The sequence below is a fragment of the Thalia democratica genome, chromosome 2, assembly GCF_965202585.1.
Source record: "Thalia democratica chromosome 2, ktThaDemo2.hap1.1, whole genome shotgun sequence".
NCBI lineage: Eukaryota > Metazoa > Chordata > Thaliacea > Salpida > Salpidae > Thalia > Thalia democratica.
The window spans coordinates 77,916,994-78,046,889 of NC_139166.1; the positions used below are offsets into that span (position 1 = coordinate 77,916,994).

Genomic DNA, 129,896 nt, shown 5'->3' on the forward strand with positions numbered 1-129,896 from the left:
TACAAATAAAATAACGTTTATGTTACTAAGTACTTTTATGTTGTTTAGTTCTTTTAAGTCAGTTTTTTTATTGTAAAGTTACTGAGGTACTCTCTAATATTTTAATCATCCTGTTAATTCAACTAAAAGTGCCTGGACGAAAATTTTAAATATTCAAGAAGTTTGAATCTGCGGATATTTTTTAATCGAACATGAATTTATGTTATATGTGTATTGTGACTGTTTCAAAATTGTGATGTTAAACAAATAAACACAAATCATCTAAATAGTTTTTTATTTATATTGTAAGTTTTTTGATTTTGTTTCTTAGTTGTTTATATGTTTAACATTTGATAACGAATATTAAAATACCTAAATGGTTTAAGCTTATAGGCATATTTGAAAACTGCATGATTTAGGTTGAACATTATTATAATTTTATTTCAGTGTTAAATTTTTATAAAACAACTATTAAATAAATTGTTTTAATTTACTCTCAATAAATTAAGCTATTTTATACTCTTGTTTCAATTTAAATTGAAGTTTAAACCACTTTATCTTGCAAGTTTTCTTTTGAAAGTAATAACTGAACATAAACTTCTAAAATCTGTTCAAACTCATTAATATTAAGTCGCTAGAAGACTATAAAGAAAAGAAGAATGACTTTTGTTTTTTAATTTAAAGCACGTTTTGAGACTAAAAAGATTTATTTTAAGTTTTCTGAACCCTTAATTCAAACACTATTGGCTAACTTTTCAGTTATACTTGGTCGATTTTGAAAGGAATTTATACTGTCAAACTATGTAGTGTGAAATAAAACATTGATATTCTTTCGGTTTGCACTTAAACTAGTTTGACCTTTTGGTTAGTTCGTTTGTTGTGCTGTAAAAATGAACCCGTTTTGATCTTAAATAAAAACTGTCAAATTATACTTTGATTACTAAAAATAATTTTCGAACTGCAAAATAAATTACTTGAATATTGAAACTAGTAACATCTAGTACCAAAGTGTTTAAAATCAAGATTTTAATACAAACTAAAACTTTTATTTGGCTTTGATATACGTGTAACACAGTTATAATCGTTTTATTTCTGTTAAAAGTTCTTTATATTGATTGTCAAGAAATAAAAACCAAAATAACCTTTTTGTTACCTGAAAAAAAAACATCTAAACACCAACTTAATCACATTATTAATTTTTAAATACGTTGATTAGAAAGTTAGGTTCCATACGCAATTATAACGTTCTAAAGTCTTCTTGGAAGAATTTATTTATAAAAATATCAAGGACTTCGATGGTTTGTCACAAGAAACGAATATAAACATGTATAAAGAATCGAAATGGTTAGTTTATTTTTGTTACAGTTTGAAATGTATATAGGAAAAAACTAAATAAACATTAAATTTCTACTTTTTTGTTAAACCCAATTAATTTTTTAAATGGTTGTTAATAATAAAAATTTGTGTTTCATGATATGCTAAATATTACTTTTTTTAATTTTTAGTACTATAATTTATTGATTAAGTTTTTTTATTGCTATTTTGTAATTAAAGTTTATTAAACTTTTTATTCACTCTTTTTTTAAAAATTTTACCTGAAATGTTTTCGTAGTTTGAACTTTTATTTAACTTTGCATTCAACGTTTTGATTATTATAGTTATTTTTTTTCCCAGAACCAAAATTTCTAAAACTTAACTATAAACAAAATTAAACTTTACAATCATGACGTAGAACTTAACATGCTTAAAAACTTCTAAAAGTTTGTGGTTTCATTTTTACTTAGTAAATAGACATTTGAACTTGAATAAAGTTTTGTAGGAGTGTACTTTGTACAATTATCAAATAGTTAAAAAAATGAAAATAAAATTAAGTCAACTTAGTATGTAGATAATTTTAAAGACTTTGAATTTATAGTAAATAAGAGATAATTTGCAATTATTTAGCAAACAACTTATTTTTCAACAAGTTTAATTTTTAATAAAAATTTAGTAAACATTTTAAACGCTAAAATTAACATTTGTTTTTTTTTGATACTACGCTTAAAATGTAAACTTTTAAAACAGAATGAAATTCTACCCATTCAATTGAAGGCTTATGAAAAATGCGAGAGAATTTATTTGAGAGAAATTAAAAAAAATAAACGAAATGAAGCATAACATACTCTGCCGGGAGTTTTATGGTTGTAAACTACAAAGAACAAAATATGTTTCAGTGTTCACGGTATCTTAAATTAAACATTAATCATTACAAAGTAAACGTTCGAAGTTTGGTCTAATCGACTTAAATATAAAAAGTCTCGTTCTTTATAAAAAAAATATGTTTCTATTTTACAAGTTAAATTTTTTTTTTTTTCTCAACATCATAAATTAACAAAACATTGTTTTATAAATAAACATTTTAGACTTTCTCAAAATAAGCATGTTACGCCATAAGGCTTAAAACTTCCAACAATCTCCTAAACCTTTTACTAGCACTTTAATATAGTTTTTTAAACAAATGCATTTTTCATCAAAGATCTAAACAAAGCAGACAACGTTCTGCATGAGTGAGTGGAGTCGAACCCGTGCAATAATCGGTAAATTAACGGGAGAAAATCCGCAGACATCCAACGTTACTTGCCAAATCGTGGATTGTAAATCTAAAAGCTGACTAACTTATTAAACTGTGGGTGGCGTGATCGCTTTAATTTTATTAAATTTGCGCACGAAACAAATTTACTTCGTTTTTTAGGATCAGCAGAACATAAAAAGTGCGTAGGTCAAATATGATATTTTAGATGATAGAAACCTGAAATTTTGGAATGGCTTACAAAAGTTTGTTTAAATACCGAAATAAAATTAACGGTCCTGGAAAGAAAATTTTCACTTATTCTAGTAACTACAACTGTCAAGGATTATAAAGACAACTAGCTAAAATTTCATTCAGAAAAATTTAGTGCTGACGTACTTTAAAATTATTTCCATCGTTTATTGGTTGCATGCAAGCGATCAGACTCTTAATTGACCAATGGGGGTATTTCTTACAGCGCAGTATCAAAAGGAAGCTTAGATGAAGACACTCTGTTTGTGGTGGACAAAATTAGTGGGTCAATTAGATTAATGGGTCGTTTAGAGGCAAGAGTTACAGGCTAAGGATAAGAGCAAGAGATTTTACAGGGAAGAGCACTCAAGCCAGACTGGTTGTCAATGTGTTGCCTAGTAACCTTTGTTCGCGTAATGGCAATATAAAAAATAAACTGACCATGATAAATGTAATTTAAATAACTTCCCCTGGACAAGTGGTTGGTACCATAAACACTACTAGATCTGATGTTGTTTATGACATCATAGATGGTTCGGGAAAGGGAGTTTTTAGAGTTGATCGATATACAGGTCGGTAAAAGATTGATTAAAGAAAATACTAGTCCTAAAATAAGTACATACTTTAAAATTTTATAAGAAAAAGTTAACTTTTAGTATTTTAACTTTATCAATTGTATTTAATGTGAATAACTTTTAATTTGAACTTTTTAAATCTAGTTTTTACTTTTATAGACAAGCTATTTTCAGTTTAAAATGTTTTAGTAGTATCATAACATGGTGTGTATTTTAAATAATAATTAGCCTGATTTTTCTTCATTTCATAGTTAATATATCCTCTTTTTATACTTTTAAAACTGTCTAAGGTTCAAAGAAAACATAATATAAATTTTTAGTTTTTATAGAAATTTTGCACATAATTTTAAAGTTAGAACATAACAGATTTAATTAATTTTACATATAAACATAAAAACCGAATTTAATTAATTTTTTAAAGTTATTTTATTTTTATCTGACAATCAAAAAACTTTCTAAAAAAGTTTTTAAATTTTAATTTTTTCAAAACCCAAGGTTTAAGTAAACAAGTTCAGTTGAATTTAATGAATTTTTGTTCAAACAAAGCTTAAATAATTGTTTTGGAATTTTATATATTTCTTAAACAGTCAAACAATTGTTTGATACGTTTTGTTGAATCGTGACTTGTTCATGTTTGCATGTTTTGCTTTTCATACAAACAAGCAGTAATTGCATACCATACATTTAATCTTTAATTGTTTGTAAATGTTTATAAACTATTGTAAAAATTTCCAATTCTCAGTATGTATAAACGTTTAAACTACCATAACATTTTTATACAATATTTATTTTAACAGTTTATTACTAACAAAACTATGTTTTACTCCTATACTTGCATATAGGAGATCCTCAGTTGTTGTAAATAGATCTGAAAAATATTTTTTGAACCAATGAATGGAAGTTCCATACATAGCTAAACAATAAAATTACATAAAAGTTTTATAAGTTTAAAGACAGTGTAGTTATATTTGTTAAATTTACTTATAAACAGGGAAAGTATTTTTTTGACATACAAAAGCTTTCAATGTATACATATTAATAACTTGTTCAAACGATCAAGAAATTCGGCAAAAACAACTACTTATGCCTTCTTATTGAAGATTATCAGTGTAAGTAGCAAAAAGGAAATTTATTTTTCTGAAACGGATGTGCTCTATAAAGCTTGTTTATCACTAAACCTGGTTATTACGTCACAGTAGTGCCCTTAAGCTGCACTAGTAATTTCTCCAAAAATTTCAATTAAGCTACTTGATGAAGTGAAACAGTTATGATGCTTGATTTTACTTACTTTAATAAAAAGCTTATACAGACATCCTTAAAAAATATATGTTGTACAAGCAAGTTAAATGTTATTGTTTGTCTACTGTCTAGTTTTATCTGAAAGCAGTTATGTACTTATAAAACAAGTTTTAAAACTTACTTTAACTATATTTTTATCGTGTTTCGTTTTTCTAAAAGAAATAAACAAATTAAAACACAAACTTATTTTTGTTCTATGTTTAAATTTTTGGATTTTATTCTTTAAATATCAAAAAACTACTTGAGGTTATAGTCGTTCTCTTATCTTAGGAAACAACATAGTTTGAAAAAAATGGTTTCTTACTTATATTTAATGACAAATAAAGTGCAAAATTTCTATCTATGTTAATCTTTAAAGTTACAGTGGTCTTAAATCAAGACTATCAAGAAAGCACAGTTTTTTGCTATTTTTTCTTTATTAAGTTATATCTTCGAAAAAAGGTAAAATAAGGAAATTCTTAATCAATTTAAATGACAAATTTCTTTAATATATGATTTTAAACATTTATGAGAGAGTAATTTGAAGTTGAATTAGAATTTTTTTAGTTAAGCCAAGTACTAAGATATTTGTATTTAAATTAGATGCTTTTGCTTCTGTTGAAGTTTTAGCTGCTTCATGAGCAATTGTCTTGTGTAATTAAAAGAAAAAAGAAAAAAAGCATAAGCTGAATAGTAGTAAAAAGATTCAAGAAAGTGCTTTATATTTGCTCAAAGTTTAAATTTCGGTTGAAAAATTTACAAAGAAGAATTAAACAAGAATAATAACAACAAAAGAAATAAACTTTACCCGCTGTATACACAAATAAGTAGAATGGTAAATACTTGAAGCTTGTTTAAGTTACACAAAAAGTTCTCGACAGTTTATAAGTCTTTGTGCCAACAAAAAAATACTTTTTATTTCAAAAAGAGCAAGAAAATAATAATAGGGTCGGGCATGAGTCATATCTTTTGTTTAGGAAGTTGAGTTTGTACAACGCAGATTCTTAATTTGAAAGTAAAGAATAAATTAACACCTTATTTTCTCCCCCTTTTTATAGTCATACTTAGTTGGGTTTTAGATCGCTTTTGTTGTTTTTGTCTTGGTATAATTTAAATAAAATTTAAAGTCTTAAGTACATATACACAATTATTTTAATTCTAAACAATTTAATTTTTGTAATACAACAAAAATCTTTAAACAATTTTTGAAAAACCAAGTAGGGAAAGTACTCTATGTTGTTTAAACTTTAAATGACAGCAAAACCTTAAGTCCCTTGACATTAAAAATCGGTCAAGTACATACAATAAGAAGTATAAAAATACACATCAAATTCTACTTTGTCACAAAAACTATCATGTTGAATTACAGCAGAGAAAATTTCCTCAAAATGACAGCGGGTTTGTTTACAAAAGTCTCATTTGTCAGCTGTTTTCTTTTATGCTGCACTTGTTTTTAATTTCAGATAAATAGCAAAAACTAGAATTTTAACTTCGGGCGCTTGTCTAAAGAACAATTTCAGTCAAATTTTAAGTTTTTCTTTCATAAAGTTCTTTCCTAAGTTAATGCATATAACTTATGTCAGATATTTGTTTTCGCAAACTATCTGTTTGAAGTAATTTTATATTTTTGTATCTAATCCATCCATTTTTTATTAAAAATCTTAGTATTTCTTCTGTGAGATTTACTTCACAGTTTCAGTATAAAACAAATAGCTGTAAAAACATAATAGTTAAGAACACAATAATTATACGGTATTAGTTTCATTCAATATATTTTGCTTGAAAAATGGTTTTTGAAAATAAAAAATCTACTAAAATATACTGATTGTAAAAAATGTGTGAAAACATTTTATCAGTAACATATGCATGCCCTTAATTAATTTGATACAGCATATGTTTTAAATGATCCTGTTCTTTTTTTAGTTTTACTGACATTTTAGTAATTTATCATTACGCCTGTAAGACTTAATTATGAACAGAAGCATACTGGAAATATGTTTGGACATGCTTTTTTAATTACCTTTTTGTGTTGTCTGGTTTAGGAATTACCTCCTACTAAACCATTTTGAAATTAAATTTTCTTCAATAAACATTTTTTAGCTTTATTTGTGTAACTTTTTTTTCAATTTTAAAATGAAATTTTATCAAGCTAAGTTTTTATTTTAGTTTAAAAGCATTTCAGTTTATGTATGTTTTAATATAATTATTTCGATATATTTAGCTAATATAGTACTATGACTGTTCTCTCTTTTTTAAACATTAATCATGATCTAAATATTAATCGATCACGTATTTTTTGTACTAAATATTAAAAAAAACAATTTTTTCAGTTAAAAAAAATTATATACTTTTTAATAAAATATTTTTTACTACAATTTAGAAAATTTATAGAAAATGACAAAAAAAAAATAAAACTAATGATAAAAATTGTAAACAACTAGAATTAAACTGTAAAAAAATTGATTAAATACCTGTTGTTTTTGTTTATATAAAAAAAAGTTAAAAACTATTTTTTTAAAGTCGTGTTTTCCAAAACAAATTTTTACTTACTTGAAATAAAAAAAACAAACAAACTTAAAAACATGTAAAAAGTAGACTTTTAATATTTTTCAAGACAAGTAGTTATTGCTCGATCATATGACAGAGAAATGGAGAAATATTATTGGCTGACAATAGCATCACGTGATAAGCAGGGTTCATATCTATCTGAAGACTACATAAAAGTAGCAGTGACAGTTATGCATGTTAATGACAACTATCCAGTTTCTGACCAGCCAAGCTACAATATCTCGTTAGTTAAATAGTACATGTTATGTAATAAATAAACTAAATTACTATTAAAAGCTAATTGTTACAAAAGTTTTAAAAAAAGTACAGTAAAATAAAAAAATTAGTGAAACTTGTTTGTAAATATGATGGTCATTAACTTTACGTTTATTACAAAAACTTAAAGTATTTTAGTTTATGGTTTTTGTTTTTAAAGTATAAAATCTTGAATGTTTATATATGAAAAGTATAACAAAATTTATTTTAAACGTTAAAGCAAATAGTTGTAAAAAGTATATTAAATATATTTAATTACAGTGTGGATTCTGGAACACCTGTTAACACTCCTATATTAAATATACAAGCATCTGACAAAGATGAAGGTTTAAATGGAAAGTTTACATACACTATCTTGAAAGCAGAAATATTTAAAATAAACTCTGAAACAGGTTAATTTCAAAAGTATTTATGTGTTTGTTTACTATTTTGGAATTACAGAAATTTTGTAAAAAAAAAAGTTTATTGAGCTAGTGTTCAGAAACATTAAAGAATTAAAAATTAAATTTTAAACTAAAATGTGTTATGCATTTAGTTGCTATAGGTCTATTGGAACATCTTTAATATAACTATTTATAAAAATCTATAAGTTGAAAAAAAAAAATAAAAACTGTTCATAGTTTTATATTTTAAGTTCCAAAAGTTGTTTTGTTTAATATTAGATAACCCCTTAGATAATATCTGTTTTGTAACGTTTGCATCTAATTTTTTGTACTACTTATAACTTTTATTGTTTATTAGTATAAGTTATTTATAGTTACCGTTTAAATAATGAGTTTGTTTGTAAAATTCTATAGATTGTAATAAGTATTAAAAACTGTAAGTTTAAGCGTATGTTAAAAAAGATCCAAGCGAAACGAATTCACTGGAATATGTAACAATATTGGAAATCGTAGAACATTCTTAAATTTAAAAAATAACTTATATCAAGTAACTTTTTTATGTAATTAAACTTCAACTTGTTGTTGTAAATCCAAATTAAAAAAAAGTTATCATTTACATTCAATTAAAGGCTAAATCATTAGCGGTATATAATTAAATACATTCTCAAATTTTTTTTTACAGTTACTGCTGATATATTGTTAGGAAATTTACGTAGTAAAATTTAGTACATACGTCATGAAGTTCAACGTGACGTCGAAATTTTTATAAGTGGTTTTTTTGTCATTTTAATTGGTTTTTGTCTACTTTTGTATGTACCTAGCTGAAAAATGTAGTCATGTAAAGGTCAAAACGTTTGTCAAAATGGTAGGTATGCTAACGATAGTAATTAGTATTTAAACTTAAGACATATAATGCACTTGTTAAGTACACTTACAAATAAAACGTTCTGCTAGAGCTATAACGAATTCGGTTACATCAAAAAAAAAAGTTTGATTAAAAAGGTACTGAGTTTTACTCACTTAAATCTGTTTTAAATTTATATTTAATTAAACGTTGTTTCCTTTGTTGTACATGAAATATTAGAATTACTAACAAAAAAAATATATAGATTGATTCTTTAACAGAATACAATAGTCAAGTTGTAAAATGTTAACAAGATTTTAATAAAGTCTCAAAGTTGACAAAACAAAACTTGTATGACCTGTAAGTCACAATAAAAATTAAATTTACTTACAATACCCTGTGGGTTTATAAAAGGAAGCCAAATTAAACAATTGAAACCGCTCTCACAGAAAGTGAGCTAATCCCTATTTACTTTTACCGTTTAACTTAGCTAGTCAAAAGCTATTTTGAATGTCTTTTGTTAATCAGTAGCGCGTAGAAGTAAAAGGATGACATTTCAATTTACGTGCGATTAGACATATTAAAAGTCGCAGTCTCTATAAGAGCTAATTCCAACCGGATATTAATAAAGTTTTTAAATTTAGTTTGTCAAATATAATTTAATATGATACTGTTAAATAGCAATAAGTAAAATTTAAAAGATTTTTAATAGTTATCTTAAACCAAGCCTATAGTTTGGTGAAACTGTTTATTTTTATTTTGAATAAGGGGTTTGTTTGATAAACTGATGTATGGCTGGTTTATTTTATTTCAAAAGCTTTAAATTAATATTTTAAAACACATTTAAAGTGTATTATATTATTTTTTAACTTCAAATATCGTTTTTGCTTTAAAAAATTTAAAAATTATCATTTACACAAATAAGAATTTTATAGTAAAACTAACTTTGATATAGTTTTGGTTATAGAAATGTTTACCTAAAATGTGTTCCACAATAGTGTAAAAAACTACTTATATATATAAAGTAAAAATAATACACATACCTGTTTCAGTAAATGCGCATAGGTTGTGCTTAACACTTATAAAAATTACCTTCAAAACATCAAATTGCCATAGAAACAAAAAAACCGAAATAAGTTGTAAAATTGCTCATAATAGCCAAGAGTTTGTTTACATTCACTAGGAAGATCAAACGCAGTTATACTGCTCATTTAGCAATTATTTGTTTTAAAGCAACAATGCTTTGTGAGTGAACTTGTTTTGATTTGAAAGCATCAATCTAATTAAAAAAGAAAATATAATAAAGTAGTAATTATTTCCTGTTCATTTGATCCCTACCAATTATGCATAGCAAAGGTTAATTTTATGAGCAAGCATTCTTAAATGATTAATAACTTAAGTAAAGATATTTGCAAAAATATATAGTTCAGCAACTCAAATATAAAAAAAAATCTGATAAAAAATTTATATTAATTTTATCCAAGATAAAACTTATCGAAAAATAGATATACTTTTTTTTCTAACAGAGACTTTTATTTAGCATATTGACATTTTTTAAATTTTAGAGAAATATCTGCTTTAAACACTTACAGTCTTTTATTTTGTTTTATTAAAATGCTACAAAAATGATATTTTTTTTAGTTTTTGAATAAGATAGCAATTGCTTGTGTTACTTAAGTTAAATTTAATTTTTAAATGATGTTACATAACAATATTTGTTTAATCTTGCTTTGTGTATTGTCTCAACTATTGTTACGAAATATTGAATGAAGCTTATAAATAAACATAAAACTTTATTTTAAATAATCTTGTTTGTTCAAGAAATCATTATTCTTCTGCAATTTAATAAAATCACATGTTTTTATTATATACGAGTAAGGATTTTTTATTCAATGAAACACGTCAAAATACTTGTGTAAACCACAACTACTTTAAAAATCTGAAGTTCATCTGATAAAATAATAAAAATAAAATTAGAATCTTTTACATTTTTTGTTGGTTGAATTAAAACATAAAATGGGTAATTTATCAACTAATGTTATTGAAATGCCAGTTATGTAGATAAACAAGGATACTTAACTCCTAAATAACAAAACATGTCTTATGCACTGAATTAACCTCAAACTAAATGCAGCAAAACATATAATGATTGCTCTCAAGTCTAATACTTGCGTTTAGTTCTAATTTTACAAAGTAGATCTTATTATCATTATTTTTGTCAAAAATATTTTTTAACACCTTATTAAATACAAGAATAAACTTGTTGTAATTCTAAAGGTAAAAATTAAAACATTTTTATTAAAAATGTTCTGTCATAAAACCTACATTTTGAAATGAACTTTTATTAAATACGTTGTCAAAAGTTTTATACAGACTTTTGCAATTGATTGTATCCTGTATTTTTATGTTTTTAGTAATCAATAATACTAAAGTTTATTTGAAAACTCTTATGAACAAAATCTTTCGAACTATTTTACGAATTGTTTGATGTGGTCAGACTTTGAATTTTCATTTCCTTACAACAATATGCATTTGACAGCAAAAATATACAAATTTGATGTTAGCAGCAAGGTGTTTTATTTTTTAATTTAAAAGATATTATAAAAATAATACTTTAACAGCTACTTGTTTGTCTTAATTATTTGAAATATTAAGCTTACTTAACAAAGCAAAGTGTATGTGTTTAACATCAAAATAAGTTTAAACTAGTCTGAATAACTTGTTTAAAATGTAAACCTAAAAAAAATAATTATTTTGATTAATTTGTTTTTCTGTGATGTATAATTTATAAAATTGAACAGAAACGTCGTTAAAAAATCGTTTTTACTAAATTGTTAAAATACTGACAATTACTGTAAAGTTCATAATATATATGTTATTCATTACATTCGTATATACAGTAAAGTAAACGACTGTTGAAAGGAAATCTTTTAAAAGCTTCAAGTACTTTATTTTTCTAAATGGAATCAAAAACAAATAATATTAAAAAATAAAAACAATCTAATGAGTAATACACTTGATGTTATAACACAGTTAAAAAAAGTTGTACGACAACAAAAACAAATCAGTAAAGTTTTTGATAAAAATTTCTTGTGTTTAAAATAAAATTACAGTACGGTACATAGGATAATAAAAAAAAAGAACGAATATAAATGTTCATACAAAACTGTTACTTCTCAGCAGGAGACTAGTTCACAAAATATATTAAAATTTAGACAACTTGGGTGGTTACTTCAAAGGAAACCAAAAGTCTTAAAAAATTAATTTACCTATAAACTTTATAGAATTGTTTATTGTTTATTACCACAAAGATAAACAAATAACGTAATCGTAGAAAAGTAATTTATCATAAATTGTTGTCTTATAAACATTAACCAAGTGGTTCTGTTTATTAACAAAAACGCTACCCTAGCTTATATTAAGATTTAAATAAACATAAGATTTTAAAGTATTAGTTAATTTTTATTACGTTTTTTCCTTTATATTAGCTTATATTACATAATTAAATTTATAGCATTTTTAAATGGAATTCTTTTTGTGCTTTTAAAACAGCTTAAAATATTTAAAGTTATGTAAATGAAAAACATCAAAAAAAGTATTTTAATTTTCACAGCATTCCCACGCTTTGTAGTTCTGTGTGTTTTTACCGCAATTATGACGTAATTAAGAATATATAAATTGAATTTGTTTAGAGCCAAGTTTCTGTACAACTAAACAAAACTAAATGTAATTATGTATTTGTGTATTAGGATAACTTATAAACTACTTTTACAATAGTTTTAACTCTATTATTTAATAAACTAACACTAATAAAAATGAACAAAATGTTTTAAGACTAGAGTATACGTTAGGTAAATAATACTTGTATTTTTTATTTATTAATTTTTTTATAATTGACAAAGTTTAATTTTATTTACATTTATACGTAGTTTCTCTATAAATTAAAAAAAGACAACGTTTAATAACTAATAGAAGAAATAAGAATGTTAATTAAAAATTAGTTTATTTATTCAAATGTTTAATTTTTAATGATGTAGTGTATAACTAAATAAAGAAGTAATTCTTAAGTTTAGTATAAAAAGTAAACTAAAAATTTATTTGGTTTTACTATTTTTTAACCGTTTTAGATTTATTTCTAGGTCAAATTTACACTGCAAAAGAGCTGGTACCAAATGTACTTGATGGATTAAAACAAATTTCGTTCGTTGTAAGTTTTAATTCAAATATTCATGAAACTATTAATAAAAATTAGTCTAAACTCAAGATCTTATAATGTAATATGAATCAACTTAAAAGCACAAGTTTTAAATTTTAATCTTTATTTAGTTTTGTGATGATTTCTGAGGTTTTCAATTTAAAAAAAACTGAACGTAATTTTTTTTATAGCTGTGTTGATAGACATATTTATTTATCTTTAAAAGATATATGTGTGGAGTATCTGTTGTATCTTAAAGTAGTTGTTTTGTTTCAAACTTTATTCAAAGTTTTGATTGTGTTTAAAATTGTAAAGATTAAACAACATAATTTTAAAAATCACTTAAAAAATAGAGAATTCATTAAACTTATCAAAAAAATTTTTCAAAGTTACGATTTTATGACGTAAAAAAACTTCCGTCGTGAAATGAACTGTAAATTTTTGACACAATTTATTTTTTGTATTTTTGCATAAATCTATATTATTAAATTCTTGTACAATTTGTAACTTCAGACTGAATAATAATGAAAACTTATTAAACTTACTTTATTTACTTTAAGTTTAATTGAAGCACCTTTTTTCTTTTAATAATGTTTGTTATACCTAAATATTTGTACTAAACTACTAAAAAATGTTTTATTTTTTGATTTACATGTTGTATACATTTTTAATTATAATTAATCTTAATGATAAGTTTAAACTGTACTTAAATAAAAAGCTAAAATAACTTTTATATTTTTATTACATTTCAAAACTAGAATACAGAAACTGACAAAAAGTATAAAGCTGGCTCTATTTTTTCATGTTTTGTTATAATATTAACAACTTTATCTCAAAGGTTTATGTTGCGACCAGCCAAACTTCTACTTAACAATACATAATGTTATCAAACAAATTTTAATTTGACATGATTAAAGAATATCTTAGCAAACAATCTACACAATATTAGCAGTAAATTTAAATTTGAATTACTCATAAAATTTTGAGCAAAATCCTTAAAAAAAAAATTCTTTCTGATGACAGTTTTCAGATTTTACACTTTAAGTTCGTAACTTTTTTTGTTACTAGATTCTTAAGCTCTGCACTTATGTGTTCTTTTTCTATGACCTTACTGATTAAATAAATCAAAAACTACTAAAAAAAAGCAGTCAATTTATTTTCTTCGCGTAATTAATTATGACAACAATAAATATTTCAAATTGACCTTGACTTACGATTGTTTAGAGAAAAGGTTTAATAGTTTAAATAAGAAAGTTTTTACTTTCCCAAGAACAAACACTTGTGTTTTTAATTGACCAAAAAGTAATAAGCAAACAACTTTATAATAAATATCTGAAGTTTAATGCTATTTTATTTACGGTTTATTTAGGAAACTGTTTTATATTTTTATCTATAATGCGTTTTCAAGCTAGTTAAGTTATCATAATTAACTGATCATAAATTAAGCCGTATGTCTTTTCACATGAAGTTAGCTTTAGTAAAGAACGTCTATTGTTAACTAATAATTGTTAAAATTGAAAAAAATTAAGCTAAATATGGAAGATATAGGAGTACCAAGTTTATCATCTCAAGTTCCAGTGACTATAAACTTTAACCAGAAAAATTTTAATGAAGGTGGACTTTTTATTTGGTGAGATAACAATTTATTGTCGGATATTCGGTTATGGAGAAACTGACAAGATTCACAAGAAATGTCAGTTGTTAATTTATTTATTTTTTGTTACACGTTTATTTAATTATTAAGCCAAAAACAAAGTTTTCTTATACTTTTTTGTTTACACTAAATTAGATAAACTACAACAATATAGTATATATTGTGCAAAATTTACAAACAGTTAGTTCAACCAACTAAATTATAAGTTTTTTTTCTTGATTTTTTAAAACCTTACGAAATAATTTCTAAAGTTTAAAAAAAACTAAGATTTTAAAATATTATTTATGATAAATAGGTCTAATGGCACGTTTAATACCATTGTGTTGCATTTAAACTACAGAATTCGAATAAAAGCATATGGTACTCACCAAGAAGCAGTAAATATTAAATACTCATTGATTAAAACGAATGATTACATAATAGATGAAAACACTGGAGTTATACACACTAGTAGCAGCAACTACAAACTAAACACAGTGCAAACCATTAGGGTAAATTTTTATTTAAAATAACTTCTATTGTAATTGTTTACTGAAAAATTGTAAGCGGAATACTCTACAGTTTTAACAAATTTTGTAATTATTCTTGAAGTCCACAGTAGTAACAATAGCGTTGAAAAAGAAAATTTTCTTCTCTGTAATCTCTTTTCAAGTTTAAACTAATTTTAATTGTTAAGATAATTATTTAAAGGTAAAAGCAACAGACAAGTATTCTAATGAAGCTTCTGTGCAATTAACTATAACCTAGGTTGAACGACCAAGCTTGCCAAGAAGGTCTAACTAAACTTGCATTTGAAAACAGAATTCATAGATACAAATATCAGGAACATACGAATTTCAAACCTTATAGAGACAGATTTATTGCAAACATCAAACCTGTAAAATCTGTAAAAATGAAAAAACAAATATTAGCTTATTTTATATGTATGTTTTAATAAAATTCTATAAATAAAATTCTATTTTCTGCAGAACACAACTACTTGAATAATTACAGTCGAGTTAGCTCAAATTCATAAATACTATTTTTATGTAAAAACAAATAATTAAATACTTTTCTTTAATTTTACTTATGCATAAAAATACATTTTAAGTAAACTTCGGCACATTATAAGAGTCAAAATTGTTGTAATTAAGTCATAAAATGATAAAATACTTAAAGTTGTACCTTTGATAAAAGAAACTTACTTTTTAAAGAAAAACTTTACTAGCTCTTTTGATAGCCTTAAAAGAATTTTTAACATTCTATAAACTACTAACATCAGACGAAAACTAAAAAAAACATGTTATTCTGTATCATGATAAAAATTAATGTGTAACAAAAACTTCTAATCTGACAACACATTGACCCGATAATCAGACAGAGTAAACCGATAATCCACCTAAAGTTGTTAAACGCAGCCCACCAAAATGTCTTGATGGTTCTTTAAGGTGTTTATAAAAAAAAAAGTTATATTTACTAAGTCAAACATAGTTTGATAATTGTTGCTTAAATCTTTCAAGTATTTATTTTTTATTTGAAAGAAACTCAAATTTATACCTTTTAAAACTGAGCGCAGCTAAACTAATTAATTAACTTTTTTGTTTTATGTTTTCAAATTGAATAAGTATTTTTGACTCTCACTCGTTAAAATCTTACACATTAAAAAAACAACAATAAATGTTGTAAAGTGTAATTGACACAATCCTTAAAAAACACATTCATTTTTGAGAAAGCAATTGATCAACTCAATCGATTTTTTGTCACCAGAGAATATCAATTTACTGCAGCTTATATCCGCCTCAAATATAAAATATTATACAAAAGATGTTGATTAATTGCTTTTTCATTTTAGTTTATCTCTTAATTGTATCAGTAAAGGCAACGCATTGCTGTTTTATTGATTTTTATATACAGTTAATAGTTCAACTTTTATAAAAAAAAAGTTTAAAAAAATATTTTTCTAATTTTAAGCAGAAAGGATTTAAAATTTAAGAATAGTAAAAATAACCATTTATGGTTTGTTTAGGATTATTTTGAAAAAATTACAGGTAAAATTTTTGAAACTTAAACTTTTTAAGCTAAGAGTAACTAATGTATTTGGTGAGCTTAAACCACAAAAATAAAAATAATAAATTAAACCAATATGAATTTAATTCAAATTATCCATTTACTCAGGTGGAAATGAAGATTTAATGTTCTTTTTGCATCCAAATAGTGGAAATTTGTATGTATTTGGTGAACCTGATGCTGAGAAAATAAATAAGTATCAATTAACCGTGCAAATCTCAAATGGACAAGCTACCAAATCAACACAAGTAATATACTTAGTTTAGATTTACTCAAATACTAAATGCATATTTTTTAGTGTTTAATAAATTAGAATTAAATTAATTTTTCTATAAAAGGTGTAGTATTTAATTACTTTTTAATTAAACTATATGTTTACAAAACAAAGTATGTGAAGAAAGACAAATTCTAACTCTTAGGTTACAATAGTAGTTGAAGATAAAAATGATAATCAACCACGATTTGATTTTCCGATAATTCGTATGAACTTAATGGAAAACGTCCCAATAAACAGTTTAGTGACAAAATTATCAGCAAATGATGCAGATAGTCAAGCTTCGAACAGAAATTTCGTTTACAAATTAGTTGGTGCTGCAGACAGAAATAGTTTGGATAAATTTACTGTCACATCAAACGGTTTGTTTTATTTTGTTGCTCATATATTTCTACTCAGCAGTAGTTTTATTTGAATATCTTAAACAGGTCACGTAAGAACATTAAGTAAATTGAATCGGGAATGTCAAACTAAACATCATTTAATTGTTCAAGTCTCTGATCAAGGATCACCTGATCCATTTAAGGTTAAATATATTTAACTAATATTCCATTATCTTTAATTATTTCTAATATTAAATAAAAATTTATTAGAAGTTCTAGATTGCAGACTTTATTTTTTTGTACATTTATATAGTATAAAACCATGTTTATTTAAGTAAATAATTAAAACAATTTTTTTACAGAACAACTGTTACGTCATAATTACTTTGAATGACGTGAACGAACATACCCCTGCTTTTACCAGTCAAAATTACCGAGCCCAGTTTTTAATCGATGGTGAAAACCCTAGTTTGCCTGAAACCCAACAGGTGTATTGCATGATTGAAGGTAGCAAGTTAGGCGAAATTATTTTACTTGTAGACGCAGTAGATGACAATATCGGTCGAAATGGTAAAATCACTTATTCTATTGTTAAAGGTAAGTACTTATTACAGTAATTGTAAATATATATTTTTTAGAACTTTTTTTTTTATTATTAAAACAATTTTAAATCAATAGTTTGCTAACAAAATAAAAACTCTTAAAGTAAAATCACATTTTAAAATATCATATTTACTAAACATTAATTAAAAATTTTTTAGTTATAACAGTTAAAACTTTAATGTTTCATAATTAAAATAATACTAGATAAACTTAATTGTATATTTTTGTTTAAAGAATGTTCTTAAAGTTTTACTAATAAACATTATCATGAGCATTTTTTCAAAGTTTTTGGTTTTGAATAACAAAAGGCAATAGCACTTTTATAATTTTGTTTTCATAGCAAATATTTCGAATAATTCGATAAAAATAGTTTTATAACAAGCCAAACCAAACAGAATAATAAAATTATTTTGACTTTAATACCCTTTGTTTAAAGACCTCACCTCTATAATATTCTAATATTCAAAAAATAATGTTGGTCTTTTTAGTAAATGAAATCTTTAGTCGCTCCGCTGTATACAATGAGAAAAATCAATCTTTTCTTTACGAACTTGCGCTATGAAGTTTATTTTCTTGTATTTTCGATTTTAAATAAAATTTTTTGCTCACTTCCAAAACACTTTCAATTTATCCTAGACCGTATTTATTTTTATAAAATCTTTTTTTTTTCTAATGTACTAAATAATTTATAAAATTTATAAATGTAAACAATTAGTGAAGTATTTTTTTTCAAATTTAAAAAGTATTTGATACTAAAAATCTTGACAAAAAAGTTCGGAACTAAACAAATTGGTTTCCCTAGTAGCATTATGTAAAAAAAAAGAATAAGTGACAATTTTTTTGGTTCTAAGTTCTTTGAGGTAAAACTACTAATTTAAAAACTGACAATGAGTTAGAAACGCGTCAGGTTTTAGTATAACTGACAATTAGATGTCACACATGACTTTGCCACTTTGTAATTACTTTATACTAACAAAAATTTTCAAAAGTTACATTAAAATTGAACATTTTAGCAATGCAAAATCATTTTTAGTTTCAGTTTGTTTGTTAGCTTTAGTTTTATGAAAAATTATGAAATGTTATGAAATTAGTTTTAAAATTAGGTTGACCTCAGTAAAGTTATACATTATATCAAATAGTTTCTTGAATTTTTAAATGTTTTGCAAAAGTTTAACCTAGATAAAGTACAAGATATCCGTACTTATTATAAAATAATGGTTTTTAGTCCTAAAACATCTGCAATAAAATAATTATCTTACTAGAAACATTTATGATTTGCATCAAAACAATAACAGATGTTTACAAAACTTTTAAAATCTACCTGACACTGATCTTTTTAAACATTGAAAGTTCTGACACATAATTCAATAATCCAATTGATACCAGTCTGCATCAAGTAACTTATACCGGTTTCAAAATAATTAGTAATGCTAATTGTTTTTAATATTTAATTACCCGTCAGATTAATCACCAATTCGTTTACTCTGGTTTGTTAGAGATCAAAGAACATAAATAAAATTTCGTGAGTGTCATTTAGAAAATTGAATTAGTTATTAAATTTAGTTTATTGGAATTCATTATTAATGTTTATTTTAGACAGAGACATGCTATTGAAAATTGTTGCTAACTAATCAGTTTGAGATTTTTAAGTTAATACTTTCATTGTATAGTAGATTTAGGTAGCTTTGAATGTATTCAACAATTTAAAGCAAATTTACAGAAATTAGTTTATGTTACTATCAAAAACACTATTCGAATAACAATATTTAAGGTTTTAGCATTTTAATGAAACAGTTTATTAACGATTTGTGCAAATTTTCCTAGTAGACTTTAGCACAAAGTTCTGTAGAGCTTTCAAGTCCCATTATGACGTACGACTGTTGAAATTTGCTGAAAACAAACAAAAGCACAAACTTTATGTCTGGTTCAAATTTTTATCATCAATCAAATATTCTGTACTTAGGCGCTTTGAAACATTTAAGAACCTAATATTTAACTATTGATGAATTTTTTTGAAAACCAAAGATTTTCAAGAAAATAGTTCTTAATAATCAGTTACTTATAAATTAGTACTGGTTTGTATCAACTTAAATTATTATTAATATTTTTATTCACGACATTGATGTATTAAATAAAAATTTTATTTTTTAGTTTTTTGTTTAAGATGTTTGGACGTATATGCATTTATTGTACAACACTTAAAATTATAAACATAACCTTTATTATTTTAGGCAACAACGCTGGAGTATGGAGAATTGACGAAACCACCGGTGGTTTGAGCGCTGTCAAGTGGCCAACAATTCAAAATGAAAACAGCGACATTGTGCGGACAGAAATTTTAACTGTAGAAGCTCGAGATGGCGGACAAAATTCTCGCGCTTCAAGAATGAACGTTTCAATTGAAATAAGAAACTTTAGAGACAATTCTCCTCAATTTAATAATGACGTCATTCATGTTAGCATCGCTGAAAACACAACTGTGGGAAGGTAAGATATTAACATAAACACTATTTAGTTATTAACAGCAAATTAATAATTGTCAGTTTTAATTTCAGCTTGGTTGCAAAGGTAACAGCATCCGGTCCAGCCGGTATATTTTATGACGTCACAACAGGTTATTCTGATCACTTCCGGTTGGATTGGTTCACGGGCAGGGTGACTCTTTTGTTGCCGCTCGACTACGAAACTCGTCGCGATTACGTCTTGTGCGTCGAAGCGAGGGGCGGTGACGTAATGGTGACATCATCAATGCAATTAAAAATTCATGTCACTGATGTTAATGATAACAGGTTAAAACTCTAACAATATAAATAACTTGAAATTTTAACAGCAATTGTTTTACAAACAAAAGTTTTGTTGTAGTAGTATAAAAAGCAAAAATACATATTTCAGGCCTATTCTTGATCAGACAAGATATTCATCCAAGATTTACGCGAATTCATCTGATCAAAGTGTAACATCGCAATTATTTGACGAACAAGGTAACGTCTTAAAAGTGGAAGCGCATGATATAGATACTGGATTAGGGGGATCGCTTCTCATCTGAATATCAGGATTTCATTGATGACAGATTTTTAGTGGACGAAAGAAGCGGTGCTATTCTGAAACTTAATGGAAACCTTCTCTTTGACCATTCATACAATAACATCTATCAATTCATGGTAAATTTAGTATTTTTAGTGTATACGTTAAGAAAAATAGTTAAGTTAAAGAGTTACTTTGATCAGTTATAGTTTCTTTTTTAATTAAACATTTTTATTAAGGTTCAAGTGACAGACAGAGGAAGTCCTCCTCTTGTAGCAACTGAAAGAGCTTACGTCACTGTACAATCAATTTCTCATTATTCTTTAAAATTTGCTAAAAATCGCTATACGGTAGAAGTACAGCCACCTTTGTACCTGGATTTTTGATTCCAGTAAATTTAGAAGTTGTTGAAAACGGCTTCAATTCAAAATCAAAGTTAGAATACTCAATAGAGCCGGAAAACCCATATTTTGAAATAAACAGACACAATGGCGAAATTAAAACAGTTTTAAATCTAATTCCACATCAAAAGAAACAACACTAAATGTAAAAGTATCAACCAAAGAAACTAGTTCTTATACTACTGTCAAAATAGTTCTTCTTGAACCTTATAGTGGTGATCTAAAATTAAAAGAGATATATGTTGAAGAAAATTTAAAAAAAGTATGTCAATATAGTTTCATAACACATTTATTTTTGATTTATTTGATTATTTATTTTATTATGAAAACTTTACTATTTTTCAACATTTAATAAGGATTTAAAATTTTCAGGGAAAAGCATTGTAAGCATTGTATACATTCACAACACAGTAGATGTTGACTGTGTTTACACTTTATTGAATCCAAATCCACATTTCAACGTTGTTGGATCTGCTATTCTTACCACCAATGTAACACTAAATAGAGAAACAAGTTCTTATCATAGAGTACGTTACAAATGAATTAAAAAACTAATGTCAACATAATTAACATAAATCAAATAAATTTAGATTTATCACTATACTTTAGTTTTATTTAAGTTGTTGTATATTTAAACTGTTAACAAATAAATCTAAACTTTCAGCTGTTAGTTGAAACAAATTATCCAGCTTCAAGTCAAAGTAGTCGAACTGAAATAAAGATAAATGTCGTAGATGTGAATGATAATGCACCTGAAATTTTACAACAACCGATTAACATATTTATACCTAGAAATGGTAAAATTGGAACAGCTGTCAAACAGCTTAATATTCATTTAGGTGATAGAATGTATTTCAAATCAAATTTAATTTTTGATTAAAGGCTAAATATTTATTTTACTACAATTGTTTATAGAATACTTAACAAACATATCTCCAGATCAAGGCAATTGACAGAGATTTTGGTCCAAACTCCCAAATAAAATTCAGTTTGAACGGTCCCGGTACTAAATACCTGAGAATAAATCCTAAAAGCGGATTGGTCACCACCAGAACTTACAAGTCATGTGAAGTCAGAACGACTACTGACGTCACGATAATCGCGGAAGATCAAGGTAAACCCCAATTGCGAAAAGAAGTGAAAGCGACTTTGCACTTCACAAACGGAAACCCGCTTTCAAAAGGGGTTAAATCCCCTGTTTTTGTAAAAGCGCGGGAAAATTTACGCATAGGAAGTTTATTGACTGATGAAATTGGATCGCCGTTTACAGATTCTGTTGAGAAAGCAAATTTTGAAATTGTTGATGGAGATCCTGAAAGTAAATTCCAAATTGATTTTAAAACTGGTAAGTTATTACCTCAAATTAATTTTGAATAAAATAAAATTTCTTTAAAAAAATGAAATGAACAAGCAATTGTTATTAAACTAATTGTTATTTAAAGTAAACTATAAAAGTATTATAAAAAAATAGTAGTTTTCTTAAGTATAAAACACTTGTTAGGAACTTTATATACTCGAAAAAGTTTGGATAGAGAAAAACAAGATACTTACCAGTTACAAGTGAGAATATTAGAACAAAACAGAAACTCTATCGCTTCAGTAACTGTTTTTGTTAATATTCGAGACAAAAACGATAATCCACCTATTTTTCAAAATAGCTTTTATTCAGTAAAAATTAAAGAAAACTTGCCATCTAAATCGTTTGTTACCAGAGTAAGTTGATGTTAACTAGATATTTTTTCATTAAAAATAAAGTTGTTTTAAGTTTTAATTTATTTATGTTATAATAGTTTTTATTTACAGTATAATCTAAGCTATACTCAACAAATTTTTCTTAAAAGATTGATTGTGAATGTGATCATGAATTTTTTACAATTTATTTTATCCTTTAATTTTGCTGTAACTCAACCTTAAGCTTTACAAATGACATTTTTTTGCCTAAAGTTTGAAGCTTAAGTTTCAAAAGTGCGCATGAAATATGCGATTTAAAAATAATAGTTTTATATTTATTTAGGTACAAGCTACTGATGCAGACATAGAAAGCAACGCAATGATCAAATATACAATTCTATCCGGACACGAAAGTTTTGAAGTTGATGAAAATAGCGGAGTCATATCAACATCTGGTAATATTGACAGAGAAGAAGTTTCTCAGTTTATATTTACAGTAAGAGCAAGTGATTGTGGAAACCCGTCAATGTTTTCAGATGCTGAAGTTGTTGTTTTTGTTGATGATGTTAATGATAATCCTCCATTTTTCTCTAATGTAAGTGTTTTTGTTAAAGTAAACATATCAGTGGAACCTTAAAGCTTATATTTTTGTATAAAGTAACTAAAACTCACGATTTTTTTTCAATGGTTTATGTTTAAGTTTTTATTATTATTATTTTTACTAGAAAGTAATGTCTTAAGAAGAACTTAACCTTTAGTAAAATGTTATTAATGCAGAAAAATGAAGTGTTATCTGTAAGCACTCTAATTGAGCCTGGATCAAAAATAGGTCAAGTAAGAGCTTACGATTTAGATGTTACTGATCAAAATAGTTTGAAATACTTCATTGAAACTGATGGTCCAATAAATATAGATAAGGAGTCAGGTTTGCTAATTTTATAAAATATTATTTTATGAGTGTTCATTAAAAAACAATAAAGTTGAAAAAAATTAGTATGCAAAGCTTATAAGTTATATAAAATACTCATATTTAAAATTGATTTATAAAATTTAATTTCTACAACGTTCCTACTTACAGGTGAAGTATTTTTAAATGATCTAACTGAACCATATGAAAAACGTAACAATATTTATGCAATAACAATTGTTTCTGATGGAGTATATTCCACATCTACTAATCTTCAAATTAAATTTGTTACTAAATCTACACGAGTATTAGAGTTTCATGATTGCTCAATAAACAAGCCTAAAGTTTTCCGTATAAAAGAAGATGTTCCAATAAACACTTTTGTCGGAAAAGTAAGTATACGCTAGTTTTAAGATACTTGGTTTAGTATTCCTATATTTTAACTAATATTTTTCAGCTAAATTTATCATCTGATTCTGTTAATCCAGTAATATTCACCACTGAAACGACAACTTCTGATTTTTCTCGATTTAGGGTAATTCCCTCAACTGGAGAGTTGTTCACTCAAGATTCCATCAGAAGAGAGTTTCTTACATCTACAAATGACATCATAAGATTTGCTGTTACAGCTCAGTCGAGCTCAGGTTTAATAATTGTTTAAAACTATTTAAATGTATATAAAAAATTATGCTAAATTTTGGTTTTACCTTATAGTTTTAAACAACATACCTGATTATCCTAGGTTAATTTCTTACTTAAACGTCTAATTGGTTTATATATGATACTAATTTGACATAGACTTATTCAAAGATAACAACAAATTACGCTATTAATTTAAAAAAAAATGTTTTGAACTATTTTGATATATTGTTAATTTGATATATTCTCCTAGTTTATATAACTTGTTTACATATGTTATAGAAATTAAGATAACAAAACAATTATTTTATATGTTACAACTTATTGAAAAGTTATTCGTTTACAGATATAGCAAGGTGTGAGACTGTTATTGTTATTCAAGACGTCAACAATAATAAACCTGAATTTGATAGAAAAAATTATCAGGGAATTGTCGTAATTAATCAAACGATTGCCGGTGAACATTTACTGAAAGTTTGTATTTTGGTTGTTAATTTTGCAATTTATTATAATAATAAGAAGAATTTATACTTATTTAAAACTAAAAAAACTAATTATGCAATAATTTAAAAGATAAAAGCAACTGATAATGACATTGGAGTGAATGGAAAAGTATCTTACAACTGGTACGATAAAAATAACAATGCTTTTCAATATTTTGATACTATTACTGATAGTGGAATAATCTATTTAAAAAAGCCACTTACGGAAAAAGGTAGGAACTTTAAATTGATTTTTTTTAATTCAAGTTTTTATTATAAATATGATTGAATAGTTATTTAGCTTATAATAGTGGAAATGAAATGATATGTGCATATTTCAGTTTATTTTATTTGTTTTTCGTAATATAAAGTCAAATATTTGTTGAATGTCTCAGTCGTGAAACGAACGGAAGTTTTAAATTGAAGCAGACATTAATAAAAAAATAAATTTAACTCCTGTAACAATAACTTTATTGTCTGAAATAATTTTACACTTACTACTCATAACAGCACAGTTGCAAACAATTGATTAATTTGTTGCAGATGAAGAAAGTTTTAGTTTTTTTATTCAAGCAATAGACGGAGGTGGGAAATATTCTCTTGTTGGAGTGAATATTAATGTTATTTCAACAACAATTCATTTACCAGTTTTTGAAAAAAGCATAATAAACGTTGTTGTACCTGAAGATATAGCTATACGATATAAAGTAAGTTTCCCATTTTTTTACAAATTGTCTTAGTATTATTAATCGTTAAATAAACTATGAGTATGCATTGTGACGAAAGAAACTTTCAGAAATAAGTTGAACAGTAAGTCACAAAATATTATATTTATTTCAAGTGTTATACAAACATTTGACTTATATTTAAAAACATACAATATTAGTTGAAAAAGTAGAGAATAAAAACTGATTAGATTTAATTTATATATTATTCATTATAGATTGCTCAACCACAAGCTTTAGCAAAAAACCGAGAAATTTACTACAAATTTGCAAATCATCAAGGTAATTACTTTTATACATATCAATGCTATCATAATAAACCATGATAACTTGGCAATAATTTTTTGTCAAGTACAAAACTGTTAATTAATTTTTGAAGCTTTCGTTGAAAACTATTTAAACCAAGTGAAAATCTTTGCTAAACAATAAAGTAATAAAGTTGAAAGGTATTCAATGAGAAAATAATCGTCATAACTAAGTTACAAATATGTGATAATAAAACAAACAGATGGTGATGAAACACAAACGAGAAACTTCAAAATAAACAAACTGAATGGAGCAATTACCCTAACACAAGAGTTAGATTATGAAAATAAAAATTATTTTGAGCTTATTGTTGTTGCATATGTAAGAGAAGAAACTGAACTTATGGCTGAATCTAAAGTAAGAAAAACTTTCTTGAAGTTTTAAAAAACTGTTTGATTTGAAGTAAACAATTCAATTTCAAAGAAATTATACTGTTAGGTTTAATAATATATATTTGTAAACAACACAAAATATATTGCTTATTCAGATAACAATTGAAATTGAAGACATAAACGACAATCCACCTCAGTTTGATAGTCTTTCATATAAAACTTTTGTTGTTGAAAATAAATTGCCATATGAACCGCTTGTACAAGTCAAATGTAGTGATAAAGACTCTACAAAATATTCAACTATCAAGTATAGGTAACGATTTGAACTAAAATACCAAATATTTATACTGTCTTTTTTTAAAACTAAAAGAAACTAGATATTACATATAAATTAGATTTTATTTAATTGCTTTTTGTTAGCAGTAAAGTGTAAAAATACTGAAGTTAACTCAAATGAATTTAATTAAATTTTCGTAAATAAGTTTACTTTAGTTGATAGTACTGCTTAATTAAAATATTATAAAACAACACTTAGTTTTGTAAACTGAATTATTTTTTTTCAGGTTCAATGAAAGTCATCCATCTTTTAATATCAACCCAGTGTCTGGGATGGTTTCCCTGAAAAAATCTCTGGACAGAGAAAACTACATTGAAACAAAAGGAACAATTAGTCTCAAAGTGTCTTGCACAGACGGAAAATATGTTGATAGTTCAAATATAATTGTCACAATTAAAGATGTTAATGACAGAAAAGCTGTGTTTAAAAGCGACTCAAACCAGTTTAATATTTCTGAAGGGTAAGTGTTGTATAAAAACTATAGAAGTTTAAATATTTATGTGGTCAAACAAAATTATTTTTTTTGTTTCTTTCAGGGCTAAAGCAGGATACAAAACAGCATCAGTAATGTCAGCGGTAGATCAAGATTCTTCAACAAATGCTTCACTTGTAACAACAAGTATTATTAAAGGAGATCCTCTTCATTATTTCGATGTGTTTTTTCAATCGAAACACTCTTTAGAAGCTTCAGGAATGTACTTAAACATTGGATTTGAAGTAAGGATTTGCATATGTTTAAACTTAAATGCTTTGTATTACAAAGTGTTGTAATAATTCTACTATTCTTAGGTTGCTAATGATATTGATTCAAACATTCCTGATGTAAATGAAGTTACTGTCTCAGTTTTTGACGGAATTCATCACTCTTATGCACAAGCTACTATAAACATTGTAAACCGAAAGTACAAACTACCAATTGGAAAACCGCTTTGCAAAAAGGTTGACTTCTTTTATTCCACTTTAGTTACTACGTTTTATACTTAAAATAGCTTTACAAATTAAAAAAATACATTATTACAAGATATAACAACTATATGCTACGGTCGTTAAATACATTTTATTTTTTTACAGCTATTTTACAACGTATCTGTCAATGAAAACAATAAAGTAAACTCACAAATAGCTACAATCGACATTGCAGACAAATATAGTAAAGCTATTTACACTTTGATTGGAGAATTTAAAAATAGATTTTCATTCGACGAAAGTACTGGTTAGTAAAACTTTAAAAGTAAACCAACAGTTCTATAACTATTATACTATCTAAATATACTTTTTTAGGAATAATTTATGCGACTGAAAGTTTAGACAGAGAAGAAAGAGATAGCTACCACTTAAACCTTCAAGTTAAGTACTCGAACGATTTAAAGTGCCTGATACAGGTAAAAAAAATTAAAACAACTAGATTAATTAATCATTCAAAAAAAAAAAACGAATTATGTCTTACTCAAACTTATTTTCTAGATCTTTATAAAAGTGTTAGATGTGAATGACAACTGGCCAACATTTACAAAAAGTCAATTGAGGGTTCGTGTAAAAGAAGATTCGGTTGTGGGAAGCGTTGTTTGTCAATTTGCTGCATTTGATGCTGACATTGGTTTGTTTTTTGTTATCAGTTACAACTACCTGAATGAAAAAATAAACTTAGTTTATAACAAAATAAAAAACATTTTTTTAAGATTATTTTTTGTTTCCAAACAATAAATAAGCTTTAAAAAAAAACACACATAGTATTTTAATTTAACTCCTTTAACTAACATTTAAGGTGAAAACTCTCAACTGAAATATGCTATACAACGTCACAGTTTAGATTCAGTTCCTTTTGAAATTGATGAAAAACATGGTTATTTGATATTACAAAGACCCGTTGATCGTGAAATTAGAGACAAATACCTTTTCAACATTACTGTTAGTCAAATTTTTTCTTAAACTTAATAAAACTTTAGTTACAATTTTAATAAAGTTTCTTAAGCAGTTAAAGTTACAATAGGTGAAGTTTTATTTTGTCGACTAAGCTGAAGAAAATTGGCAAACATGCTTTCATATACAAACATAGAAACATATTGTTAACTCTATACACGAGATACAACTATAGTTTTACAATAATTTTTTTTAAAGGTAAAAGACCAAGGGATTCCAGTTAAGTCAACATCAGTTCAAGTTAATTTAAGAGTAACAGACGTGAATGACAATGCTCCTGTATTCAATCAAACAAATGTTAGTTTTCAGTATCTAAAATGTTTTATGAATAAAAATCCGTTGACCGTTACTTATTTACTATAAAATTTACTTTACAAAGAGTGGTGTGCTCTACTCTAACAAAATAAAAAAATTAATAAAGAAACCTTTTAATTGTATAATTAATATTAATCGACTCTTTTTTTTCAGTACAAAGCTGAGGTTAAGGAAAGTGCCAAAATTAGCCATCTAGTGGCAAAAGTTGAAGCATTCAGTTTAGACGATGGAGTAAATGCGGATTTGCAATACCTCATTGTTGGAGGAAATGAGCTTAACAAGTTTCAAATCGACAGTAGATCAGGTATAAGAGAATGACTTTAAAAAATGACTACTTAAATCATTTATGTAGTGACAACATTCAAATACAACTTTCATTCAAATACAGGAGAAGTTGTTCTTCTTGATGAAGTGGATTATGAGGTGAACAAATATTTTGTGTTGACAGTCCGGGCGCAGGATCTTACAGATGACCCACTTATGAGCGACACTTCTCTCAACATACGTGTCATTGACGTCAATGACAACAAACCTACTTTTAACAACATCAATTTTCCTGTGAGTATAAACTGTTTGAATAAAAAGGTTTAAATTAAAAGCTAATGTTTTTTGTCTTTAAAATTAAAGATATTCGAAAGTCGACCATTATTTATTATTTTGTTAAAAAGTTCAAATCTGGTCATAGTTCGTGCTAAAATCGTAATTTAGATTCAGTTTTCAAACAAGTTGTTAATTTCAGATATTTGTCAACGAAGATGTCATTGATGACGTCATAGCAACAATAACCGCTTTTGACAAGGACCAAGGCGCAGGGGGCGAGGTCAAGTACTCGTTGCTAAGCAACGAAGCGGACCAGCTGCCGTTCCAATTGGATGAGGACAGCGGTCGGCTGTCAGTGGTCGAACCGGGTCTCGACTTTGAAGCCCGCCGTTCGTACGCCTTTGAAGTAGTTGCCAGGGACAACGGAACTCCTTCCCTAGCAACGAGCGTCGACGTCGCTGTCAAAGTGAGAGACGTCAACGACTGTCGACCGCGGGTGGCGCTCAAGAGTTTGCATGACAACGTTGCGTTGCGTTGTCAAAGTGACGTCACGACAAAGTGCACTGCGAGCGTGTCGGAAGCAGAATGGAGAAACGTTTTTTCGGAGGAGGGCATAGTAACGGTAGGGGCGACGGATGATGACGTTGCCAAGGGAAACGCGGCCCCTTTTAAATTTAATCTCGACTCACAACTTGCAGGTTAAATAACTTGTTTGTTGTGTGTATACATTTATTTAGCTCAAACTTATTTATATAAGCATTTCAAAAAGCCCATTTCAACTTGTTAGTTAATGTACGGTATCTCTTTTTATACATGAAACATAATTAAAAAAATTTTTTATGAAGAAAAAATTAAATTAAACTTAACCATATTCTTTTAACAGGTGAATTTGTTTTTAATGACAAAAATGTGCTGATATCAAACAACCCGTACGAAATAGAAGACATTTCATCAGATAAAGCGGCTAAAACGTTCCATTTCACCATAACTGCTACTGACAGTGGAAATCTCGAATCTTTGCCTCTTTATTTAGAAGTTGCCATTTTGAAAGAAAGCAAGTATCCACCGGTTTTGATCTCTCAAAAGATTCAAATTATGACTACTGAAGGTTTGTTCAAATATAAACTAATTTCGAATATAATAAAAGGATTTTATTATAACAACCAACTTGTATACACGAAAAGATATATTAATAATTACCCAAACTTAGCTACCTTTTATACAACGGTCTTTATTTTACTGAATTGAATATTAATTATTCGTCTTAAAATAGTTTTTATTTTTACTGTTCTGTTTCAGATTACTTCAAAGGAGGAGTGATATCTTCAAAGCTGTACGCCACCGACAAGGACCCCCACGACTTGCAGCGGCTCACCTTCAAGATCGACTCGCTCGCCGACTTCGAGTCGTTCACGGTGAACCCCCTCACCGGCAAGCTGTCGGCGACCAATGGCGTGCGAGGTCGCCACAACGTCACGGTTGGCGTCAGCGACGGCAGCAGGTACTCGACGGGCCGGGTCGCCATCGAAGTGGTGAAAATTTCAAAAGAGTCGATTCAGAGTTCGGTCCAGGTCACTTTCGAGGGGATTTCCCCAGAAGCGTACCTTTCGACGGTTCACGGAAAATTTTTAGCGGCCCTCGGTGACATTCTTCCAAGGGGTTCGAACCCCGGTGAAAATGTGGAAATTTTGTCCTTGAAATGCTTGAATGATTTCAATGCGCAGCTGGTGTTCAGCGTGAGGTCGCCGAAGCGTGACGGCCAGTACCTAAAAGTCGGCCGCCAGCTGAAGGACTCGCTGCCGCTGCTCACCGAGAAGGCGGGGGTGAGGGTTACGGACGTCAGGGGGGAGGATTGCGACCTCGAGTGCGCCCACGAGTGCCGGTACGACGTAGTTGTGACGTCATCAGGGGAAAGTCCCGTCACCACGAAAAAGTGGAGCTTGCTGACCCCTCATTGGTTCGAACGCGAGGAGAAGTGCGTGTGCAGGAAAGGTCACGCGGGTGTGAATTGCGCTTCCGTTTGCGCTGGAGTAACGGACGTGTGCGAGGAAGTTGGCGGAAAGTGCGAGCTGGACGCGAACGAGGTGCGAGGCTACCGGTGCGCGCAGAATAACCGGAGGAACAGCGCGGTTTCTTTCGGGGGAAATTCCCTGATCGAGTACAAGCTGAACAACCCTGAAGTGTTCAGTTTGTCGCTGAGGTTCAGAACCCGGCAGCGCGACGCAAAACTGCTGGAGGCCGCGGAAGAGTCGGGAGGCAGCTTGGCGCGCGTCAGCGTCGACGAAGGGAAACTGAAGCTGGAGTTCGCGTGCGGGTTGGACGGCGGAAACATGCAAACCATGGAAATGAGCGAGTCGGAAATGAGCGACGGAAACTGGCATGACGTCACAATCGAACCCATTTCCGACAAAGATTGCGCTTATAGGTATGAAGTTTTTATTTTAGTTACTATTCAAATTTATTTGCAAAATTTTTGTTGTAAGTTCGTAAAAAACTTATGCTTGTTACTAGTAAGATATACTAAGTGATAGTTTTCTGGCTTAGAGTTTTATTTTAGCTGCTTAGTCTTATTATAACAAATTTTATTAATGCTAAAACATAACTACAAAAGATTGCGCTTAGATGTATTTAGCTTTAGTTTTCATTACTAGTTATTTAGTTCTTTATCAGTTAGTTTTATATGCTTTTCTTTGCTAACTGTTAAAAAGCATGCATTGGATCTAATTTTACCAATCAAGTTACGACATGTTGTTGTTAGTAAACATTTGCATGTACTATATATTGCTATATATTAACTATAACTAATTTTGATTATTCTAAATAAATTTTTACAGGTTGGTAGTAGACAGTAAATACGAGGCTACAGGAGCATTGGGTGAGAACAAAAAAAGAAAGTTGAAATTTGACAAACTTACACTGGGAGGATTAGATAAAAATAATGATGGTATCATTGGATGCATTGAAGAAATTAAAATTAACCAAATTTTAATTCAAGATCTTCTTCATTACAATAAATTGAGAATTACTAAGAAACAAGAAGTTCTTGATAGGTTAGTTTCTGTTTCTATACTCTTTATACGTTAGAAGAATATATGGTTATGCTAAATAAAAACTATACGAAATTCCTACTATGTTTTAAAAAAATGTATAAATCTAACTATTTTGATGCAACATAGACATTTAGTTTTAATAAGATGTGTTTCATTGAAGTATCAATAAACAATATGTTAAAATCTACCTAATTTTTCAGATGTAGCATGGATATTGGGTCTTGCGTGAATCATTTTTGTTACAACGGCGGTAAATGCGGACTAGACATGTCTTTAGAGGGAAATTCCCCAATATGCAAGTGTAGTTCGGGTTATGCAGGGCCTGATTGTCGCAAAAGGAAGGTTTGTGAAGACTTGCCGTGCAAAAATAAAGGAATTTGCCATTCACAAGCTGTTGAAAGTTTTAGGTTGGTGAAATTTCAAATAGTTTAGTTATTTCCTCAAATATTCAATACTTATATTAATAAAAAAAGCTTAGTCTGTTTTACAGATATGAACTTAATGTTTTTATGAACTTGTTCTTTGCTCACTTTTAGTAATTAGTAGTACTTTACTTATGGGATATAAAAACCATTAGTTTTATCATTATCACAGATGCGAATGTAAAGAAGGTTTTGGAGGAGAATTTTGTGACGTCATATGCAAGGAGGGGTTCACTGGAGTGAATTGTGACGTCATAATAAATAAATGTTTCAGTTACGATGAAAATTTTGCTTGCAACTGCTCTTTATCAAATGAAGGTAAGCTTTTTTACTATGGATATTTGCTTTGGATGTAGTAATATGTAACTACAAGCAACAAACTAATTTTGACTGCAAACATATTCTAAAAATTTTATTATGTAAAAAATTTGCTGCGAATAAACGTAAAATTTGAAGTTTTCATGAGAAATGCAAAATTTTTTTTTCATAATATGTAAAGTTTATTGAAATAAAACACTATCTTATCTTAAAAAGACGTTATTTACTAATATTAAACATATATGCTTTTAAAAGCTTAAGACTTTAAATTTCAACAGCAGTATTAAAATCAACTACCAAAGTATAATTTGTTTAATATGGATTCTTAAAGACGACTTTATCACTTGTTTATTAAAACTAATCCTATTGTTTAAATAGGGATGTATTTTTGTCACGCAATATTTCTTTTTTTTTTTGTATGTCACGCAAAAACTTACAAATCTACTATTTATTGATAAGTAATAATAAGAACGTAATAAAATACTATTTATTAGCTGTATGTGTAAAAAAATTATAAAAAGTAGCATAAAAAGTACGTAGTTGAACTTGTAAAATTCATAGAAAAAAAAGCTTAAACAATTGTAATTGTTTAAAATAGCTTATAAGTTCCAAGTTTAAAAGTTTTAGTTAAAAACTTCAAATCAACAAAATAATAATGATGCTAACAGGTTGCAAAACTATCCTAGAAAATCAGACCAACGCGAAGAAATCATCATTTCCTTATTTAATCCTCATAATTGTTATTTTAATCGTCATAATCGTTGCCACCATAGCAACTGCAGTCGGCTGCTACGTAAGAAGGAGGCGAGGAAAAAAGATGCGAACCGGAAGTACTATTTCCACTAAAGAAAAGTTTTATTTGACACAACTGAAACACAGAGAAGGTTTGAATGGTTTACATTAATTTCAAGTTTAATTTTATATAAGTCTTTGAAGTTTAATTCATTAAAATCAAAAATATTAACGATCTATAAAATGGTTTATTTCATAGATCACTCATCAGATGGAAACCAGTCGATTCCAAAGCCACCGATTCCTGCAAGACCTGTTGATTATCAGAGATGTTCAAGAGAAATTATTGACAGCATGGTTGAACAAGTAAATATAATTATTATTATATATTCAGTTCTTAGTTTACAGTTTGCATACTTCTAATTACTACAATTTAACTATTTAATTATCTGCTTTTAAAAAATTTTCAGTTGAAAACCAATAATGAAATCAACAATTTATCATTAAAAAAATTAATTGCATGTTTTAAAATAATTTTTCAGGAGCTAAAGAACAGGAAACAGTCAAGTGACGTATTTGACAAAAGTATGACGTCATTCCAGGACAATGAAAAATTGACGTCATACCAGGATAATGGAAAGCTGACGTCATTGGCTTCCGATTCAACTTCGTTTCAGAAAATTCCCATGTCTTGGACTGACTATGAGCACAATCATGTAAGTAGTATAATAAATAACACCAAAAATATTAGCTCAATTTGAAGTTGTTATTTCTGTTAATTAATTATTATAGTTCACACCTGTAAACTGACACAATGGTTATTATATTATTTTAATTATAATAAAAAAAAACACAATCTTTATATTTATAAGTTTGATTAAATAAAATTTTAAGTTATTGTAAGCTTTCACTGACTGTTCATTAAAACTATAATTTATTTTATTAAGTATATATGTAATTTCGTTTAAACGAAATGCTTCAACTAATTTTTAAACCATCACAGTTCAGCGGAAGTATATCTGGTTGTTCGTCTTACAGCAAAAGAACTCCGATCCCGTCTGCGAAATCACCGAAACTGTTCACCAGGATTCCCAGATTCCAGCAGCAGTCAGTTCACAAAGTAGCAAGCAAGCAGTCCATCGCAGAACAGCGTAAGTTTGATAACAGTAGTCGAGTGGTAGTCAGGCGTAGACTGATTCTTTATTAACTTTTTCAGTGGACTTTCTTGTTTTATATATTATTTTAATACACTTTTCTCTGTATTTTTAGCAGTGTTTTAGACTCTAATAATAATATGATTTTTTTTTGGAAAACATTTAAAAAATCCAATAGTTTTAAAGCTTGTTTTTATTTGAAAAACATGTTATTTCTCACTTTTTAAAATTCTTATAATGTAAAATTTTCTTTAAGACTTGATCTCTTATCATGTATAATTGTTAATAAATTAATTCAATCACAGTTCTAAAATATTAACAGTATGTTAGCTAGACGTAGATATACACTGATTTTGTTTTAATTTTTCAGTAAACCTTTATAATTTTTAGATTTTCAAATTTTTAACATTTATTTTACTTTATTGTATCTTTTGAAGAAATTTTTGATTCGTAACGTATTTTTATTACAAGATATGCTTACAAGTTTAAAAATATTTAACATCTAATTTCAGTTCTAAACAAAGTTAAAAAAATATTAATTTTTGATTAGAACATCTTTAAAATGTAAATTTTGTAACTTTGTTTTTTTTTTCTCACTGTTTTCTTAACTAAAATTTGTTTAACCACAGTTTTGTAATTCTAAACAGTTGGAAGAAAACCAAAAAAATTGAATTTAGCAGAATTCAACCGTAATACAGGTCTATAAATAAAAAGCTTGGTTATGGTGATTTTTGTACAAACTTAGCATGTACTCAAAAACGTGGTGTTAATCATTATAATAAAATAACTTCAACTGCTTTTCCTGAAATTATCTGAATTTTGAAAGTTACTTGTTTATGTTAACTTTCAAAATCTTTAACGTGAAAGACTTGTTAAAATTACATAAAACATTGAAAAATAATTTTGATTTCATATAGTTAGGTATATCCAGTTATAAGCTTTTGCTTTATGTTTCAAAATTTAAGTAAAAGTATGTCAACTATTATTATCTATCCTGTTATACTTAGTGGTTTTACATCTGTTGTACTGTTGTTTGTTTCTAAGTTTTATTTTAAAACTTTCATCTAAATGAAAAATTTTTAAGTTTACCATGGTTATTAAAAAAAAATATGTTAATTTATCTGGCTTCAAAAATTTTAGTTTTTATTCTAAACGTATTTTTTTAAACTCAAATGATAACACTTATTTTAACTGCCTTTCATTTTTAGCATGTAAATTATTAAGTTGTGATGAATTTTATTTTTCGTTCAAAACAAAAGTTATTAATGGTTTTATTAGGTTGTTATTTTGTAATTCGAAAAATAACTTGTTACTTTTATATCGAAACCTCAAAGCATGTTGATAAATCTCATAGCATGTGGTTTTTGCATGTGTATTATCATGTAACTTGCATTTATTTCAGTATGTTATATCAGGTTTTTCTATACATGTTTATTTTTTTACAAGAAGTTGTTTTATTAATTGCATATTTTGAAAAGAAAATTAGTTATCTAAATAATTATTAAAAAGATTCTTAAGAACCCATTAACTTTTTAAACTCAATGATAAAATGTTAACTTTTTATGTTTAACTTAAAAAGAAACTTTAAAAAAGTTGTAAAAGTTTCTAAAACTCAATTATAAAATTTGACGAATCCTTTTTAATACTTAAATAATTTTATTCACCAGATTACGCATGGGACGTTTCTGATTGGATTAAAAACAACTCGTCGGCGGCCAATCACGTTCCTGAACACGTGACGTCAGTACCAGTGAGGCTGAACAACAGATCCGACGGTGTTACGTCATCAAACAATCGCGTGACGTCACATTACAACTTGGCTGGTAGAAAACCGAAAAGGAAGGGGAGAAAATGCAGCGACGCTTCCACAACAGATTCAAAACTGGTTTGTATAAATTTATAAACTTAAAAATTTTTATAAGTCTAAAAATATATATCTAGACATAAAATAGACAACTGAATTGGGAAAAAACTTAACATTTGAAGCTTTTATATTATAAGTATATAAATATTTACGTAAGTTACAAGTCAAGATCATTAAATGACAAAGTAATTATTTATTAGTTTTGATTCGAGTATTTATTTTTTCAAACCAGATACGTCATCCGCAAGACGACGAAAGCTCCCAGTATGACGTCAGTAGCGAGGTTACGACGGCTGCCAGGCAACCCGGGCGCTTATTACGTAGCAACTATGACGTCACCAACCCCCGATTCGAACCTTCGAACCTCCTGCCATCCGTTTCCATGGAGCACGAGCGTTTCTCATTGGACGAAAAAATCTCTGAGGCCTCGGCGGATTTCTATGACGACACGGACGAGTACGAAATTTCCGCTCCGATGCCCACCGACATTATGACGTCACTTTTGGAGGGCGAGATGGAGGTGGACATGCCGACTCCGGCGAGAGCGCGCAAAAACAAGTTTCACCCCGACCAGTACCTGCCCGCCGTCGTCACCATGGCAACCAGTTCCTCGTCGTCGGTCGACGGTGACGTCACTGTCCAGTTGCTTGGCAACCAGCTACAGATGTCGTCGCTTTTCGACTTGGAAGAAGATAACGTCAACAATTCGTTGATGTTACGTCATAATGACAACGCTTGAAAAACTTTACTTTTGAGAAACATTCCCTCTTTTCTCGTTTTCAGTGTCGAAGTATTTTTGCTGCTGCTTGAAATAAATAAAAGTTTTAATGAAAGCAGCTTGACGGAAAGCCTTTTAATTTTTGCTGTGATTTGAGGCTTCATTTTTTTAATTACTTTAAATATAAAGCTTACATTTTGACATACAAAAGATTTACCTTTTCTAAATAATTTTTCAGTTACCTTTTATAAATAAAATAGCGTTTTTGTTACTAAGTACTTTTTTCTGTTGTTCAGTTTTTTAACACAGTTTTTTACAGTAAAGTTACTAAGAAATCTCTAGTTTTTTCATCATCCTGTTAATTCAAATAAAAGTGCCTGGAAAAAAATTTCAAATATTCAAGAAGTTTGAATATGTGGGTATTTGTTAATCGAACATGAGTTTGTGTTATATGTGTATTGTAACTGTTTCAAAATTGTGATGTTAAACAAATAAACATAAATCATCTAAATAGTTTTTTATTTATACTGTAAGTCTTTTGATTTTTTTTTTAGTTGTTTATATGTTTAACATTTGATAACGAATATTAAAATACCTAATTGGTTTAAGCTTATAGGCATATTTGAAAACTGCATGATTTAGGTTGAACTTTCTTATAATTTTATTTCAGTGTTAAATTTTTATAAAACAACTATTAAATAAATTGTTTTAATTTACTCTCAATAAATTAAGCTATTTTATACTCTTGTTTCAATTAAAATTGAAGTTTAAAGCACTTTATGTTGCAAGTTTTCTTTTGAAAGTAATAACTGAACATAAACTTCTAAAATCTGTTCAAACTCATTAATATTAAGTCGCTAGAAGACTATAAAGAAAAGAAGAATGACTTTTGTTTTTTGAATTTAAAGCACGTTTTGAGACTAAAAAGATTTATTTCAAGTTTTCTGAACCCTTAATTCAAACACTATTGGCTAACTTTTCAGTTATACTTGGTCGATTTTGAAAGGAATTTATACTGTCAAATTATGTAGTGAGAAATAAAACATCGATATTCTTTCGGTTTGCACTTAAGCTAGTTTGACCTTTTGGTTAGTTCGTTTGTTATGATGTAAAAATGAACCCGTTTTGATCTTAAATAAAAGCTGTAAAATTATACTTTGATTACTAAAAATAATTTTCGAACTGCAAAATAAATTACTTGAATATTGAAACTAGTAACATCTAGTACCAAAGTGTTTAAAATCAAGATTTTAATACAAACTAAAACTTTTATTTGGCTTTGATATACGTGTAACACAGTTATAATCATTTTATTTCTATAAACAATTCTTTATATTGATTGTCAAGAAATAAAAACCAATATAACCTTTTTGCTACCTGAAAAAAAACATCTAAACACCAACTTAATCACATTTTTAAATACGTTGATTAGAAAGTTAGGTTCCAAACGCAATTATAACGTTCTAAAGTCTTCTTGGAATAATTTATTTATAAAAAATATCAAGGACTTCGATGGTTTGTCACAAGAAACGAATATAAACATGTATAAAGAAACAAAATGGTTAGTTTATTTTTATGAAATTTAAAATGTATCTAAAGGAAAAGACTAAATAAAACTAAATAGCTACTTTTTAGTGAGACCTAATTAATTTATCTAAATGGTTATTAATAATAAAAATATGCGTTTGTCGGAATGCTAAATACTACTTTTTCTTATTTTATTTCCTATAATTAAATGATTAAGTTATTTTATTGCTGTAATGTAATTTAAGTTTATCAAACTTTTTATTTATAATTTTTTATCTAAAATATATCTTAAATATTTTCGTAGTTTGAATTTTTATTCAACGTTTTGATTATACTAATCTCTTTTTGTCGATGAAAAAAAAACTCCCAGAACTTCACTTTAAATAAAATTAAACTTTACAATTATGACGTAGAAATCAACATGCATAAAATTTCTAAAAATTTTTGGTATCATTTTTACTTTATAAATAGACTTTTGAACTTGAATAAAATTTTGTAGGGAGTGTACTTTCTACATTTATCAAATACTTAAAAATATAAAATACAAATTAGTCAACTTAGTATGTAGATAATTTTTAAGACTTTGAATTTATAATAACTAAGAGATATTTTACAACCACTTAGCAAACAACTAATTTTTGAACAAGTTTAATCTTAAGTATATTTTTAGTAAATATTTTAAACGCTTAAATTAACATTTGTTTTTTTGATACTACGCTTAAAATGTAAACTTTTAAATAGTGATGTACCGGACTCACTATCCGGGTCCGGGTCCGGCCGGATAATTTTAAACGCTTAAATTAACATTTGTTTTTTTGATACTACGCTTAAAATGTAAACTTTTAAATAGTGATGTACCGGACTCACTATCCGGGTCCGGGTCCGGCCGGATATTGCTATTTTTGTCTGATATCCGGATCCGGCCGGACTCTAATTTAAAAAAAAAGTCCGGATCCGGTTCCGGCCGGAATCTAATTTGAAAAAAAAGTCCGGATCCGGGTCTGGCCGGATCTCTGTTAGGAATACTAAAAAGTATTTTTTCAAAAACAAACCCTTGTAAATTAATAAGAGTCATTTTCGTCAGTTAAAATTATACACCTACCGTGATTGGCTCATTTTGTACATGTGAATAATTTACATTTGTTTAAATTTAAACTATGAAATAAACATTTCAGAAATGCAACTTTTTACATTTGTTGTAAAATTGAAAACTTTAAAATGAATACTTGCATTATTTATTGTTTAAAGTTGAGCTCAGAGAATATTTAGAGTTAATACGGTTGAATGTACGAGCCAATGAAAATCATATGACAAAATGTTTCAAACTAAATACTGATGCAACAAAACATCAGAACATGACAGGCAGTTTATATATAAGCAGTTAGTTAGTTTGGTGTGCAGCTTGAAGCAACAAAATATCTTGAACTTTTTTGTGAAATTTTGTGATAAGTGAATATTTCAACTGGTGTTTAATTGTTTTAATATTTAAGCCAGGTTTATAGTTTAGTAGTTTATTAAAAATTTCACAGTTTCTTGTTTACTAAAAGTTTTATTTAATTTTTAGTTTATTGTTTTAAGTCTTTTGATATAGATTTAAATAGCTTCCAGTTTTTAAAGTGTTACCAAAGTAATTAAAATTTTTGTATATGCTCGTATTTCTTGTTGTGTTTTATATAAAAGATTCATCACTCAAAACTGTCGTGTCTGATTATAGAAAGTAGCCTCAGTTAGAATTTAGTATTTGTTAGATATTAATTAAACAAGGTAGGATTTAATTATGGTGGGTAGTACTAGTAAGTTAAGTGTACCACAATCAGTCTACAACTTTACTACCAAATTGTCAACCTTTGCTAGCTGTCTGATTATTAGATTAAAGTATTTTTTCAGTTTTTAAAAACCTCATTCTGACTCAGGCTTGTTTGTACTCACTCTAGCTAGTTTTATTGACTTAAACAGTGGCAACCCTGCTAGTTTGAAAATCTTGGACTGCCTCAGGTTAGTTTAGTTTTTTATAAAAGCACAGGCTAGTTTTCTTTTAAATTTTGAATGAGTTTGAGCTGATCCAGTTTTCAATATTTGGTAATTTTCTAAAGTATTTGGTTCAAGAACTTGATTTCAGATTTTCAATTGTAAATAAAACCTAAATTTGTAAACCTTGTGGCTAGCTGTTTTACTTATTATTAGATTAAAATTCTTTTTTTTCAGTTTTTAAAAACCTCATTCTGACTCAGGCTAGTTTATACTAGTGATGTACCGGACTCACTATCCGGGTCCGGGTCCGTCCGGATATTGCCATTTTTGTCTGATATCCGGATCCGGCCGGATTCTAATTTGAAAAAAAAGTCCGGATCCGGTTCCGGCCGGATTCTAATTTGAAAAAAAAAATTCCGGGTCCGGTTCCGGCCGGATTCTAACTTGAAAAATAAGTCCGGATCCGGGTTCGGTACATCACTACTTTTAAAACATAATGAAATTTACTCATTGTTCATTCATTTGATAGCTTATGAAAAATGCGAGAGAATTTATTTGAGAGAAACTAAAAAAATAGAAACGAAATGAAGCATAACATAGTTTGCCTGCAGTTTTATGATTGTAGTCCACAAAGAACAATATATGTTTCAGTGTTCTCGATATCTTAAATTAAACATAAATTATTACAAAGTAAACGTTAGAAGTTAGGTTTAATCGACTAAAATATAAAACGTGTCGTTTTTTATTTTAAATTCTAAGTTTCTCTTTTTCAAGTAAAGTCTTTTTTTTCTCAACATCATAAATTAACAAAACATTGTTTTGTTAATGTTACGCCATAAGGCTTATAACTTCCAACAATCTCATAATCCTAGTACTAACACTTTAATATTTATTTATTTTTTAAACAAATGCATATTTCATCAAAGATCTAAACAAAGCCGACAACGTTCCGCATGAGTGAGTGGAGTCAAAGGGGCGCGATAATCGGTGAATTAACGGGAGAAAATCCGCATAAATCTCACGTTGCTTACCAGATCGTGGATTGTAAATCTAAAAGCTGACTAACTTATTAAACTGTGGGTGATGTGATCGCTAAAGTTTTATTAAATTTGCGCACAAAACAAACTTACTTTATTTTTTAGGGTCAGCAGATCATAAAAAGTGCATGGTTCAAAAATGATATTTTAGATGATAGAGGACTAAAATTTTTCAATGGCTTTCAAAAGTTTGTTTAAATAACAAAATAAAATTAACGGTCCTGGAAAGAAAAATTTCACTTATTCAAGTAACTATAACTGTCAAGGGTTATAACGACAACTAACTAAAATTTCATTAAAAAAAATTTAATGCTAACTTAGTATCAGATTTTTTCCATCGTTTATTGGTTGCATGCAAGCGATCAGGTTCTTAATTAACCAATGAGGGTATTTCTTACAGCGCAGAATCAGAAGGAAGCTTAGATAAAGACACTTTGTTTTTATTGGACAAAATAAGCGAGTTAATTAGATTCGTCATTAGGTCAATTGGTCGTTTAGAGCGTAAGAGCTACGGGTTAAGGGTAAGGGCAAGAGATTCTACAGGGAAAAGCACTTAAGCCAGACTGGTTGTCAATGTGTTGCCTAGTAACCTTGGGTAGCAATATGAACAATAAACTGACCATGATAAATGTAACTAAAAACACCTCCTCTGGACAAGTGGTTGATACCATAAACGCTACTAGATCTGATGTTGTTTATGACATCATAGATTGTTCGGGAAAGGGAGTTTTTAGAGTGGATCGATATACAGGTTGGTAAAAGATTGATTAAAAGAAAATTCTAGTCCTAAAATAAGTACATACTTTAAAACTTTATAAGAAAAAGTTAACTTTTAATGTTTTAACTTTATCAATTGTATTGATGTGAATAACTTTTAATTTGAACTTTTTAAATCTAGTATTTACTTTTATAGACAAGTAATTTTCAGTTTAAAAAGTTTTAGTAGTATCATAACATGGTGTGTACTTTAAATAATAGTTAGCCTGATTTTTCTTGTTTCATAGTTAATATATCCTCTTTATGTACTTTTAAAACTGTCTAAGGTTCAAAGAAAACATAATATAATTTTTAGCTTGTACAAAAGTTTCGCACATATTTTTAAGGTTAGGACATAAGAGATTTAGTTATTTTTACATATAAACATAAGAACCGAATTTAATTAGTTTTTTAAAGTTATTTTATTTATATCTGACAATCAAAAAGCATTCATAAAAAGTCTTTAAATTTTAATTTTTTCAAAATCCAAGGTTTAAGTAAACAAGTTCAGTTGAATTTAATGAATTTTTGTTCAAACAAAACTTAAATAATTGTTTTGGAATTCTATATATTTCTTAAACAGTAAAATAATTGTTTTGAATTTTATATATTTCTTAAACAGTCAAATACTTGTTTGATACGTTTTGTTGAACCATGACTTGTTTATGTTTGCATATTTCGTTTTACAAACAAACAAGCTGTAATTGCATACCATGCATTTATTCTTTAATTGTTTGTAAATGTTTATAAACTACTGTAAAAATTTCCAAGTCTCAGTATATATAAACGTTTAAACTACCATAACATTTTTATCCAATATTTATTTTAACAGTTAATTACTAACAAAACAATGTTTCAATCCTATACTTGCATATAAGAGATCCTCAGTTGTTGTAAATAGGTCTGAAATTTTTTTTTTGAACTAATGAATGGAAGTTCCATACATAGCTAAACAATAAAATTACATAAAAGTTTTATAAGTTTAAAGACAGTGTAGTTATATTTCTTAAATTTACTTATAAAAGAGAAAAGTATTTTTTTGATATACAAAAGCTTTCAATGTATACATATTAATAACTTGTTTAAACGATCAAGAAATTCGGCAAAAACAACTACTGATGCCTTCTTATTGAAGATTATCGGTGTAAGTAGCAAAAAGGAAATTTATTTTTCTGAAAAGGATGTGCTCTATAAAGCTTGTTTATCACTAAACCTGGTTATTACGTCACAGTAGTGCCCTTAAGCTGCACTAGTAATTTCTCCAAAAATTTCAATGAAGCTACTTGATGAAGTGAAACAGTTATGATGCTTGATTTTTCTTACTTGGACAAAAAGCTTATACAGACATCCTTAAAAAACATATGTTGTACAAGCATTTTAAATATTATTGTTTGTCTACTGTCTAGTTTTATCTGAAAGCAGTTATGTACTTATAAAACAAGTTTTAAAACTAACTATAACTATATTTTTATTGTGTTTCGTTTTTCTAAAAGAAATAAACAAATTAAAACACAAACTTATTTTTGTTCTATGTTTAAATTTTTGGATTTTATTCTTTAAATATCAAAAAATTACTTGAGGGTATAGTCGTTCTCTTATTTTAGGAAACAAAATAGTTTGAATAAAACGGTTTCTTACTTATATTTTATGACAAATAAAGTGCAAAATTTCTATCTATGCTAATCTTTAATGTTACAGTGATCTTAAATCAAGACTATCAAGAAAGCACAGTTTTTTGCTATTTTTTTCTTTATTAAGTTTTATTTTCGAAAAAAGGTAAAATAAGGAAATTCTTATTCGATTTATATGACAAATTTCTTTAATATATGATTTCAAACATTTATGAGAGAGTAATTTGAAGTTGAATTAGAATTTTTTTATTTAAGCCAAGTACTAAGATATTTGTATTTAAATTAGATGCTTTTGCTTCTGTTGAAGTTTTAGCTGCTTCATGAGCAATTAATCTTGTGTAATTGAAAGAAAAAAGAAAAAAATGCATTAGCTAAGTACTAGTAAAAAGATTCAAGAAAGTGCTTTATATTTGTGAAAAATTTACATAGACTAAGTAAACACGAAAAATAACAACAAAAGAAACAAACTTTACCCGCTGTATACACAAATGAGTAGAATGGTGAATACTTGAAGCTTGTTTAAGTTACACAAAAGGTTCTCGACAGTTTATAAGTCTTTTTGCCAACAAAAAAATTACTTTCCATTTCAAAAGGAGCAAGAAAATAATGATAGGGTGGGGCTTAAATCATATATTTTGTTTAGGAAATTGTGTTTGTACAACGCAGATTCTTAATTTGAAAGGAAAGAATAAATTAACACCTTATTTTTCTCCCCATTTTTGTATAGTCAGCTTATTTGGGTTCTAGCTCGCTTTAATTATTTTTGTATTGGTATAGTATGAAGAAAATTTAAAGTCGTAAGTACATTTACACAACTATTTCCAGCCTAACATATTTAATTTCTAAAAACAACAATACTATTCAAAAATTTTTGGAAAAAGTTGCGAAAGTTCGCTATATTATTTTAATTCTAAATGACAACAAAACACCAAGTCCCTTGATATTAGAAGTCGGTCAATTATGTACAATAAGAAGCAAAAAATACATGTCAAATTCTACTTTGACACAAAAACTATCATGTTGAATTACAGCAGAGAAAATTTCTTCAAAATGACAGCGGATATGTATACAAAAGTCTCATTTGTCAGCTGTTTTCTTTCATGGTGCACTTGTTTTTAATTTCAGATGACAAGCAAAAACTAGAACTTTAATTTCGGGAACTTTTATAAACAACTTTTTAAGTCAAAATTTTAAGTTTTTATTCAATAGGGTTCTTTGCTGTGTTAATGAATATAACTTATGTCAGATATTCGTTTTTGCAAAGTATCAGTTTGAAGTAATTTTATATTTTTGTATCTAATTCATCCAGTATTTATAAATAATCTTAGTATTTCTTCTGTGAGGTTTACTTCACAGCTCAGTATAAAACAAATAGTTGTAAAAACATAAATGTTTAGAACACAACTACTTTACGGTATAAGTTTCATTCAATATATTTTCTTTAAATAATGGTTTTTGAAAATAAAAAATATACTAAAAATATACTGACTGTAAAAAATGTGTGAAAACATTTTATCAGCAACATATGCATGTCTTTATTTAATTTAATACAGCATATGTTTTAAATAATTTTTTCCTTTCTTAGATTAATTGACATTTAAGTAATTAATCATTACGCCTGTAAGACTTAATTATAAAAAGAAGCATACTAGAAATATGAATAATTATTTTTTTTGTGTTGTCTGGTTTAGGAATCACCTTCTACTTAATCCTTTTGAAATTAAATTTTCTTCAATAAACATTTTGTAGCTTTATTTGTGTAACTTTTTTTCAATTTTAAAATGAAATTTTCTCAAGCTAAGTTTTTATTTTTGTTTAAAAGCATTTCAGTTTATATATCTTTTGATATAATTCTTTTGATATCTTTAGCTAATATAGTATTACGATTGTTCTCTCTTTTTTAAACATTGATCATGATCTAAATATTAATCGATCACGTATTTTTTGTACTGAATAATATAAAAAACTAATTTTTTCATTTAAAATTTTTTTTATATCTTTTAATAAAATATTTTTTTACTACAATTTTGAAGATTTATAGAAAATAACAAAAAAAAACTAAAACTAATGATAAAAACTGTAAACAATTAGAATTAAACTGTCAAAAAAAATTATATACCTGTTATTTTTGTTTACTTAAAAAAAAGTTAGAAACTATTTTTATTAAGTCGTGTCTTCCTAAACAAAATTTTACTTACTTAAAATAATAAAAATAAACAAACTTAAAAACATGTAAAAAATAGACTTTTATTATTTTTCAGGACAAGTAGTTCTTGCTCGATCACTTGACAGAGAAACGGAGGAATATTATTGGCTGACAATAGCATCACGTGATAAGCAGGGTTCATATCTATTTGAAGACTACATAAATGTAGCAGTGACAGTTATGGATGTTAATGACAACTATCCAGTTTCTGACCAGCCAAGCTACAATATCTCGTTAGTTATATAGAACATATTATGTTATAATTGAGTTAGAATACTATTAACTACAAGTTGTTTGAAAAATTAAAAAAAAAGTACAGTAAAATAAAAAAATTAGTGAAGATTGTTTGAAAATATGATGGCCATTAACGTTACGTTTATTACATAAACTTAAAGTATTTTAAAAACTACAAAATCTTAAACTGTATATATATAAAGTATAATATTATTTATTTTTAAGGTTAAAACGAATAGTTGCAAAAATTGAATTAAATGTTACTTATTTACAGTGTGGATTTGGGAACTACTGTTAACATTACTATATTAAATATACAAGCTTCTGACAAAGATGAAGGTTAAAATGGAAAGTTTACATACTCTATCTTGAAAACAGAAATATTCAAAATAAACTCTGAAACAGGTTAATTTCAAAAGTATTTATGTGTTTGTTTGCTATTTCGGAAGTACAGAAAATTTGTAAAGAAAAGGTTTATTAAGCTAGTGTTCAGCAACATTAAAAGATTAAATAATTTAATTGTAAACAGAAAATGTGTTATCCATTTAGTTGATATAGGATTTTTAGAACATTTAAAATATAACTGTTTATAAAAATCTACTATTCTTAAATAACACTTTGTTCTTTAAATTTGAAAATTTTAAAATTTTTACACAATTTTATATTTTAAGTTCATAAAAGTCGTTTTGTATAAATTTATATAACCTCTTAACTTATATCTATTTTTTAACGTATGCATCTTATTTTTTGTACTACTTATAACTTTTATTGTTTACTAGTATAAGTTGTTTATATTTACCGTTTGAATAATAAGTTCGTTTGTAAAATTCTATAAATTATAATAAGTATTAAAAACTGTAAGTTTAAGCGTATGTTAAAAAAGATCCTAGCGAAACAAATTCACTGGAATATGTAATAATAATACAAATCGTAGAACATTCTCAAATTTAAAAAACAAATGATTTCAAATAACTTTATCATTTAATTAAATTCAACTTATTGTTGTAAATCAAAATTGAAAATAAACATGCTTTCTGACACAATAAAAAAATAGTTATCATTCAAATACAATTGAAGGCAAAATCATTAGCGGAATATAATTAAATATATTTACAATTCTTTTTTACTGTTACTGCTGATATTTTGTTAGAAAATATACGTAGTAAAATTTAGTGCATACGTCTTCAAGTTCAGCGTGACGTCGAAGTTTTTATACGTGTTTTTTTTGTCATTTTAATTAGTTTTTGTCTACTTTTGTATGTAATTAGCTGAAAAATGTAGCCATGTAAAGGTCAAAACGTTTGTCAATATGATAGGTATGCTAACGATAGTAATTAGTATTTAAACTTAAGACATATAATGCACTTGTTAAGTACACTACAAATAAAACGTTCTACTAGAGCTATAACGAGTTTGGTTAGATCAAAAAAATAAGTTTTGACTAAAAATGTACTGAGTTTTACTCACTTAAATCTGTTTCAAATTTATATTTAATTGAACATTGTTTCCTTTGTTGTACATGAAAAATTAGAACTACTAACAAAAAATAAATATGTAGATTGAATCTATAACAGAATACAATAATTAAGTTATAAAATTTAACAAGATTTTAATAAAGTCTCAAAGTTGAAAAAACAAAACTTATATGACCTGTAAGTCACAATGAAAACTAAATTCACTCACAATACCCTGTAAGATTACAAAAGAAACCCAAATTAAACAATTGAAACCGCTCTCACAGAAAGTAGGCTAATCCCTATTTACTTTTACCGTTTTATTTAGCTAGTCAAAAGCTATTTTGAATGTCTTTTGTAAATCAGTAGCGCGTAGAAGTAAAAAGATGACATTTTAATTTACGTGTGATTAGACATATTAAAAGTCGCAGTCTCTATAAGAGCTAATTCCAACCGGATATTAATAAAGTTTTTAAATTTAGTTTGTCAAATATAATTTAATATGATACTGTTAAATAGCAATAAGTAAAATATAAAAGATTTTTAAGGTTTTAGTTATCTTAAACCAAGCCTATAGTTTGGTGAAACTGTTTATTTTTATTTTGAATAAGGGGTTTGTTTGATAAACTGATGTCTGGTGGATTTATTTTATTTCAAAAGCTTTAAATTAATATTTTAAAACACATTTATAGTGTAATATATTTTTTTTGTAACTTTAGATATATTTTTGCTAAAAATAACTAAAAATTATCAATTACACAGGTAAAAAGTTTAAGGCAAAAACAACATTGACATAATTTTGTTTATAGAAATATATACCTAAAATATGTTCATAATAGTGTAAAAAACTACTTATATATATAAAGTAAAAATAATACACATACTTGTTTCAGTAAATGCGCATAGGTTATGCTTAACACTTATGAAAATTACCTTCAAAACATTAAATTGCCATAGAAACAAAAGAACCGAAAGAAATTGTAAAATTGCTTATAATAGCCAAGAGTTTGTTTACATTCACTAGGAAGATCAAACGCAGTTAAACTGCTCATTTAGCAATTATTTGTTTTAAAGCAACAATGCTTTGCAAGTGAACTTGTTTTGATTTGAAAGCATCAATCTAATTAAAAATGAAAATATAATAAAGTAGTAATTATTTCCTGTTCATTTGATCCCTACAAATTATGCATAGCAAAGGTTAATTTTATGAGCAAGTGTTCTTAAATGATTAATAACTTAAGTAAAGATGGCTGTAAAAAAGTTATAGTTCAGCAACTCAAATATAAAAAAAGTCTGATAAAAAAATTACATTAATTTTATCAAAGAAAAAAATTATCGAAAAATAGATATACTTAATTTTTCTTACAGAGACTTTTATTTAGCATATTGACATTTTTTATTAGAGAAATATCTGCTTTAAACACTTGCAGTACTTCATTTTGTTTTATTAAAATGCTGAAATAAATGAAATAATTTTTTTAGTTTTTGAATAAGATAGCAATTGCTTGTGTTACTTAAGTTAAATTTAATTTTTAAATGATGTTACAAAACAATATTTGTTTAATCTTGCTTTGTGTATTGTCTCAACTATTGTTACGAAATATTGAATGAAGCTTATAAATAAACATAAAACTTTATTTTAAATAATCTTGTTTGTTCAAGAAATCATTCTTCTTCTGCAATTTAATAAAATCACATGTTTTTGTTATATACGAGTAAGGATTGTCTATTCAATGAAACACGTCAAAATACTTGTGTAAACCACAATTACTTTAAAAATCCGAAATTCATCTGATAAAATAATAAAAATAAAATTAGAATTTTTTACATTTTTTGTTGGTTGAATTAAAACATAAAATGGGTAATTTATCAACTAATGTTATTGAAATGCCAGTTATGTAGATAAACAAGTATACTTAATTCCTAATTAACAAAACATGTCTTATGCACTGAATTAACCTCAAACTAAATGCAGCAAAACATATAATGATTGCTCTCAAGTCTAATACTTGCGTTTAGTTCTAATTTTACAAAGTAGATCTTATTATCATTATTTTTGTCAAAAATATTTTTTAACACCTTATTAAATACAAGAATAAACTTGTTGTAATTCTAAAGGTAACAATTAAAACATTTTTATTAAAAATGTTCTGTCATAAAACCTACATTTTGAAATGAACTTTTATTAAATACGTTGTCAAAAGTTTTATACAGACTTTGCAATTGATTGTATCCTGTATTATTATGTTTTTAGCAATCAATAATACTAAAGTTTATTTGAAAACTCTTATGAACAAGATCTTTAGAACTATTTTACGATTTGTTTGATGTGGTCAGACTTTGAATTTTCGTTTCCTTACAACAATATGCATTTGAAAGCAAAAATATACAAATTTGATGTTAGCAGCCAGGTGTTTTATTTTTTAATTTAAAAGATATTATAAAAATAATACTTTAACACCTACTTGTTTGTCTTAATTATTTGAATTATTAAGCTTACTTAACAAAGCAAAGTGTATGTGTTTAACATCAAAATAAATTTAAACTAGTCTGTATAACTTGTTTAAAATGCAAGTAATAAAATAAATTATATTCATTAACTTGGTTTTCTATGGTGTATAATTTATGAAACTGAACAGAAACGTCGTTAAAAAATCGTTTTTATTAAACAGTTAAAATACTGACTATTACTTTAAAGTTCATAATATATATGTTATTCTTTACATTCGTATATACAGTAAAATAAACGACTGTTGAAAGAAAATCTTTTAAAAGTTTCAAGTACTTTATTTTTTTAAATAGAATCAAAAACAAATAATATTGAAAAATAAAAACAATCTAATGAGTAATACACTTGATGTTATAACACAGTTAAAAAAAGTTGTACGACAACAAAAACAAATCAGTTAAGTTTTTGACAAAAATTTCTTTTGTTTAAAATAAAATTACAATAAGGTACATAGGATAATGAAAAAAAAGAACAAATATAAACGTTCATACAAAACTGTTATTTCTCAGCAGGAGACTAGTTCACAAAATATAAGAAAATTTAGACAACTTGGGTGGTTACTTCAAAGGAAACCAAAAGTCTTGAAAAATTATTTTACCTATAAACTTTATAGAATTGTTTATTGTTTATTACCACAAAGATAAACAAATAACGTAATTGTAGAAGAGTAATTTATCATAATTTGTTGTCTTATAAACATTAACCAAGTGGTTCTGTTTATTAACGAAAACGCTACCCTAGCTTATATTAACATTAAAATAATCATATAAAGTATTAATTAATTTTTATAAAGTCTTTTCATTTATATTAGCTTATATTAAATAACTAAATAAAAAACATTTTTAAATGGAATTCTTTTTGTGCTTTTAAAACAGCTTAAAGTATTTAAAGTTATGTAAATGAAAAGCATCAAAAAAAGTATTTTAACTTCACAGCATTCCCACGCTTTGTAGTTCTGTGTGACTTACCGCAATTATGACGTAATTAAGAATATATAAATTGAACTTGTTTAATGCCAAGTTTCTGTACAACTAGACAAAACTAAATGTAATTATGTATTTGTGTATTAGGATAATTTATAAACTACTTTTACAATAGTTTTAACTCTATTATTTAATAAACTAACACTAATAAAAATGAACAAAATGTTTTAAGACTAGAGTATACGTTAGGTAAATAATACTTGTATTTTTTATTTATTAATTTTTTTATAATTGACAAAGTTTAATTTTATTAACATTTATACGTAGTTTCTCTATAAATTAAAAAAAGACAACGTTTGATAACTAATAGAAGAAATAAGAATGTTAATTAAAAATTAGTTTATTTTTTCAAATGTTTAATTTTTAATGATGTAGTGTATAACTAAATAAAGAAGTAATTCTTAAGTTTAATATAAAAAGTAAACTAAAAATTTGTTATGTTTTACTATTTTTTTAACCGTTTTGAATTTATTTCTAGGTCAAATTTACACTGCAAAAGAGCTGGTACCAAATGTACTTGGTGGATTAAAACAAATTTCGTTCGTTGTAAGTTTTAATTCAAATATTCATGAAACTATTTATAAAGTTTAGTCTAAACTCAAGATCTTATAATGTAATATGACTCAACTTAAAAGCTTTAGTTTTAAATTTTAATCTTTATTTATTTTTGTGATGATTTATGAGGTTTCCAATTTACAAAAAACTAAACGTAATTTTTTTATAGCTGTGTTGATAGATATATTTATCTTTAAAAGATATATGTGTGGAGTATCTGTTGTATCTTAAAGTAGTTGTTTTGTTTAAAACTTTATTTAAAGTTTTGATTGTGTTTAAAATTGTAAAGATTAAATAACATAATTTTAAAAGATACTTCAAAAATAGAGAATACTTAAAACTTATCAAAAAATTTTTTCAAACTTACGATTTTATGACGTAAAAAAACTCCCGTCGTGAAATGAACTGTAAATTTTTGACACAATTTATTTTTTGTATTTTTTCATAAATCTATGTTATTGAACTCTTGTACAATTGGTAACTTCATACTAAATAATAATGAAAACTTATTAAACTTACTTTATTTACTTTAAGTTTAATTGAAGCACCTTTCTTCTTTTAATAATGTTTGTTATATAATACCTAAATATTTGTACTAAACTACTAAAAAATGTTTTATTTTTTGATTTACATGTTGTATACATATTTAATTATAATTAATCTTAATGATAAGTTTAAACTGTACTTAAATAAAAAGCTAAAATAACTTTTATTTCAAAACTAGAATACAGAAACTGACAAAAAGTATAAAGCTGGCTCTATTTTTTCATGTTTTGTTATAATATTAACAACTTTATCTCAAAGGTTTATGTTGCGACCAGCCAAACTTCTACTTAACAATACATAATATTATCAAACAAATTTTAATTTGACATGATTAAAGAATATCTTAGCAAACAATCTACACAATATTAGCAGTAAATTTAAATTCGAATTACTCATAAAATTTTGAGTCAAATCCTTAAAAAAAAAATTCTTTCTGATGACAGTTTTCAGATTTTACACTTTAAGTTCGTAACCATTTTTATTACTAGATTCTTAAGCTCTGCACTTATGTGTTCTTTTTCTATGACCTTACTGATTAAATAAATCAAAAACTACTAAAAGAAAGCAGTCAATTTATTTTCTTCGCGTAATTAATTATGACAACAATAAATATTTCAAATTGACCTTGACTTACGATTGTTTAGAGAAAAGGTTTAATAGTTTAAATAAGAAAGTTTTTACTTTCCCAAGAACAAACACTTGTGTTTTTAATTGACCAAAAAGTAATAAGCAAACAACCTTATAATAAATATCTGAAGTTTAATGCTATTTTATTTACGGTTCATTTAGGAAACTGTTTTGTATTTTTATCTATAATGTGTTTTCAAGCTAGTTAAGTTATCATAATTAACTGATCATAAATTAAGTCGTATGTCTTTTCACATGAAGTTAGCTTTAGTAAAGAACGTCTATTGTTAACTAATAATTTTTTTTAAATTTAAAAAAATTAAGCTAAATATGGAAGATAAAGGAGTACCAAGTTTATCATCTCAAGTCCCAGTGACTATAAACTTTAACTAGGAAAACTTTAATGAAGGTGCACTTTTTATTTGGTGAGATAACAATTTATTGTCGGATATTCGGTTATGGAGAAACTGACAAGATTCACAAGAAATGTCAGTTGTTAATTTATTTTTTTTTTGTTACACGTTTATTTAATTATTAAGCCAAAAAAAAAGTTTTCTTATACGTTTTTGTTTACACTAAATTAGATAAACTACAACAATATAGTATATATTGTGCAAAATTTACAAACAGTTTGTTCAACCAACTAAATTATAAGTTTTTTTTCTTCTTTTTTTAAAACCTTACGAAATAATTTCTAAAGTTTAAAAAACACTAAGATTTTAAAATATTATTTATGATAAATAGGTCTAATGGCACGTTTAATACCATTGTGTTGCATTTAAACTACAGAATTCGAATAAAAGCATATGGTACTCACCAAGAAGCAGTAGATATTAAATACTCATTGATTGAAACGAATGATTACATAATAGATGAAAACACTGGGGTTATACACACAAGTAGCAGCAACTACAAACTAAACACAGTGCAAACCATTAGGGTAAATTTTTATTTAAATGATTTTCTACTGTAATTGTTTACTGAAAAATTGTAAGCAGATTACTCTACAGTTTTAACAAATTTTGTAATTACTCTAGAAGTCCACAGTAGTAACAATAGCGTTGAAAAAGAAAATTTTCTTCTCTGTAATCTCTTTTCAAGTTTAAACTAATTTTAATTGTTAAGATAATTATTTAAAGGTAAAAGCAACAGACAAGTATTCTAATGAAGCTTCTGTGTTCTTTAACCATAACCTGGGTTGAACGACCAAGCTTGCCAAGAAAGTCTAAACTTGCATTTGAAGAGAGAATTCATAGATACAAATATCATGAATATACAAATTTCAAACTTTACAGAGACAGATTTATTGCAAACATTAAACCTGAAAAATCAATATACAACAAAAACTTGCAGTACATGATAATTGGTTAGTAAGAAAACAAACTTTTCTGTGCAAGTATAACGTCAAAAATAAAAATATCGAAATGAAAAAACAAATATTAGCTTATTTTATATGTATGTTTTAATAAAATTCTATAAGATAAATTCTATTTTCTGCAGAACACAACTACTTGAATAATTACAGTCGAGTTAGCTCAAATTCATAAATACTATTTTTATGTAAAAACGAATAATTAAATACTTTTCTTTAATTTTACTTATGCATAAAAATACATTTTAAGTAAACTTCGACGCATTATAAGAGTCTAAATTGTTGTAATTAAGTTATAAAATGAATAAATATTTGTGAAGAAAAAAACCTTTAATAAAAGAAACTTACTTTGTGAAGAAAAAATTTACTAGCTCTTTTGATAGCCTTAAAAGAATTTTTAACATTCTTCAAACTACTAAAAACATGTTATTCTGTATCATGATAAAAGTTTATGTGTAACAAAAACTTCTAATCTGACAACACATTGACCCGATAATCAGACAGAGTAAACCGATAATCCATCTAAAGCGGTTAAACGCGGCCCACCAAAATGTCTTGATGGTTCTTTAAGGTGTTTATAAACAAAAAGTTATATTTACTAAGTCAAACATAGTTTGATATTTTTTTCTTAAATCTTTCAAGTATTTATTTTTTATTTAAAAGAAACTTAAATTTATACCTTTTAAAACTGAGCGCAGCTAAACAAATTAGTTAACTTTTTATTTTATGTTTTCAAATTTAATAAATATTATTGACTATCACTTATTAAAATCTTACACATAAGTAAAACAACAATAAATGTTGTAAAGTATAATTGACACAACCCTTAAAAACACATTCACTTTTGAGAAAGCAATTGATCAACTCAATCGATTTTTTGTCACCAGAGAATATCAATTTACTGCAGCTTATATCCGCCTCAAATATAAAATATTATACAAAAGATGTTGATTAAATTGCTTTTTAATTTTAGTTTATCTCTTAATTGTATCAGTAAAGGCAACGCATTGCTGTTTTATTGATTTTTATATACAGTTAATAGTTCAGCTTCTTTAAAAAAAAGTTTAAATTTTTTTTTTCTAATTTGAAGCAGAAAAGGATTTAAAATTTAAGAATAGTAAAAATAACCTTTGTGGTTTGTTTAGGATTATTTTGAAAAAGTTATAGGTAAAATTATTGAAACCTAAACTTTTTAAGCTGAAAGTAACTGATGTGTTTGGTGAGCTTAAACCACTAAAATATGTATATTTTTGTTTAAAGAATATTCTTAAAGTTTTACATATAAACATTATTATGAGCGTTTTTTCAAAGTTTTTATTATTGAATAACAAAAGGCAATAGCACCTTTATAGTTTTGTTTTCATCGCAATTATTTCGAATAATACGAGAAAATAATTTTATAGTAAGCCAAACCAAACAGAAGTAATAACATTATTTTGACTTTAACACCCTTTTTTGAAAGATCTCACCTCTATAATATTTTAATTTTCAAAAAATACAGTTGGTCCTTTTAGTAAATGAAATCTTAGGTCGCTCCGTTGTATACAACGAGAAAATCAATCTTTTCTTAACGAACTTGCGCTATGAAGTATATTTTATTATATTTTCGATTTTAAATAAACTTTTTGCTCACTTCCAAAACACTTTCAATTCATCCTAGACCGTATTTATTTTTATAAACTATTTTTATTTGTATTGTAAGTGTTTTAAAATGTTTTTAAAAATCTTTTTTTTTTCTAATGTACTAAATAATTTTTAAAATGTATAAATGTAAACAATTAGTAAATTAATTTTTTTCGAAATTAAAAAGTTTTGATACTAAAAATCTTGACAAAAAAGTTCAAAACTAAATAAATTGGTTTCCTTAGTAGAATTACGTAAAATAAAAGAATAAGTGACAATTTTTGGGTTCTAAGTACTTTGAAATAAAACTATTAATTTAAAAACAGACAATGAGTTGGAAACGCGTCAGGTTTTAGTATAACTGACAATTATATGTCACATATTACTTTGTCATTTTGTAATTACTTTAAACTATCAAAAATTTTCAAAAGTTAAATTAAAATTGAACATTTTAGCAATGCAAAATCATTTTTAGTTTCAGTTTGTTTATTAGCTTTAGTTTTAGGCAAAATTATTAAATTTTCTGAAATTAGTTTTAAAATTAGGTTGACCTCAGTAAAGTTATACATTTTATCAAATAGTTTCTTGAATTTTTAAATGTTTTTCAAAAGTTTAACCTTGATAAAGTACAAGTTATCCGTACTTACTATAAAATAGTGGTTTTTAGTCCTAAAACATCTGCAATAAAATAATTATCTTACTAGAAACATTTATGATTTGCATCAAAACAATAACAGATGTTTACAAAACTTTTAAAATCTACCTGACACTGATCTTTTTAAAGATTGAAAGTTCTGACACATAATTCAATAATCCAATTGATACCAGTCTGCATCAAGTAACTTATACCGGTTTCAAAATAATTAGTAATGCTTATTGTTTTTAATATTTAATTACCTGTCAGATTAATCAACATTTCGTTTCCTCTGGTTTGTTAGAGATCAAAGAATAAAAATAAAATTTCGTGAGTTTCATTTAGAAAATTTAATTAGTTATTAAATTTAGTTTATTGGAATTCTTTATTAATGTTTATTTTAGACAGACACATGCTATTGAAAATTATTGCTAATTGAACAGTTTGAGATTTTTAAGTTAATACTTTTATTGTATAGCAGATTTAGATAGCTTTATATGTATTCAACAATTTAAAGCAAATTTACAGAAATTAGTTTATGTTACTATCAAAAGCACTATTAGAATAACAGTATATTAGGTTTTAGCAATTTAATGAAACAGTTTGTTAACGATTTGTGCAAATTTTCCTAGTAGACTTTAACACAAAGTTTTGTAGAGCTTTCAAGTCCTATTATGACGTACGACTGTTGAAATTTGCTGAAAACAAACAAAAGCACAAACTTTATGTCTTGCTCAAATTTGTATTATTAAACAAATATTCTATACTTAGGGGCATTAAAACATTCAAGAACCTAATATTTACCTTTTAATGAAGTTTTTTGAAAACCAAAGCTTTACAAGAAATTAGTTCTTAATAATCAGTTACTTATAAATTAGTACTGGTTTGTATTAACCTAAATTATTAATAATCTTTTTATTTACGACATTGATGTATTAAATAAAAAATTTAGTTTTTAGTTTTTTGTTCAAGATGTTTGGACGTATATGCATTTATTGTACAACACTAAAAATTATAAACATAACCTTATTTTCTAGGCAACAACGCTGGAGTATAGAGAATTGACGAAACCACCGGTGGTTTGAGCGCTGTCAAGTGGCCAACAATTCAAAATGAAAACAGCGACATTGTGCGGACAGAAATTTTAACAGTAGAAGCTCGCGATGGCGGTCAAAATTCTCGCAGTTCAAGAAGAACTTAACCTTTAGTAAAATGTTATTAATGCAGAAAAATGAAGTGTTATCTGTAAGCACTCTAATTGAGCCTGGATCAAAAATAGGTCAAGTAAGAGCTTACGATTTAGATGTTACTGATCAAAATAGTTTGAAATACTTCATTGAATCTGATGGTCCAATGAATATAGACAAGGAGTCAGGTTTGCTAATTTTATGAAATATTATATTTTGTAAGTGTTCATTAAAAAACGATAAAGTTAAAAAAATTAGTATGCAAAGCTTATAAGTCATATAAAATACTCAAATTTAAAATTGACTTATAAAGTTTAATTTCTACAACGTTCCTACTTACAGGTGAAGTATTTTTAAATGATCTAACTCAGGGGTCGGCAAACTGCGGCCCGCGGGCCAATTGCGGCCCGCGAAAGGTAAATCTGCGTGGCAATAATTTTTTGTCAAGTACAAAACTGTTAATTAATTTTTGAAGCTTTCGTTGAAAACTATTTAAACCAAGTGAAAATCTTTGCTAAACAATAAAGTAATAAAGTTGAAAGGTATTCAATGAGAAAATAATCGTCATAACTAAGTTACAAATATATGATAATAAAACAAACAGATGGTGATGAAACACAAATGAGAAACTTCAAAATAAACAAACTGAATGGAGCAATTACCCTAACACAAGAGTTAGATTATGAAAATAAAAATTATTTTGAGCTTATTGTTGTTGCATATGTAAGAGAAGAAACTGAACTTATGGCTGAATCTAAAGTAAGAAAAACTTTCTTGAAGTTTTAAAAAACTGTTTGATTTGAAGTAAACAATTCAATTTCAAAGAAATTATACTGTTAGGTTTAATAATATATATTTGTAAACAACACAAAATATATTGCTTATTCAGATAACAATTGAAATTGAAGACATAAACGACAATCGACCTCAGTTTGATAGTCTTTCATATAAAACTTTTGTTGTTGAAAATAAATTGCCATATGAACCGCTTGTACAAGTCAAATGTAGTGATAAAGACTCTACAAAATATTCAACTATCAAGTATAGGTAACGATTTGAACTAAAATACCAAATATTTATACTGTCTTTTTTTAAAACTAAAAGAAACTAGATATTACATATAAATTAGATTTCATTTAATTGCTTTTTGTTGGCAGTAAAGTGTAAAATTACTGAAGTTAACTCAAATGAATTTAATTAAATTTTCGTAAATAAGTTTAGTTTAGTTGATAGTACTGCTTAATTAAAATAATATAAAACAACACTTAGTTTTGTAAACTGAATTATTTTTTTTCAGGTTCAATGAAAGTCATCCATCTTTTAATATCAACCCAGTGTCTGGGATGGTTTCCCTGAAAAAATCTCTGGACAGAGAAAACTACATTGAAACAAAAGGAACAATTAGTCTCAAAGTGTCTTGCACAGACGGAAAATATGTTGATAGTTCAAATATAATTGTCACAATTAAAGATGTTAATGACAGAAAAGCTGTGTTTAAAAGCGACTCAAACCAGTTTAATATTTCTGAAGGGTAAGTGTTTTATAAAAACTATAGAAGTTTAAATATTTATGTGGTCAAACAAAATTATTATTTTTGTTTCTTTCAGGGCTAAAGCAGGATACAAAACAGCATCAGTAATGTCAGCGGTAGATCAAGATTCTTCAACAAATGCTTCACTTGTAACAACAAGTATTATTAAAGGAGATCCTCTTCATTATTTCGATGTGTTTTTTCAATCGAAACACTCTTTAGAAGCTTCAGGAATGTACTTAAACATTGGATTTGAAGTAAGGATTTGCATATGTTTAAACTTAAATGCTTTGTATTACAAAGAGTTGTAATAATTCTACTATTCTTAGGTTGCTAATGATATTGATTCAAACATTCCTGATGTAAATGAAGTTACTGTCTCAGTTTTTGACGGAATTCATCACTCTTATGCACAAGCTACTATAAACATTGTAAACCGAAAGTACAAACTACCAATTGGAAAACCGCTTTGCAAAAAGGTTGACTTCTTTTATTCCACTTTAGTTACTACGTTTTATACTTAAAATAGCTTTACAAATTAAAAAAATACATTATTACAAGATATAACAACTATATGCTACGGTCGTTTAATACATTTTATTTTTTTACAGCTTTTTTACAACGTATCTGTCAATGAAAACAATAAAGTAAACTCACAAATAGCTACAATCGACATTGCAGACAAATATAGTAAAGCTATTTACACTTTGATTGGAGAATTTAAAAATAGATTTTCATTCGACGAAAGTACTGGTTAGTAAAACTTTAAAAGTAAACCAACAGTTCTATAACTATTATACTATCTAAATATACTTTTTTTAGGAATAATTTATGCGACTGAAAGTTTAGACAGAGAAGAAAAAGATAGCTACCACTTAAACCTTCAAGTTAAGTACTCGAACGATTTAAAGTGCCTGATACAGGTAAAAAAAAGATTAAAAACAACTATATTGATTAACCATTCAAAAAAAAAAAACGAATTATGTCTTACTCAAACTTATTTTCTAGATCTTTATAAAAGTGTTAGATGTGAATGACAACTGGCCAACATTTACAAAAAGTCAATTGAGGGTTCGAGTAAAAGAAGATTCGGTTGTGGGAAGCGTTGTTTATCAATTTGCTGCATTTGATGCTGATATTGGTTTGTTTTTTGAAATCAGATACAACTACCTGAATGAAAAAATAAACTTAGTTTAAAACAAAATAAAATACATTTTTTTAAGATTATTTTTTGTTTCCAAAAATAAATAAGTTTTAAAACAAAAACACACATAGTATTTTATTTTAACTCCTTTAACTAACATTTTAGGTGAAAACTCTCAACTGAAATATGCTCTACAACGTCACAGTTTAGATTCAGTTCCTTTTGAAATTGATGAAAAACATGGTTATTTGATATTACAAAGACCCGTTGATCGTGAAATTAGAGACAAATACCGTTTCAACATTACTGTTAGTCAAATTTTTTCTTAAACTTGATAAAACTTTAGTTACAATTTTAATAAAGTTTCTTAAGCAGTTAAAGTTACAATAGGTGAAGTTTTATTTTGTCGACTAAGCTGAAGAAAATTGGCAAACATGCTTTCATATACAAACATAGAAACATATTGTTAACTCTATACACGAGATACAACTATAGTTTTACAATAATTTTTTTTAAAGGTAAAAGACCAAGGGATTCCAGTTAAGTCAACATCAGTTCAAGTTAATTTAAGAGTAACAGACGTGAATGACAATGCTCCTGTATTCAATCAAACAAATGTTAGTTTTCAGTATCTAAAATGTTTTATGACTAAAAATCCGTTGACCGTTACTTATTTACTATAAAATTTACTTTACAAAGAGTGGTGTGCTCTACTATAACAAAATAAAAAAATTAATAAAGAAACCTTTTAATTGTATAATTAATATTAATCGACTCTTTTTTTTCAGTACAAAGCTGAGGTTAAGGAAAGTGCCAAAATTAGCCATCTAGTGGCAAAAGTTGAAGCATTCAGTTTAGACGATGGAGTAAATGCGGATTTGCAATACCTCATTGTTGGAGGAAACGAACTTAACAAGTTTCAAATCGACAGTAGATCAGGTATAAGAGAATGACTTTAAAAAATGACTACTTGAATCATTTATATAGTAACAACATTCAAATACAACTTTCATTCAAATACAGGAGAAGTTGTTCTTCTTGATGAAGTGGATTATGAGGTGAACAAATATTTTGTGTTGACAGTCCGGGCGCAGGATCTTACAGATGACCCACTTATGAGCGACACTTCTCTCAACATACGTGTCATTGACGTCAATGACAACAAACCTACTTTTAACAACATCAATTTTCCTGTGAGTATAAACTGTTTGAATAAAAAGGTTTAAATTAAAAGCTAATGTTTTTTGTCTTTCAAATTAAAGATATTCGAAAGTCGACCATTATTTATTATTTTGTTAAAAAGTTCAAATCTGGTCATAGTTCGTGCTAAAATCGTAATTTAGATTCTAGATTTAGGGATTTAGAGTTTTCAAACAAGTTGTTAATTTCAGGTATTTGTCAACGAAGATGTCATTGATGACGTCATAGCAACAATAACCGCTTTTGACAAGGACCAAGGCGCAGGGGGCGAGGTCAAGTACTCGTTGCTAAGCAACGAAGCGGACCAGCTGCCGTTCCAATTGGATGAGGACAGCGGTCGGCTGTCAGTGGTCGAACCGGGTCTCGACTTTGAAGCCCGCCGTTCGTACGCCTTTGAAGTAGTTGCCAGGGACAACGGAACTCCTTCCCTAGCAACGAGCGTCGACGTCGCTGTCAAAGTGAGAGACGTCAACGACTGTCGACCGCGGGTGGCGCTCAAGAGTGTGCATGACAACGTTGCGTTGCGTTGTCAAAGTGACGTCACGACAAAGTGCACTGCGAGCGTGTCGGAAGCAGAATGGAGAAACGTTTTTTCGGAGGAGGGCATAGTAACGGTAGGGGCGACGGATGATGACGTTGCCAAGGGAAACGCGGCCCCTTTTAAATTTAATCTCGACTCACAACTTGCAGGTTAAATAACTTGTTTGTTGTGTGTATACATTTATTTAGCTCAAACTTATTTATATAAGCATTTCAAAAAGCCCATTTCAACTTGTTAGTTAATGTACGGTATCTCTTTTTATACATGAAACATAATTAAAAAAAATTTTTATGAAGAAAAAATTAAATTAAACTTAACCATATTCTTTTAACAGGTGAATTTGTTTTTAATGACAAAAATGTGCTGATATCAAACAACCCGTACGAAATAGAAGACATTTCATCAGATAAAGCGGCTAAAACGTTCCATTTCACCATAACTGCTACTGACAGTGGAAATCTCGAATCTTTGCCTCTTTATTTAGAAGTTGTCATTTTGAAAGAAAGCAAGTATCCACCGGTTTTGATCTCTCAAAAGATTCAAATTATGACTACTGAAGGTTTGTTCAAATATAAACTAATTTCGAATATAATAAAAGGATTTTATTATAACAACCAACTTGTATACACGAAAAGATATATTAATAATTTACCCAAACTTAGCTACCTTTTATAATTATTTTACTTACTTGAATATTAATTATTCGTCTTAAAATAGTTTTTATTTTTACTGTTCTGTTTCAGATTACTTCAAAGGAGGAGTGATATCTTCAAAGCTGTACGCCACCGACAACGACCCCCACGACTTGCAGCGGCTCACCTTCAAGATCGACTCGCTCGCCGACTTCGAGTCGTTCACGGTGAACCCCCTCACCGGCAAGCTATCGGCGACCAATGGCGTGCGAGGTCGCCACAACGTCACGGTTGGCGTCAGCGACGGCAGCAGGTACTCGACGGGCCGGGTCGCCATCGAAGTGGTGAAAATTTCAAAGGAGTCGATTCAGAGTTCGGTCCAGGTCACTTTCGAGGGGATTTCCCCAGAAGCGTACCTTTCGACGGTTCACGGCAAATTTTTAGCGGCCCTCGGTGACATTCTTCCAAGGGGTTCGAACCCCGGTGAAAATGTGGAAGTTTTGTCCTTGAAACGCTTGAATGATTTCAATGCGCAGCTGGTGTTCAGCGTGAGGTCGCCGAAGCGTGACGGCCAGTACCTGAAAGTCGGCCGCCAGCTGAAGGACTCGCTGCCGCTGCTCACCGAGAAGGCGGGGGTGAGGGTTACGGACGTCAGGGGGGAGGAGTGCGACCTCGAGTGCGCCCACGAGTGCCGGTACGACGTAAATGTGACGTCATCAGGGGAAAGTCCCGTCACCACGAAAAAGTGGAGCTTGCTGACCCCTCATTGGTTCGAACGCGAGGAGAATCGCGTGTGCAGGAAAGGTCACGCGGGTGTGAATTGTGCTTCCGTTTGCGCTGGAGTAACGGACGTGTGCGAGGAAGTGGGCGGAAAGTGCGAGCTGGACGCGAACGAGGTGCAACGCTACCGGTGCGCGCAGAAGAACCGAAGGAACATCGCGGTTTCTTTTGGGGGAAATTCCCTGATCGAGTACAAGCTGAACAACCCTGAAGTGTTCAGTTTGTCGCTGAGGTTCAGAACCCGGCAGCACGACGCAAAACTGCTGGAGGCCGCGGAAGAGTCGGGAGGCAACTTGGCGCGCGTCAGCGTCGACGAAGGGAAACTGAAGCTGGAGTTCGCGTGCGGGTTGGACGGCAGAAACATGCAAACCATGGAAATGAGCGAGTCGGAAATGAGCGACGGAAACTGGCATGACGTCACAATCGAACCCATTTTCGACAAAGATTGCGCTTATAGGTATGAAGTTTTTATTTTAGTTACTATTCAAATTTATTTGCAAAATTTTTGTTGTAAGTTCGTATAAAACTTATGCTTGTTACTAGTAAGATATAATAAGTGATAGTTTTCTGGCTTAGAGTTTTATTTTAGCTGCTTAGTCTTATTATAACAACTTTTATTAATGCTAAAACATAACTACAAAAGATTGCGCTTAGATGTATTTAGCTTTAGTTTTCTTTACTAGTTATTTAGTTCTTTATCAGTTAGTTTTATATGCTTTTCTTTGCTAACTGTTAAAAAGCATGCATTGGATCTAATTTTACCAATCAAGTTACGACATGTTGTTGTTAGTAAACATTTGCATGTACTATATATTGCTATATATTAACTATAACTAATTTTGATTATTCTAAACAAATTTTTACAGGTTGGTAGTAGACAGTAAATACGAGGCTACAGGAGCATTGGGTGAGAACAAAAAAAGAAAGTTGAAATTTGACAAACTTACACTGGGAGGATTAGATAAAAATAATGATGGTATCATTGGATGCATTGAAGAAATTAAAATTAACCAAATTTTAATTCAAGATCTTCTTCATTACAATAAATTGAGAATTACTAAGAAACAAGAAGTTCTTGATAGGTTAGTTTCTGTTTCTATACTTTTTATACGTTAGAAGAATATATGGTTATGCTAAATAAAAACTATACGAATTTCCTACTATGTTTTAAAAAAATGTATAAATCTAACTATTTTGATGCAACATAGACATTTAGTTTTAATGAGATGAATTTCATTGAAGTATCAATAAACAATATGTTAAAATCTACCTAATTTTTCAGATGTAGCATGGATATTGGGTCTTGCGTGAATCATTTTTGTTACAACGGCGGTAAATGCGGACTAGACATGTCTTTAGAGGGAAATTCCCCAATATGCAAGTGTAGTTCGGGTTATGCAGGGCCTGATTGTCGCAAAAGGAAGGTTTGTGAAGACTTGCCGTGCAAAAATAAAGGAATTTGCCATTCACAAGCTGTTGAAAGTTTTAGGTTGGTGAAACTTAAAATAATTTATGTTGTTTTAGTTATTTCCTCAAATATTCAATACTTACATTAATGAAAAAACTTAATCTTTCTTTTTGAACTTTCAAGTTAGTAACTAACTGTTTTTCATTTACATTTTACTGGTAAAAAATATGTTTAGTAATCTATGTCAAAATAAAAAGATGGTAAACATACTTTTTACAGATATGAACTTAATCTTTTTATGAACTTGTTCTTTGCTCACTTTTAGCAATTAGTAGTACTTTACTTATGGGATATAAAAACCATTAGTTTTATCATTATCACAGATGCGAATGTAAAGAAGGTTTTGGAGGAGAATTTTGTGACGTCATATGCAAGGAGGGGTTCACCGGAGTGAATTGTGACGTCATAATAAATAAATGTTTCAGTTACGATGAAAATTTTACTTGCAACTGCTCTTTATCAAATGAAGGTAAGCTTTTTTACTATGGATATTTGCTTTGGATGTAGTAATATGTAACTACAAGCAACAAACTAATTTTGACTGCAAACATGTTCTAAAATTTTTATTATGTAAAAATTTGCTCAGAATAAACGTGAAATTTGAAGTTTTCATGAGAAATGCTTTAAACACTTTTTTTCATAATACGTAAAGTTTATTCAAATAAAACACTATGTTATCTTTTTAAGACGTTATTTACTAATATTAAAAATATATGCTTTTAAAAGCTTAAGACTTTAAAATTCAACAGCAGTATTATAATCAACTACCATAGTATAATTTGTTTAATATGGATTCTTAAAGACGACTTTATCACTTGTTTATTAAAACTAATCCTAATGTTTAAATAGGGATGTATTTTTGTCACGCAATATTTCTTTTTTTTTTATGTCACGCAAAAACTTATTAAATCTACTATTTATTGAAAAGTAATAATAAGAACGTAATAAAATACTATTTATTAACTGTATGTGTAAAAAAAGTATATAAAAGTAGCATAAAAAGGGGAGCCGATCATTTCTAACCCGCTATCATTTCTAACCCGATCATTTCTAACCCGATCACTTCTAACCCGATCATTTCTAACCCGATCACTTCTAACCCGATCACTTCTAACCCGATCACTTCTAACCCGATCACTTCTAACCCGATAATTTCTAACCCGATCACTTCTAACCCGATCATATCTAACCCGATCGTTTCTAACCCGATCACTTCTAACCCGATCACTTCTAACCCGATCACTTCTAACCTGATCATTTCTAACCCGATCACTTCTAACCTGATCACTTCTAACCCAATCACTTCTAACCCGATCACTTCTAACCCGATCATTTCTAACCCGATAATTTCTAACCCGATCACTTCTAACCCGATCATTTCTAACAAGATCATTTCTAACCCAATCACTTCTAACCCAATTAAACCCAATCATTTCTAACCCGATCATTTCTAACCTGATCACTTCTAACCCGATCATTTGTAACCCGATCGTTTCTAACCCATTTACTTATGTTACGTTTTAATTTTTTTATCTGGATTTCATGAATAACAAACTAGTTTTAATGAAGTTATTGAAAAAAATATAACTTTTATTTGCTTTAAAACATAATGATTTTAATGTGTTACGTAAATTTAGTATAAATTTCAATTTTAGTTTTAACTTAACATAATCTTAATATAATTTTTTACCTCATTTTTTAATTTTTTTACCTACACATAATTTTAGTTTTTTTCTATTATTTATTTTGTTTTTTCAATACAATTTAAGAGACGTTTTTCGTTAATCTTATACAATTTACTAAATTGTTTACTTTAAAGTATTTTGAACTCTTCTTTGTAGGATTTTAAAATAAGCAGTGATAATTATACTTTAATTGGATCTTATTGTAATTAACGTGACTACATTAGTTTTAACATTAGCAAATCTTAAAAACTAAACTCTTACAATTGTAATATTCAGATACAAACACTTTTATATTACGGTTTAAAAACTACATTAAAAATCTGATGTAAATGTTTTATTATTGCTTACTAATGTATTAACCTTTTATAGTAGGATAGTTTTAAGTTTCATCTTAATAACTTATTCAAATTGTTATGCAACTTGCATAGGCCTATTAAGATAATGTAATTCAAACAAACATTAAGAGAAGTTAAAAACGTTTGTTATATTAAGTGGAAAAGCCTGGTTTTTTAGAAACCAGCTATTAAAACAGTTATGTCATATAATTAAATTGCAAAAGTTGTTATGTCGATTGACCGTCTAGATTTCACATCATTAATAAATTCCTACTTAGTTTTAGAGCAAAAAAAAATTGTTTAACACTAATAGTAAAAAAGACAAGTTTATTTGTTTAACAAGTTCGAGGGTAATTAAATATCACTTATGTTTTAATTGCGACTTAAATTAGTACTTTAATTGACAAACATTTCTATAAAATTACTTTATTATAAGCAATTGAAATAACGAAAGTAAAAACAAAATAAGTATTAGAAATAAACATTTTGAAATAGAATAATAAATTATTTATAGTTAAATTAAGTATAATTAGGAGCAGAATTTTATAAAAACTACATTAAGTTCTTTGTTTATTTTAATCAAATTTTTTTCCAGACGATTATTACGCAAAACATATTTATTTTTTATTCATTACAGTAAAGCCAGCTTGCAGTCTATTGACTTTATTCTCGGTGGTATTTTGCACCTCTAAATTTCTATAAATATGATGAGTTTTTTCTTTATTAAAAATTTAAACCTGTATAATAGGTTTCACAATACAAAATGGTTTTATTATTTTGTTATAAGTGTTTAAGTTATATAGTTACCCAAATAGTTTATACTTACATTTCATATCAATGATCGCTAAATAATCCAAAATTTTTGTGTTTTTGAAAACCTGTAAAACAACAATTTTCAATAGATATCAAGAAAATTATTTTAGAAATATCTACTATTAATCGTGAGAATAATCGTGTTTTTGCAATTTTAAAATTTGAAAACTTTTAAATTTTTAAGAAAAATGTAAATTTATTTTGCCCTACATAAATTTTATTTCAAAAGAAAAAGAAAAACGCGTAATAATAAGTTTTCGACACTAAACTTTCATAGTTAAGTTTATTATAATTAATTATAATTTAATTACAGTTAATTTTTATATACAATTTACCAGTTGATTTAAGAATTAATATTAAATCAAAGTTCGAGTAAATGACAAGTTCTGAATATTTAAAAAACGTTCTACCTCTACTTTTGGTTTTGTATTAAACAGTATACACTTTAGTTTAAAGAACTTAGAATTTAATGATATTAACTTTAAATGAAACCACCATTATAATTACAATTACTAAATTTTATTAACTGTATTATTAAAATTTTCATAAACGCTGATATTAATATTTTTAAAAAGTTGTATTTCATATAAATTCTCCCTGAATTGGCAAAATGGTAATCTTGTTTCTACATTTAAAAATATACATTAACCATATAGAATAATTTCAAAAGAAAGTACAGAATAAACTTTAACCGCTGCGATACTCATTATATTTCTTACATTGACGACTATCAAAACTTAATATTTAATCCTTAGAATACAAAAGACTTATACTTTTCCTAATGCTTTTTAAAACTAATTAACTACACTTAACTAATGATCCAATTTTAAATCTTATTGTCAAAACAATAAATAAACCAATTAATATCAACAATTAAATTTAACAAAAGCTATCTGAATATTAGGTTTTATTTTAAACAAAATAAACTAAACTTCACAAAAAAACAGTTTTGTTGAGATTAATTTGTTTTTAAAACAAATTCTTATCTTAAAAAAAATAAATTAATATATTAGTACAGATCGGCTAAATAAATTTCGGGTTAGATATTATCGGGTTAGAAACGATCGGGTTAGATATGATCGGGTTAGAAATGATCGGGTTAGAAATGATCGGGTTTAATTGGGTTAGAAGTGATTGGGTTAGAAATGATCTTGTTAGAAATGATCGGGTTAGAAGTGATCGGGTTAGAAATGATCGGGTTAGAAGTGATCGGGTTAGAATTGATCGGGTTAGAAGTGATTGGGTTAGAAGTGATCAGGTTAGAAGTGATCGGGTTAGAAATGATCAGGTTAGAAGTGATCGGGTTAGAAGTGATCGGGTTAGAAGTGATCGGGTTAGAAACGATCGGGTTAGATATGATCGGGTTAGAAATTATCGGGTTAGAAGTGATCGGGTTAGAAGTGATCGGGTTAGAAGTGATCGGGTTAGAAGTGATCGGGTTAGAAGTGATCGGGTTAGAAATGATCGGGTTAGAAGTGATCGGGTTAGAAATGATCAGGTTAGAAATGATAGCGAGTTAGAAATGATAGTAAACCCATAAAAAGTACGTAGTTGAACTTGGAAAATTCATAGAAAAAAAAGCTCAAACAGTTGTAATTGTTTAAAATAGCTTATAAGTTCCAAGTCTAAAAATTTTAGCTGAAAATTCAAATCAACAAAATAATAATGATGCTATCAGGTTGCAAAACTATCCTAGAAAATCAGACCAACGCGAAGAAATCATCATTTCCTTATTTAATCCTCATAATTGTTATTTTAATCGTCATAATCGTTGCCACCATAGCAACTGCAGTCGGCTGCTACGTAAGAAGGAGGCGAGGAAAAAAGATGCGAACCGGAAGTACTATTTCCACTAAAGAAAAGTTTTATTTGACACAACTGAAACACAGAGAAGGTTTGAGTGGTTTACATTAATTAATTTTCAAGTTTAATATTATATAAGTCTTTGAAGTTTAATTCACTAAAAGCAGAAATATTAACGGTCTATAAAATGGTTTATTTCATAGATCACTCGTCAGATGGAAACCAGTCGATTCCAAAGCCACCGATTCCTGCAAGACCTGTTGATTATCAGAGATGTTCAAGAGAAATTATTGACAGCATGGTTGAACAAGTAAATATAATTATTATCATATATTCAGTTCTTAGTTTACAGTTTGCATACTTCTAATTACTACAATTTAATTATTTAATTATCTGTTTTTAAAAAATTTTAAGTTGAAAACCAACAATGAAATCAACAATTTAACATTAAAAAAATTAATTACATGTTTTAAAATAATTTTTCAGGAGCTAAAGAACAGGAAACAGTCAAATGACGTATTCGACAAAAGTATGACGTCATTCCAGGACAATGAAAAATTGACGTCATACCAGGATAATGGAAAGCTGACGTCATTGGCTTCCGATTCAACTTCGTTTCAGAAAATTCCCATGTCTTGGACTGACTATGAGCACAATCATGTAAGTAATATAATTGTTAACACCAAAAATATTAGCTCAATTTGAAGTTGTTATTTCTGTTAATTAATTACTATAGTTCACACCTGTAAACTGACACAATGGTTATTATATTATTTTAACTATAATAAAAAAAACACAATTTTTCTATTTATAAGTATGATTAAATAAAATTTTAAGTTATTGTAAGCTTTCACTGACTGTTCATTAAAACTATAATTAATTTTTTTAAGTATATGTTTAATTTCGTTAAAACAAAATGCTTCAACTAATTTTTAAACCATCACAGTTCAGCGGAAGTATATCTGGTTGTTCGTCTTACAGCAAAAGAACTCCGATCCCGTCTGCGAAATCACCGAAACTGTTCACCAGGATTCCCAGATTCCAGCAGCAGTCAGTTCACAAAGTAGCAAGCAAGCAGTCCATTGCAGAACAGCGTAAGTTTGATAACAGTAGTCGAGTGGTAGTCAGGCGTAGTATGATTCTTTATTAACTTTTTCAGTTGACTTTCTTGTTTTATATATTATTTTAATACACTTTTCTCTGTAGTTTTAGCAGTGTTTTAGACTCTAATAATAATATGTTTTTTTTTTGGAAAACATTTAAAAAATCCAATAGTTTTAAAGCTTTTTTTTATTTGAAAAACATGTTAGTTCTCACTTTTAAAAATTCTTATAATGTAAAATTTTCTTTAAGACTTGATCACTTATCATGTATAATTGTTAATAAATTAATTCAATCACAGTTTTAAAATATTAGCAGTATGTTAGCTAGACGTAGATATACACTGATTTTGTTTTAATTTTTCAGTAAAACTTTATAATTTTTAGATTTTCAAATTTTTAACATTTATTTTACTTAATTGTATCTTTTGAAGAAATTTTTGATTGTGTTTTTATTATAAGATATACTTACAAGTTTAAAAATATTTAATATCTAATTTCAGTTCTAAACAAAGTTAAAAAAATATTAACTTTTAATTAGAACATCTTTAAAATGTAAATTTTGTAACTTTGTTTTTTTTTCTCACTGTTTTCTTAACTAAAATTTGTTTAACCACAGTTTTGTAATCCTAAAAAGTTGGAAGAAAACCAAAAAAATTGAATTTAGCAGAATTCAACCGTAATACAGGTCTATAAATAAAAAGCTTGGTTATGGTGATTTTTGTACAAATTTAGCATGTACTCAAAAACGTGGTGTTAATCATTATAATAAAATAACTTCAATTGTTTTTTTCTGAAATTATCTGAATTTTGAAAGTTACTTGTTTATGCTAACTTTCAAAATCTTTAACATGAAAGACTTGTTAAAATTACGTAAAACATTGAAAAATGATTTTGTATTTATGTAGTTAGGTATATCCGGTTATAAGCTTTTGCTTGTTGTTTCAAAATTTAAAGATAAGTATGTCAACTATTATTATCTATCCTGTTATACTTAGTGGTTTTACATCTGTTGTACTGTTGTTTGTTTTTAAGTTTCATTTTAAAACTTTCATCTAAATTAAAATTTTCTAAGTTTACCATGGTTATTAAAAAAAAAAGTGTTAATTTTTCTGGCTTCAAAAATTTTTAGTTTTTTTTCTAAACGTATTTTTTTAAACTCAAGTGATAACACTTATTTTAACTGCTCTTCATTTTTAGCATGTAAATTATTAAGTTGTGATGAATTTTATATTTCGTTCAAAACAAAAGTTATTAATGGTTTTATTAGGTTGTTATTTTGTAATTCGAAATATAACTTGTTACTTTTGTTACGAAATCTCAAAGCATGTTGATAAATCTCATAGCATGTTGTTTTTGCATGTGTATTATCATGTAACTTGCATTTATTTCAGTATGTTATATTAGGTTTTTCTATACATGTTTATTTTTTTTACAAGAAGTTGTTTTATTAATTGCATATATTGAAAAGAAAACTAGTTACCTAAATACTTAAAAAAAAGATTATTAAGAACCGATTAACTCTTTTAACTCAATGAGAAAATGTTAACTTTTTATGTTTAACTTAAAAAGAAACTTTAAATAAGTTGTAAAAGTTTCTAAAACTCAATTATAAGATTTGACGAATCCTTTTAAATACTTAAATAATTTTATTCACCAGATTACGCATGGGACGTTTCTGATTGGATTAAAAACAACTCGTCGTCGGCCAATCACATTCCTGAACACGTGACGTCAGTACCAGTGAGGCGGAACAACAGATCCGACGGTGTTACGTCATCAAACAATCGCGTGACGTCACATTACAACTTGGCTGGGAGAAAACCGAAAAGGAAGGGGAGAAAATGCAGCGACGCTTCCACAACTGATTCAAAACTGGTTTGTATAAATTTATAAACTTAAAAAGTTTTATAAGTATAAATATATATATCTAGACACAAAATAGACAAGTGAATGTTGATAAAACTAAACATTTGTAGCTTTTATATAATAAGTATATAAATATTTACGTAAGTTACAAGTCAAGATCATTAAATGACAAAGTAATTATTTATTAGTTTTGATTCGAGTATTTATTTTTTCAAACCAGATACGTCATCCGCAAGACGACGAAAGCTCCCAGTATGACGTCAGTAGCGAGGTTACGACGGCTGCCAGGCAACCCAGGAGCTTATTACGTAGCAGCTATGACGTCACCAACCCCCGATTCGAACCTTCGAACTTCCCGCCATCCGTTTCCATGGAGCACGAGCGTTTCTCATTGGAAGAAAAAATCTCTGAGGCCTCGGAGGATTTCTATGACGACACGGACGAGTACGAAATTTCCGCTCCGATGCCCACCGACATTATGACGTCACTTTTGGAGGGCGAGATGGAGGTGGACATGCCGACTCCGGCGAAGGCGCGCAAAAACAAGTTTCACCCCGACCAGTACCTGCCCGCCGTCGTCACCATGGCAACCAGTTCCTCGTCGTCGGTCGACGGTGACGTCACTGTCCAGTTGCTTGGCAACCAGCTGCAGATGTCGTCGCTTTCCGACTTGGAAGAAGATGACGTCAACAATTCGTTGATGTTACGTCATAATGACAACGCTTGAAAAACTTTACTTTTGAGAAACATTCCCTCTTTTCTCGTTTTCAGTGTTGAAGTTTTTTTTGCTGCTGCTTGAAATAAATAAAAGTTTTAATGAAAGCAGCTTGACGGAAAGCCTTTTAATTTTTGCTGTGATTTGAGGCTTCATTTTTTAATTACTTTATATTTAAAGCTTACATTTTGACATACAATAAATTTACCTTTTCTAAATAATTTCTCAGTTACCTTTTATAAATAAAATAGCGTTTTTGTTACTAAGTACTTTTTTCTGTTGTTCAGTTTTTTTAATTAGTTTTTTACAGTAAAGTTACTAAGTTACTCTCTAATATTTTAATCATCCTGTTAATTCAACTAAAAGTGCCTGGACGAAAATTTTAAATATTCAAGAAGTTTGAATCTGCGGATATTTTTTAATCGAACATGAGTTTATGTTATATGTGTATTGTGACTGTTTCAAAATTGTGATGTTAAACAAATAAACACAAATCATCTAAATAGTTTTTTATTTATAATGTAAGTTTTTTGATTTTGTTTCTTAGTTGTTTATATGTTTAACATTTGATAACGAATATTAAAATACTTAACTAGTTTAAGTTTATAGGAATATTTGAAAACTGCATGATTTAGTTAAAACATTATTATAGTTTTATTTCAGAGTTACATTCTTATAAAACAACAATTAAATAAACTGTTTTTATTTAGTCTAAACAAGTTAAACCATTTTATACTCTTGCTTTTATCTAAATTTAAGATTAAACCACTTTATGTTGCAATTTTTTTTTGAAAGTAAAATCTGAACATAAACCTCTAAAGTCTGTTCAAACTCATTAATATTAAGTCGCTAAAAGACTATAAAGAAAGGAATAAAAAAAGTTTTTTTTAATTTATAGCACGTTTTGAAACTAAAAAATTATTTTAAGTTTTCTGAACCCTTAATTCAAACACTATTGGCTAACTTTTCAGTTATACTTGGTCGATTTCAAAATACATTTATACTGTCAAATTATGTAGTGAGAAATAAAACATCGATATTCTTTCGGTTTGCACTTAAACTAGTTTGACCTTTTGGTTAGTTCGTTTGTTATGCTGTAGAAATGAACCCGTTTTGATCTTAAATAAAAGCTGTAAAATTATACTTTGATTACTAAAAATAGTTTTCGAACTGCAAAATAACTTACTTGAATATTGAAACTAGTAACATCTAGTACCAAAGTGTTTAAAATCAAGATTTTAAAACAAACTAAAACTTTTATTTGGCTTTGATATACGTGTAACACAGTTATAATCGTTTTATTTCTGTAAAAAGTTCTTTATATTGATTGTCAAGAAATAAAAACCAAAATAACCTTTTTGTTACCTGAAAAAAAAAATCTAAACACCAACTTAATCACATTATTAACTTTTAAATACGTTGATTAGAAAGTTAGGTTCCATACGCAATTATAACGTTCTAAAGTCTTCTTGGAAGAATTTATTTATAAAAAATATCAAGGACTTTGATGGTTTATCACAAGAAACGAATATAAACATGTATAAAGAATCGAAATGGTTAGTTTATTTTTGTTACAGTTTGAAATGTATATAGGAAAAAACTAAATAAACATTAAATTTCTACTTTTTTGTTAAACCCAATTAATTTTTTAAATGGTTGTTAATAATAAAAATTTGTGTTTCATGATATGCTAAATATTACTTTTTTTAATTTTTAGTACTATAATTTAGTGATTAAGTTTTTTTATTGCTATTTTGTAATTAAAGTTTTTTAAACTTTTTATTCACTCTTTTTTTAAAAAGTTTACCTGAAATGTTTTCGTAGTTTGAACTTTTATTTAACTTTGCATTCAACGCTTTGATTATTATAGTTATTTTTTTTCCAGAACCAAAATTTCTGAAACTTAACTATAAACAAAATTAAACTTTACAATCATGACGTAGGACTTAACATGCTTAAAAACTTCTAAAAGTTTGTGGTTTCATTTTTACTTAGTAAATAGACATTTGAACTTGAATAAAGTTTTGTAGGAGTGTACTTTTTACAATTATTAAATAGTTAAAAAAATGAAAATGAAATTAAGTCAACTTAGTATGTAGATAATTTTAAAGACTTTGAATTTCTAGTAAATAAGAGATAATTTGCAATTATTTAGCAAACAACTTATTTTTCGACAAGTTTAATTTTTAGTAAAATTTTAGTAAACATTTTAAACGCTAAAATTAACATTTGTTTTCTTTTTTTGATACTACGCTTAAAATGTAAACTTTCAAAACAGAATGAAATTCTACTCATTCAATTGAAAGCTTATGAAAAATGCGAGAGAATTTATTTGAGAGAAATTAAAAAAAATAAACGAAGTGAAGCATAACATACTCTGCCGGGAGATTTATGATTGTAAACTACAAAGAACAAAATATGTATCAGTATTCACGATGTCTTTAATTAAACATTATTTATTACAAAGTAAACGTTCGAAGTTTGGTTTAATCGACTTAAATATAAAACGTGTCGTTCTTTATAAAAAAAATATGTTTCTATTTTACAAGCTAAAATAATTTTTTTCTCTCAACATCATAAATTAACAAAACATTGTTTTATAAATAAACATTTTAGACTTTCTCAAAATAAGCATGTTACGCCATAAGGCTTAAAACTTCCAACAATCTCCTAAACCTTTTACTAGCACTTTAATATAGTTTTTTAAACAAATGCATTTTTCATCAATGATCTAAACAAAGCAGACAACGTTCTGCATGAGTGAGTGGAGTCGAACCGGTGCAATAATCAGTAAATTAACGGGAGAAAATCCGCAGACATCCAACGTTACTTGCCAGATCGTGGATTGTAAATCTAAAAGCTGACTAACTTATTAAACTGTGGGTTGCGTGATCGCTTTAATTTTATTAAATTTGCGCACGAAACAAATTTACTTCGTTTTTTAGGATCAGCAGAACATAAAAAGTGCGTAGGTCAAATATGATATTTTAGATGATAGAGACCTGAAATTTTGGAATGGCTTACAAAAGTTTGTTTAAATACCGAAATAAAATTAACGGTCCTGGAAAGAAAATTTTCACTTATTCTAGTAACTACAACTGTCAAGGATTATAAAGACAACTAGCTAAAATTTCATTCAGAAAAATTTAGTGCTGACGTACTTTAAAATTATTTCCATCGTTTATTGGTTGCATGCAAGCGATCAGACTCTAAATTGACCAATGGGGGTATTTCTTACAGCGCAGTATCAAAAGGAAGCTTAGATGAAGACACTCTGTTTGTGGTGGACAAAATTAGTGGGTCAATTAGATTAATGGGTCGTTTAGAGGCAAGAGTTACAGGCTAAGGATAAGAGCAAGAGATTTTACAGGGAAGAGCACTCAAGCCAGACTGGTTGTCAATGTGTTGCCTAGTAACCTTTGTTCGCGTAATGGCAATATGAAAAATAAACTGACCATGATAAATGTAATTGAAATAACTTCCCCTGGACAAGTGGTTGGTACCATAAACACTACTAGATCTGATGTTGTTTATGACATCATAGATGGTTCGGGAAAGGGAGTTTTTAGAGTTGATCGATATACAGGTCGGTAAAAGATTGATTAAAAGAAAATACTAGTCCTAAAATAAGTACATACTTTAAAATTTTATAAGAAAAAGTTAACTTTTAGTATTTTAACTTTATCAATTGTATTTAATGTGAATAACTTTTAATTTGAACTTTTTAAATCTAGTTTTTACTTTTATAGACAAGCTATTTTCAGTTTAAAATGTTTTAGTAGTATCAAAACATGGTGTGTATTTTAAATAATAATTAGCCTGATTTTTCTTGTTTTCATAGTTAATATATCCTCTTTTTATACTTTTAAAACTGTCTAAGGTTCAAAGAAAACATAATATAAATTTTTAGTTTTTATAGAAATTTTGCACATAATTTTAAAGTTAGAACATAACATATTTAATTAATTTTACATATAAACATAAAAACCGAATTTAATTAATTTTTTAAAGTTATTTTATTTTTATCTAACAATCAAAAAACTTTCTAAAAAAGTTTTTAAATTTTAATTTTTTCAAAACCTAAGGTTTAAGTAAACAAGTTCAGTTGAATTTAATGAATTTTTGTTCAAACAAAGCTTAAATAATTGTTTTGGAATTTTATATATTTCTTAAACAGTCAAACAATTGTTTGATACGTTTTGTTGAATCGTGACTTGTTCATGTTTGCATGTTTTGCTTTTCATACAAACAAGCAGTAATTGCATACCATACATTTAATCTTTAATTGTTTTTAAATGTTTATAAACTATTGTAAAAATTTCCAATTCTCAGTATGTATAAACGTTTAAATTACCATAACATTTTTATACAATATTTATTTTAACAGTTTATTACTAACAAAACTATGTTTTACTCCTATACTTGCATATAGGAGATCCTCAGTTGTTGTAAATAGATCTGAAAAATATTTTTTGAACCAATGAATGGAAGTTCCATACATAGCTAAACAATAAAATTACATAAAAGTTTTATAAGTTTAAAGACAGTGTAGTTATATTTGTTATATTTACTTATAAACAGGGAAAGTATTTTTTTGACATACAAAAGCTTTCAATGTATACATATTAATAACTTGTTTAAACGATCAAGAAATTCGGCAAAAACAACTACTTATGCCTTCTTATTGAAGATTATCGGTTTAAGTAGCAAAAAGGAAATTTATTTTTCTGAAAAGGATGTGCTCTATAAAGCTTGTTTATCACTAAACTTGGTTATTACGTCACAGTAGTGCCCTTAAGCTGCAATAGTAATTTCTCCTAAGAAATTTATATGAAGCTACTTGATGAAGTGAAACAGTTATGATGCTTGATTTTTCTTACTTGAATAAAAAGCTTATACAGACATCCTTAAAAAACATATGTTGTACAAGCATGTTAAATGTTATTGTTTGTCTACTGTCTAGTTTTATCTGAAAGCAGTTATGTACTTATAAAACAAGTTTTAAAACTTACTATAACTATATTTTTATCGTGTTTCGTTTTTCTAAAAGAAATAAACAAATTAAAACACAAACTTATTTTTGTTCTATGTTTAAATTTTTGGATTTTATTCTTTAAATATCAAAAAACTACTTGAGGTTATAGTCGTTCTTTTTTCTTAGGAAACAACATAGTTTGAAAAAAATGGTTTCTTACTTATATTTAATGACAAATAAAGTGCAAAATTTCTATCTATGTTAATCTTTAAAGTTACAGTGATCTTAAATCAAGACTATCAAGAAAGCACAGTTTTTTGCTATTTTTTCTTTATTAAGTTATATCTTCGAAAAAAGGTAAAATAAGGAAATTCTTAATCAATTTAAATGACAAATTTCTTTAATATATGATTTTAAACATTTATGAGAGAGTAATTTGAAGTTGAATTAGAATTTTTTTAGTTAAGCCAAGTACTAAGATATTTGTATTTAAATTAGATGCTTTTGCTTCTGTTGAAGTTTTAGCTGCTTCATGAGCAATTAGTCTTGTGTAATTAAAAGAAAAAAGAAAAAAAGCATAAGCTGAATAGTAGTAAAAAGATTCAAGAAAGTGCTTTATATTTGCTCAAAGTTTAAATTTCGGTTGAAAAATTTACAAAGAAGAATTAAACAAGAATAATAACAACAAAAGAAATAAACTTTACCCGCTGTATACACAAATAAGTAGAATGGTAAATACTTGAAGCTTGTTTAAGTTACACAAAAGGTTCTCGACAGTTTATAAGTCTTTGTGCCAACAAAAAAATACTTTTTATTTCAAAAAGAGCAAGAAAATAATAATAGGGTCGGGCATGAGTCATATCTTTTGTTTAGGAAGTTGAGTTTGTACAACGCAGATTCTTAATTTGAAAGTAAAGAATAAATTAACACCTTATTTTCTCCCCCTTTTTATATTCATACTTAGTTGGGTTTTAGCTCGCTTTTGTTGTTTTTGTCTTGGTATAATTTAAATAAAATTTAAAGTCTTAAGTACATATACACAATTATTTTAATTCTAAACAATTTAATTTTTGTAATACAACAAAAATCTTTAAACAATTTTTGAAAAACCAAGTAGGGAAAGTACTCTATGTTGTTTAAACTTTAAATGACAGCAAAATATTAAGTCCCTTGACATTAAAAATCGGTCAAGTACATACAATAAGAAGTATAAAAATACTTGTCAAACTCTAGTTTGACACAAAAACTATCATGTTGAATTACAGCAGAGAAAATTTTTTCAAAATGACAGCGGGTTTGTATACAAAAGTCTCATTTGTCAGCTGTTTTCTTTCATGGTGCACTTGTTTTTAATTTAAGATGACAAGCAAAAACTAGAACTTAAGTTTCGAGTGCTTGTCTAAAATACAATTTCAGTCAAAATTTTAAGTTGTTCTTGCATTGGGTTCTTTTCTGTATTAATGCATAACTTATGTCAGATATTCGTTTTTGCAAACTATCTGTTTGAAGTAATTTTATATTTTTGTATATAATCCATCCATTTTTTATTAAAAATCTTAGTATTTCTTCTGTGAGATTTACTTCACAGTTTCAGTATAAAACAAATAGCTGTAAAAACATAATAGTTAAGAACACAATAATTATACGGTATTAGTTTCATTCAATATATTTTCCTTGAAAAATGGTTTTTGAAAATAAAAAATCTACTAAAATATACTGATTGTAAAAAATGTGTGAAAACATTTTATCAGTAACATATGCATGCCCTTAATTAATTTGATACAGCATATGTTTTAAATGATCCTGTTCTTTTTTTAGTTTTACTGACATTTTGGTAATTTATCATTACGCCTGTAAGACTTAATTATGAACAGAAGCATACTGGAAATATGTTTGGATATGCTTTTTTAATTATCTTTTTGTGTTGTCTGGTTTAGGAATTACCTCCTACTAAATCATTTTGAAATTAAATTTTCTTCAATAAACATTTTTTAGCTTTATTTGTGTAACTTTTTTTTCAATTTTAAAATGAAATTTTATCAAGCTAAGTTTTTATTTTAGTTTAAAAGCATTTCAGTTTATGTATGTTTTAATATAATTATTTCGATATATTTAGCTAATATAGTACTATGACTGTTCTCTCTTTTTTAAACATTAATCATGATCTAAATATTAATCGATCACGTATTTTTTGTACTAAATATTAAAAAAAAAAATTTTTTCAGTTAAAAAAAATTATATACTTTTTAATAAAATATTTTTTACTACAATTTAGAAAATTTATAGAAAATGACAAAAAAAAACTAAAACTAATGATAAAAATTGTAAACAACTAGAATTAAACTGTAAAAAATTGATTAAATACCTGTTGTTTTTGTTTATATAAAAAAAAGTTAAAAACTATTTTTTTAAAGTCGTGTTTTCCTAAACAAATTTTTACTTACTTGAAATAAAAAAAACAAACAAACTTAAAAACATGTAAAAAGTAGACTTTTAATATTTTTCAAGACAAGTAGTTATTGCTCGATCATATGACAGAGAAATGGAGAAATATTATTGGCTGACAATAGCATCACGTGATAAGCAGGGTTCATATCTATCTGAAGACTACATAAAAGTAGCAGTGACAGTTATGGATGTTAATGACAACTATCCAGTTTCTGACCAGCCAAGCTACAATATCTCGTTAGTTAAATAGTACATGTTATGTAATAAATAAACTAAATTACTATTAAAAGCTAATTGTTACAAAAGTTTTAAAAAAAGTACAGTAAAATAAAAAAATTAGTGAAACTTGTTTGTAAATATGATGGTCATTAACTTTACGTTTATTACAAAAACTTAAAGTATTTTAAAAACTACAAAATCTTGAATGTTTATATATGAAAAGTATAATAAAATTTATTTTAAACGTTAAAGCAAATAGTTGTAAAAACTAAATTAAATATATTTAATTACAGTGTGGATTCTGGAACACCTGTTAACACTCCTATATTAAATATACAAGCATCTGACAAAGATGAAGGTTTAAATGGAAAGTTTACATACACTATCTTGAAAGCAGAAATATTTAAAATAAACTCTGAAACAGGTTAATTTCAAAAGTATTTATGTGTTTGTTTACTATTTTGGAATTACAGAAATTTTGTAAAAAAAAAAGTTTATTGAGCTAGTGTTCAGCAACATTAAAGAATTAAAAATTAAATTTTAAACTGAAAATGTGTTATGCATTTAGTTGCTATAGGTCTATTGGAACATCTTTAATATAACTATTTATAAAAATCTATAAGTTAAAAAAAAAAAATAAAAACTGTTCATAGTTTTATATTTTAAGTTCCAAAAGTTGTTTTGTTTAATATTAGATAACCCCTTAGCTAATATCTGTTTTGTAACGTATGCATCTAGTTTTTTGTACTACTTATAACTTTTATTGTTTATTAGTATAAGTTATTTATAGTTACCGTTTAAATAATGAGTTTGTTTGTAAAATTCTATAGATTGTAATAAGTATTAAAAACTGTAAGTTTAAGCGTATGTTAAAAAAGATCCAAGCGAAACGAATTCACTGGAATATGTAACAATATTGGAAATTGTAGAACATTCTTAAATTTAAAAAATAACTTATATCAAGTAACTTTTTTATGTAATTAAACTTCAACTTGTTGTTGTAAATCCAAATTAAAAAAAAGTTATCATTTACATTCAATTAAAGGCTAAATCATTAGCGGTATATAACTAAATACATTCTCAAATTTTTTTTTACAGTTACTGCTGATATATTGTTAGGAAATTTACGTAGTAAAATTTAGTACATACGTCATGAAGTTCAACGTGACGTCGAAATTTTTATAAGTGGTTTTTTTGTCATTTTAATTGGTTTTTGTCTACTTTTGTATGTACCTAGCTGAAAAATGTAGTCATGTAAAGGTCAAAACGTTTGTCAAAATGGTAGGTATGCTAACGATAGTAATTAGTATTTAAACTTAAGACATATAATGCACTTGTTAAGTACACTTACAAATAAAACGTTCTGCTAGAGCTATAACGAATTCGGTTACATCAAAAAAAAAAGTTTGATTAAAAAGGTACTGAGTTTTACTCACTTAAATCTGTTTTAAATTTATATTTAATTAAACGTTGTTTCCTTTGTTGTACATGAAAAATTAGAATTACTAACAAAAAAAAAATATATAGATTGATTCTTTAACAGAATACAATAGTCAAGTTGTAAAATGTTAACAAGATTTTAATAAAGTCTCAAAGTTGACAAAACAAAACTTATATGACCTGTAAGTCACAATAAAAACTAAATTTACTTACAATACCCTGTGGGTTTATAAAAGGAAGCCAAATTAAACAATTGAAACCGCTCTCACAGAAAGTGAGCTAATCCCTATTTACTTTTACCGTTTAACTTAGCTAGTCAAAAGCTATTTTGAATGTCTTTTGTTAATCAGTAGCGCGTAGAAGTAAAAGGATGACATTTTAATTTACGTGCGATTAGACATATTAAAAGTCGCGGTCTCTATAAGAGCTAATTCCAACCGGATATTAATAAAGTTTTTAAATTTAGTTTGTCAAATATAATTTAATATAATACTGTTAAATTGCAATAAGTAAAATGTAAAAGATTTTTAATAGTTATCTTAAACCAAGCCTATAGTTTGGTGAAACTGTTTATTTTTATTTTGAATAAGGGGTTTGTTTGATAAACTGATGTATGGCTGGTTTATTTTATTTCAAAAGCTTTAAATTAATATTTTAAAACACATTTAAAGTGTATTATATTATTTTTTAACTTCAAATATCGTTTTTGCTTTAAAAAATTTAAAAATTATCATTTACACAAATAAGAATTTTATAGTAAAACTAACTTTGATATAGTTTTGGTTATAGAAATGTTTACCTAAAATGTGTTCCACAATAGTGTAAAAAACTACTTATATATATAAAGTAAAAATAATACACATACCTGTTTCAGTAAATGCGCATAGGTTGTGCTTAACACTTATAAAAATTACCTTCAAAATATTAAATTGCCATAGAAACAAAAAAACCGAAATAAGTTGTAAAATTGCTTATAATAACCAAGAGTCTGTTTACATTCACTAGGAAGATCAAACGCAGTTATACTGCTCATTTAGCAATTATTTGTTTTAAAGCAACAATGCTTTGTGAGTGAAGTTGTTTTGATTTGAAAGCATCAATCTAATTAAAAAAGAAAATATAATAAAGTAGTAATTATTTCCTGTTCATTTGATCCCTACCAATTATGCATAGCAAAGGTTAATTTTATGAGCAAGCATTCTTAAATGATTAATAACTTAAGTAAAGATATTTGCAAAAAGTATATAGTTCAGCAACTCAAATATAAAAAAAAATCTGATAAAAAATTTATATTAATTTTATCCAAGATAAAACTTATCGAAAAATAGATATACTTTTTTTTCTAACAGAGACTTTTATTTAGCATATTGACATTTTTTAAATTTTAGAGAAATATCTGCTTTAAACACTTACAGTCTTTTATTTTGTTTTATTAAAATGCTGAAAAAATGATATTTTTTTTAGTTTTTGAATAAGATAGCAATTGCTTGTGTTACTTAAGTTAAATTTAATTTTTAAATGATGTTACAAAACAATATTTGTTTAATCTTGCTTTGTGTATTGTCTCAACTATTGTTACGAAATATTGAATGAAGCTTATAAATAAACATAAAACTTTATTTTAAATAATCTTGTTTGTTCAAGAAATCATTATTCTTCTGCAATTTAATAAAATCACATGTTTTTATTATATACGAGTAAGGATTTTTTATTCAATGAAACACGTCAAAATACTTGTGTAAACCACAATTACTTTATAAATCTGAAGTTCATCTGATAAAATAATAAAAATAAAATTAGAATCTTTTACATTTTTTGTTGGTTGAATTAAAACATAAAATGGGTAATTTATCAACTAATGTTATTGAAATGCCAGTTATGTAGATAAACAAGTATACTTAACTCCTAAATAACAAAACATGTCTTATGCACTGAACTAACCTCAAACTAAATGCAGCAAAACATATAATGATTGCTCTCAAGTCCAATACTTGTGTTTAGTTCTAATTTTACAAAGTAGATCTTATTATCATTATTTTTGTCAAAAATATTTTTTAACACCTTATTAAATACAAGAATAAACTTGTTGTAATTCTAAAGGTAAAAATTAAAACATTTTTATTAAAAATGTTCTGTCATAAAACCTACATTTTGAAATGAACTTTTATTAAATACGTTGTCAAAAGTTTTATACAGACTTTTGCAATTGATTGTATCCTGTATTTTTATGTTTTTAGTAATCAATAATACTAAAGTTTATTTGAAAACTCTTATGAACAAAATCTTTCGAACTATTTTACGAATTGTTTGATATGGTCAGACTTTGAATTTTCATTTCTTTACAACAATATGCATTTGACAGCAAAAATATACAAATTTGGTGTTAGCAGCAAGGTGTTTTATTTTTTAATTTAAAAGATATTATAAAAATAATACTTTAACAGCTACTTGTTTGTCTTAATTATTTGAAATATTAAGCTTACTTAACAAAGCAAAGTGTATGTGTTTAACATCAAAATAAGTTTAAACTAGTCTGAATAACTTGTTTAAAACGTAAACCTAAAAAAAATGAATTATTTTGATTAATTTGTTTTTCTGTGATGTATAATTTATAAAATTGAACAGAAACGTCGTTAAAAAATCGTTTTTACTAAATTGTTAAAATACTGACTATTACTGTAAAGTTCATAATATATATGTTATTCATTACATTCGTATATACAGTAAAGTAAACGATTGTGAAAGGAAATCTTTTAAAAGCTTCAAGTACTTTATTTTTCTAAATGGAATCAAAAACAAATAATATTAAAAAATAAAAACAATCTAATGAGTAATACACTTGATGTTACAACACAGTTAAAAAAAGTTGTACAACAACAAAAACAAATCAGTTAAGTTTTTGATAAAAATTTCTTGTGTTTAAAATAAAATTACAGTACGGTACATAGGATATTAAAAAAAAAGAACAAATATAAACGTTCATGCAAAACTGTTACTTCTCAGCAGGAGACTAGTTCACAAAATATAAGAAAATTTAGACAACTTGGGTGGTTACTTCAAAGGAAACCAAAAGTTTTAAAAAAATATTTTACCTATAAACTTTATAGAATTTTTTATTGTTTATTACCACAAAGATAAACAAATAACGTAATCGTAGAAAAGTAATTTATCATAATTTGTTGTCTTATAAACATTAACCAAGTGGTTCTGTTTATTAACAAAAACGCTACCCTAGCTTGTATTAAGATTTAAATAAACATAAGATTTTAAAGTATTAGTTAATTTTTATTACGTTTTTTCCTTTATATTACCTTATATTAAATAATTAAATAAAAAATATTTTTAAATGGAATTCTTTTTGTCCTTTTAAAACAGCTTAAAGTATTTAAAGTTATGTACATTAAAAACATCAAAAAAATTATTTTAATTTTCACAGCATTCCCACGCTTTGTAGTTCTGTGTGATTTTACCGCAATTATGACGTAATTAAGAATATATAAATTGAACTAATTTAATGCCAAGTTTCTGTACAGCTAAACAAAACTAAATGTAATTATGTATTTGTGTATTAGGATAATTTATAAACTACTTTTACAATAGTTTTAACTCTATTATTTAATAAACTAAAACTAATAAATATGAACAAAATGTTTTAAGACTAGAGTTTACGTTAGGTAAATAATACTTGTATTTTTTAATTATTAACTTATTTATAATTAGTGATGTACCGGACTCACTATCCGGGTCCGGCCGGATATTGCCATTTTTGTCTGATATCCGGATCCGGCCGGACTCTAATTTAAAAAAAAAGTCCGGATCCGGTTCCGGCCGGACTCTAATTTGAAAAAAAAGTCCGGATCCGGTTCCGGCCGGATTCTAATTAAAAAAAAAAGTCCGGACCCGGATCTAGTTAGTAAAAAAAGAGCATACTGAAAAGTATTTTTTCAAAAACAAACCCTGTGTAAATTAATAAGAGTCATTTCCGTCAGTTAAAATTAAACACCTACCGTGATTGGCTCATTTTGTACACGTGACTAATTTACATTTGTTTACATTTAAACTATGAAATAAACATTTCAGAAATGCAACTTTTTACATATGTTGTAAAATTGAAAACTTTTGAATGAATACTTGCATTATTTATTGTTTAAAGTTGAGCTCAGAGAATATTTAGAGTTAATACGGTTGAATGTACGAGCCAATGAGAATCATATAACGAAATGTTTCAAACTAAATACTGATGCAACAAAACATCAGAACAAGACAGGCAGTTTATATGTAAGCAGTTAGTTAGTTTGGTGTGCAGCTTGAAGCAACAAAATATCTTAAACTTTTTTGTTAATGCTTATTGTAAGTAGTGTATTGTTTTAAAAGTGAATATTTAAACCGGTGTTTAATTGTTTAAATATTTAAGCTAGGTTTATAGTTTAATAGTTTATTAAAATTTTACAGTTTCTTCCTTACTAAAAGTTTTATTTAATTTTTAGTGTATTGTTTTCAGTCTTTTGATATAGATTTAAATAGCTTCCAGTTTTTAAAGTGTTACCAAAGTAATTAATAATTTTGTATATGCTAGTATTTCTTGTTGTGTTTTATAAAATAGATTCATCACTCAAAACTGTCGTGTCTGATTATAGAAAGTAGTCTCAGGTAGAATTTAGTATTTGTTAGATATTAATTAAATAAGGTAGGATTTAATTATGATGGGTAGTACAAATAAGTTAAGTGTACCACAATCAGTCCACAACTTTACTACCAAATTGTCAACCTTTGCTAGCTGTTCTACTGATTATTAGATTAAAGTAATTTTTTCAGTTTTTAAAAACCTCATTCTGACTCAGGCTTTTTATACTCACAATAGCTAGTTTTATTGACTTAAACAGTGGCAACCCTGATAGTTTAAAAATTTTTGGTAATTTTAGAAAATCTTGGACTGCCTCAGGCTAGTTTAGTTTTTTATAAAAACTCAGGCTAGTTTTCTTTTAAATTTTGAATTAGTTTGAGCTGATCTAGTTTTCAATATTTGGAAATTTTCTAGTGTATTTTGATCAAGAACTTCATTTCAGATTTTTAATTGTAAATAACACCTAAATTTGTAAACCTTGTGGCTAGCTGTTCTACTCATTATTATATTAAAGTTCTTTTTTTTCAGTTTTTAAAAACCTCATTCTGACTCAGGCTAGTTTATACTAGTGATGTAGCGGACTCACTATCCGGGTCCGGCCGAATATTGCCATTTTTGTCTGATATTCGGATCCGGCCGGATTCTAATTTGAAAAAAAAGTCCGGATCCGGTTCCGGCCGGATTCTAATTTGAAAAAAAAGTCCGGGTCCGGTTCCGGCCGGATTCTATTTTAAAAAAAAAGTCCGGGTCCGGTTCCGGCCGGATTCTAACTTGAAAAAAAAGTCCGGATCCGGGTTCGGCCGGACCCGAAATTGTGGGTCCGGTACATCACTATTTATAATTGACAAAGTTTAATTTTATTAACATTTATACGTAGTTTCTCTATAAGTTAAAAGTAGACAACGTTTAATAACTAATAGAAGAAATAAGAATGTTAATTAAGAATTAGTTTATTTTTTAAATGTTTAATTTTTAATGATGTAGTGTATAACTAAATAAGAAGTAATTCTTAAGTTTAATATAAAAAGTAAACTAAAAATTAGTTATGTTTTACTATTTTTTTAACCGTTTTGAATTTATTTCTAGGTCAAATTTACTTTGCAAAAGAGCTGGTACCAAATGTACTTGATGGATTAAAACAAATTTCGTTCGTTGTAAGTTTTAATTAAAATATTCATGAAACTATTTAAAAAGTTTAGTCTAAACTCAAGATTTTATAATGTAATATGACTCAACTTAAAAGCATAAGTTTTAAATTTTAATCTTCATTTAGTTTTGTGATGATTTCTGAGATTTTAAATTTACAAAAAACTGAATTTTTTTATAGCTGTGTTGATAGATAAATTTATTTATCTTTAAAAGGTAAATGAGTGGAGTATCTGTTGTGTCTTAAAGTAGCTGTTTTGTTTAAAACTTTATTCAAATTCTTGATTGTATTTAAAATTCTAAAGATTAAATAACGTAATTTCAAAAATTACTTAAAAAATAGAGAATTCCTTAAACTTATCAAAAGATTTTTTCAAACTTACGATTTTATGACGTAAAAAAACCCCGTCGTGAAATAAACTGTAAAATTTTGACACTATTTATTTTTTGTATTTTTGCATAAATCTATGTTTTTGAACTCTTGTACAATTGGTAACTTCATACTGAATAATAATGAAAACTTATTAAACTTACTTTATTTACTTTAAGTTTAATTGAAGCACCTTTCTTCTTTTAATAATGTTTGTTATATAATACCTAAATATTTATACTAAACTACTAAAAAAAATGTTTTTTTTTTGGTTTACTTGTTGTATACATTTTTAAGTATAATTAATCTTAAATAATGATAAGTTTAAACTGTACTTACATAAAAAGCTAAAATAACTTTTATATTTTAATTACATTTCAAAACTAGAATACAGAAATTGACAAAAAGTATAAAGCTAGCTCTACTTTTTCATGTTTTGTTATAATATTAACAACTTTATCTCAAAGGTTTATGTTGCTATCAGAAAAACTTCTACTTAACAATACATAATATTATCAAACAAATTCTAATTTGACATGATTAAAAAGTATTTTAGCAAACAATCTACACAATATTAGCAGTAAATTTAAATTCGAATTACTCATAAAATTTTCGACAAATCCTTAAAAAAAATTCTTTCTGATGACAGTTTCCAGATTTTACACTTTAAATTCATAATTTTTTTATTACTAGATTCTTAAGCTCTGGACTTATGTATTCTTTTTCTATGACCTTACTGATTAAATAAATCAAAAAACCACTAAAAGAAAGCAGTCGATTTATTTTCTTCGCGTAATTAATTATGACAACAATAAATATTTCAAATTGACCTTGACTTACGATTGTTTAGAGAAAAGGTTTAATAGTTTAAATAAAAAAGTTTTTACTTTCCCAAGAACAAACACTTGTGTTTTTAATTGACCAAAAAGTTATAAGCAAACAACTTTATAATAAATATCATGAAGTTTAATGCTATTTTATTTACGGTTTATTTAGGAAACTGTTTTGTATTTTTATGTATAATGCGTTTTCAAGCTAGGTAAGTTATCATAATTAACTGATCATAGATCAAGTCGTTTTATTTTCACATGAAGTTAGCTTTAGTAAAGAACATCTACTGTTTACTAACAATTATTATTTTTTTTTAATTTGTAAGGTAAATATGGAAGATAAAGGAGTACCAAGTTTATCATCTCAAGTTCCAGTGACTATAAACTTTAACCAGAAAAATTTTAATGAAGGTGGACTTTTTATTTGGTCAGATAATAATTTATTGTCGGATATTCGGTTATGGAGAACCGAACAAGATTCACAAGAAATGTCAGTTGTTAATTTAATTTTGATTTTTTACACCTTTATTTAATCATTAAACCAAACAAAAAAGTTTCCTTTTACGTTTTTGTTTAACTTAAATAAGATGAATTACAATAAAATAGTGTATAATTACAAACAATTATTTTAACCAACTAAAGTATTAGTTTTTTATCTTATTTTTTGAAACTTTACGAAATAATTTCTAGAGTTTTTATTGATCTGTTTTATTAGAAGTTAAAAACCCTTCGATTTTAAAATATTAATTATGATAAATAGGTCTAATGAAACATTTAATACCATTATGTTGTATTTAAACTACAGAATTCGAATAAAAGCATATGGTACTCACCAAGAAGCAGTAAATATTAAATACTCATTGATTGAAACGGATGATTACATAACAGATGAAAACACTGGAGTTATACACACAAGTAGAAGCAACTACCAACTAAACACAGTGCAAACCATTAGGGTAAATTTTTAGTTAAAAGATTTTCTACTGTAAGTGTTAAAAAAAATTTTAAGCAGAGTACTTTAAATTTAAAAAAAAGTTTTATACTTACTCTAAGTCCTTAATTATTACTATAGTGTTAGAAAAGAAGATTTTCTGCTTTTTAATTTCTTTTTAAGTCTAAACTAAATTTAATCGTTAGAATAATTATTTACAGGTAAAAGCAACAGACAAGTATTCTAATGAAGCTTTTGTACAATTAGCCATAACCTGGGTTGAACGACCAAATTTGCAATAAAGGTCTAAACTTGCATTTAAAAACAGAATTCATAGGTACAAATATCAGGAACATACGAATTTCAAACCTTACAGAAACAGATTTATTGCAAACATCAAACCTGTAAAATCAATATACAACAAAAACTTGCAGTACATGATAATTGGTTAGTAAAAAAAAAAACTATTCTGTGCAAGTATAACGTCAAAAATAAAAATATCGAAATGAAAAAAAAAAATTAGCTTATTTTTATATGTATGTTTTAATAAAACATCTCTATTTCTTGCATAACAATACTACTTGAATAATTACAGTCGAATTAGCTCAAATTCATAAATACTATTTTTATGTAAAAACGAATAATTAAATATTTTTCTTTAATTTTACTTATGCATAAAAATACATTTTAAGTAAACTTTGACACATTATAAGAGTCAAAATTGTTGTAATTAAGCTTTAAAATGATAAAATACTTAAAGTTGTACCTTTAATAAAAGAAACTTACTTGGTGAAAAAAAACTTTACTAGCTCTTTTGATAGCCTTAAAAGAATTTTTAACATTCTTTAAACTACTAACGTCAGACGAAAACTAATAAAAACATGTTATTCTGTATCATGATAAAAGCATATGTGTAACAAAAACTTCTAATCTGACAACACATTTACCCGATAATCAGACAGAGTAAACCGATAATCCATCTAAAGCGGTTAAACGCGGCCAACAAAATGTCTTGATGGTTCTTTAAGGTGTTTATAAACAAAAAGTTATATTTACTAAGTCATACAAAGTTTGATAGTTGTTGCTTAAATCTTTCAAGTATTCATTTTTTATTTAAAAGAAACTTAAATTTATACCTTTTAAAACTGAGCGCAGCTAAACAAATTAATAAATTTTTATTTTATGTTTTCAAATTGAATAGATATTTTTGACTCTCACTTGTTAAAATCTTGCACATAAGTAAAACAACAATAAATGTTGTAAAGTATAATTGAAACAACCCTTAAAAATACATTCATTTTTGAGAAAGCAATTGATCAACTCAATCGATTTTTTGTCACCAGAGAATATCAATTTACTGCAGCTTATATCCGCCTCAAATATAAAATATTATACAAAAGATGTTGATTAATTGCTTTTTCATTTTAGTTTATCTCTTAATTGTATCAGTAAAGGCAACGCATTGCTGTTTTATTGATTTTTATAAACAGTTAATAGTTTAACTTTTATAAAAAAAAGTTTGAAAAATATGTGAAGCAGAAAGGATTTAAAATTTAAGAATAGTAAAAATAACCTTTGTGGTTTGTTTAGGATTATTTTGAAAAAGTTATAGGTAAAATTATTGAAACCTAAACTTTTTAAGCTGAAAGTAACTGATGTGTTTGGTGAGCTTAAACCACTAAAATAAAAATTATAAGTTAAACCAATATAAATTTAATTCAAATTATCCATTTACTCAGATGGAAATGAAGATTTAACGTTCTTTTTGCATCCAAATAGTGGAAACTTGTATGTATTTGGTGAACTTGATGCTGAGAAAATAAATAAGTATCAATTAACCGTGCAAATCTCAAATGGACAAGCTACTAAAATAGAAATTTTGTTTACAAATTAGTTGGTGCTGCAGAAAGAAATAGGTTGGATAAATTTACTGTCACATCAAACAGTTTGTTTTATTTTATTGCTCATATATTTCTACTCAGCAGTAGTTTTATATGAACAATTTAAACAGGTCAAGTAAGAACATTAAGTAAATGGAATCGGGAACGTCAAAATAAACATCATTTAATTGTTCAAGTCTCTGATCAAGGACCATCTGATCCATTTAAGGTTAAATATCATTTACTAATATTCCATTATCTTAAACTATTTCTATAATTAAATATAAATTTATTATAAGTTCTAGACTGTAGACTAAATTTTTGTACATTTATAAAAAATAAAACCATGTTTATTTAAGTAGAAAATTAAAACAAATTTGTTACAGAACAACTGTTACGTCATAATTACTTTGAATGACGTTAACGAACATACCCCTGCTTTTATCAGTCGAAATTACCGAGCCCAGTTTTTAATCGATGGTGAAAACCCTAGTTTGCCTGAAACCCAACAGGTGTATCGCATGATTGAAGGTAGCAAGTTAGGCGAAATTATTTTACTTGTAGACACAGTAGATGACGATATCGGTCGAAATGGTAAAATCACTTACTCTATTGTTAAAGGTAAATACTTATTTTAGTACTTGTAAATATATAATTATTAGTATATACACTTACTCAATAGTTGAAGGTTATCATTCATAACGTACTCGTGTGTATTCGACTAAATCTACTTAGTTTCCATGATAGTTAAAATAAACATTTTATTTAATATTGATAAGTTATTAACATATCAAATGAGCCTATAGTTAGAAAAATATCCAAATAATTTATTTAATAGTTAAACAATGACTAGCTATTATTTAGTTAAAGCAATGTAGTTTTGTATTTATTAACATTTAATAAACAATTGTAAATAAGTTTTTTCTTTACCATAAAACTAAAGCATACCTTTACTTTTCTTCAAAATTAATGAAAAAAATTTCAGCTTTAAAATTTTTTATATATGAGAAACAATAAAGATAGTGTAATATAAAAAAGTGTTCTGAAAGAGTTTTTTTGGATATTGAAACACAAAAGGTGATAACACTTTTATAAACTTGTTTTCATAGCAAGTATTTCGAATAGTTCGAAAAAAATAGTTTTATAACAAGCCAAACCAAACAGAAGTAATAATATTATTTTGACTTTAATACCCTTTTCTTAAGGACCTCACCTCTGTAATATTTTAATGTTGAAAAAAGATTGTTGACCTCTTTAGAAAATGAACTATTTAGTCCTATTTGAATAAAATCAATCGATCTTTTCTCTACGAACTTGCGCAATGAAGTTTATTTTATAATATTTTCAATTTTGAATGAAAGATTTTAGTTTACTTCCAAAAAAGTTTTAATTTATATTAGTTCGTCTTAAGTTTTTAATAGTTTAATGATTTCACTTTTAAAATTTATTAAAACTAGGAGTACATTTTCTTTACCTATATTTCCTAAACCGTTTAAAATTTAAATACCTAATAAAATATAATTTAAGGAAATAATCTACTTTATTCTGTTACTGATACTAAAGGAAAATATTTTTTTAATGAGAATCTTTAAATTTTAAATGTCTACAATATTTTTAGTATTTCTTTTAAAACTTCGATAAAGAATAAATTTTAAAATGTTTTGTTTTTACAAAAGCTAAATCCATTCAAAACTGAAAATCTAGACTAAACTAGTTTAAAAGCAAAATACATTTGTTTCCTTATTAGCCTTCAATAAACAAGCATTGAAAAATGACAAAATAAAATAATTTAAGGTTTTTGAAGTGTAACTACTAATAATTTAAAAACTGATAATGGGTTAGAAACGCATCAGGTTTTAATATAACTGAAAATTAGAGGTCAAACTTGAATTTGCCAGTCAGTAATTATCTAATACCAAATTCAACTTGTCTAAACTCAACTGCACAAGGTTTAAAAATGCATATTTTATGTTGACGTAAATTTGTTAAAACTTACTGTTTATCTATTAGATATATTTCATAAAACAATTAAGCTAATTTAGGAATGCCATTTCTTAACCCAAATCGGGTACAAAACACCTTTAAAAAGTATATTTGATATTTGTAAACCTTTAACATAAGTAAACAACTTCAACTAGAAATAGATTAAAATAAATAAGGACTAAGGTAAAAGAAGTGGTTGTAGAGACTTAAAACAGAAGAGATAGTATAATTACCGAATTATAAATGTTTAAATAAAAACATATTTTTTTAGAGCCTTTAAATTTTAACTTACACCGATCTTATTAAACATTGCAAGTTCTGACACATAATTCAACAATCCAATTTATCCCAGCTCGCTTCAAATAACTTATACCGGTTTTTGAATGATCTAGTAATGCTAGTTCTTTTCAATATTTAATTACCTGTCAGATGAATTATTATTTCATTTCCTCTACTTTGTTTCGATTCACAGAAAAAAACAAAACTTTGAAACTGCTACTAAAACGTTTATATTTGGTAATCAATAATATTGGAAAAGTAGCAATGGAAATTTACCTATAATAGTTTTATAAATTTACTTAAAGTTTTTATGTTGACATTCTTATTTGCTAGCAGATTTACTTAAACTTAACTGCGATAATTTATTAATATTAAAGCAAAACGTAGAAAAATTAGATATATTACTCTAACTATTAAATAATTAAACAAGACTTTAAGTAGTATGTATCAGTGGCGTCGCGTGGTATTTTTTTTAGGTGGTGCAGAATTTAAAAAAAAAATCCCTAACTTTAAAACTCTTTTTTTTTCTTAAATAAAGACTTTTTTCTAGAACAATTACATTAAATTGCTAATGTAACTTGGGAAATTTTGTTTAAAAATAAAACATTTATTTCTTCAAAAAGAAATTAGTTAAGAAAACAACTTAAAAAAAAAGTAAATACTTTGAAAATTAAAGCAAATATAGGAATATTAAAAAAAAAATTAATTAATTTAAAAGACTCAAAAAATTTTAGCTTACTTATGAGTATTGATTTTTAAGAAGGCTTTAAAGTTAAAACTAACAGTAGAAAAAAATTAGACAAAACAAATTGTTATTATAATGAAAATACAGCAACTTTAATAGTTTTTTTTATTTTGCCTCAACTTTATTTGAAAAATATTTGATTAAACATCATACTAAGAATGGTTATTTCATTAATATTTAACTTAACAAATAAATAAATGTCTTATCAGACTTGGCAAGGAAATTAAAAAGTCTACAAACAAAAAAAAATTCTTCACTACAAAAAAAGAAACACTTTCTTCACAATTTGATCTTATTTTATGTAGTTTTTACAAAGCTACAAGATGCTTTTTACAGATTTTAAAAATTCAATATATTTTTTTAGATATAGCTGGTCAAAGTCAAAGGCAATAAAAGGTTCCTTATGGGAGGCACAAACTAAATCAGCGCTTAAAAAAAGTGTTTTACCCCTCCCCCCTCTTTTATGCCCTTAACATCTACTTTAGAATTATTTGTTAGAAATTATTTTATAAAGTTTTAATTTTACTACAACTCATCTTTTATAAATATAAAAAATTCATATTAACTTTTGAGATATGGTAACTCACAGTCAGAGGTACAAAAGAATCCTTATTAATATAATACAAACTCAAACAACAAATAAATCAAATCACTAAAACCATATTTTTTTTTTTATAAGTTGGCCTCAAAATCTTTAGATGTTTCTTTTATAAAAAAAACAAATTGCTGAAATAGATATTTGAAACACTAAGAAAAAAAAAATAACAAAAGTTTTTTTTTTGTATATATAAAAATATATATTGATACTTAAAAATTTAAATTTCTATTTAACAAAAGTAAACAAATTTTATAAAACTTAGGATGAAAAAGTTTGATAAAAATTGCTTTAAGAATGATGGAGAATATAGGTTTTTAGTAAAATTGTATTCTTTTGCTGTTTTGATTTGCTCCTTGTATAATAAATCATTTTACTCTCTGGCTTTGACCGGTTGTAACTAAAAGTTTAATTGGAAATTTCAAGTTTATTAAAGAGTAACTATTAGCTTTTTGAAAAAGTTAAAATAACAACAACATGTAAAAAAGTGCCTATAAACCTTCCCCCCCTTACCCCTCACTATTTTGCACTTTTTTTTTTACAAACATTAAGATTTTTATTAACTTTTTTTCTAATTTTAATGTCTTTTTTTGGAGGTTTAAAATTCAAAAGTTTTTAAAAGTATCTTTTCTTTATTTAATTTTAGTATGTTTTTCATTTTGATGACATTATTTTTCTCAGGAGCTCAACTTTTAAAGTTTAGTTGTTGAGGCTTTTGAATTTTTAAAGAATTTTAAAGATAATTTTTAAATAAGTAACCCTTATAGCAGTAAAAAAATGGTTAGTTAGTTTTCATGTGGCCATAGGGGTAAAACACTTATTTTTTAATTTTAAATAAGTTTGTTATTTTCAGAGTAAAAAACTAAAACTGCTTTAGTCAGCCTTAATATTTTTATAATTTGGTCTGTTTTAATTGATCTTGGGTCATCTTGAGTTTTTAACATTTCTAAGTTATCCTGATTATGAGGCAAGGCAACCATGTTTCAACAATTTTATCTAAAACTTTTGCTTTGTTTATGAAAAAATTAAACCAAAAGTCATATAAAGTAGACTAAATTTTCCTAAAATGTTAAACTACTCTAAGTTTCTAAGTTAAGGCTATTTACTTTATTTAAATATGTGACTGTTTCAATAATACTAATTTTCATTTAATATAAATCTAAATTATTTTTCTGTAAGAGTGAATTAGAAGTTTATATTAAACTTCTTATTTTTTTTCAGAACTTAAATTTTACATTTAAAAATAATTTAATTAAATATTTTATTAATTTTATGATAACAATAATCAGTTATAATTAAGTTTATGTATGCAGATTAAAATAAAAAATCGAATTTCTTAGACTTTAGTGATTTAAGGTTCTTATTTTTTTTTTCTTTAAATATTTCATTCATGACAAGTTTTGTTCTTTTATTGTCCAGTTTTAATAGAAGTGATCTGTTAAATTTAAAAAATCATGTGGGTACATAAACTCAAGTTTAATCCTTTGCAGTAGCTTAGCTTTGTTTTTATTTTATGTTTACAATAGCTTGTAGATGATACTTAAGCATGTCCTGTTTTAGGGAATTTTAAATTTAGTTTACTTACCAGTTTACTTATAATTTAGTTTACTTATATTGATTTTGCGGTAATTCTTGAAGAAATTTTGCTTTTTTGAGTTCATTTGCGGCAGTCAGCTAAGAGTTTGCGGCAGTGAAGTGGGCAAAATGAGCGTTTTCAAAATTGAAGTTTTTAATGAGATTTCGTTCTAAAAAATAACGAAAACGCTACAGATACTTTTTTTTTTCTTACAAAATTTCAAGGTGGTGCAGTTGCGGCAGTGCAACACCCCACGCGACGCCCCTGGTATGTATATAATATATCAGATCTTAGTAATTTAACGAAGCATTTTATTAGTTATTAGTTTCCATTATAAACTTTAGCACGAAGTTTTTTAGAGCTTTCAAGTCCCATTATGACGTATGGCTGTTTAAATTTGCTGAAAACAAATAAAAGCACAAATTATATGTCTGGCTCAATTTCTGAACATTTGATAAACATTTTTTCTATATGCGTTGTTTGTACATAAATCAAGTAAAGTATACTTTAGTAATTATGTAAGTAATTTCGGTTGTGTTAATTTGTTATTTCTATGATTATTAACCAACATTTATTATTAAGTTTTTACAGTACTAATTCTATTTACATATGTAGATAAGATTGTTTGATAAAGTAGTTAAAGTCTTATTGTAAACAAAATATGCTACTTACAACTTTTAAACAAAAATTATAGTTTAGTATAAATTAATTTATAGGCAACAACGCTGGAGTATGGAAAATTTAAAAAACCACCGGTGGTTTGAGCGTTGTTAAGTGGCCAACAACCCAAAATGAATACAGCGACACTGTGCGGACAGAAACATTAACTGTAGAAGCTCGCGATGGTGGTCAAAATTCTGGTGCTTCGATTCTATAAAACATGGTATATGCACTAAAATAACCACAAACTGAACTTAGTAAATTGTTTTTCTATTTATTGTTTTTGTTGTCAAGAAAAATAAAAGTTTCTGTTGTTGATAAAAGACATTACTTTTAAACTTTAGGCTGAGTACTTAAAAACAGTTAGTAAAAAAACATTGTTATACTTAGATATTTACTTTACTTACGATGATAAAAGTTGTTAAATAAATCAACATGGGTTTTATAGTTGATTGATTCCTAATTTTTACCATAAGTGTGTCCTTATTATGTTTTAAGCTAACATAATTACTGTACTATATTATAACGATAGTGTCATCACTTTTGTTTGAAATATTTCACGGATTGTTTGAAGTGGTCAAATTTGAATTTTTGTTTCCTTACAAAAATACATATTTGACAGCTTAAATATAGAAATTTAATAAAAGCAGCCACAAGTAAAATATTTTAATTTTTTCTTTAAATTTTATCAAAAGTTCAACTTTTATATTGTAACCTTTTTACTTTAAAAACTTGTTGTTGAGATCAAAACAAGTTGAATTTAATATGTATGACATGTTTTAAGAATATAAACGTGAGAAATACATTAAATTTTTTGATTTACAGATTTTTCGTTATTTAAAGTTTATACACTCTAAATACTGACAGAGTTTTAATAAAGTTGTTTAGAATATGTAAATTTTTTTGGCTATAACTTCACACCAGTTTACATTAAATTGTTTGTTCCTTGCATTGAACATACACAAAAATAAACAAAGTTGTTAAAACAAAAAAAACTTTGAAAGCTCGAGTTACTTTATTTTTATACCCAAGCTACAACAAACAATGTTAGATATTTTGAAATCTATTGAGTGGTACATTTAATGGTTTAGTGCAGTTTGAAAAAATTAAAACATTAAAACAAGATAAATTAAATTTTGACATAGACTACTTGAATTCAAAACAGTAAATTGAAATAAATTGTTGAAATAGAATAAAAACAAAAATTAAATGTACAGAAAAAATTATTCTTTATTTACAGGAGACTAGTTTAAAATACTTAATAAAATTCAGACTTCTTTGGTGGTTACTTCAAAGGAAACCAAAAATCTAAAAATAATAATAAATAATAATATAAACTATTATAAGTTTTACCAAAATGTTTATTCTTAATTATCACAAAGATAAACAACAACGTATTCTTAGACAACTTAATTTATCATATGTTATCTTACAAATATTACTAAAATATTTTTATCAACAAAAAATATAATCTAAGTACATTTTCGAACATAAATAGATTACTTAATTTTAGTATAAGAAAAATTAAGCATTTGATAATAAGGTTTACCATACTTCCAAACGATTTAAACAAAAAATTCTTCAAGGAACAACTTTTATGCCCTAAAAAGTAGCTTGTAAACTCTAAAGTTACGTATCATAAAACGTCAAAAATTTACGTTAATTTTCACAGCATTCCCACGCTTTTTAGTTTCTTGTGTTTTTACTGCAATTATGACGTAGTTCAGAATATATAAATTGAACTTGTTTAATTTTAAGCTATGTTATGACTACGCTAAGTTAAGTGATTTTTTTACATTTGTCAATTTAAGATAATCTAAAACAATTTTTAAATTTTTCTAAGTTTATTTATAGTAAACTAAAAACACATCTATATATTATATCTAAATAATACTAGTGTAATTTTCGTTTCTAATAAACGTTATGGACTCAAATAAACTCAAAATAGTTTTATCTAAAACCTCAACTAAAATCACGATCAAGTATTTTACTAAAAAGTCTAAAAATAATTTTAGACTAGTTACACCCTGAAATATAGCATAACATAGAGTAATATAAGTGAAATCTATGTTGTGGTTTTATGTTTAATGAAGTTTAAGAAAATTATGTTCTATTGTTTTATCAACTTTTCATTATATTTCTAAGTCAAACTTATACTGCAAATCAGCTGGTACCAAATTTGGTTGATGGATTGAACTAACACAAGTTTCGATTGTAATCAGTTTTAGATTAATATTTGTCTAACTCTTATATAGTATAATATATATAACTTATATAGTTTACTTTTTAACTGAAAGTTTTTTAAACAAAACTAGTTTTTACTAAAAGAAACAAAATTTCAATTTTAGTTTTATATTGTTTTTTTTAGTTTATTAGTCAATAAAAAAGTCAATTTTTACGACTGAACGTAGTTTTTAGGGATTTATTTTAATTAAAAACAATTTTTTATAAAAATTGTTTTATTTAAACTAATTTAAATATATAACTTTGTGTTTAAAACTATCGTTTATAATTAAAATTTTTAATTTTGTTTACATTAAGCTCTACATTTATTGTTTGCTCATACAAATAAAACAATGAAATCTGTCAACAAAGTGGAAACTCTTCTGAAAGTTTTAACTCTATGACGTAAATAACTCCCGTCGTGAAATTAAATTTTTAATTTCTTACACAACTGTTTTTTGCATTTTAAATAAACTTTTTTAACTGAACTCTTGGTTTGAGATTTATGTCAGTGTAGTTAAGAATCTAACTTTACTTAAAAAAGAATATCTGTTAAAATATTCTTGTTGAAAACTCAACTATATAAAAGTACTGTTTCACTTTAAATAGCATTTGACTACGTGTTTTAATTACATTTTCTTTCTTTTTAGGTCTAATAATCTGAACACTTTGAACTGTCCTGACATGAATCAAAAACTCTAAGTTTACACAAAACAATAAAAACTTTTTAAATAAAAACATATTGTCTAATTTGATTTGAAACATTTTTAATTTACAAAATACTTACTTAACGCGTAGTTTATTTAAATTTAGACTACTTATAAAAAATTTCAAATAATTTATGATTTTTTTTTTAATTTGCTACTAAAAGATTTTTTTCCAGATTTTACATCATTTAAAAAAAAAATTGTTTATTATTTTTTTCTCCTTTTTTTTACATGAAAATACTAACCAATTAACTCTAAAACTATTAAAAACCCTAAGCTTATATATTTTCTCTTTGCGTAATTAGTTTTAAAAACAATTAATATTTCAAATTGATCTTGACCTACGATTATTGAGAGAAATCTTCAAGCAATTTAAATAAAAAAGTTTTTTTTTTCCCAAGAACAAACATTTGTGTTATTAATTGACCAAAAAGTTATATGCAAACATTTTAGTAAAATAAAAATATTTATTGAACGCAAATTTACAGCGAAATGTGTATTAGTTTGTTATACATTTTAAAACTAATATAGTTATCATAATTAATTGATCGTAAATCAATTAATTAAATGTTGTATTAAGTTTCTCATTGAGTAAGTCATAATAGTATAACATATTCTTTTTTGATTTGTATTTGCAAATTCTAGTTTTAATTCTTAAAACAAAAATAGAATTCAAAGGTAATTAATTTTATCATCCTAAGGTCCAGTGAGTATAAATCTTAACCAGGAAAACTTATATAAAGGTAGACTTTTTATCTAGTCACATGAAAATTTAATGTCGGATATACGGTATTGGAGAAATGAACAAGATTCACAAGAAATATCAGCTATCAATTTAATTTCATAAGTTTAAATTGATTAACAGTTTCTTAATAGACATTTCCTTTTTTTACACTATTACTCCTAAAAAATAAGTATAAAACTCCTAAGTTTCAATAAAAATTACAAAAAATGTTCAGATATTACCTGATTCACCAACAATTAGTTCAACCAACTAAAGCAAACATTTTTGTGGCAATTGGTCAAAGTGTTTGCAACTTATTTACAAGTTGTTTTTTCAGTCTTCTTTGAAAGATATCAAAAAAAATTATAAGCTTCAAAAATATAAACTATAAATAATAAATTACGGGTGTGTTTGAAACTCCAACGATACATTTAAAGCTACAGAATTCAAATAAAAGCGTATCGAACTTATCAAAAAGCAATGAATCTTAAATACTCATTGATTAAAATGAATTGCTACATAATAAATGAAAATACGGGAGTTATATACACTAGCAGAACCAATTACCGACTAAATTCAAAGCAAACAATAAGGGTAAATGTTTATTCAAAGACATTCTATTGTAAGTTTTATTATATAATTCAAAAAATACGATAACTCTCCTTGTTTGCTAAATTTAAGAAAAAAAAACCAAATCAAAACTATTTAAATTACAGGTGTTAGTAACTAAATTTTTTTAGTTCATTTTCTGTACAATTAACCATAACCTGGGTTGAACAACCAAGCTTGCCAAGAAAGTCTAAACTTGCATTTGAAGAGAGAATTCATAGATACAAATATCATGAATATACAAATTTCAAACTTTACAGAGACAGATTTATAGCAAACATCAAAAATGTAAAATCAATATACAACAAAAACTTGCAATACATGATAATTGGTTAGTAAAAAAAAACTTGTCTGTGTAAAAATAACGTCAAAAATAAATATACTGTAATAAAAATTCTTTTTTTTTATATATGTTTCACAAACATCTCTATTATTTGCAAAAAACAATTACTTTAATTATTTTTTTGGAGTTAATATTAATTTGTAAATATTAGTTTTAGGTAAAAATGATACTTTTGTTCAAATTTTCTTATGCACAAAAGTACAGTTTAAAAAATTTTTGATATGTTATAGGGACAATAAATTAGTAGTAAATATATATATTTAGAAAAAGTATTTAAAGTTTTATTTTTTGAAATAGGATACTTACTTTGTATAATAAACTGTTTAGCTTATAATTTTGACAATTATTAAAGAATTTTTAACAATCTTTAAAGTTCTAACATCAGACGAAAACTAATAAAAGCAAGTTATTTTGTATCATAATAAAGATTAATGTATAACAGAAACTTCTAATCTGACAACACATTGACCCGATAATCAGACAAAATAAACCGATATCCGTCTAATGCGGTTAAACGCGGCCTGCCAAAATATTTTGATGGTTTTCTGAAGGGTTTACAATATATAAAAAGTTTAAATTTACAAAATTCCAATGTAGTCTGTTAATAATTGCAAAAAATTTTAAAAAGTTTATTTGAAATATTTTAAGAAAAAATTTTATTTGAAAAGTAGCTACAGGTGAAAGACCCAATAAACGTTTTTTAGTTTTTTAATGAGGATTAAGAATCATATATTGTGTTCAAACGTTTCAAGTATTTTAGACTATCACTTGTTAGAAAAAACCCATAGTTAAAACAATTGTATTATAGAGTGTGCTCACACAACGCTTTTAAAACGCTGTAAACTTTGAGACATCAATTGATAAATTCAATCGATATTTTTTGTCACCAGAGAATATTAATTTAATGCAGCTTATATCCGCCTCAAACTTTACTAAACGAATCACACATAAGATGGTGATTAATTGTAATTTTCAATTTAGTTTATTTTCTAAGTATATAAGAAAAGGCGACATATTGCTGTTTTATTAATTTATTTTTTTAATAAAACTTATTTTTTGATATCAAAAATGTATAATGTATTTTTAAACTTAAACAAGAAAAGGTAACATAAAACAATAAAAATATATAGTTATTTTTTCTGTCAAAACAGATGGTAATGAAGATTTTATGTTCTTTTTGTATCCAAACAACGGAAATTTGAATGTATTTGGTGAACCTTATTCAGAAAATATAAATAAGAATTAATTAAGTTTTCAAATTTAAAATGAACAAGCTACTAAACCAACACAAATAAACTGTTTTATTTGACCTTTATAAATGTTTAATTAAAAACTTTAAAAAAGTTATTTGTTTTTTAAGGTTTAATATCACTTAATTTTTAATCAGTAAATTATAATAGTTTTGATAACAAATTTTGACAAAAGAAAAACACTACCGTTAAGAATACAAAAAAAAAAGAAATTTAAGGTATATTTAATCTTTAAGTAACTGTATTCTTTGAAGATAAAAATGATAATCAACCACAATTTGATAGTTCGATTATTCGTACAAATTAATGGAAAACGAATAAACAATTTAGTGACTAAACTATCAGCAAATGATGCAGATAATCAAGCTTCGAACAGAAATTTTGTTTACAAATTAGTTGGTGCTGCAGACAGAAATAGTTTGGATAAATTAACTGTCACATCAGACGGTTTGTAATACTTGTACAAATTAAAACTGTATACAGCAAGGGCTTTATATAAATAAACTTTCTAAGCAGGTCAAGTAAGAACATAAAGTAAATTGAATCGAGAAAGACAAAATAAACATCATTTAGTTCAAGTTCATCTGATTAACTTAAAGTTAGAAGTATTTTTTTACATTGATCGTTTTCTTGTGTCTATTAAGTAATAACAAGTTTCTTCAGTTAGAGATTGTTAATTTATTACTTTTTGTTGAGTATACAAAAGATAAAGCACAAGCTTTTGATCTATCTTGCAAAAAAAAACTGTTACGTTATAATTACTTTCAATGACGTCAACAAACATTTCGTCATCAGTCAAAATTATCGAGCCCGTTTTTTCACCGATGGTGAAAACCCTAGTTTGCCCGAATAAATAAAAGTGTATCGCATGATTAAAGGTAGCAAGTTAGGGGAAACTATTTGTGGACGCAGTAGATGAAGATTTTGGTCGAAATGGAAAAATCACTCAGACAGTTGTTGACGGTAAATATTTAGTAAAGTTTTTGTAATTAGTCAATTAAATTTAATTAATTTTTGAACTATTTTAAAGCAGCTTTTTATGTTTTGTCAACAACTTTTTAACGTACTAGATAAGGTAATATTTAAAAGAAGTTTTATTGCTGTCAGATAACTTAAGTGTATTAATTACCAGTTGTTTAATAAAACAGTTTAGCTATTTAAATACTCAACTTTAAATTAAAAAAAACTATGAAATTCTAAGCATCATAAAATAGTATATTTGTTTTAGATGCATATCAAAACAAGCTTTTAACTCTTTCATTTTTCATAAAAATGCTAAAACACAAACTGTAATTTCTTTTTTTTTTTTTTTGAATATTGAAACACAAAATACAATACATTATACTTAATTTTATTTTTATATCAAATAATTAAAATCGATTAATTCGACAAAAAATATTTCATAACGAACCAAACAGAAGTAATCACACTATTTTTACTTTTAATACCCTTTCTTTAAACCTGGATTCTATAACATTTTAATCGTTAAAAATATAAAATTGGTCTTCTTAGTAAATTTAATTTAAGCTTTCCTTTTTTTAAATAATAAAAATCAATCTTTTCTTTACGAACTTGCGCTATAGAGTTTATCTTATAATATTTTCAATTTTAAATGAAAGGTTATTGCTTTCTTCCAAAAAAATTTCATTAATTTCCGTTAGATTTCCTTTTTGTTTTTCTTTCGTTTTAAAGTTTTCAAAAGTCTTTTAACTTATTAGTTTATTTTTATCCATCTATTGAGTGTTTTTTAACTTTATAAATGTAAACAATTACTTAAGTGTTTTTCAAAGATGTACTTCGTTGTATAATGTTATTAATATTAAAATGAAAAAGATGATTTCTTCTCATAATTGAAAACTTTTTTGAGTTGTTAATCTAGACTATATACTTTTTAAAATCAAAATACATTGGTTTCCTTATTATCATAATGGAAGAAAGCATTGAAATAGTGACGAAATACAAATTAAGTTCTTTTTGAAGTGTAACTAACAATTTAAAAACAGACAATGAGTTAGAAACGCGTCAGGTTTTAGTATAGCTGGCAATTAGAGGTCACACTTGACTTTGCCACTCAGTAATTACTTTACACTGAATTACAATTTTAAAACTTGATTGCATTAGATAAAAATTGCATATTGTTGGTAGGCTAAAAGTTCTTAATATTTATAACTTATTAGAAACTTTTTATACAAGCTCTTTGAAAAGCTTTATAAAAGTGTAAATGATATATGTACGTACATCTATATTTTTATGAAACGATTTAACATAGGTTTGTATTAAATTAAACAAAAAATAAGATCAAAACAATGGTTCTAGAAACTTCAAACATAAACATTAGTATAATTATCTAATAAAAACAATTATTATTTCTTATCTAGACAGAAACAGATGTTTACAAAACCTTTAAAATCTGCCTGACACTGATCTCTTTAAGACTTTAAAATTTCTGACGCATAATTCAATCATCCAATTGATCCCAGTCTACTTCAAATTATATCTACCGGTTTTGAAATGATATAGCAATGCTAATTGTTTTTAACATTTGATATCAGATTAGTCACCAACTCGTTTCCTCTACTTACTCTAATTTAAAGTAAAGAAAAAAAAAGTGACTATCGCTAAATAAATTAATAGAAGTATTGAATAATATTGATTATGTTAGTTAATTTCATACACAAAACAGTAAAAGTTTTTTCTTTGCGTAACAAAAAAATCAACCAAAGTCTTATAATTGTAGATACACACTAGTTCTAAGAGAACTTTTATAGATAGCACAGTCAATTGTAAAAAAAAAAATAACCTGTATACTTTTACCAGCCTTTTCAAATTAAATTATGTAATATTTTACTAAGTTAATGAAGCAGTTTGTTAACAACTTATGAACATTTTCCTAGTAGACTTTAGCACAAAGTTTTGTAGACCTTTTAAGTCCGATCATGACGTATGAATGTTGAAATTTGCTGAAAAAAAAACAAAAGCACAAATTTAATTTCTGGCTTATTTTTGTGAGTATTTAACAAACTTTAGTGCTATTTGACATTTCAGAAACTAATATTCACCTTAAATGTTAATCTTAAGGTTTGTGAAAAAGTATTTATGTTTAATGACATATCTTAGTTCAAAACTGATTTTGAACTAAACTTATTTAATAATATCTGTTGACAAACGCATAGTACGTTATAAATTTGTTTATTGAATATTTTAAACCTACTTTAGATGTTACATTTAAAATGTAACTCACAATTTGAAACTACTCAAATAGAAGTAAAATCTAATTGCAAAATGAAAACATCGACCTTGTGCGGACATAAATTTTAAGGGTAGAAGCTCAAAATGCCAAATTTGAATATTATTGTTACTTTATTAAATAATTTTTTGTATATTAAATATAACTCTAGACTACATTGTATGGACTTTTATTCCTTCAAAGCTAAAGTTCTCTTTTTCAGTTTTATTTCTTTTATATAACTTTTGTTTTTACAACCAACTCTTTAATTGAAACTGAAGTTTCAAGACTTCATGACCCGTAAGCACTAGACGATCACTTCAAAGTGTAGTAACACTGCTTAACAAGACAATCATATAGATTTTTTGAACTAAACAAAAGTCGAACAAAAACTAATTGGTATTACAAAACAATTAACAAAATACCTAAAACTCACCTTTGATTTCGCCGCATAAAATTTTTTGCTTAAAAGAAAACAGCAACCGAAGAAAAAAATTAGTTTTTCTATTTGCATCAGTCTGTTTTGAAATTGTAAATTTAAACACTGAATTGCATTTAAACTGTTAGTTTTTTTCTTCAAAACAAGACTTCTCTAGGTTAATTGTTTTAAATTTACATTAACTTTTGTAACCATTTTAGTTAACATCCGTTGTAGTTTAAAACCGTGTCTTGTTCATGTCTAAATACAGATTGCATAGCATTAAGTCGTTGTACAGGTATGTATCAGAAATCATTTAACAGAAAAAATAATTTTAAGTAAATTTCAACAAACTTGTTTACAGACATAAGTTTTTTGTCTAAAAGCTTTAATTTATTAATGCAAAAACAAAACAAAAAAAAAAGTTAAAAAATAAACAAAACAGTTCCACAATAATTGAATATTTTTTTACTTGTTTTTCTAACGTGGTTAATTTAGCTAGAATGTTTTACTTATTAGTTGGAGATAAGATACATAAAAAAACGTTTCTATCTATGGTTTTTTGGATATCATGGACGTTAATCCAGGCTAACTAAAGTTTTTAACATATTATTATCATACATTTATTACGAAAGGGTTTCAAACATATGGTATTTTTTATAAAAGCAAAGTGTTTACAAAACCACTCTTGTATTCTTTGAGTTAATAAATTATAAAAGCTTTATTTACTTTTTTAGTACTTAATTTAAAATATTCTACCTAATATGTAGCAGCTTATAAAATAAACTACCATTGTAAGCAAAATAAAAAGTGTACATTCCCATAAGTTGTTTGTATGAATTTGATGTTTTACTTTCTAATTATTACTTTGAAACTAATATAACAACAAAAGCAAAATAAAAGCTAACTTTTTCGTTAAAAAATAAGTTTCAGTTTGAAAACTTACATAGACGAGGTAAACACGAAAAATAAAAACAAAAGAAATAAACTTTACCCGCTGTATACATAAATAAGTAGAACGGTGAATACTTGAAGCTTGTTTAAGTTACACAAAAGGTTCTCGACAGTTTATAAGTCTTTGTGCCAACAAATTTTTAAAAACGTTAAAAACACTAAAATAATACTATAAACGTCATATATTTTGTATAAAAGTTTTATTTTCTGAAAAACAGATTTTGATTAAAAAATACAAAATTACACATTTTTGGAGTCACGATTAGTTAGTTTTTAGACTGCTTTTGTTGAACTTAAAAATTGTTAGTAAAAAACACGTTAGAATAACTGAAGACAGATGTAAATTAATATTTGTAAATTTTTAAAGTCATAAATGGATACGAACCTATAAACAAAAATAAATTGCAAACATACTATCATCTTTTTTTTTTTAATCCTTTTCGACAAAATTACTTTTAAATAAAAGTTGGTCAATTCTATAAAATAAAAAACATAAAAATGCATTTAAATTGAAATTATCTTTGAAAACTACCATGTAAAATATAATAGATAAATACTGATGAAAAAAAAATGACACCACAAACAAAAATTCTCAATTGTCATCTAATCTTATATACCTGTCTAAAATACGAATGACTAGCTAAAACAATTTAAGCTTTTGGCGCTTGTTAAATTCAAAAACAAAAGTTACTACAGTTAAGCTAAGTTCTCATCAGACCTGGACATTACATTAAAAGGTATCCAAGTGGTGTAAAATCTCAATAACAGAAAGGTTTCTAGTAAAACAGGTCCAAATTTTTTGTCTTTCAATTAAAAAATATTTATACTCCTCACTGATAGTCAAAAAGTCATTCAAATATAGAGCTTTCGAAGCTACAATAATCTGCTACAACAAATTAATCTTATGTTATAAATGCTTTTACAGATCTGTTTTGAAAACAAATGCTTGAAGATGAAATGGTATGAAAGAACGTTATCAGTAACATATGCATGTTTATAATTAACTTAATATAACATATGTTTAAAACTTTCTTGCGTTTTTTAAGCCTTTTTACATTTAATTAACTAATCATCAAGTTTGTGAGAATTGGTTATTAACAAAAGCATACTGGAAATTTATTTGTCTTATTTAAAACATTTGTTGTAGACAAATTTTTCAAATTTAGGTATTATTAATAAAGAATATTAAATTATACTATAAGAATTTCGTTTTTTGCTATTGCTCAACATATAGAAAGAAAGGTAGGATTAACTAAATTACTACGTTTAAAAATATTTTAGATAAATACTTCTTGGTCGAACACTTGATACAGGGTTTGAGAAATACTATTGGCTGACAATAGCATCACGTGATAAGCAGGGCTCGTATCTGAATACTACATAAAGGTAGCCGTGACAGTTGTAGATGTCAATGACAATTATTCAGCTCACTTTACTTGAAATCACATAATAATTTTTTTGTGGAATAAAAATTTCGAGTTTGTAGGCCGAAATCACCAGTAAACCTTTCACGGAACAAAAATTAAAAAAAAAAAAATTTCACAAAGCTTTGGAACTTTAAGAAATGTTATTTCAAAACTAAAAGAAAAAACCTTAGAAAGTAAAATTACAACAAAATAATAATCATTACTGTGTGCTAAACATAAAGTTTAACACGTTTCGTAACATTAGTTTATAAAAACACTTTTATTGTAATCGAACTTCTCGTAAGCTTAAGAACAGATATGTATAAAATAAAGAAAGCTCGTGAAGAACTTTAATTAAAGTAAACCTGAAAAATTTAGTTCAACACCTAAATCATCGCTATTGTTATTCTTTTATTTATAGCTTAAGTGAAAAACCAGTTAAACTGTTTAGTTTTATGGAAGTCATGAAAGACAAGCAATTTTATGATGCAGCTGTTTATTTACAAAGTTTTCGACATAAAGTGTTGAAATAAAAAAAATTACAGAATAAAAATATCAATTTTTCTTTTTGTTTTCGTTTGAACTTTTTTCAATGATTCATTATTACGAGTCACAGGATACCAGGTCAACCCACTGTAACTACCACTCAGTTATTATTCAGGCTCGGAAACTTTTCTAGTCTGCAGGCTGAACTAACCAGAAAAATATTTCGCGGAATTTTAAAATGAACTCTAACCGAGCCGTAAAAGTTCGAAAATTTGTTCTGTTAAATTAAAAAAAACTTATGGGTATGATTACAATTAAATTATCATTTATTTAGCATTGCTTTGCGCCAAAAATAAAACTTAGAGCACGTTTCAAAATAGTTTATTACTCAAAAGATCAATTTCTTTTATTTTTTTTTCAATCTTGAAAACTTTCCGCGAGCCTTTAGTTTTATGAAAAAATTTTTATTTTATGTAACTATAATGTCTTCAAATGTACATTTTTGTTTTAAACTATACCGTATTGATTTTACTTGATTATAAAAGTTTTTAAAGATTTTTTTGAAGCCTAATAGGTCAGAGAAACAGTTTTCAAGTAACATTTAGTTAAAGGCTATTCAGTATTTTTCGAATTAAAAGAAAAAAAAACTTGCGGTTTCAGTTTAAGTTTGAATGATATAATCTTTTATTTTATTTTAATCACTGTCTATTTAGTTTATTTTAACAAAAAATATACAAAGTGTACAAACTAGAGTAAGCTTGATTTGTAAATAGAACCAAAATGTTTTTATAAATTAAATATATATTTTAAATAACTTGTAGTTCGTTTTATATAACTCTCTAGGTTTACGTCCTTGTTTATAAGTATTCTTATATTCTTACTTATAATAATTAATGTTTGTAAAAAACCTGTAAAAACAATTTTTGTAGCCAAAAATTAAGCTTATTAAGTATGGTTTTACACAATATGTATAAGCACTTTATTACTTACCTTTTAAAAACATACAAATGGTAGCTACAATTTACATTTAAATTATTTAATCTATTTCGATGTTGAACAGCTAATTAAGTACTTTATTTTAGTTTTACTATATTTTACTTTCTCACTTTGACTTTAAATAGTTTTTTAACAAAAACAAAGCTGAATAGAGTAATAGATGCTTTTATTATACGAATGTAATATAAATTATCAATTTAATTTTTTTTTTACATCGTATTTAAGATTTTTCCTCAATGAATTTTTTTCATGATTAAATAAACCTTCAACAACAACTAACAAGTGTACAGCTTGTAAAGTACGAAAAACAAAACTTATAGTTCTATTGAAGACGAAAATATTTAAATCTCAAAACAGAAAAAAAACGTTATATAGATAAATGTAGTAAAACTGTTAAAAACGGTTTTAGTAGACATCCAAATATTTAAACTAAGAAAGCAAGTGTCATATACTTACGATCAGGAAACTAAACGTATTATATACTAAAATGATTTCGAAACTAACTCTTTGCAGTAATAATTTTTTGCAGCTAGTTGTCCTGCTTTAAAACAATATTTTTTAACTACAACATTTTATATCTTTACAAATTTATCAATATTTAGAACAAAATATTGTCATTTTACGATATCAATTTTTAAAGTTTCTCAAGTTATTCCTCTTAGAAACATTTAACATCGTTTGAAAGAACTGATACAAATTTAATAATTAAAAGTATTATTAGTCTTTGGGATTAAACTTATCTTACATGCTCTTGTGTTTTTCTGTCTCAGAGTTTTAAAACCGATGTCATTGTTGAATGTTTTAAAGCATTACAAAACTTATCACTGTTGATAACATTATGACCTTTGTTACCTTTTACATGTTCCTTATATATACACCTAAGATAAACTAGCTCTTCTTTTTTTATGATTCAAACACATTTGAAATTTTATTTTTATCATCACCGTATATTCAGATCATCTATTAGTTGCATCCTTACACTTTAAGAGGAGTTCTGATTTACCAGTGAAAAAAAATTCAAGTTTTTACCTTGCGCATTACGTATTGTGGCTTTCGTAGATTCTAGTTGACGAATTTGATTTTAAACATTTGCCGTTTGTAAGTATAAAACTGATGTTTTGTTGATTTTGCACTTTATCTTTATTTCCAAATAAGGATCAATGAGTCGCTTTAGGCCAGATTGGGAAAACCTGACCAAACATGTTTTTTGAAGTATCGCCAAAGACTTTTTTATCAAAAGGATTCTAGAACTTATATCATAAGAACTTGCAAGTAACAGTTCAAACTTGCCTGGTGATCTATAAACAATTCTTAAAAGTCTAGAATACAAATCGTAAGTTTCATGATTCTCATAAATAGCTCTTATATATTTTGATAACTCTTCTTTATCGACATATAATTCTCATATTTCTTTACAAAACTCATCGCCATATAAATATTTGATTCTTTTTGGTGAAAATCCAACGTAGTTTTTGTTTTTCATCATTTTTCATTATGTTTAAAACTGATAGAAAAATTAAAAATATTCTACTTTTGTAAACTTTTTTTACTCGCAGTAACTCCCAGTAAGTGACTATATAAATTCTTAACTTCTTTCAAATTGTTTGTCTTGGGTAGTTTTATTCTGATTTTTTTTGAACTTTACCTTTTATTTGAAAATAAAAAAAATCTGATTGGTTCCTCGGTGTTTACAAGGATTTTTATAACAAATTTGAGACATTATTCTTATTAAAATAATTCGCATCAAGTTTACTTGGTTTTTTATCAACGAGCCTGTTTAGGACAAAACTTAATTAATCATACTCAGGTTTGCCGGTAACAATTTGTTGGTGTTTATTGAAATCCTTGTGAGTTTATGTTTATTTTCTACACTATATTGTTGTAGAAAACAACAAAGAGTTTTTGAAAAACTTTCTAAATATGAACGTAAAGACGGTGATTACTGCATTAGCTTTGACGTAGTCTCACTATTTACTAATGTACCACTGAATAAAACAATACAGATGATTGCAAATGGAGTACGTGATAGTACCATACCACAATCAAACATGTTAAATCTTTTAAAGTCTGTTACTGGAGGTTTATTCCAATATAATAAGAAATTATATACACAAATAGATGGCGTAAGCATGGGAAACCCACAAGTGCCTACTATAGCAAATTACTTCATGGGAACGTTAGAAAAAAATCTCTTTAACACCGAAGATGAAAATAATCCAGTTTCATACCTTCGAGATGTCGACGACATATTCTGTATCTTCCAAAAAGATGTTTCATTCGAAAAATTCCACAAAAAGTTAAATAAACTACATAAGTCTATCAACTTCACATATGAATTAGGTGGAAACGAACTCCCATTTCTGGACATTTACATCAAACTAAAGAGAGAAGAAATAATAACAAAGGTACACGAAAAAGAAATTAATACAGATGTCATTTTAAATTTTAGTTCAGTGGCACCAACTAAATGGAAAAGAGCTCTAATACTGTGGTTTGTAAACAGAGCAAGAATTATAGCTTCTACGCATAACATCTACAAACAAGAAATCACAAACTTAAAAGAAAAATTCTTTCAAAATCGTTATCCAAAGAAATTTGTTGATGACATAATCGAAGTTCTATTAACATTAATAAAGACTGCACTAAGCAAAAACTAAGTAGCTCAGACTTCAAAAATATCGTAAAGGCACCTTATATCGGAAAACCTAGTATTGAGTATAAAAATAAACTAGAAAAGCTTTTAAACAATTACATCGAAGACTTCAAAGTAATTTTTACCACAACAAAAGTAAGCAATTATTTCAGTAATAAAGATAAGACACCCCAAGAATTAAAATCCAACGTGGTCTATGAGTATAAATGCTCTTATGATAAGAGTATCCAGCATATTGTATTCACTTTACGACCATTAGTAGAAAAAATTAAAGAACATTTAAAAGGCAAAACAGCTGTATCTGACCACATTAGCAATTGTAATGTTTGTAAAATTTAAAAAATAACTGTTAATAATTTTGGAATTTTGAAAGACTGTAGAAATAAATTTGAGACTCTGATAAGTGAAGCTCTACTAATTAAACGTTATAATTCAATTTTAAATAAAAATTATATAAACCGGGTATTACCCATACACTAAGAACTTTTGATTAGTTTGATATATATTAGTTTAACAATTTGTAAGTATTTATGTAACATATAATTTTTTTGTAGTTTATAATCTTAATCTATAAATGTTTATATACTGTATTACTTAAAATTTTTGTATACTTAGTTGTTTATCACTAATTTTTAGTTATTTTTGCACAGTATTTTGTTGATAATGACTAATGGAAAGTCGAAACGTTGTCATGCGAATAAATTTTAAACTTAGAATGTGTTTCTTATTGAATTTGTATTTAATTGAAAAAAGAATAAAACTTAAAACTAAAAATATATACACCTTACGTTACATATTACTAATACTTTATATTTATGTTTATCTACATAAAACACAAACAGTTTTATAATGCAATTATTTATTTATAGAGTTTTTGACATAAAGTGTTAAACTGAAGTATAATAAGAGAAGAAAAAAGAAAAATCAATTTTTTCTTTTTATTTTCATCTGAACTTTTTTCAATGATTCATTAAAACCAGTCACAGGATACCAGCTCAACCCACTTTCACTACCAAACGAGCCGGGTTTTTCATATTCACCTAAAGCAGGGGTCGGCAAACTGCGGCCCGCGGGCCAATTGCGGCCCGCGAAGGGTAAATCTGCGGCCCGCGAGCACGTTATTTTTTTGAATGGAATGCGGCCCGCGAAAGAAAATTTTGTGGCCCGCGAGCATGTAAAAGTGGCCCGCTGAGCATAAATATATTTCAAGTAAAAATTTTTTTCGGTAATTTGATTTAATTTGTTTAGTTTGGTTTTAAGTCCCTGTATAACATTTAAAAATAATTAGAAGAAGTTGCTACTTTAATTTAAAAATGTGAAAAAGACAGATTAGCATTCTAACAGGATATTTTTCTGAGTTTCATAATAACTTCTATTTTACAACAGCAAGTAATTATCTGAAAAAAGAGTGCTTGAATTTAATAAGTTAGTTATATTATACCTATTTATCAAATAAACTAAATGCAAATGTTTTCCTTTTTGTACAAAAGTAATGCAAAGTAATTAACTAAAGTGTCATTTCTTTATAGCTTAGATATTCTTTCCAATATTTTTTATACCTAAATTTCTTTTATATATTTTTTATTTATAAATGTTAAGTTTTAGTGTAAAAACATTTAAAATAACATAGTAATAAGAAAAAAAGGTTTATTTAGGTTTTGTTTTGACACATTTTAAGTTTTTAGAAGTTTTCTTTGCACTTGAACTAATTTATATGCACACCAACTTAAAAAAATGCTCATATTTTAAACCACTTTTTATAAAATACTTTAGTTAGTTTAAGTTTAGTTTATGCATAAGTTTCTAAGTTTGTTTTTTATACTTGTAATATCTAAATTTGTACAGACACAATTAAAACAATATATATGACATAAACTAATATAGTTTTTGTTAGGTATACATTTTCATTTTTCAAACATTGATTTTGTCAAACTAAGTTAACTTTTATGCTTTGCATATCAATACACACATTTGCTGTTTTTTGAAGCTATCTATTTAATATAAACGAGACTTAGGGATAGTTTATAAACATTGACACACACTCAGACTATCACTATTTGAAGACTTCAAATCTCAGGCCAACTAAGTCATTTTATAAGTTTTTGGCTAGAATTGTTTTTTGTATACAAAAATATCAGGAATGTTTTTGTTAATTCAGGCTGGCTTTTTTGCTTAAAAGAGTGGCAAATTAAACTTATGATGTAAGATTTGCTCAATCAAAAGTGTTAGTTTCAGTTATAATATATGTTATAATATATCAAGTTCAAGCTTTGAACTTGAAAATTTATGCTTAAAAATTTTGGAAAAAATTTGAATTTTAGAATTTTTGAAAAAGCCTAGAGTTTCAAACAACTTTTACATGTAAAGTAGTGAAATTTCGATTTGACACAAAACATTATAACATTTCTTTAACAAAAAATATACTAAAGTAGCTTAACAGTGTTTTTTAATATTGATATACTTTATAAGACACTTTTTAAACTTTAATTAAACTTTATACTAAAAATAAAAGAAAGAATTGTACTTCTAAAAACTTTTGGTGCATTGCACCTTTACTTGTAAAATTTCACCGATTGTTGTGCTTTGGTTTGAACTAAACCAAGAAATTATACTAAAGTGTCAAAGTTAAAAAAACATCTCTAATAAAAATTCTCAGATGAGCAATAGTTTTTCTTTCAGTGCTCTCATCTTAACATATTGATTAAAGTCATAATTTGATTTATGCGACTTTATAACCTTAATGCATTTCCTAAATAGGACTTCTTGTTGTCATTGAAGGAATAAACAAAAGTTTTTCATTACTGCCAATAAAAATTCTTAAAAAAAGTTTTCAATTATAAACGGTATCTCATTATTAATAATAAATTTTGCTACATTATAACTTGCCTTAACAACTTTTTTCTGATAATTCTGTAGTTACTGAAGATAATCATGTGCTTTGGTGATTTGTTTTTTATCGTTTCTCGCAATAACTCCTAACTAACATTTTTTTTTTGTTGCTCGTCTTTTATTTTACAACTAATATTTTTAAATTCTTATTGCAGATAAAGAATTGATGCAATGCTTAATAAAAGAGAGTTTTTTTCTCTTCGCTAATGACTCAATTAAGTTTTATACTTTTGTTAAAAATGTTTAAGAAAGTTAATTGTCCATTCCAGCTGACTTATATTTTTTTTGGCATGTTATTTGTTTACTGTTAATAAGTTTCGTTATTTTTTTATGTTGTGAACTTTGTTTTAACTGGGTTGCTACACAAACAGGCTATTTAAAAGCGTGAAAACTCAGATGTGTGTGAAACTTTTATTTCAGACACTTTAAATAAATCTTAGAATTCCCAGAATAGTTTTCATGACTGTAGTGTAGTTTACTAATTGTAGTGTTTTCTTGTTTTTTTACACTTTGTGTACTTTTTAATGATGATGATATTTTTACTAGGTACTTGAGCTTGATATACAACGATTTACTAGCTTTTTAAACTTTTAATGAACTTAGGCTGGTTTGATACAACTCATACATTTTTGCTTTTTAAGTGACAACCATGTAAAAGACTAGTTACTAATAAGATATTTTATTTAAGTATTCTAGAATTAATTATGTTAAAGAATTTGTTCTAGTTTTCTATAATACAAACAGGTATTAATTTTATTAAATTAACTAATTACTAAATTTTTTAATGAATGTAAAGTATTTAACACGCAAAAACTTTTTTTTGAAGTTAATATTCTTAGAAATATGAAAAAAGGGGTTGATAATGTAACAAATATATAAAAGTAACTAAACAATTGTCTTTCAAGTTTGGTATTGTAGAGAGTTAAATTGTATGTAAAATTACAAAAGTATTAAATTTAACTTAGTAAGTGCTTATAAAAGTACATAGTTTATTAACACTTAAGTATATTAGTCAATGTAAATTATATTCTAATTTTATTTAATTTAATTTAATTTAAATAGTCATTCTATGTATAGCTAAAAGTTATTTAAAATGTTAAGGTGAATAAAAGTAAAACTTTTCTCTAGTGTGACTAAAACTAAAACCAAAAGATTAATCAAATGTCACTAAAACTAAAACTGCGGCCCGCGAAGACTTTGTAAACTTGAAATTTGGCCCGCGACCACCAACTGCCTGCCGACCCCTGACCTAAAGCAAAACAAAAATCAGTGAGTTTGATGAGATATTTTGTTAACTAGTTTAAAAACCATTTTATGTTATATCGTAAGAAACCAATTGCACAGAAGCAAGTTTTAAATTGTAGAAATTAATAAATTGTACACAAAAAATCTACCTGTCAGAGATTTGAAGGAGCAGCCACGATACCACCAACCACCACCACCCCCATGAATATGCGCGCAGTTTGTTCCTGAATGCTCATCGTTATCGGAGTCGATAGTGGTGAACTTCTGACCTTGTCGCATGTAATAACTACTGTATCCGAACCCGTCTCCTGTAAAGTTGAAAATAACTTGACTGATGTTTTAATATAAGTTTAAAATTTGTTGATACTTTAGAAAGACTTTTTAAAACGTTTAGATGAATACTAATTAGTACGAATACAAAACTAGTGATTAAGTTAATTAATTTGTTTTCCTAAGTTTCTAATAAACTTGTGTATTTTTTAAAAACGAATTTAATATGTTATAATCCAAGAAAATTTAAGTAATAGTTCACCTGCAGTTCCAGAATATCCTCCATAATAAATGGGAAACTTTTTATCTTCTGAACCAATATAAAACGTCCTTTCAATAAGTAATTGATTTAGTAGATTTATTGCAGACGTATGTTAATGAGCATAAAATGTAGGCAAACATAATTTTACTAAACTTTCTAACATAACTTGGATAATGATAGACTTTTCAAATTAATTTTATATTAAAGTACAATGATTTCAAGTATCTGTTATTTTGAATGATTCATGTCATCAAACAATACTCGTAACCTTTTTCGTTCTAAACTGATGTTTTCAATTTTATAAATGTAATAAATTAGGTTGCATTCGAAGTATCATAATTAAAATTATCATTAGTTTACTTATATTAAGCGTAATTACAATCAGTTCAAAAATTTGTTATAATTCATTTAGGCAAGCAATACTAAAAAAAACTATTCTATATTTTCAAAAGGATTTAATTAATTAAAAAGTTACAATCCGACGTAAGATTATTAAAAATGTTTAACACTTTACTCGTATTGGGCGTACGATTTGTCTCCATTAAAGCGTTCCATATCTATCCTGAGAATGAAGTTTTGGCCCTTCAGTATATTGTACAGGTCCCTTAAACCTTTTAACACATTTGCATTTAAAACAAAATAACGATGTCTTCAGTTACAACAATTCAACACTTAGATGTTGACCTAATAAATAACCTAACCTATTTTTTAAATGATAAAAGAAAAACGTTTGCTACTTAGAACACTTAAACAAAATTTCTATAAAATAGAAAGTTGACCCGTAAAGTGTTTATTTTGATAGCGCTAGATGTATAAAAAAGCGTATAATTTAAACTACGGAAAACATAAATGTTCACCGAACAAATATTTTTCTATTAATCATATAAATATAACAACTAATATCTTAACCCATCCAGTGTTCATTTTGAGTGGTGCCGAATCCAGATGAATATTCCTCCCATGATCTTCCGAAGCTCACTGATCCATCAAATCTTCTCATAATGACCTTTGAAAATGTTAACATAAAAATTATTGGCTAATATTCAAAAAACAACCATGTAATTTTTGATTATTAGCAAATAAGTTATTCATTTTGTCTCGGACATCGCACAAAACTCAACAGAACAACCGTCAATTAAACTTCTATTAGTACATGTTGTTAATTTATTTTCACACAAACCTAAAATAATCGTTCACATAAGTCAACTTTTTAGTGTGCACCAGGGGCGTGTTTCGACAAGTTTTCTGGAGCCTGTGCCTTTTTTTAGAGTTTTTGTTGAACCGTTTTCTTGTTGAAGCAAATTACAATAGCGAAAAATAATTAAGAAGCCTACTATTTAAAGTCTGAAAGTTTCGTTTTATTAAGTTCTTATTCTTTAAACTTAATTTGGTACAACATTAGGCTACTTTGATGAAATAATTTTTTAAAACAATTACAATTATTTACTTCCTCTGTTTAGTTCAGCGTGATTTCAGCCTTTATACTGTGCAATCTTATGCAATGATCAGGAATTAGACTAAACACTCAGATTGCTCTGAATGGAGGTAAACTTGTTTAAACCATTTTAAGATTAACATATATTTCTTGTTGTTTACAAATATCACTTATACTAATATAACTTATAGATTTTTTTGTAAGGAATACATCATAACTAAGTTTAAACTAAATAAATTTCTATTTAAATATATCTATTAATTTGGGGCAGTTAAGTTTGATTTAGAAAAGCTTTGAGGAAAAAAAAGCATAAGTAGTTTTTCAAAACTTGTATATTGTAAGTTACAAATGATGTAACGGAAATATTAATGTTGTGTGGTCTATTAAAAATCAGAGCATAATTATCACTTTACTTAGAAATGTACAACCATCAACAATTTTTTTTTTAGTTACTAACTCTTTAAGTTATGTAAATGGCAAAATGCAAACAACTAAACAGCTTAGTAAGCTTAACAGACATATTTTTTAACCAAATTGTTTTGTATACAATCTTAATACAGTACTATTTTTCGTAATAACACTTTTTATAATAACGTGTCCAACATTAAAACTTTTTAGTTTATTCTATAAAAAATAGTCAAAGTTAAAAGTATTTAGTTTATATATTATGATTAGCCAAAGTTTTGTGAAAATAATCAAATAATAATTTTAATGGACAAAAACTTAGTAATATTTTATTTCAAATAATATAACATTAAACCGTAAAACCTCTAATTGTTATTTCAATATAAAAAAAATTAATGAAAAATAATACTAATAAATAAAACAACTAACAATCCAGCCAAGCTCATCAGTGTTCAAATCATAGTAAACTTGCTTGACGATAGTTTGATCGCTGAATGGATAAACTGAGTAAACTCCGTTTGAATTGGATGATTCCTTGTAGACATTACAGTCAAGAGCTTAAATAAGTAGAAAAAAACAATAAGTATACATTAGTACACAGAATGTAATTTTTTATATATTTCATTAAATGGTTGATGCTTACATATAAACATACCTAGACTATTTTTATTCGTAATAAAGTAGTTATTGGTTACAAAAATCTACTTAGATGCATTTTATAAATATTCATGAACAATCTCAGCTATATTTATAATAGTTATTTCTTTTGTAATCAATATTTATATAGTATTTCGACAATTAGGTAGTTGTGAAATTATAATAAACATATACTGCATTATTTTATACTTAATTGTTGTTTTAAAAATTTTACAAACCTTTAAAAACGCATTCTGTTGGTTCTTGTTCTGACAACGGGAAATTCCCATCATCGCAACTGAATTTGCTTTCTCCTTTCACCACGAATCCATGATTACAGGTTATTATGACGTCACTACCGTGAGGTACGACGCTTCCTGTTGGCTCGCTCAAACTTCCGTTAGTTGGCGCTGCGAAGTCGAAGAGACACGGTTTGCCTGAGAAGTTTTTAAACAATTTTTAAATAATAAACATTAATAAATAAATAGTTATATATATAAAGTAAATATTTTATTCATTTTTAGATGTTAAAATAAAATCAAAGTTAGTTTTAAAATTTCGAAACTTTTCTTTTTTTTGGTAGTCTAACGAATAACCTTAGAAAAATAATATTTATTCTACCTACCGTTAGTTATTAAAATATGTATAACTTTATTTAGATCATTGATAATTTACGTTTTATATTTAATTGTGCATATCAAATGATAATAAATCACACTTTGATACAAATTTTTTATGATATTTTTAGTTTTAGTTATAAAAATTAATTCCAAAATATTTTTAATTTTAAAACTTTACATTTTTTGGTAGATATAACTTTTAAAGTAACAAATTATATACCTCCCATAAACTTGTACACTAGGTTCTTCAAATTTGTATTTTCTGTCTCCAAGTTGTCGTATTTTCCTTGAAGATCTTGAGTTAAATTTTCCAAACGACGAACTTCTTTCTTCAATTTTCTATTTTCTTTTTCAACGTGGTGAATTCTGCTTTCATTGAAACTTGTTCCTGGGTCGCCCTTGTTACCTGTGGAAATAAATATTTGTTTTTAAATTATATTCGCAAAATTTTTGTAATAAACATAATCAAAAAAGTAAATAAATCATATTTATTAACTTATTTTAATAAAAATTAAACAATAATTCTTTGTTTAATCACGATAAAGTCTAAAGCGAATATTAAGTTAAAATATAATCTAAACAAATAAATCAGTTTTTTAATGTTTTCAAGGAAAACAAATTAAATTAAAACAATTATAAGTCATTAATTTACAAGTTTGTCAAACCAACCGCACTAATACTAAAACCAGAGTTTGAAATGTTTTAATTTATTTTGTTCACTATTACTAAGAAGTAAAAAAAGTCATGCAAAATATTAATTTTAAATCTAGGTTTTGAATTTTAATTAAAGTAGTTACTTATTTTAAAGTAAAAATCTTAAAAAGATTAAAAAAATATAAAAAATGCTGAAGATTCTAAAAAATTTTTAAAGTTGATACTAACATACGATGAAAGAGTATATATATTTTTTTTACATAAGAATAATTATCTGTAAATATAAATAACTACTTTTTTGATAACTAACCTTTTATTCTAACACTTTCTATAAAATAAAATGTCCATAAAAAAAAATTATTCTAAAAGTTGTAATTTAGAGCCTAATATACTATTTACTGACAACATAATTACTTTCAGTATTAAAACCAGCACTTAGGTTATTTTTATGTTATTATCAGATAGCAACAAAAGATTTTTGGTTTTAAACCAATTAATAAGAACGAATAAAAACTATTTAAAATTTTAAGCCTCCTGTTTTTTTAAAAATAACGTTTTATTAGTACTTTAACTCTTAAAGTTTTTTTTAATTTTTTTTTTAATTATTAAGCTTTTTTTTTGGAACTTTTAAAAATTATCTACAACCATAAATAAAGAAAAAAAGTATTATTTTTATAAACCTTTTATACCAACACTTCCTATTTCCCCCTTATCTCCCTTCCCTCCAACATCTCCTTGTTTCCCGCGCTTTCCCGGAATTCCCCTGCTCTGTACCGCTCCTGAAGAAGGGAAGCTCTCCAAACCGCAATCTACGACCTTCCTGATCCTGCACTCCTGAGGAGATTCATCATCAGTCGAGGGAATTCCCCCATCTTGAAAGAACAAATTCGCCGAAACTGAACAAAGAAGCTGGGCGCAGAAGAAAATGAAAATAATTTTGTTTTTCATTTTTGACAAATCTGTTATAAATAGTTTTTGGAAATAAATATAATGTATTAAACTTATTTATATATACAAATGTAGTGCTGCATAACAACTCACTGCATAGACACTTTTTTTTTTTTTTTAACATTAGTTAAGAATAATCGAGTTTAGAACAAATATTATGAATTTTTTCATAATTCAGTATACTTCAAAAACAGATTTGATTGAAAAATTTAAAAAAATAACTATTTACTTTAAAAGTTTTTTTAAACCTTTGCTACGCAGTAAACGTAAAACTGTAAAATTTACCAACAGGTCATTACAGTATTTTGCTAAGTTTTTTACTAAGAAAACTACTTATAAAGATGCAATAAAGTTTTGTTACAATAAAAAAACAAGATTAATTAGTTTTTTCACATACTCGATCATAAAATTAATTAAAAAAATTCTTTTAAGTTATTGTTATAAAAGAGATTAATACAAAAGCTGTTTTTATACAAAGTTTACAAAGTTAAGTTGTTTTTTAAATAATTATGTGTTTTATTTGAGTTCTAATTGTCCTTTTTATAACGAAAAGCTAACACAAGAGCTTACTAAAGTTAAAACTGAATAAGTATTACAACTATGATCGGGTTTTATCACTTAAGCTGATCAATTCTATTAAGTTAAGAGCAGAATTATTTTACTTGTAAAAAGCTTTTAACCTGATCTAATTAACTTTTTTATAACGTGCATCAAAGAAAATACTAATACTTACAACATTTTTTGTTTTCAAGAAACAAAACAGCACATTACATTTTCTAATATACTTAAAAACTAAATGTAAAACTGTATATACACTTGCTAGTTAAACAAAACTGGTTTTGAAATTCAAGTATAGCAAAAATCTTTTAAATCCTTGTAGTTCTTTTACTTCTACCCCTTTAAGTTTTAATGCATTTGCTGCATACTTTAAAACAAAAAAAAATATTTTGTGTCAGAATAATAAATTATAAAGCTTCAAAACTTTATAATAACACAACAGAAAACCATTTTTCAATTACAACTTTCAAAACTTTAACCAAATATCTTTAACTTTAAAGAATGACTTTTAACTGTGAGTAACTATTTGGAAAACAAAAGGAGAAGCATGCAAAACTATTATGTCAAATCAAAAAAACACTAAAAAGTTTTTGAAAAAAAACCTGCACTAACATAAAGACTAACATCAAAAACGTATAAATAAAAAACATTAAACTTCACTGCAACTAATATATCAGTCGTTCGCATCGCGTGCAAACACCTCTAAATACTTATTCTGACCGTCAAGCTTCTCAACTGTGAAATTCCGGAAAAATTTTCAACGCTTTTTTTAAATCGTACTCCTATTGTTGACCTTCTATACCCAAACACATTAGAAACTGATCAAACTTTTAACAATAAAAATTTATAATTAGATGAAAATGAGCTTATTTTATTTTTTAAATTCAGCAGATGTGCAAACCAAACCGAATTTTAAGCATACCAGCCCTGTGAACCAAATTGTTTTAACTTTAGTCGTGTAACTGGTGCAAACACGTAGCAGCGCGTTGTGGTCAACCATGTAGTTTTAAGTTATTCATCCGTGAAATTCCACAATTCCGGAGTGTTATACTGTTTTGATGTTCGTGACGATGTATTTTTTTATTAAGAAGCTGAACATCGTTTCTGATTGAAAAAATTGTCAAAAAAAAATTTACGCAAATATTTTTTTTGTACTGTGAAAAAATTTTTTGTGCTACTTCTGAGAAAAAAAAAAGTTTCGAAAGTTGCCTTTTTAGTTTTATAATAGTTGACTAAACAAAATATTTCTGTTTTTAAAGTAAAAGAAAATTTTCATCTATATTAAAATTTTTATTATATCTTTATTATTTAACGAACACTTTTAGATATTTTTGCCTTGTTTATTCATGTGTCTGTTACGTCACACTAAGTCAAGCTAACTGCGGCGGAACGGGTCGGTCTTTTTATGGGTACTATTTTATGGATAGAGTTGCTGCAATCAAATCTACCCATAACTTGATGTGTCGTCATTTAGGTGTTGCTGCAATTAAGTTGCTGCAATTAAATGAAATTTTTGTACTTTTAGTTTGATAAAAAACAACATAAAGTGTCTAGGTTTAAAATGTTGAACTCAAGTTTATGTTTATGGAACGTAAACAATACTGGCATAAACAAAACATTAAAAATATTACATTAATTAATTTTAAGTGTTAAAAATTTGCTTAAAGTTTAGTTTATGAATGCATTATTTTTACAATAGCCAGATCACTTGTAAACTTAGTGTGAGACTTTTTTAAAGGTTTAATTTTGTCATAAAATTTGATTAATATTTGTTCTGCTTTTTTCTATTATTGTCAGTTTTTATCTCTAAGTATTAAATTAAAGACAGTAATTTATTTTATTCCTTTTTTTTATACAAGATAATATAATATTTACAATTTATACAATTTGTATTGTACACAATATTTTGTAACTTCTTTTTACAAAATAAAATATTAAAAAGAAGTGAAAATGTAAGCAGCAAAATAGGGACTAGATAATAGAATTTGTCTTAACTTAATTCTTGTAAAATATTAGATAAATAAAAATATATAAGTTAAAACATTTGTTAAGTTGGTCTTTTTAGGTTAACATACTTTTAATAATGCTCATTAATTAGTCTTTTTGAAATAATAATATTATTTTGTGACAGTTATTACACAGTTTGATTATGTTATTTTTTATTCTTGTATGGTGAACTTAGTTGCTTAATGATTTGCGTTTCTTAATTTTACCATACTTTTTGGTTTCTAACTTTAACCTGTAATATATCAAAAACTAGTTTCAATTTCGTAAAACAGTAAAAAGAAACTTATACCTTAGTTCAAACCATACAAAATATGATCATTTACTAATTTGGTTTTATATATTTTTGTAAAAGGTTTCTTTTTGAAAAGCTATGACAAAAGAAGCTTTTTCATTAATTTGTAAATGGAAACGTTAATTTAGCCTTGAAATAAATAAAAAGTTTTGCGTACTTTACGCGGGTGCGTATTTAATATAGAAAACCTTTAAATATAAAAGATTGGTGTGCGATAAAAATTTAGTGCGTAACTTATGCGGATACATACTTCTTAAAGTGCGTACCTTATCAACTTACTTACTTTGTTAAAAGCATATTTTAAAATTATGGTTTAGTTTAGACTAGATTGGATCCCGAATCAAATGAACATGATTTTATTTCAGTTCGAAATTGGTGCAACATCTTCCTAGTTAATTATCAATTATATTAGATATATATATATATATAAAACTATTATGTTAAAACAATATAAAAACACTAAAAGAAAATTTGAAAAAAAAACCTGCACTAAAATAATGACTAACATCAGAAACGTATGAATAAAAAACATTAAACTTCACTACGACTAATAACATCAGTCGTTCGCATCGCGTGCCTCTAAATACTTATTCTGTCCGTCAAGCTTCTCAACTGTGAAATTCCGGAAATTTTTAACGCTTTTTTTTATACCTTTGTATTTAACCTAACATACCCGAACAAAACAAACACCAATCAATCATTAAACTTTTAACAATAAAAATTTAAAGTAAGATGAAAATAAGCTTATTTAATATTTTCCGACTCAGCAGATGTGCAAACCAGACTGACTATTAGACGTTTACTAGTCCTGTGAATTGCTAAAGTTTTAAGTCGCGCAACTGTGCAAACACGTTGCAGCGCATTGTGGTCAACCATGCAGTCTGAAGTTGTTCATGATTAAACTCCGGAACGCTAATTAAGCGGTAAGTTGGTTTGATGTTCGTGACGTTTTCGTTTTTAGTTACGAAACCGAACAATTATGCTGATTAAAAAATTTTTAATTAACAAAGTTTACATGAAAATGTTTGCTTTTTTGTATTGTTAAAAGTTTTGTTTGTGTTTTTTGAGACAAAACAGTTTCGAAAGTTGCCTTTTTAATTTTTGTAATACTTGACTAAGCAACGCATTTCAGTTTTTAATGTAAAAGACAGTTTTTATTCAATTTACAGTCTTTAGTAGGTCTTTATAACTTATCAAAGTTCTTTTAAAAAAGTATTTTGCATTTTATTTCTTTATTCATTTTTTGTTACGTCTGTCGAGCTCACTGCGACGGAACGATTTCAGTCGTACTAGAAGTGTCGCGATGACAAGTGAACGCAAGGTCACAGCATACATCTTTTACATGACCGTTTCACCTAAAACGTGCAAATTTTCCTGTTTTATTCTTTTACTTAGCTAGAATATTATAAATTCGGGTAGGTGTCAGATTGGCAAGAGGGGACTAAATTCCACGAAGACAATTTTGCACGAACAGACAATTTTTCACGGAGACATTTTTCGACGGGTTGATTGTTTTTGTTTTTTATCTTTTTAATATTTTTATTAGTCTTATTTTTATTTTTTTTTATTTAAGTTTTTTTTTTACTATCACTGTTACCCCTAACCCTAAACCTCGGTCGGTAGTTTTTTTTTCTTTTTAGTTAATTAATTTTTATTAATTAATTTTTCTAGTTTTTTAAGTAACAAATTATATTAGGTACTTTTTTCTATTTTTACTAACACTATTACACCTTAACCCTTACCCTCAGTGAGTAACTTTTTCAAGAAAATCTCAAACATGTAAAACGTTATATTAATCTTTTTTTTGGTCTTCTAATGATAGTAATGTCATCAAAACTCATTAAGAGCTAAAAATGTATACGAAAGTTAAAGTTTAGTCTGCTATAAAAAATTTAAAGCTTAAAATCAAGAAATAAGTAAAATAATAACAATTATACTTGGAGTACTATAAGCCATTTTAAATTATTCCTAGCTAAGTTTATGTACTTTTTAAAACAATAAAATTAAATAGATGTTGTGTACCTTTAAAACCTTTATTTATTTCTATACACTAGGTCCGCTGACCAAATTTTTGAGCGTAATCTTCTTTATTGTGTTTAATAAACTGAACTTAATAATTATTTCTAAATCAGCAAAATTACTAATTATATTCAAACTCAAGGAATAAAAAAAATTGTTCAAGATAGGACAAAATCTTTATATGTTTTTGTTTATACTTAACAAGTTTCTGAATTGTAACTTAAAAAGTTACAATAATTGAGCTTAAGTTTTTTAGGATAAGTACTATAACTTTTTTTTGTTACTCATTTCGCAAGTAAATAATTCAAAAATGAGCAACAGACATACTGATTTATCTAAACAATTTTATATGTTTCACTACAAGTCTACAGTTCTTTTCGCTTTGATGCCTCTGATTCTTTGTATGATCTCTTTTAATTTCTGAAAATAAAGAATTTTTAATGTTTTTTTCAGTTTTAGGTGTTGAAACAAAATGCTATGTTAGCAAACGATTGTGAGATACTCTTTATTTTTAATTATCAAAATTGTTTGAACGTTACATTTGTAATACTAACAAAACAAAAAAAACTCTGTAAAGTGAGCACGTGTAAAAAATATGATCCAACTATTCGTAAATTCCGAGACATTTCGACTTAAATAACGTCACAAAGTTTATTAATGTAAAACATTGGTTATTGAAATTTATTTTTTATTTGTACTAGTTTGTTTTTAATACATTTGTTTTAGATCAGGGGTCAGCAGAGTTCGATAGTCGCGAGAAAAATTTCATAAACAAAATACTGCTGTGCATAAGTAGTAGTTTTAGTTTTTCTAAATGCTTAGTGAAAATTTCACACTCACCGTTAATTCTAACTAAAG

The 129,896-nt window shown here is 26.6% G+C and overlaps 2 protein-coding genes across 2 annotated transcripts; both read left to right on the forward strand.

Moving 5' to 3' along the window:
- Positions 1 to 7,280: 7,280 nt before the first annotated feature.
- LOC145828991 (protocadherin Fat 1-like) lies at positions 7,281 to 37,655 on the forward strand. Its single transcript, XM_082936735.1, has 45 exons — positions 7,281 to 7,423; positions 7,717 to 7,847; positions 16,686 to 16,825; positions 16,997 to 17,213; positions 17,280 to 17,377; positions 17,537 to 17,771; positions 20,009 to 20,264; positions 20,333 to 20,566; positions 20,670 to 20,772; positions 21,041 to 21,151; positions 22,142 to 22,547; positions 22,704 to 22,762; positions 23,217 to 23,468; positions 23,651 to 23,798; positions 23,952 to 24,172; positions 24,238 to 24,424; positions 24,766 to 24,893; positions 24,993 to 25,134; positions 25,445 to 25,608; positions 25,845 to 25,908; positions 26,135 to 26,289; positions 26,420 to 26,577; positions 26,828 to 27,061; positions 27,138 to 27,318; positions 27,391 to 27,540; positions 27,673 to 27,814; positions 27,883 to 27,983; positions 28,066 to 28,198; positions 28,367 to 28,509; positions 28,720 to 28,818; positions 28,990 to 29,140; positions 29,225 to 29,394; positions 29,576 to 30,074; positions 30,260 to 30,484; positions 30,676 to 31,801; positions 32,211 to 32,426; positions 32,627 to 32,833; positions 33,021 to 33,166; positions 33,835 to 34,050; positions 34,158 to 34,264; positions 34,441 to 34,614; positions 34,902 to 35,049; positions 35,700 to 35,750; positions 36,720 to 36,937; positions 37,149 to 37,655. The coding sequence occupies exons 1-45, from the start codon at positions 7,281 to 7,283 to the stop codon at positions 37,653 to 37,655; spliced, it is 9,096 nt and encodes a 3,031-aa protein (XP_082792861.1).
- Positions 37,656 to 42,772: 5,117 nt separating this feature from the next.
- LOC145828992 (protocadherin Fat 1-like) lies at positions 42,773 to 72,206 on the forward strand. Its single transcript, XM_082936736.1, has 29 exons — positions 42,773 to 42,920; positions 46,818 to 46,995; positions 47,271 to 47,335; positions 52,421 to 52,488; positions 58,337 to 58,378; positions 58,527 to 58,674; positions 59,091 to 59,245; positions 59,376 to 59,533; positions 59,784 to 60,017; positions 60,094 to 60,274; positions 60,347 to 60,496; positions 60,629 to 60,770; positions 60,840 to 60,940; positions 61,026 to 61,158; positions 61,327 to 61,469; positions 61,680 to 61,778; positions 61,950 to 62,100; positions 62,185 to 62,354; positions 62,553 to 63,051; positions 63,237 to 63,461; positions 63,646 to 64,771; positions 65,181 to 65,396; positions 65,597 to 65,803; positions 66,106 to 66,251; positions 70,294 to 70,509; positions 70,622 to 70,728; positions 70,905 to 71,078; positions 71,365 to 71,512; positions 72,138 to 72,206. Exons 1-29 carry the CDS (start codon positions 42,773 to 42,775, stop codon positions 72,143 to 72,145), a joined length of 5,538 nt encoding a protein of 1,845 aa, XP_082792862.1. The 3' UTR covers positions 72,146 to 72,206.
- Positions 72,207 to 129,896: the final 57,690 nt, after the last annotated feature.

Bases quoted from the DNA above. Each gene is read 5' to 3' on its own strand.
- LOC145828992 (XM_082936736.1), top strand. From the start codon at position 42,773: ATGAACAATAAACTGACCATGATAAATGTAACTAAAAACACCTCCTCT. The intron at 59,246-59,375 runs GTAAGAAAAACT...TTGCTTATTCAG, and splicing joins AACTTATGGCTGAATCTAAA to ATAACAATTGAAATTGAAGA. The intron at 59,534-59,783 runs GTAACGATTTGA...ATTTTTTTTCAG, and splicing joins TATTCAACTATCAAGTATAG to GTTCAATGAAAGTCATCCAT.
- LOC145828991 (XM_082936735.1), top strand. From the start codon at position 7,281: ATGGAGAAATATTATTGGCTGACAATAGCATCACGTGATAAGCAGGGT. The intron at 30,075-30,259 runs GTTAAATAACTT...TTCTTTTAACAG, and splicing joins TCTCGACTCACAACTTGCAG to GTGAATTTGTTTTTAATGAC. The intron at 32,427-32,626 runs GTTAGTTTCTGT...CTAATTTTTCAG, and splicing joins AAACAAGAAGTTCTTGATAG to ATGTAGCATGGATATTGGGT.